Source organism: Bubalus bubalis, chromosome 4 (assembly GCF_019923935.1).
Source record: "Bubalus bubalis isolate 160015118507 breed Murrah chromosome 4, NDDB_SH_1, whole genome shotgun sequence".
NCBI lineage: Eukaryota > Metazoa > Chordata > Mammalia > Artiodactyla > Bovidae > Bubalus > Bubalus bubalis.
This window is the reverse complement of record NC_059160.1, coordinates 123,553,986-123,698,164: the sequence shown is the minus strand read 5'-3', so window position 1 is coordinate 123,698,164 and position 144,179 is coordinate 123,553,986. Positions and strand designations below refer to the sequence as shown.

Sequence of the window (144,179 nt, the reverse complement as noted above, 5' to 3'; positions counted from 1 at the left end):
CAGTCTTTTCCTGTGAAAATGTGAGTCAGACCTTATTACTCCTCTGTTGTAAACTCTCTATGATTTCTCATTGTATTCAGAATAAAAGCCAGAGTTCCTTATAACAGCCACCAAGCCCTACACAATCTGTCTGCCTGTCATTGACGTCTATGAGCTGACCTTCTATTAGTCTATCCTGTTTTCTCTACCCAGCTACACTGGCCTCCTCAAAACACTGGGCACGATTCTACCTGCTCTTTCCTCTTTCTGGGGTGCTCCTTGTTAAATATCTGGAGGTAAGCTCCTCACATACATAAATACATACATACATAAATCCCTCCAAAGAAATGCAGTACCCATCATGGTCAACAAGAGTCCGAAATGCAGTACTTGGATGCAATCTCAAAAACGACAGAATGATCTCTGTTTGTTTCCAAGGCAAACCATTCAATATCACAGTAATCCAAGTCTATGCCCCAACCAGTAATGCTGAAGAAGCTGAAGTTGAACGGTTCTATGAAGACCTACAAGGACTTTTAGAACTAACACCCAAAAAAGATATCCTTTTCATTATAGTGGACTGGATTGCAAAAGTAGGAAGTCAAGAAACACCTGGAGTAACAGGCAAATTTGGCCTTGGAATACGGAATGAAGCAGGGCAAAGACTAATAGAGTTTTGCCAAGAAAATGCACTGGTCATAGCAAACACCCTCTACCAACAACACAAGAGAAGACTCTACACATGGACATCACCAGATGGTCAACACCAAAATCAGATTGATTATGTTCTTTGCAGCCTAAGATGGAGAAGCTCTATACAGTCAACAAAAACAAGACCAGGAGCTGACTGTAGCTCAGATCATGAACTCCTTATTACCAAATTCAGACTTAAATTGAAGAAAGTAGGGAAAACCACTAGACCACTCAAGCATGACCTAAATCAAATCCCTTATGATTAGACAGTGGAAGTGAGAAATAGATTTAAGGGCCTAGATCTGATATAGTGCCTGATGAACTATGGACTGAGGTTCGTGACATTGTACAGGAGACAGGGATCGAGACCATCCCCATGGAAAAGAAATGCAAAAAAGCAAAATGGCTGTCTGGGGAGGCCTTACAAATAGCTGTGAAAAGAAGAGAAGTGAAAAGCAAAGGAGAAAAGGAAAGATATAAGCATCTGAATAAAGAGTTCCAAAGACTAGCAAGAAGAGATAAGAAAGCCTTCCTCAGTGATCAATGCAAAGAAATAGAGGAAAACAACAGAATGGGAAAGACTAGAGATCTCTTCAAGGAAATTAGAGATACCAAGGGAACATTTCATGCAAAGATGGGCTCGATAAAGGACAGAAATGGTATGGACCTAACAGAAGCAGAAGATATTAAGAAGAGGTGGCAAGAATACACAGAAGAACTGTCCAAAAAAGATCTTCACAACAAAGTAAATCACAATGGTGTGATCACTCACCCAAAGCCAGACATCCTGGAATGTGAAGTCAAGTGGACCTTAGGAAGCATCACTATGAACAAAGCTAGTGGAGGTGGTGGAATTCCATTTGAGCTATTTCAAATCCTGAAAGATGATGCTGTGAAAGTGCTGCACTCAATATGCCAGCAAATTTGGAAAACTCAGCAGTGGTCACAGGACTGGAAAAGGTCAGTTTTCATTCCATTCCCAAAGAAAGTCAATGCCAAAGAATGCTCAAACTACCACACAATTGCACTCATCTCACATGCTAGTAAAGTAAGGCTCAAAATTCTCCAAGCCAGGCTTCAACAATACGTGAACCGTGAACTTCCTGATGTTCAAGCTGGTTTTAGAAAATGCAGAGGCCAGAGATCAAATTGCCAACATCCGCTGGATCATGGAAAAAGCAAGAGAGTTCCAGAAAAACATCTATTTCTGTTTTATTGACTATGCCAAATCCTTTGACTGTGTGGATCACAATAAGCTGTGGAAAATTTTGAAAGAGATGGGAATACCAGACCACCTGACCTGCCTCTTGAGAAATCTGTATGCAGGTCAGGGAGCAACAGTTAGAACTGAACATGGAACAACAGACTGGTTCCAAATAGGAAAAGGAGTACATAAAGGCTGTATATTGTCAGCCTGCTTATTTAACTTCTATGCAGAGCACATTATGAGAAACACTGGGCTGGAAGAAACACAAGCTGGAATCAAGATTGCCAGGAGAAATATCAATAACCTCAGATATGAAGATGACACCACCCTTATGGCAGAAAGTGAAGAGGAACTAAAAAGCCTCTCAATGAAAGTGAAAGTGGAGAGTGAAGAAGTTGGCTTAAAGCTCAACATTCAGAAAACAAAGATCATGGCATCTGATCCCATCACATCATGGGAAATAGATGGGTAAACAGTGGAAACAGTATCAGACTTTATTTTGGGGGGTTCCAAAATCACTTCAGATGGTGACTGCAGCCATGAAATTAAAAGATGCTTACTCCTTGGAAGGAAAGTCATGACCAACCTACATAGCATATTGAAAAGCAGAGACATTACTTTGCCAACAAAGGTCCATCTAGTCAGATCAGATCAGTCACTCAGTCATGTCCGACTCTTTGCAACCCCATGAATTGCAGCACGCCAAGCCTCCCTGTCCATCACCAACTCCCAGAGTTCACTCAGACTCACGTCCATTGAGTCAGTGATGCCATCCAGCCATCTCATCCTCTGTCGTCCCCTTCTCCTCCTGCCCCCAATCTCTCCCAGCATCAGAGTCTTTTCCAATGAGTCAACTCTTCTCATGAGGTGGCCAAAGTACTGGAGTTTCAGCTTTAGCATCAGTCCTTCCAAAGAAATCCCAGGGCTGATCTCCTGTTCAGAATGGACTGGTTGGATCTCCTTGCAGTCCAAGGGACTCTCAAGAGTCTTCTCCAACACCACAGTTCAAAAGCATCAATTCTTCGGTGCTCAGCCTTCTTCACAGTCCAACTCTCACATCCATATATGATCACAGGAAAAACCATAGCCTTGACTAGACAGACCTTTGTTGGCAAAGTAATGTCTCTGCTTTTGAACATGCTATCCTGGTTGATCATAACTTTCCTTCCAAGGAGTAAGCATCTTTTAATTTCATGGCTGCAGTCACCATCTGCAGTGATTTCGGAGCCCAGAAAAATAAAGTCTGACACTGTTTCCACTGTTTCCCCATATATTTCCCATGAAATGGTGGGACTGGATGCCATGATCTTCATTTTCTGAATGTTGAGCTTTAAGCCAACTTTTTCACTCTCCACTTTCACTTTCATCAAGAGGCTTTTGTGGTCATGTATGGATGTGAGAGTTGGACTGTGAAGAAGGCTGAGCACCGAAGAATTGATGTTTTTGAACTGTGGTGTTGGAGAAGACTCTTGAGAGTCCATTGGACTGCAAGGAGATCCAACCAGTCCAATCTGAAGGAGATAAGCCCTGGGATTTCTTTGGAAGGAATGATGCTAAAGCTGAAACTCTAGTACTTTGGCCACCTCATGAGAAGAGTTGACTCATTGGAAAAGACTCTGATGCTGGGAGGGATTGGGGGCAGGAGGAGAAGGGGACGACAGAGGATGAGATGGCTGGATGGCATCACTGACTCGATGGTCGTGAGTCTGAGTGAACTCCGGGAGTTGGTGATGGACAGGGAGGCCTGGCATGCTGCGATTCATGGGGTCGCAAAGAGTCAGACACGACTGAGCGACTGAACTGAACTGAACTGAAGCTCCTCACTCCTCTCCACCTCTGTTCACAAGTCACCTTCACAGCGACGACTTCCCTGACCATTCTATTCAACAATTCAATATTCCTGAATATTTGTTTTACTTTTGTTTAGCAATATCAGATTGTAACATGCCATAATTACATTTATCTCTTTCAGCCTTTCTCACCATTATTCACATACAAGTGAGGATCATTTTTCTGTTTTATTCACTATTGTATCCCTTGTGACTAGAACAACAGCACATACTAGCCACACACGAAAACATCTACTGAATAAATGAAAGAAAAAGTAAATTTAAAAAACATTTCACATACATTCAAACCTTATATTAGCAAGTAGACCCACATGAGTGGGATTATAAAAATCATTGTAAAATATTTGTAAATATGTTTATCAAAACAATGACTACCCACACTACTGATTCCAGATCTATTTACACTTAAGGAGTAAAGTTAAATTATAAGTAATTGCTTTATGTTCTGCTTCAGAACTTCTGAAACTTAGAGCATTAGAATGTTGATATTACCGCCTAACCAATAAAATGGTGTTGCTTCTTCATGTAAGTTAAACATAATTAGAATCTTTGCTTCTATGCTGCTTAGTCACTCAGTTATGTGCCACTCTTTGCAACCCCATGGATTGTAGCCTTCCAGGCTCCCCTGTCCATGGGATTTTTCAGAGAAATATACTGGAGTAGGTTGCCATGTCCTCCTCTAGGAGATCTTCCTGACCCAGGGATCAAACCCCACTCTCCTGTGTCTCCTGCACTGCAGGCAGATTCGTTACCATGAGCCATTGGGAAAGCCCCAGTTAGAATGTTTAGCAGGACAATTGTGATGAAGCTGATTTTTCTCTTCTAGTATCAAATTCACTTGATAATACAAAATGACATTATCTTTATAGATCATTTAAATTTTAAATGGATTACCTTTATAAGATATTTCTAAAACAAAGTTATTTCATCGTTACACCATTACTCATGGATTAGTCAAGATCCACTTGTTCAGTTTAGTTCACTCACTCAGTCGTGCCCGACTCTTTGTGACCCCACAGACTGCAGCACACCAGGCCTCCCTGTCCATCACCAACTGCCGGAGTTTACTCAAACTCATGTCCATCGAGTCGGTGATGCCATCCAACCATCTCATCCTCTGTCATCCCCTTCTCCTCCCGCCTTCAATCTTTCCCAGCATCAGGGTCTTTTCAAATGAGTCAGCTCTTCCCATCAGGTGGCCAAAGTACTCGAGTTTCGGCTTCAACACCAATCCTTCCAGGACTGATTTCCCTTAGGATGGACTGGTTGGATCTCCTTGCAGTCTAAGGGACTCTCAAGAGTCTTCTCCAAAACCACAGTTCAAAAGCATCAATTCTTCGGCACTCACCTTTCTTTATTGTCCAACTCTCACATCCATACATGACTACTGGAAAAATCATAGCTTTGACTAGACAGACCTTTGTTGGCAAAGTAATGTCTCTGCTTTTTAATACGCTGTCTAGGTTGGTCAGAACTTTCCTTCCAAGGATCAAGCGTCTTTTAATTTCATGGCTGCAGTCACCATCTGCAGTGCTTTCAGAGCCTCCAAAAATAAAGTCTGCCACTGTTTCCCCATCTATTTCCCATGAAGTGATGGGACCAGATGCCATGATCTTAGTTTTCTGAATGTTGAGCTTTAAGCCAGCTTTTTCACTCTCCTCTTTCACTTTCATCTAGACGCTCTTCAGTTCTTCTTCACTTTCTGCCGTAAGAGTGGTGTCATCCGCATATCTGAGGTTATTGATATTTCTCTTGGCAATCTTGATTCCAGCTTGTGCTTCATCCAGACCAGTGTTTCTCATGATGTACTCTGCATAGACGTTAAATAAGCAGGGTGACAATATACAGGCTTGACGTACTCCTTTTCCTATTTGGAACCAGTCTGTTGTTCCATGTCCAGTTCTAACTGTTGCTTCCTGACCTGCATACAGATTTCTCAAGAGGCAAGTCAGGTGGTCTGGTATTCCCATCTCTTTCGGAATTTTCCACAGTTTATTGTGATCCACACTGTCAAAGGCTTTGGCATAGTCACTGAAGCAGAAATAGACGTTTTTCTGGAACTCTCTTGCTTTTTCCATGATCCAGGGGATGTTGGCAATTTGGTCTCTGGTTCCTCTGGCTTTTCTAAATTCAGCTTGAACATGTGGAAGTTCATGGTTTACGTATTGTTAAAGCCTGACTTGGAAAATTTTGAGCATTGCTTTGCTAGCCTGTGAGATGAGTGCAATTGTGCAGTAGTTTGAGCATTCTTTGGTAGTTTGAGATCCACTTGAGGAAGTTCTCTTTCTACTTTCCTCTGAAATACAGCATTCATAAAACTTATCAGAGACCATGGGAAATGTCACACACATCTCAATGACATAAACATTGCTGAAGAGTTCTGAAGTATTTTGGTTATTTTGAAAATAATTTTAAAATCCAGTTAATAAAGTGCATGCAACATAAGTAGTAAAGGAAATTTTTTTTTAAGTTTCTCAATATACATTTTATTTATTTATTCACTTTGGCCACACTATACCAGGGACCAAACCTGTGTCCCCAACATTGGAATCGCAGGGTCTTAACCACTGGACAACCAGGTAAGTCCAGGAAATTCTTCAGAAAAAATTTTTTAAACAGTTTGTTCAAGAAGTAAGTCTTGGGACTTTGCTGGTGGTCCAGTGGTTAAGAATTTGCCTTCCAACCCAGGGGATGGAGGTTTGACCCCTGGTCAGGGAACTACGATCCCACATGCTATGGGGCAACTATGCCCGTGTGCTTCAACTAGAGAAGTCAGCAAGTTGCAACCAGAGAGAAGCACCCACGAGCTACAGCCAACAGCCTGCACACCACAATGAAGACCCAGTGCAGCCAAAGAAAAAAAAAGACTTCTCTGCAGCAACGAATCTCTCATCATCTTCACTTGTTTATTATATTCAGGTGATTGGCATTAATCTTCCTCTTCCTTCTTTTCGCACCTTCATTTTAAAGTCTGAGTGGAATTCATTGTGTACAGAAGATAATTTTATTTTCATTGAGGCCTTTTCAGACTACAGATATCTGCAAAAAATATCAAAGGAATGATCCAAAGCTCCAGCTACTGCAAAGGAAGGCTCTTTGTTGGAAACCTGAATAAAGAGAGCATCCGAAGCTATTAATCATTTTCTTAATCCTTTCCACATACCTGCCAGTGACTCCTAGGATATAATACTAGTAATATTTACTCTAACACTGGCATTACTTTAACAAAAACTCCCTTTATATAATAACATTGACTCAATCGGGAGTCAAGCACTGAGAAATATTTTTGGAGGCCACTGCTTGCAAAAGTTTTTGAAATTGCCTTTTTACAGTTTTTGAAATTGACATACAGAAGCAAAATTTGATCAACAGAAAAGAAATTGTGATGGACATTTTGCAAGGTCCCAATAGTTCTAACGGCAAGAGAGAAAAGAAATGGTCTAGTGAAAAGGCAATCTGCAGATCAATATGTAAGCATATAATATCATATCTGTGAAAAAATTCAGATATGCAGAACTATATCCTTCTATCACCTACATCTAATGGTGATTGTAGCAAGTACCTGGGTAGCAGTTTCCAGAAGCATGCTGGAATTCTTTTGGTACTCTTTTGATGTATGGGTTGGACATTATACATAAGTATTCACAGCATTAAAAGATGTAGAGATTATATATAAATCATTCAGATGATTATAGAAGAAAAGACAAAATGGATGAAAACCCAAATCAAAACAAATTTTTGAAGGTGGCTCTAAGGAATTGGGGCTTCCCTGGTGACTCTGATGGTAAAGAATCTGCCTGCAATGTAGGAGACTGGATTCCATCCCTGGGTTGAGAAGATCTTCTGGAGTAGGGAATGGCTACCTACTCCAGTGTTCTTGCCTGGAGAATTCTATGGGCAGAGGAGCCTGGCAGGCTACAGTCCACGGGGTCACAAAGAGTTGGACAAGATTGAGTGACTAATACTTTCACTTTCTTTAACTAAGGAATTGATTTGGAAAGCCACTGGAGAGTGCTACAGAGCACTCAGAATTAATTGTGTAAATTGCCTCTTAATCTTACCACAAGATTGAGGCAGTAATATTATTTCCTCTTTATAGATGGGCAAACTGAGACTCAGGAAGGTGTCTCATCTTCAAATTTTGCATAAATATTAAGGGAGTTTGAATTTGAATTCAGTTCTTTCTCCAAAATCCATTCTCTTCCCAGTAGACCATCTAAGGCTATGGTTTTTCCAGCAGTCATGAATGGATGTGAGAGTTGGACTATAAAGAAAGCTGAACACTGAAGAATTGATGCTTTTGAACTGTAGTATTGGAGAAGACTCTTGAGAGTCCCTTGGACTGCAAGGAGATACAACCAGTCAATCCTAAAGGAAATCAGTCCTGAATATTCATTGGAAGGACTGATGCTGAAGCTGAAACTCCAATACTTTGGCCACCTGATGGGAAGAGCTGACTCATTTGAAACGACCCTGATGCTGGGAAAGATTGAAGGCAGGAGGAGAAGGAGACGACAGAGGATGAGGTGGTTGGATGGCATCACCGACTTGATGGACATGAGTTTGAGTAAGTTCCGGGAGTTGGTGGAGGGAAGCTTGGCCTGCTGCAGTCCATGGGGTCGAAAAGAGTCAGACATGACTGAGTGACTGAACTGAACTGACTGAATTATGTCAATTCTCTTCTGTGACCATCTACTAAAACATCTTTTGTTTTTAAGTCTTCTAATCCTTTCATTATTTGAACACTGTTATTCTATTACAAACAGGTGATTATAATATTGCTTTTTTTTTTTAGATCAAAACATGTATTTAATAAATGTTTTACACATTTATCATAGAATCAATTCAGAATAAAAAAAGATTAAAGAAGGAAAAGAGCTGTACATGTCATACCATTTAAAAGTAGTTACTGTTAACATTTTTGTAAACATCTTTTCAGTCTCTTGAAGATCAGGTTGCAGTATGGTTTTGTAGTCAGATTTTAAGAATTACTCATTCAACAAGCATTAACTGAATGCTGAAATGTCTTATTATATTACAATATATTGTAAACATCTTCCCATTATTGAATATCTTCTATGGTCACAGTTGTTACATTGTAAAATTTTAAGATAAATTTATTTATTGGAGGATACAAGCTAATATTTTTGTATTTAATGAGAAACTCCAGACAAATTAAATTATTATTTTATGCTGCAGTCCCTGGGGTCACAAAGAGTCAGACACGACTGAGGAACTGAACAACAGAGTCTGAGTTTTCTACACAACCATCCATCATAACATTTGTAATTTCTCTGCTTTGAAGCTATTTCCTATGGGTTGCTATATACCAGGGATTGGCAAACTATGGCCTGAGGGTAAGACCTGACCTACTATCTGTTTTTGTGATAAATGTTATAGAAACTCAGCCACATTCATTTAGTTGCTTGTCTTTGGCTGTTTTAGTTGCTGGCCAACAGTTAACTATTAAATATATTTAATATCCGGGCCTTTACAGAAAAGATTTGCTGATCTACAGTGATCTACACCACTGATATACAGTGGTGATTCCTGCTCAAAGCTTCTCTGGCACATATGATCACAAATCACCATATGTTGGTACTAAGGACACAATTCCAAATAGAGCATCCAGGTCTGGAGTATAATGTCAGATGCCCAGATCAGAATCAATCTATACAACTTCCACAATAAAATCAACAAAATGCAAATAAAACCATACATTACCAGCCTTCAGAATTAGTAGGAGACAGAACAACTCACACTTCTAATTAACTGTAAGTTACTGTTGTTCGGTAGCTCAGTTGTGTCTGACTCTTTGCAACCCCATGGATTGCAACACACCAGGCTTCCCTCCCCTTCACATCTCCCTGAATTTGCTCAAACTCATGCCCATTGAGTCAGTGATGCCATCTAACCATCGCATCCTCTCATGTCCCCTTCTCATTCTGCCTTCAATCTTTCCCAGCATCAAGGTCTTTTCTAATGAGTCAGCTCTTCTCATCAGGTGGCCAAAGTATTGGAGCTTCAGCTTCAGCATCAGTCCTTCCGATGTATATTCAGAATTGATTTCCTTTAGGATTGACTGGTTTGATCTCCTTGCAGTCCAAGGGACCCTCTAGAGTCTTCTCCAATACCACAGTTCAAAAGCATCAATTCTTTGGTGCTCAGCCTTCTTTATGGTCCAACTCTCACATCCATACATGACTACTGGAAAAACCACAGCTTTGACTAGACGGACATTTGTTGTCAAAGTAATGTCTCTGCTTTCTAATACACTCTCTAGATTTGTCATAGCTTTTCTTCCAAAGAGCAAGCATCTTTTAATTTCATGGCTACAGTCTCCATCTGCAGTGATTTTGGAGCCCAAGAAAATAGTCTGTCACTGTTTCCATTGTTTTCCCATCTATTTGCCATGAACTGATGGAACCAGAGGCCATGATCTTAGTTTTTGGAATTTTGAGTTTTAAGCCAGCTTTTTCACTCTCCTCTTTCACCTTCATCAAGAGGCTCTTATTTCAATAGAACTCCTGATTCTACAAACCTCTGGGGGCTAAGAGTAAGGGGACAGTGGCTTAAACAGCTCCATTCAAAAGAAAAGAGGGGAGCAAAGGACTTAAACAAAGCATTGACCAAAGTCACCCCAGGGAGAAATCATTCTACACTGAGTGTCAGAACTCAGGTCTAGGAGGTGATCGTTGATGGTTGTGGGTACTTGAAAGATGTTTGAAGGTGACAGGGCTAAAGGCAGCTGCCTCCAAACAGTGAGGGTGTCTGTGAACAGAGAAGGTGTGGGGCACTTTGGAGACACCACAGTGAGGGGAATAAACAAAGCTAAGGATTTTAAAAACTAGGCACACCAACACTCCCACACTCCTACACTACCATAAACTCATTTATTTAAAAGAAACTGTGTGTCCATATCCTTACTGAACTGGGTATTGACACTTGTGTTAAATGCCTCAGTTCAGTTCAGTTCAGTCACTCAGTCGTGTCCAACTCTTTGTGACCCCATGAATTGCAGCACGCCAAGCCTCCCTGTCCATCACCAACTCCCAGAGTTCACTCAAACCTAACCTCCATCAAGTTGGTGATGCCATCCAACCATCTCATCCTCTATCGTCCCCTTCTCCTCCTGCCCCCAATCCCTTCCAGCATCAGAGTCTTTTCCAATGAGTCAACTCTTCGCATGAGGTGGCCAAAGTACTGGAGTTTCAGCTTTAGCATCATTCCTTCCAAGGAACACCCAGGGCTGATCTCCTTTAGAATGGACTGGTTGGATCTCCTTGCAGTCCAAGGGACTCTCAAGAGCCTTCTCCAACACCACAGTTCAAAAGCATCAATTCTTCAGGGCTCAGCTTTCTTCACAGTCCAACTTTCACATCCATACATGACCACTAGAAAAACCATAGCCTTGACTACACGGACCTTTGTTGGCAAAGTAATGTCTCTGCTTTTGAATATGCTATCTAGGTTGGTCATAACTTTCCCTCCAAGGAGTAAGCGTCTTTTAATTTCCTGGCTGCAGTCACCATCTGCAGTGATTTTGGAGCCCAGAAAAATAAAGTCTGACACTGTTTCCACTGTTTCCCCATCTATTTCCCGTGAAGTGATGGGACAGGATGCCATGATCTTCATTTTCTGAATGTTGAGCTTTAAGCCAACTTTTTCACTCTCCACTTTCACTTTCATCAAGAGGCTTTTGAGTTCCTCTTCACTTTCTGCCATAAGGGTGGTGTCATCTGCATATCTGAGGTTATTGAGATTTCTCCCGGAAATCTTGATTCCAGCTTGTGCTTCTTCCAGTCCAGCGTTTCTCATGATGTACTCTGCATATAAGTTAAATAAGCAGGGTGACAATATACAGCCTTGATGTACTCCCTTTCCTATTTGGAGCCAGTCTGTTGTTCCATGTCCAGTTCTAACTGTTGCTTCCTGACCTGCATACAGATTTCTCAAGAGGCAGGTCAGGTGGTCTGGTATTCCCATCTTTTCCAGAATTTTCTACAGTTTATTGTGATCCACACAGTCAAAGGCTTTGGCATAGTCAATAAAGCAGAAATAGATGTTTTTCTGGAACTCTCGTGCTTTTTTGATGATCTGACAAATGTTGGCAATTTGATCTCTGGTTCCTCTGCCTTTTCTAAAACCAGCTTGAACATCTGGAAGTTCACGGTTCATGTATTGCTGAAGCTTGGCTTGGAGAATTTTGAGCATTACTTTACAAGCATGTGAGAGCAAAAACTTAAACCAACTCCATAGAAAGAAACTGTAAGGACATAAAACAAAACAAGCAAACCAAGAATCACTGTTTTAGTTGATGAAAACTCTCTCCCCAAAACCAACCAGAAAGTAGTATGCTGTGACATAAAACTCTATGAATTATATATTCTCAAAAAATCCTGTAAAGATAATTTTAGAAAAACAACTTAGAATCATAAATTCAAACACTAATAAGAAATATGGACTCCTTATCCCTTACAAATAAACAAACCAACCAACCAAACAAAAAAAACAGAAGTGCAACAAGAATTGATCAAATTTAGCAAAGTAATTGAAGAAAAAAGCATAAGATCTAAAAAATGAAAGACTATAAAATGCCACAGGATAAGGAATTCAAATAAAGACCTGATAAGAAACAACACATAAAGAACAAATCTATGGACACCAAGGAGGAAAAGGGAGGATGGGATGAATTGGGAGATTGGGATTGACATATATATATACTATTGATAACATGTATAAAATAGACAACTAATGTATGACACAGGAAACTCCACTCAGGGCTCTGTGGTGACCTCAATGGAAAGGAAATCCAAAAAGAAGGCATATATATATATATATATATATACACACACAAGATTCTTGTAAATATATTTATATATATACAAGATTCACTTTGCTGTACAGTAGAGATTAAGACAACATTGTAAAGCAACTATCATGTGTATATGCATGCTCAATCTTGTCCAACTCTTTGCAGCCCCATGGACTGCCCCCCGCCAGGCTCCTCTGTCCATGGAACTTTCCAGGCAAGAACATCAGAGTGGGTTTCCCTTTCCTCCTCCAGGGAATCTTCCCCAGTTAGGAATCGAACTTGAGTCTCCTGAGTTTCCTTCATTGTCAAGAAGATTCTTTGCCACTGGGCCACCAAGGAAGCCCCCAGAAAACAACTATACTTCAGTAAAAATTAAAAAAATAAAACAATGAAGAAACAAGAGAATGAAACTGAGATCAAGATATTCTAAAAGGGATTAGAGAAAATATCATGGGAATGGAAAACAGCCACACACAAAATCAACATATACATAACTGGAATCTCTAAGAAGAGAAATGAAACAGTAGAATAACACTAGTGTTTAAAATGAAAAAGACACAACTTTGCAAAAGTGAGAACACTTAAATATAAACATTGAAAAGGTTCAAAACATATGTGGGAAAAACGACCTGCTATGATGAACTCTGAGATATAGCTTAGAAAAAATCAACAGTGAAATACAATGTTTAAAATGCAGTAAAAATTACTGTACACCAGAAGCTAACACAATATTATAAATCAACTATACTTCAATGAAAATTATAAATTACTAAAGAAGCAAGGAAATGTAATCCATAAACAAAGAAAAACTAATCCAATTGCAACATACCCAGAAACAGTGTGGAACAGACAATCTTTCTTATTTTATTGAAGTATAGTTGATTTACAATGTTATGTTAGTTTCAGATGTACATCAGAATATATATGCATATTCTTTTTCAGAGTCTTTTCTCTTATAGGTTATTACAAAATACTGAGTATAGTTCCCTGTGCTATACAGTAGGTCCTTGTTGATTATCTTTTTTATATATAGTAGTGTGTATATGTTAATCCCAAATTCCTAACTAATCCCTTCTCCCTCTTCCTCATTGGTAACCATGAGTTAGTTATCTACGAGCAGATCCAGTTGTATACTATCTCCAAGAAACATGGTTAAAATATAGAGACCTAAGTAAAAGGATGAAAATAATACACCACATGTGTGTGCGTGCTAAGTCGCTTCAGTCGTGTCCAGCTCTTTGTGATCCTGTGGACTGTAGCCCACAAGATGACTCTGTCCATGGGATTCTCCAGGCAAGAATAGTGGAGTGGGTTGCCACGCCCTCTTCCAAGGGATCTTCCTGACCCAGGGACTGAACTCACATCTCTTATGCCTCCTGTATTGGCAGGTGGGCTCTTTACCACTAGCGCCACCTTGGAAGGAATACAGCACACAAACACTAACTGTAAGACAGTTGAAGTGGCTATTTTAACATCAAAGTAAGCTTTGGGAAGGATATAATTAGCAGGAATAAAAGGGGGCATTTCCAAATGATAAAAAGATCCATTCAGTAAGAAGACATACAATTTCAATTGCAGAGCATTAAAATATACAAGGCAAAACCTCAGAGAGAACAAGAAAAACCCATAAGTATAGCAGGAGATTTCAAAATCCTTTCTCAACATCTGATAGTACATAGAAAGAAATTTAACCAAGGAGGTGAAAGACCTTTACATTGAAAACTAGAAGACACTGAAGAAAGAGATTGAATAAGATACAAATAAATAGAAAGATATTCCATGTTCTTGAAAGAATTAATGTGGTGAATATATCCCTACTACCAAAGATCATCCACAGATGCAGTGTCATTCTGATAATAATACAAATGGCATATTTTCACTAAAATAGAAAAAATAACACTGGAGAAGGGAATGGCAAACCACTTCAGTATTCTTGCCTTGAGAACCCCATGAACAGTATGAAAAGTCAAAATGATAGGATACTGAAAGAGGAACTCCCCAGGTCAGTAGGTGCCAAATATGCTACTGGAGATCAGTGGAGAAATAACTCCAGAAAGAATGAAGGGATGGAGCCAAAGCAAAAACAATACCCAGCTGTGGAGGTGACTGGTGATAGAAGCAAGGTTCGATGCTGTAAAGAGCAATATTGCATAGGAACCTGGAATGTCCGGTCCATGAATCAAGGCAAATTGGAAGTGGTCAAACAAGAGATGGCAAGAGTGAATGTCGACATTCTAGGAATCGGCGAACTCAAATGGACTGGAATGGGTGAATTTAACTCAGATGACCATTATATATACTACTGAGGGCAGGAATCCCTCAGAAGAAATGGAGTAGCCATCATGGTCAACAAAAGAGTCCAAAATGCAGTACTTGGACGCAATTTCAAAAATGACAGAATGATCTCTGTTTGTTTCCAAGGCAAACCATTCAATATCACAGTAATCCAAGTCTATGCCCCAACCAGTAAAGCTGAAGAAGCTGAAGTTGAACGGTTCTATGAAGACCTACAAGACCTTTTAGAACTAACACCCAAAAAAGATGTCCTTTTCATTATAGGGGACTGGAATGCAAAAGTAGGAAGTCAAGAAACACCTGGAGTAACAGGCAAATTTGGCCTTGGAATATGGAATGAAGCAGGGCTAAGACTAATAGAGTTTTGCCAGAAAATGCACTGGTCATAGCAAACACCCTCTTCCAACAACACAAGAGAAGACACTACACATGGACATCACCAGATGGTCAACACCAAAATCAGATTGATTATGTTCTTTGCAGCCAAAGATGGAGAAGCTCTATACAGTCAACAAAAACAAGACTGGGAGCTGACTGTGGCTCAGATCATGAACTCCTTATTACCAAATTCAGACTTAAATTGAAGAAAGTAGGGAAAACCACTAGACCTTTCAGATATGACCTAAATCAAATCCCTTATGATTATACAGGGGAACTGAGAAATAGATGTAAGGGCCTAGATCTGATAGATAGAGTGCCTGATGAGCTATGGATGGAGGTTCGTGACATTGTACAGGAGACAGGGATCAAGACCATCCCCATGGAAAAGAAATGCAAAAAAGCAAAATGGCTGTCTGGGGAAGCCTTACAAATAGCTGTGAAAAGAAAAGAAGCGAAAAGCAAAGGACAAAAGGAAAGATATAAGCATCTGAATGCAGAGTTCCAAAGACTAGCAAGAAGAGATAAGAAAGCCTTCCTCAGTGATCAATGCAAAGAAATAGAGGAAAACAACAGAATGGGAAAGACTAGAGATCTCTTCAAGAAAATTAGAGATACCAAGGGAACATTTCATGCAAAGATGGGCTCAATAAAGGACAGAAATGGTATGGACCTAACAGAAGCAGAAGATATTAAGAAGAGGTGGCAAGAATACACAGAAGAACTGTACAAAAAAGATCTTCATGACCCAGATAATCACGATGCTGTGATCACTGACCTAGAGCCAGACATCCTGGAATGTGAAGTCAAGGGGGCCTTAGAAAGCATCACTATGAACAAAGCTAGTGGAGGTGATGGAATTCTAGTTGAGCTATTCCAAATCCTGAAAGATGATGCTGTGAAAGTGTTGCACTCAATATGCCAGCAAATTTGGAAAACTCAGCAGTAGCCACAGGACTGGAAAAGATCAGTTTTCGTTCCAATCCCAAAGAAAGTCAATGCCAAAGAATGCTCAAACTACCGCACAATTGCACTCATCTCACATGCTAGTAAAGTAATGCTCAAAATTCTCCAAGCCAGGCTTCAGCAATACATGAACCGTGAACTTCCTGATGTTCAAGCTGGTTTTAGAAAAGGCAGAGGAACCAGAGATCAAATTGCCAGCATCCGCTGGATCATGGAAAAAGCAGGAGAGTTCCAGAAAAACATTTATTTCTGGAACTTTATTTATTATTTATTGACTATGCCAAAGCCTTTGACTGTGTGGATCACAATAAACTGTGGAAAATTCTAAAAGAGATGGGAATACCAGGCCACCTGATCTGCCTCTTGAGAAATCTGTAGCAGGTCAGGAAGCAACAGTTAGAACTGGACATGGAACAACAGACTAGTTCCAAATACGAAAAAGAATACTTCGAGGTTGTACATTGTCACCCTGCTTATTTAACTTATATGCAGAGTACATCATGAGAAACGCTGGACTGGAAGAAGCACAAGCTGGAATCAAGATTGCTGGGAGAAATCTCAATAACCTCAGATATGCAGATGACACCACCCTTATGGCCGAAAGTGAAGAGGAACTCAAAAGCCTCTTGGCAGAAAGTGAAAGAGGAGAGTGAAAAAGTTGGCTTAAAGCTCAACATTCAGAAAACGAAGATCATGGCATCTGGTCCCATCACTTCATGGGAAATAGATGGGGAAACAGTGGAAACAGTGGCAGACTTCATTTTGGGGGGCTCCAAAATCACTGCAGGTGGTGACTGCAGCCATGAAATTAAAAGACACTTACTCCTGGAAGGAAAGTTATGACCAACCTAGATAGCATATTCAAAAGCAGAGACATTACTTTGCCAACAAAGGTCCGTCTAGTCAAGGCTATGGTTTTTCCTGTGGTCGTGTATGGATGTGAGAGTTGGACTGTGAAGAAGGCTGAGCCCTGAAGAATTGATGCTTTGAACTGTGGTGTTGGAGAAGACTCTTGAGAGTCCCTTGGACTGCAAGGAGATCCAACCAGTCCATTCTGAAGGAGATCAGCCCTGGGATTTCTTTGGAAGGAATGATGCTAAAGCTGAAACTCCAGTACTTTGGCCACCTCATGTGAAGAGTTGACCATTGGAAAAGATTCTGATGCTGGGAGGGATTGGGGGCAGGAGGTGAAGGGGATGACAGGGGATGAAATGGCTGGTTGGCATCACTGACTCAGTGGACGTGAGTCTGAGTGAACTCTGGGAGTTGGTGATGGACAGGGAAGCCTGGCGTGCTGGGATTCATGGGGTTGCAAAGAGTCGGACACGACTGAGCGACTGAACTGAACTGAATATTTTTGTGAAACCACAAAAGATTCCATATAGCTGAAGCAATCTAGAGAAAGATGAACAATCCTGGAGCCCTCACAATACCAGATTTCCAGCTCTATATTACAAGGCTAAAGTAATCAAAACCATACGGTCCTAGTCAACTAATTTTTGAGAAGGGTGCCAAGAACACACAATGAAAAAAGGGTAGTCTATTAAATACATGATGTTGGGGGAAATATCGACAGGCGAAAGAATGAAACTGGACACCTGTATTTCACCACTAATCATCAGGAAAATGCAAATCAAAACTACAATGAGTTATTACCTTACACTTGTTATGCATTTATCAAAGGGACAGGAGATAGCAAACACTGGCCATGATGTGTAGAAAAGGAAACCCTTACTATTGGTGGAAATATAAATTGGTACTGCTGTTATGGAAAACTATATGGCAGTTCCTCAAAAAAAATTTTAAATTGAATTAACATAATGATTCAACAGTCCCACTTGTGGAGCACACGTTTGACGGAATTGAAATCAGTATCTCAAAGACATCTGCATACCCATGTTCACGGCAGCATTATTCCCAATAGCCAAGATATGGAAATAGCTTGTTTGTCCACCAATGAATAGATAAAGAAGTTTCGGGATATGTGTGTGTGTGTGTGTGTGTATAATTCAGCCATGAGAAAGGAAAAAATTCTGCCGTTTGGAGCAACGTAGGTGGACCCTAAGGGCATTATGCTAAGTGAAATAAATCAGGTAAGTCAGAGAAAGACAAATATTGTATGATATCACTTATATGTGGAATCTAAAAAAGCTGAACTCATAAAAACAGAGAATAGTATGGTGGTTTCTAGGGGCTGGGGATGAGAAAATTGGAGAAATGTTTATGGATACAAACTTGCAACTAGCAAATGATTAAGTTCTGTAGCTCTAATGCACAACAGAGTGTTTATGATCTGCAATACTGTACTGTAAACTGCAAAGTTAAGACTGCATCTTAGTTGTCCTCAACACAAAAAAAGAAAGTTCTGCCACATGGTAAAGGTGTGAGGAGCACTAATCACACTGTAATATACAAATGTATCAAATTAACACACTGTGTGCCTCAAACTTATATGATGTTATATGTCAACTATAATTCAATAAAAAAATATAGGATGGATACAGAGACCCTGTTTGAGTTTCCTGAACCATATAGCAAATTCCTACTGGCTATCTATTTTATACATTCATGTTGAGATTTGACAGAAAACAGCAAAATTCTGTAAAGCAATTATCCTTCAATAAAAAATAAATAAATTTAAAAATATATATAGGATGGATAAAGCAGAAAATAATAAGACTGTTTACTCACAGAGGCAGGGAGGTGAAGTAGATAGATGGAAGGAATAGACACTTCTCTGAATGTAACTTTTCTTACAGTTTCCCTTTTAAAATCATGTTAACATTTTACATATTAAAAAAATTAAATCAACAAGGAAATGTATGCAAATAGCAATGAGTGCAAACACAACCAAAGAACCCTAGCTGAACTGCAAATTCATAACACAACTGCACTGAAGGGAATAAAAATGAAAACTAAATCAATAACTTTTGAAAATAGTACTTCGACCATTTTCAATCTAGGAGGGAAAAAAGAACTTCAAACAAATATTGAACTCAATATTTGCTTTTATTTTGTAGTAGTAGTAGTAGGTGTGTGGTAATTACGAAACTATTTTACTTGTAGCAAATTGTCAGTAGCCACAGTTCACTCTACAGAAGAAAAAATATACAAATACAGTACAGGGGAAGGAAAGGAAGGACCTTGTGGTATTACATGAGAACTGGAGGTATCAGTATGAATTCATGATTACCTAGCTCTATGGGCTGAAATGGTCTAGAAGCAATGATTCCCTAGCTGCAATAAGCACATTTAGCATCTGGATCTTGTTTTCCAGATACCATTACTCACTAAAACGATGCAGGGCTTACTGACGAAATGACTGGTCCCAGGGTTGAGGCAGGGAACGTGCAAGTTGGGACTGGAACATCTTGTTGAACCAGAGGGTAATAACATGCTCAAACCGAGAAAAAAAAACAACAACACCCATGCAGCATGGAAAAAGACACAGAAGTCAGCTTGAAGGGACTGCTGGGATATTTTGAGCACAAAACAAAACATCTGGGATACTTGGAGCATAAAATAAATAAGGATTCAGTACAGTTCAGCTCAGTTGCTCAGTCATGTCCAACTCTTTGCGACCCCATAAATCTCAGCATGCCAGGCCTCCCTGTCCATCACTAACTCCCGGAGTTCACTCAGTCTCACGTCCATCGAGTCAGTGATGCCATCCAGCCATTTCATCCTCTGTTGTCCCCTTCTCCTCCTGCCCACAATCCCTCCCAGCATCAGAGTCTTTTCCAATGAGTCAACTCTTTGCATTAGGTAGCCAAAGTACTGGAGTTTCAGCTTTAGCATCATTCCTTCCAAGAAATCCCAGGGCTGATCTCCTTCAGAATGGACTCGTTGGATCTCCTTGCAGTCCAAGGGACTCTCAAGAGTCTTCTCCAACACCACAGCTCAAAAGCATCAATTCTTCGGCGCTCAGCCTTCTTCACAGTCCAATTCTCACATCCATATATGACCACAGGAAAAACCATAGCCTTGACTAGATGAACCTTTGTTGGCAAAGTAATGTCTCTGCTTTTGAATATGCTATTTAGTTGGTCATAACTTTCCCTCCAAGGAGTAAGCGTCTTTTAATTTCATGGCTGCAGTCACCATCTGCACTGATTTGGGAGCCCAAAAAAATAGAGTCTGCCACTGTTTCCACTGTTTCCCCATCTATTTCCCATGAAGTGATGGGACCAGATGCCATGATCTTCGTTTTCTGAATGTTAAGCTTTAAGCCAACTTTTTCACTCTCTTCTTTCACTTTCATCACGAGGCTTTTTAGTTCCTCTTCACTTTCTGCCATAAGGGTGGTGTCATCTGCATATCTGAGGTTATTGAGATTTCTCCCGGAAATCTTGATTCCAGCTTGTGTTTCTTCCAGCCCAGCATTTCTCATGATGTGCTCTGCATAGAAGTTAAATAAGCAGGGTGACAATATACAGCCTTGACGTATTCTTTCTCCTATTTGGAACCAGTCTGTTGTTCCATGTCCAGTTCTAACTGTTGCTTACTGACCTGCATACAGATTTCTCAAGAGGCAGGTCAGGTGGTCTGGTATTCCCATCTCCTTCAGAATTTTCCACAGTTTGTTGTGATCCACACAGTCAAAGACTTTGGCATGGTCAATAAAGCAGAAATAGATGTTTTTCTGGAACTCTCTTGCTTTTTCCATGACCCAGTGGATGTTGGAAATTTGATCTCTGCTTCCTCTGCCTTTTCTAAAACCAGCTTGAACAACACAGTTCATGTATTGCTGAAGCCTGGCTTGGAGAATTTTGAGCATTACTTTACTAGCGTGTGAGAGGAGTGCAATTGTGTGGTAGTTTGAGCATTCTTTGGCATTGCCTTTCTTTGGGATTGGAGTAAAAACTGACCTTTTCCAGTCCTGTGGCCACTGCTGAGTTTTCCAAATTTGCTGGCATATTGAGTGCAGCTCTTTCACAGTGTCATCTTTCAGGATTTGAAATAGCTCAACTGGAATTCCATCATCTCCACTAGCTTTGTTCATAGTGATGCTTTCTAAGGCCCACTTGACTTTCCATTCCAGGATGTCTGGCTCTAGGTCAGTGATCACACCATTGTGATTATCTGGGTTGTGAAGATCTTTTTTGTACAGTTCTTCTGTGTATTCTTGCCATCTCTTCTTAATATCTTCTGCTTCTGTTGGGTCCATACCATTTCTGTCCTTTATCAAGCCCATCTTCGCATGAAATGTTCCCTTGGTATCTCTAATTTTCTTGAAGAGATCTCTAGTCTTTCCCATTCTGTTGTTTTCCTGTATTTCTTTGCATTGATCGCTGAAGAAGGCTTCCTTATCTCCTCTTGCTATTCTTTAGAACTCTGCATTCAGATGCTTATATCTTTCCTTTTCTCCTTTGCTTTTTGCTTCTCTTCTTTTCACAGCTATTTGTAAGCCCTCCCCAGACAGCCATTTTGCTTTTTTGCATTTCTTTTCCATGGGGATGGTCTTGATCCCTGTCTCCTGTACAATGTCACTAACCTCCATCCATAGCTCATCAGGCACTCTATCTATCAGATCTAGGCCCTTACATCTATTTCTCAGTTCCCCTGTATAATCATAAGGGATTTGATTTAGGTCATACCTGAATGGTCTAGTGGTTTTCCCTACTTCCTTCAATTTAAGTCTGAATTTGGCAATAAGGAGTTCATGATCTGAGCCACAGTCAGCACCTGGTCTTGTTTTTGCTGACTGTATAGAGCTTCTTCATCTTTGGCTGCAAAGAATATAATCAATCTGATTTTGGTGTTGACCATCTGGTGATGTCCATGTGTAGTGTCTTCTCTTGTGTTGTTGGAAGAGGGTGTTTGCTATGACCAGTGCATTTTCTGGCAAAACTCTATTAGTCTTAGCCCTGCTTCATTCCATATTCCAAGGCCAAATTTGCCTGTTACTCCAGGTGTTTCTTGACTTCCTACTTTTGCATTCCAGTCCCCTATAATGAAAAGGACATCTTTTTTGGGTGTTAGTTCTAAAAGGTCTTGTAGGTCTTCATAGAACCGTTCAACCTCAGCTTCTTCAGCTTTACTGGTTGGGGCACAGACTTGGATTACTGTGATATTGAATAAGGATTCAATGGATTATAAATCACTGAATTAAATAAGATCCATGAATCTATACTGATGATCAGATAAAGGAAGGAAGACTTTTCCTTAAAGTAAAATGCTCACTAATTAGTGAGGAGGGAGTGGTGGTGTTGGATAAATACTATTTGGTTCAGCAAGAATTACTAAGGAATGTTCTATCTAGTTTGATGAGGTCTTAAAAAGTGTCTCCTCAGAAATTACTTATTAGTTCCACAGAGAAATGTAGTAACTGTAGTAGTGGAGACACAATAGTGGAGACAATAGTGGAGATATCCTGACCAGATGATAAAAATTAGTATTACAAGTTAACAATAGAACGACACTATGGATCTCCAAATATGATACACAGAGAAGGACATGACATTACTTCTTTAGTATTTTGACCAGAGAGTTATTTGGAACAATAGTCTGAATCTAGATCGAGTCATGAGGAAGACAAATCCAAACTGAAGGACATTCTATAAAATAACGGACATATATTCTTTGAAACTATCCATGTCATAAAAGAAAGTTAAAAACTGAGAACAAAATAAAAATGCCTTTTAAACTTAACAACTGGCAAATCACTGACAACTTTAGTAGCAAAGGAGTTAGAAACCAGATCCAAGTGGGCTCAAAAAGGGAATTAAATGTGAACTAAAAACATAGCTTTCAGATGACTCCTATGAGCAAAGGAAACAGGGTTAACAAGGTACAGATCAGATCAGTCACTCAGTCGTGTCCGACTCTTTTTGACCCCATGAATTGCAGCACGCCAGGCCTCCCTGTCCATCACTAACTCCCAGTCAGACTCACGTCCATTGAGTCAGTGATGCCATCCAGCCATCTCATCCTCTGTCGTCCCCTTCTCCTCCTGCCCCCAATCCCTCCCAGCATCAGAGTCTTTTCCAATGAGTCAACTCTTCGCATGAGGTGGTCAAAGTACTGCAGTTTCAGCTTTAGCATCATTCCTTCCAAAGAAATCCCAGGGCTGATCTCCTTCAGGATGGACTGGTTGGATCTCCTTGCAGTCCAAGGGACTCTCAAGAGTCTTCTCCAACACCACAGTTCAAAAGCATCAATTCTTCGGCGCTCAGCCTTCTTCACAGTCCAACTCTCACATCCATACATGACCACAGGAAAAACCATAGCCTTGACTAGACGAACATTTGTTGGCAAAGTAATGTCTCTGCTTTTGAATATGCTATCTAGGTTGGTCATAACTTTCCTTCCAAGGAGTAAGCGTCTTTTAATTTCATGGCTGCAGTCACCATCTGTAGTGATTTTGGAGCCCAGAAAAATAAAGTCTGACACTGTTTCCACTTTTTCCCCATCTATTTCCCATGAAGTGATGGGACCAGATGCCATGATCTTCGTTTTCTGAATGTTGAGCTTTAAGCCAATTTTTTCACTCTGCACTTTCACTTTCATCAAGAGGCTTTTGATTTCCTCTTCACTTTCTGCCATAAGGGTGGTGTCATCTGCATATCTGAGGTGATTGATATTTCTCCCGGCAGCCTTGATTCCAGCTTGTGTTTCTTCCAGTCCAGCATTTCTCATGATGTACTTTGCATATAAGTTAAATAAGCAGGGTGACAATATACAGCCTTGATGAACTCCTTTTCCTATTTGGAACCAGTCTGTTGTTCCATGTCCAGTTCTAACTGTTGCTTCCTGACCTGCATACAGATTTCTCAAGAGGCAGGTCAGGTGGTCTGGTATTCCCATCTCTTTCAGAATTTTCCACAGTTTATTGTGATCTGCACAGTCAAAGGCAAGGTACACCAAGGGTTTATATAAATGGTTAATAATATACTTCAAAAGCAGAGACATTACTTTGCCAACAAAGGTCCGTCTAGTCAAGGCTATGGTTTTTCCTGTGGTCATGTATGGATGTGAGAGTTGGACTGTGAAGAAAGCTGAGTGCTGAAGAATTGATGCTTTTGAACTGTGGTGTTGGAGAAGACTCTTGAGAGTCCGTTGGACTGCAAGGAGATCCAACCAGTCCATCCTGAAGGAGATCAGCCCTGGGATTTCTTTGGAAGGAATGATGCTAAAGCTGAAACTCCAGTACTTTGGCCACCTCATGGGAAGAGTTGACTCATTGGAAAAGACTCTGATGCTGGGAGGGATTGGGGGCAGGAGGAGAAGGGGATGACAGAGGATGAGATGGCTGGATGGCATCACTGACTCAATGGACGTGAGTCTGAGTGAACTCCGGGAATTGGTGATGGACAGGGAGGCCTGGTGTGCTGCAATTCATGGGGTCGCAAAGAGTTGGACACAACTGAGCAACTGAACTGAACTGAACTGATGGGAGACGTATTAGGGGGACATATTAGGTTGAATGACATGAACATGCTTTCTTTATGGGTCACAAACAGTCAAATACGAGAAAGTTCAGGTGCAAATGGTGTTGGAAAACTATATATTTACATTCAAAAGAATAAAATTAGATGGATCCTTTAAGTCCTTTGCTCATAGGAGTTACCCCAATGCTGCATTTTTAGTTCCCGTTTAGCCTTTTTTAGGGAACGTTAGCTAGGAAATGATTTCTTGTATATGACACACCAAGGCTAAGCACCAAAAGCCAAAATAGACAGATGGCACTATATTTCACTAAAAAGCTTCTGTACAGCAAAGGAAACATAAAATAGTGGAAAAGTAGCCTGCAGAATGAAAGAAATGTTTGCAGACTATATATCTAAGGTGCTAATATCCTTATACAAGGAACTCCTGCAACTACAACTCAACAACAAAAAAAGCCCAAATAACCCAATTGAAAAATGGACAATGAACATCATTTCTCCAATGAAGACATATAAATGACCAATAGGTACATGAAAAAGTGCTCAATATCACTAACCATCAGGGAAATTTAAATCAAACCCGCAATGAGATATCAACTCAAACCTGTTAGGATGGCTATTATCAAAAACAAAACAAAAAAATAATAAGTGTTGTCAAGGATGTGGAGAAATTATAATCCTTGTACACCATTGAGGAGAATGAAAAATGGTGATATCAGTATGGAAAACATTAGGGAGGGTCTTCCAAATAATTAAAATAAATCCAGCAATCCCACTTCTGGTATATACCCAAAAAATTGAATCATGATCTTGAAGAGATATCTGGACTCCCATGTTCACTGCAGTTTTAACCATGATATCCAGGATATGAAAACAATCTAAATAACCATGGATGAGTGAATGGTTAAAGAAAATGTGATAAAAGCATACAGCGGAATATTATTCAGTCTTAAGGAAAGAAGTAAATCCTGCCTTTTGCAACAATATGGATGAACCTGGAGGACATGATGCCAACTGAAATAAGCCAGACACAGAAGGACAAATCCTACATGATATCCCTTATATGAAGTGTTTAAAATAGTTAAACTCACAAAAGTAGAGGGGAGAGTGGTGGTTGCCAGAGATTAAGGGGAGGAGGAAACAAGGAGGTATTACTCAAAGGATACAAAGTTTCAGTTACACAAAATGAGTAAGACCTAGAGATCTACCATACAGCATAGTGACTGTAGTTAACAATACTGTATCGTGTATTTAAAAATTTGCCAAGAGGGTAGATCTTAAGTATTCCATCATAAAATATAAAAGTAATAAATAATTAGGGAAGGAGGAAATTTTTGGAGATGGATTTTTTTTACAGCATAATCTGTGATGATGTTTTCATGGATGTATACTTATATTCAAGCTCACCTTTTGTATATATGAAACATATACAGCTTTTTATGAATTAATAATACATCAATAAAATGGTTTCTTAAAAATATATTATAGAATAAAAATCTATGTTATTTTTTAAATAAAAAGAGAAACTTTGAAAAAAAAAGCTTGAAAATATTGAAAAGAAAGAAATAGTAAAATGCAGAGATCCAGTCCTGCAAAGTAAAAGAACATTGACCTCCCCTCATGAAAACATCAAAACTACAATTACATATAGAGTGATCCTCACTAAAATTGATTTGAGGACTAGCAGAACAGCTCCTGTACGATCAAGTCTATAAAGAAAGAGCCACACAGAGTCTGGTAGGAATGGAGGAAAAGTGATCTGGTTGGGATCCACATCCCTAGTAGGAAACACAGAAGAGGAGGATGTTACAAGCTCAGGGATCCTCCCTGGGGAGCAAAGGGTTTGAGGCATCTTCCCAGGCATCTGCATCTTCCCTGATGGCTCATCTGGTAAAGAATCTGCCTGCAATGCGGGAGCCCTAGGTTCAATCCCTGGGTTGGGAAGATCCCCTGGAGAAGGGAAGGGCTACCCACTCCAGTATTCTGGCCTGGAGAATTTCATGGACTGTATAGTCACAAAGAGTCGGACACAACTGAACAACTTTCACACCAGACCTGAGGCCTGACCCGAGGAAGACAAATACCCTTAGCTGGTTTGAAAGCCAGTGGGGCTCACCAGAGAAACCTGAGCTCCTGGGCACACACAGCATGGAGGCAACAGACTGAAAACTGCCCAGGGCTCTGGCTGGCCTGCCAGGACCACTCCAGTGCATCCTGCACAGCTCACACGAGGCTCCTGCTCAGCCCCCCTTGCTCTGGCATTGCTCCCCACTAACCTTTAGCCAAGGCTTGCACAGTAGGGAAAAAATGAAACCAGCACAGTTCAGCCCTAAGCCCTTAAGCCTCAGCCCATCACAGATCAAGGCAGAGACTACCATCACATCCAGGGAAAATCTAACTCCCTCAGGGTTCCTGTTCCTGACCTCACATCTGATAGGACTGGATTGACCACTGAGCACAGCAGAAGCACTGACTAGCCCCTCCAACCCCAGCCCTACTTCCCACATGACAAAGGCTGCCAGCACACCACACAGAAATATGCATCCCTGCTCACTTCAAATCCAGCTCTTTCACCAAAATTGCTAGGTACATGCAGACTGCATAGGGCCACTCACATGCAAGGATACACCTTCAAGACCAGAAAGGTGACTGTTTCAACTATTTTCATAAAGACAGAGAAAGTTAAACAGAATGAGAAGACAGAGAAATATGTTTCAAAGAAAAGCATAAAGAAAAAAAACCTGAAAAAACCCTAATGAAGCAGAGATAAATAATTTATCTGATGAAGAGTTCAAAGTAAAAGTAATTAAGAATGCTATTGAACTGAGGAAAAGAACAGATGAATATAGTGAGAATGTTAACAAAGGACTAGAAAACATAAGAGAATTAGTCAGGACTGCCCTGGTGGTCCAGTGATTGAGAATCAGCCTGCCAAAGCAGAAGACACTGGTTCAATCCCTGGTCCAAGAAGATCCCACATCCACAGGGCAACTAAGCCCATGCGTCACCGCTATGGAGCCTGCACGCTAGAGCCTGTGCTCTGCAACAAGAGAGGCCACCGCGATGAGAAGCCTGCACACCACAACTAGAGAGCAGCCCCTGCTTGCCACAACTTAAAAGACTGTGTGCGGCAATGAAGACTCAGTGCAGCAATACATAAATAAATAAATTTATTTTTTTAAAACAGCATTGGTCAGGCTGAGGAATACAACAACTGAAATGAAAAAATACACTAGAGGAAACTAACAACAAGTTAGGAGATACAGAAGAACATGGTGATCTGAAAATAAAATAATGAAAATGATCCAATCAGAATAGCAAAAAGAAAAACAAATTTAAAAAATAAGAAAGTTTAAGGGACATCTGAAATAACATCAGCTTACTAACATTTCATTGTTAGGGTCCGAGAAGGAGGAGAGAGAAAAAGGAGATAGAAAATGAAATGATGACAGAAAAAGTCCCAAACCTGAAAAAGGAAACTGATATCCAGGTACAGGAAGTACAGGGAATCCCAAACAAGATGAACTCAGAACCATACCAAGAGACATGATAATTACAAAGGCAAAGTTAAAGAGATAAAGAGAGAATTATAAAGGCAAGAAGAGAAAAACAATTATATACAAGGGGATCCTCATAAAGCTATCAGATGATTTTTCAGCAGAAATTCTGTAGGCCAGCAGGAGTGGCATGATATATTTAAAGTACTGAAAAGAAAAAACCCTGCAACCTGGGACATTCCACCTAACACTGTCATTCAGAATTGAAGGAGTGATAAATAACCACTCAAACAACCAAAAACTAAAGGAGTTTGAGACTTCCCTGGTGGCCCAGTGCTTTAGAATCTGCCTTGCAATGCAGGGAATAAGAGTTCAATCCCTGGTTGGGGAACTGAGTTCCTACATGCCACAGGGCAACTAAGCCCAGGTGCCACAACTACTGAGCCTGTAAGCCACAACCAGAGAGTCTATGCACCACGACAAAAGATCCCACAGGGCACAACAGAGATCAGGCATGCCACAGCTAAGACCCAACACAGTCAGATAAATAATAAATACCAAAAAGATAACTAAAGGAGTCCATCAGTACCTGGCCAAACTTACCAGATGTGCTAAAGGGTCCTATTTAAGTGAAAAACAAAAGACTACTGTAAGAAAGAAGAAATCATAGGAAGGTTGAATCCCACTAGTAAAGAAAAATATATAGTAAAGGCTATGGAACAACTATTTATATAGCTTGTACAAAAGTTAAAAGGAAAATTTATAAAACCAACTAAAACTATAATAAATAGCTAAGGGATAGACATGAAGATGTAAAACATGACATAAAAAAACACAAAATGTAGGGGTGGGGAGTAACAAATGTGGAGCTTTTAGAATGTGTTGAACTTAAATGATAATCAGTTTGAAAAGTAGATATAGGTCAATACATATGAACTACATGGTAACCACAAATCAAAAACCTATAACAGATATACAAAATCTAGAGAGAAAGGAACAAAAACATAACACAAAACATTAGAAAACCACCATGGAAAAGACTAAAACAAGAACAGAGAACTACAAAAACAACCAGAAAACAGATAACAAAATGTCAATAAATATACACCTATCAATGATGGCTTTAAATGTCAATGGACTAAATGCTCCAATCAAAAGACTTAGGGTGACTGATTAAAAAACAAAACTCATTTATGTGCTACCTACAAGAGACTCTCTTCAGAGCTAAAGTCACACAGACTGAAAGTGAGAGGATAGGAAAAGATGATGCATGCAAGTGGAAATAAAAAGAAATCTTGGGTTGCAATACTCATAACAGACAAAGTAGACTTTAAAACAAGTCTACAATAAAAGAAAAGAAAGACATTATATAAAGATAAAATAATCAACACAAGAAGAGTGTAAAATATTTATAAACATTTAGGAACCTAGTATAGGAGCATCTAAATATGTAAAGCAAATATTAACAGACATAAAGAAATTAACAATAATACAATCATAGCAGAGAAGTTTAATACCCCAATTCATTAATAAACAGATCTTCCAGAGAGAAAATCAATAAGGAAATAGTGGTTGTCTTAAATGACACATTAGACCAGCTTGACTTAACAGATATCTGTAAGACATTGCGTCCAAAACCAGCAGAATACACATTCTTGTCAAGTACACATATAATGTTGTCCAAGATAGATCACAAATAGGCCACAAAACTAAGCTAAAAAATTAAAGACAATAGAAATCATATCAAGAAAATTTTTCTTCCATAATGATATAAAACTAAAAATCAGTTATGTAAGAAAAATGGGAAACCAAAAACATGTGGACACTAAACAATATGCTACTAAACTAATGAAAAAATCAAAGGAAATCAGAAATGAAGAAATCAAAGAAGAAATCAGAAAATACCCTTGAGATCAATGCAAATAAAAGCACAACTTTCCAAAATCTATCGATCAGTTCAGTTCAGTCACTCAGTTGTGTCCAACTCTTTTGTAACCCCATGGACTGCAGCATGCCAGGCTTCCCTGTCCATCACCAACTCCCAGAGCTTGCTCAAACTCAGGTCCATTGAGTTAGTGATGCCATCCAACCATCTCATCCTCTGTCATCTCCTTCTCCTCCCACCTTCGTTCTTTCCCAGCATCAGGGTCTTTTCCAATGAATCAGTTCTTCGCACCAGGTGGTCAAAATATTGGAGTTTCAGCTTCAGCATCAGTCCTTCCAATGAATATTCAGGACTGATTCCCTTTAGGATGGACTGGTTTGATATCCTTGTAGTCCAGCGACTCTCAAGAGTCTTCTCCAACATCACAGTTCAAAAGCATCAATTCTTAGGTGCTCAGCTTTCTTTGTAGTCCAACTCTCACATCCATACATGACTAATGGAAAAAGTAGATGGAACTTTGTTGGCAAAGTAATGTCTCTGTGTTTTGGTATGGTGTCTAGGTTGGTCATTGCTTTTCTGCCAAGGAGCAAGCATCTTTTAATTTCATGGCTATAGTCACCATCTGCAGTGATTTTGGAGCCCAAGAAAATAAAGTCTGTCACTGTTTCCATTGTTTCCCCATCTATATGCCATTAAGTGATGGGACAGGATCCCATGACTTAGTTTTTTGAATGTTGAATTTCAAGCCAACATTTTCACTCTCCTCTTTCACTTTCATCAAGAGGCTCTTTAGTTCCTCTTCACTTTCTAACATAAGGGTGGTATCATCTGTGTATCTGACATTATTGAGATTTCTCCAAAATCCATGGGATCCAGCAAAAGCAGTTCTAAGAGGGAAGTTTACAGTAACAGAAGCATACTTCAAGAAGAAAGAAAAATCTCAAATAAGCAACATAATCTACCATCTTATGACCAACCTAGATAGCATATTAAAAAGCAGAGATATTACCTTGCCAACAAAGGTCCATCTAGTCAAGGCTATGGTTTTTCCTGTGGTCATGTATGGATGTGAGAGTTGGACTGTGAAGAAAGCTGAGCGCTGAAGAGTTGATGCTTTTGAACTCTGGTATTGGTGAAGACTCCTGAGAGTCCCTTGGACTGCAAGGAGGTCCAACCAGTCCATCCTAATCGAGATCAGTCCTGGGTGTTCATAGGAAGGACTGCTGCTAAAGCTGAAACTCTAATTCTTTGGCCACCTCATGCCAAGAGTTGACTCATTGGAAAAGACCTTGATGCTGGGAGGGATTAGGGGCAGGAGGAGAAGGGGACAACAGAGGATGAGATGGCTGGATGGCATCACTGACTCGATGGACGTGAGTCTGAGTGAACTCTGGGAGTTGGTGAGGGACAGGGAGGCCTGGCATGCTGAGATTTATGGGGTCGCAAAGAGTTGGACACAACTGAACGACTGAACTGAACTGAACTGAATCTACCATTAAGGGAATTAGGAAAAAAGAACAAACAAAGTCAGCAGAAGGAAGGATATAAGATCAGATAGGAAATAAAATAGAGATCAAAAAATAAAAGAAAAGATCAATGAAAATAAGACCTTTTTTAAAAAAAAAAGATAAAATTGATTCAGTCAGGTTTATTAAGAAAAAGGAATCAGAGGAACCAGAGATCAAATTGCCAATATCCATTGGATCATCGGAAAAGCACGAGAGTTCCAGAAAAACATCTGCTTTACTGATTACACTAAAGCCTTTGACTGTGTAGATCACAACAAACTGGAAAATTCTAAAAGAGATGGGAATAACAAACCACCTTACCTGCCTCCTGAGAAATCTGTATGCAGGTCAAGAAGCAACAGTTAAAACTGGACTTGTAACAATAGACTGGTTCCAAATTGGGAAGCAGTCAAGGATGTATATTTTCACCCTGCATATTTAACTTATATGCAGAGCACATCAGGCAAAATGCCGGTTGGATGAAGCACCAGCAGGAATCAAGATTGCCCGGAGAAATATCAGTAACCAAAGATACTCAGATGACACCACTGTTGTAGCAGAAAGTGAAGAAGAACTAAAGAGTGTCTTGATGAAAGTGAAAGAGGAGAGTGAAAAAGTTGGCTTAAAACTCAACATTCAAAGAACTAATATCATGGCATCTGGTCCCATCACTTCATGGCAAATAGATGGGGAAACAAGGGAAACACTGACAGACTTTATTTTATTGGGCTCCAAAATCACTGCAGATGGTGACTACAGCCATGAAGTTAAAAGATGGTTGCTCCTTGGAAGAAAATCTGTGACCAACCTAGACAGCATATTCAAAAGCAGAGACATTACTTTGCCAACAAAGGTTCGTCTAGTCAAGGCTATGGTTTTTCCAGTAGTCATGTATGGATATGAGAGTTGGACTATAAAAGCTGAGTGCCGAAGAATTGATGCTTTTGAACTGTGGTGTTGGAGAAGACTCTTGAGAGTCCCTTGGACTGCAAGGAGATCAAATCAGTCCATCTTAAAGGAAATGAACCCTGAATATTCATTGGAAGGACTGATGCTGAAGCTGAAACTCCAATACTTTGGTCACCTGGTGCAAAGAACTGTTTCATTGGAAAAGACCCTGATGCTGGGAAAGATTGAAGGCGGGAGGAGAAGGGGACGACAGAGGATGAGATGGTTGGATGGCATCACTGACTCAATGGACATGAGTATTTGAGCAAGCTCTGGGAGTTGGTGATGGAGAGGGAAGCTTGGCATGCTGCAGTCCATGGGGGTCACAAGGAGTCAGACATGACTGAGAGACTGAAATGAACTGAACTGATTAAGAAAAAGAAGACCTAAATAAATAAAATAAGAAATGAAAGTGGAGAAATAATAAGCAATATATCACAGAAACACAAACAATCATAAGAGAATACTATAAAGAGTTGTATGTGAACAAGCTGGATAATTTAGAAGAAATGGGTAAATTCCCTAGAACATAAATCTTCCAAGACTGAATGAGGAAGAAATAAATAATCTAAACAAATTACTAGCCTTAAAATTGAATCAGTAATCAAAAAACTCCCAAGAAACACAAGTCCAGGACCAAACAGAAGAAGATGAGTTTAAAAGCTATCCTTCTCAAATTGTTTTAAAAAAATGTAGAGGGAATACTCCCAGATTCATTCTACAGAGTCAGCATTACTCTGATACCAAACCCAGACAAAGACTCTACCAAAAAAAAAAAAAAAAAAATTAAAGGCCAGTATCCATGATGACTGTAGATGCAAAAATTTTTAACAAAATATAAGCAGATAGAATTCAATAATATATAGATCAGATCAGATCAGTCACTCAGTCGTGTCTGACTCTTTGCGTCCCCATGAATCGCAGCACGCCAGGCCTTCCTGTCCATCACCAACTCCCGGAATTCACCCAGACTCACGCCCATCGAGTCAGTGATGCCATCCAGCCATCTCATCCTCTGTTGTCCCCTTCTCCTCCTGCCCTCAGTCCCTCCCAGCATCAGAGTCTTTTCCAATTGAGTCAACTCTTCCCATGAGGTGGTCAAAGTACTGCAGTTTTAGCTTTAGTATCATTCCTTCCAAAGAAATCCCAGGGCTGATCTCCTTCAGGATGGACTGGTTGGATCTCCTTGCAATCCAAGGGACTCTCAAGAGTCTTCTCCAACACCACAGTTCAAAAGCATCAATTCTTCGGCGCTCAGCCTTCTTCACAGTCCAACTCTCACATCCATACGTGACCACAGGAAAAACCATAGCCTTGACTAGAAGAACCTTTGTTGGCAAAGTAATGTCTCTGCTTTTCAATATGCTATCTAGGTTGGTCATAACTTTCCTTCCAAGGAGTAAGCGTCTTTTAATTTGATGGCTGCAGTCACCATCTGTAGTGATTTTGGAGCCCAGAAAAATAAAGTCTGACACTGTTTCCACTATTTCCCCATCTATTTGCCATGAAGTGATGGGACCAGATGCCATGATCTTCGTTTTCTGAATGTTGAGCTTTAAGCCAGCTTTTTCACTCTCCTCTTTCACTTTCATCAAGAAGCTCTTTAGTTCTTCACTTTCTGCCATAAGGGTGGTATCATCTGCCATATCTGAGGTTATTGATATTTCTCCTGGCAATTTTTTTCCAACTTGTGCTTCATCCAGTCCAGTGTTTCTCATGATGTACACTGCATATAAGTTAAATAAGCAGAGTATCAATATACAGCCTTGACGTACTCCTTTTCCTATTTGGAACCAGTCAGTTGTTCCATGTCCAGTTCTAACTGTTGCTTCCTGACCTGCATACAGATTTCTCAAGAGGCAGGTCAGGTGGTCTGGTATTCCCATCTCTTGAAGAATTTCCCACAGTTTATTGTGATCCACACAGTCAATGTCTTTGGCATAGTCAATAAAGCAGAAATAAATGCTTTTCTGGAACTCTCTTGCTTTTTCAATGATCCAGCAGATGTTGGCAATTTGATCTCTGGTTCCTCTGCCTTTTCTAAAAACATCTTGAACATCTGGTAGTTCACGGTTCACATATTGCTGAAGCCTGGCTTGGAGAATTTTGAGCATTACTTTACTAGCGTGTGAGATGAGTGCAACTGTGTGGTAGTTTGAGCATTCTTTGGCATTGCCTTTCTTTGGGATTGGAATGGAAACTGACCTTTTCCAGTTTATCTCAATAGACACAGAAAAAGCACTTGGAAAAAATCAATATTCATTCACGATAAAAAAAAAAAACTTTCAACAAATTTGGTATAGAGAGAACATATCTCAGCATAATAAAGGCCACCTATGACAACCCACAGCTAATATCATACTGAACAGTAAAAACTGCAAGCTTTTCCTCTAAAATCAGGAACAAGACAAAAATGCCCACTCTTGCCACCATTTCCTACTAAAAAGAGTCAGGACTCTGAAAAAATGACTGATTCCAGGTCAGGGACAGTAAATGCACAAGATAAGTCAGGCCATCTTGTGCCGGAAAGCAAGAAAGTTATCAAAAATTAAGGTGAACAAAACTAAAATACATAGGAACCAACTTAATAATTTTTCATTGGCCAAAATGGGACAATCTAATCATCAAAAATAATAATTAAAGCAATTCAAATATATGAAAATCAGTGCATTCACAATAATATTTAAAAGCCCTCATTTGTCACAACTGGAAGTTGCTATAACACCAGTTCATTATTCTGAAAATTGATAAATAAAAAATAATCATTGATTCTATTTTCCATCTACAAATTGTTTTCAGGACAACCAAAAAAAATGATGAAAAAGTTCTATATGGTAGGATTTTTTTTAGTTAGCAAATTCAGAAGGAATGATAGATTTAGAAACTCTTTTTTTTTTTTTAACTTCTAAAGAAATGTTGACAAAATGTGGTCCACTGGAGAAGGGAATGGCAAACCACTTCACTATTTTTGCCTGAGAATCTCATGAATAGTATGAAAAGGCAAAAAGATATAACACTGAAAGATGAACTCCCCCACGTCGGTAGGTACCCAATATGCTATTGCAGAAGAGTGGAGAAACAGCTGCAAAAAGAATGAAGAGACAGAGCCAAAGTGAAAACAACAGCCAGCTGTGGATGTGACTGGTGATGGAAGTAAAGTCCGATGTTGTAAGGAACAATATTGCATGGGAATCTGGAATGTTATGTCAATGAATCAAGATGAATTGGAAGTGGTCAAACAGGAGATGGCAAGAGTTAACATCCATATTTTAGGAATCAGTGAACTAAAATGGACTGGAGTGGGTGAATTTAACTCAGATAATCATTGTATCTACTACTGTGGGCAGAAATCCCTTACAAGAAATGGAGTAGCCCTCATAGTCAACAAAAGACTCCAAAATGCAGTACTTGGATGCAATCTCAAAAACAACAGAACGATCTCTGTTTATTTCCAAGGCAAACCATTCAATATCACGGCATCCAAGTCTCTGCCCCAACTAATAATGCCAAAGAAGCTGAAGTTGAACAGTTCTATGAAGTCCTACAGGACCTTCTAACACCAAAACAGATTTCCTTTTCATTACAAGGGACTGGAATGAAACAGAAGGAAGTTAAGAGATACATGGAGTAACAGGTAAGTTTGGCCTTGGAGTACAAAATGAAGCAGATCAAAGGCTAACAGTTTTGCCAAGAGAATGCACTGGTCATAGCAAACACCCTCTTCCAACAACCCAAGAGACAACTCTACACATGATCATCACTACATGGTCAATACCAAAATCAGATTGATTATATTCTTTGCAGCCAAAGATGAAGAAGCTCTATACAGTCAGCAAAAATAAGACCAGGAGCTGACTGTGGCTCAGATCATGAACTCCTTATTGCCAAATTCAGACTTAAATTGAAGAAAGTAGGGAAAACCACTAGACCATTCAGGTATGACCTAAATCAAATCCTTTTCCATTATACAGTGGAAATGACAAATAGATTCAAGGGATTAGATCTGATAGACAGAGTGCCTGAAGAACTATAGAATGAGGTTCGTGACATTGGACAGGAGGTAGTGATCAAGACCACCCCCAAGAAAAAGTAATGCAAAAAGGCAAAATGGTTGTCTGAGGATGCCTTACAAACAGCTGTGAAAAGATGAGAAGCGAAAGTGAAAGGAGAAAAGGAGATATACCCATCTGAATGCAGAGTTTCAAAGAACAGCAAGGAGAGATAAGAAAGCCTTCCTCAGTGAGCAATGCAAAAAAATAGAGGAAAACAACAGAATGGGAAAGACTAGAGATCTCTTCAAGAAAATTAGAGATACCAAGGGAACATTTCATGCAAAGATGGGCACAATAAAGGACTGAAATGGTATGGATCTAACAGAAGCAGGAGATATTAAGAAGAGGTGGCAAGAATACACAGAAGAACTACACAAGAAAGATCTTCATGACCCAGATAACCATGATGGTGTGATCACTCATCTAGAGCCAGGCATCCTGAAATGTGAAGTCAAATGGGCCTTAGGAAGCATTACTACAAACAAAGCTAGTGGAGGTGATAGAATTCCAGTTGAGCTATTTCAAATCCTGAAGATGATGCTGTGAAAGTGCTGCACTCAATATGCCAGCAAATTTGGAAAACTCAGCAGTAGCCACAGGACTGGAAAGGTCAATTTTCATTCCAATCCCAAAGAAAGGCACTGCCAAAGAATGTTCAAACTATCACAGAATTTCACTCAACCCATGAGCTAGCAAAGTAATGCTCAAAATTCTCCAAGCCAGGCTTCAACAGTAGGTGATCTGTGAACTTCCAAATGTTCAAGCTGGATTTAGAAAAGGCATAGAAACCAGAGATCAAATTGCCAATATCCATTGGATAATAGAAAAAAGCAAAAGAGTTCCAGAAAAACATCTACTTCTGCTTTATTGATTACACCAAAGCCTTTGACTGTGTGAATCACAAAAAACTGTGGAAAATTCTTTGACAGATGAGAATACCAGACCACCAGACCTGCCTCCTGAGAAATCTGTATGCAGGTCAAGAAGAAATAGTTAGAAATGGACGTGGAAAAATGGACTGGTTCCAAATTGGGAAAGGAGTACATCAAGGCTATATATTGTCACCCTACCTATTTAACTTATATGCAGAGTACATCAGGCGAAACGCTGGGCTGGATGAAGCACCAGCTGGAATCAAGATTTCCAGGAGAAATATCAGTAATCTCAGATACTCAGATAACACCACCATTATGGCAGAAAATTAAGAAGAACTAAAGAGCATCTTGATGAAAGTGAAAGAGGAGAGTGAAAAGTTGACTTAAAATTCAACATTCAAAAAACTAAGATCATGGCATCTGGTCCCATCACTTCATGCAGATGGGTAAAAAGGAGAAACAGTGAGAGACTATTTTCTTGGGCTCCAAAATCACTACGGATGGTGACTGAAGACATGAAATTAAAAGACGCTTGCTCCTTGGAAGAAAAGCTATGACCAACCTAGACAGCATATTAAAAAGCAGAGACATAACCTTTGCTGACAAAGGTTTGTCTAGTCAAAGCTATAGTTTTTCCAGTAGTCACGTATCGATGTGAGAATTGGACTATAAAAAAGCTGAGTGCTGAAGGATTGATGCTTTTGAACTGTGGTATTGGAGAAGACTCTTGAGAGTCCCTTGGACGGCAAGGAGATTGAACCAGTCAATCCTAAAGGAAATCAATCCTGAATATTCATAGGAAGGACTGATGCTGAAGCTGAAATTCCAATACTTTAGCCTCTGATGCAGAGAACTGACTCATTGGAAAAGACCCTGATGCTGGGAAAGAGTGAAGGCAGGAGAGGCGGATGATAGGGGATGAGTGGTTGGATGGCATCATTGACTCGATGGACATCAGTTTGAGCAGGCTCTGGGAGTTGGTGACAGACAAAGAAGCTTGGCTTGCTACAGTCCATGGGGTCGCAAAGAGTTGGACTCAACTGAGTGACTGAACTGAACTGAACTGAAAGAAATGCTGGATCTATTCACAATTATCAATTGCTAAAACAGGTGAAAAGTTGATGAAATATATTATAAATAGGAATGAAGCTGGTATCATTTAAATCCATGAACCATATTTCATCATGAAACATGAAACTATCAGACATCATGTTTCCAAGAGGTGATGAAATAGGAAATACACACCAAGCACTATGACGTATTCTTACATAAAATATAGAGCCTAAATTTAATAAACATTCCAGATCTAACTATCTAAAAATATAAGAGGAATATCATAAGGAAGCAATCAGCTGTAAATTCAGGGAATATTCTACAGTGCAAGTGATATTATTTCTCCAGTAAATAAATGGCATGGGGAAAAATGGTAGGGTAGTAGTTAAATTGATTAAAAGGGACTTAAGACATAACAGTCAAGTGCAAGGTGTAAACTCTGCTTAGCTCTTAAATAAGATAAAGCAACAGTAGAGAGAATCTGTGAGACAATCATATGAATCCTAATATTTGCTGGATGATGGGTAGTATGAGGAGATTTTCTTAATTTTGGTGAGTCTGATAATGATATGGGGATATGATTTTATTTAAGTCCTTATTGGACATGCTTACTGAAATTGAGTATGCTTTATAATACTTTAGCCAAAAAAAAGGATAAAATTGGAAAATACTATGAATTAAATGCCAACAAATTGCACAACTAGAAAAAATGGACAGATTCCTAGAAACTGACAACCTACCAAGACTAAATCATGGAGAAATAGAATATTTGAACAGACTGATTATTTGTAAGGAGACTGAAACAGTAATCAAAAACCTCCCAACAAACAAAAGTCTAGGATGACATCTCCCTGGTGTATTCTAACAAGCACTTAAATAAGACTTATTACCCCTCCTTCTCAAACTCTTCAAAAAAAATGAATAGGAAGGAACACTTTTAAACTCATTTTATGAAGCCAAACAAAAACCAGACAAGGATATCACACAAAAAAGAAAATTCAAGACCAATATCCCTGATGAACATAGATGCAAAATCCTCAACAAAATATTAGGAAACCAAACTCAGCAATACAGTAAAAGTACATATCATAATCAAGTAAGATTTATTCCAGGGATGCAAGGATGGTTCATTGTCCACAAATGAATCAATGTGATACATTAGGTTAACAAAATGAAGGATAAAAACCATAAAATCATATCAGTAGATGCAGAAAAAGCTCTTGACAAAATTCAACATCCATTCATGATAAAAACTCTCAAACTGGGTAGCAAGGGAAACATCAGTTCAGTTCAGTTCAGTCCCTCAGTTGTGTCCGACTCTTTGCGACCCCATGAATCGCAGCACACCAGGCCTCCCTGTCCATCACCAACTCCCGGAGTTCACTCAAGCTCATGTCCATTGTAGATGCCATCCAGCCATCTACATCAACATAATAAAGGTTTACATGAGAAGCCCACAGCTAACCAGTCAATCCTAAAGGAAATCAACCCTGAATTGGAAGGACTGTTGCTGAAGCTGAAGCTCCAGTACTTTGGCCACCTGATGCGAAGAGTTGACTCACTGGAAAAGACCCCAATTCTGGGAAAGATTGAGGGCAGGAGGAGAAGGGGGAAACAGAGGATGAGATGATTGGATGGTATCACTGACTCAATGAACATGAGTTTGAGCAAATCCTGGGAGAAAGTGAAGGACAAGGAAGCCAGGCAGGCTGGAGTCCATGGGGTCACAAAGAGTCAGACATGACTTAGCGACTGAACAACAACAGTAACAGCTAACATCATATTCAATGGTGAAAAGTAGAAAGCTTTTCTTCTAAGATCGGAAACAAGAGAGGAATGCTCACTCTCATCACTTTCATTCAGCAGAGCATTGGAAGTCCTAGCCACAGTAACTGGGCAAGAAAAAGAAAAGGAATCCAAATCACAGCGAGTTCTCTATTTGCAGATGACATGATATTATGTATATAGAAAACTCTGAAGACTCCACCAAATAACTATTAGAACAAAGAAACGAATTCAGTGAAGTTTCAGGATACAAGATCTATATACATATATATCAGTTTGTTTCTATACACCAATAACAAACTATCAGAAAGAGAAGTTAAGAAAACAATGCCATTTAAAACTGCATCAAAAAGAATAAAATGCTTAGGAATAAATTTAACCAGGAGGTGAAAGACTTATACACTGAAAACTATAAGATATTGATGAAAGAGACTGAAGAAGATACAAATAAGTGGAAACATGTTCCATGCTCATGAATTGGAAGAATTAGTATTTTCAAAATGTCCATACAACCCAAAACATTCTACAGTTTCAATGTGATCTCTATCAAAATTCCCATGACATTTTCCCACAGAAATGCTACTCAGTCACTCACTTGTGTCACTTGTGTCCCCATGGACTGCAGCATGCCAGGCTTCCTTGTCCTTCACTATCTCCCAGAGTTTGCTCAAACTCATGTCCATGGAATCAGTGATGCCATCCAATCATCCCCTTCTTTTCTTGCCTTCAATCTTTCCCAGCATCAGAGTCTTTTCCAATGAGTCAGTTCTTTGCATCAGGTGGCTGAAGTATTGGAGCTTCAGCATCAGTCCTTCCAATGAATATTCAGGATTGATTTCCTTTAGAATTGATTGGTTTGATCTCCTTGCAGTCCAAGGCACTTTCAAGAGTCTTCTCCAGAACCACAATTCCAAAGCATTAACTCTTCAGCACTCAGCTTTCTTTATGGCCCAACTCTCACATCTATGCATGACTACTGGAAAAATCATAGCTTTGACAGAACGTTTGCTGGCAAAGTGATGTCTCTGTTTTTTAATATGCTGTCTAAGTTTATCATAGCTTTTCTACCAAGGAGCAAGCGTCTTTTAATTTCATGGCTGCAGTCACCATCCACAGTGAGCCCAAGAAAATAAAGTCTGTTACTGTTCCATTTTTCCCCCAATCTATTTGCCATGAAGTGATGGGACCAGATGCCATGATCTTAGTTTTTTGAATGTAGAGTTTTAAACCAACTTTTCAGTCTCCTCTTTCACTTTCTTTTTTTTTTAATTTTATTTTATTTTTAAACTTTACATAATTGTATTAGTTTTGCCAAATATCAAAATGAATCCGCCACAGGTATACATGTGTTCCCCATCCTGAACCCTCCTCCCTCCTCCCTCCCCATACCATCCCTCTGGGTCGTCCCAGTGCACTAGCCCCAAGCATCCAGTATTGTACATCGAACCTGGACTGGCGACTCGTTTCATACATGATATTTTACGTGTTTCAATGCCATTCTCCCAAATCTTCCCACCCTCTTCCTCCTCTTTCACTTTCATCAAGAGGCTCTTTAGTTCTTCTTCACTTTCTGCCATAATGGTGGTGTCATCTGCATATCTGAGGTTACTGATATGTCTCCTGGCAATCTTGATTTCAGCCTGAACTTCATCCAGTCTGGCATTTCACATGATGCACTCTGCAGAGAAGTTATAAGTCACTGTGCAGGAGGCTGCCATTAGGCCCACTACTGAGCCACCAGGTGGGGGATATACCAACTGCAGCCCCATTACACCAAAGCAGTTCTCACACTGTTGTGAAAGTTCTAGGCTTCCCGTCCTGGATATCTGACAAAGGGACTGGGAAGCCCCTGGAAATCTGACTTTGAAGGTCAGTGGGATTTGACTACGGAACTTCCACAGGACTAGGGAAACAGAGACTCTTGGAGGGCACAAACAAAAAACCAGGACCCAGGAGAAAGGAGCAGTGACCCCACAGTAGACTTCCATAGAAACAGAAAAAAACAAATCTAAAATCAGTGTGGAATCACAAAAGACCCTGAAAAACCAAAGTAATCCTGCGAAAGAACAAAGTTGGAGACGTCACAGTTTCTGATTTCAAACTATATTGCAAAGCTATAGTAAACTATAACAACAACAACTAAAAAACAAACAGGCCTTGAGTGAAGGGGTCAAAAGATAAAAGGAAAACAGATCTTTTCCCTTAAATGCAAAACTGTAGAGAAGGAAGTGGCAACCCACTCCAGTGTTCTTGCCTGGAGAATCCCAGGGACAGGGGAGCCTGGTGGGCTGCCGTCTATGGGGTCACACAGAGTCGGACACGACTGAAGTGACTTAGCAGTAGCAGCAGCAGAGAAGGAAATGGCAACCCACTCCAGTGTTCTTGCCTGGAGAATCCCAGGGATGGGGGAGCCTGGTGGGCTGCCGTCTATGGAGTCGCACAGAGTTTGACACGACTGAAGCGACTTAGCAGCCTCAGCTCCAGTCAATTTAACTGTATATCCTTGGGTTAGTTGTTCAGTTGCACAAAGACTGAATTTTCTCTTATATAAAATGAAAGTCCTAACAATTTTGAGAGCATCAAATAAGAATTTGTATGTGCAAGTCCTTTGTGAAGTGTAAAAAACTATATTAAGATTAGTGGGGCGTTTATTTACACAAGCTTTTGTATACACACATTTTGTGAGAGAAACGGGATTTCAGATGATCTTTGTTGAGTGAGTAGTTGTTAGATTTGCAGAAAAGAGATCAGTCAGCTGTGGGGAAATGGTATGATATAATAATGAGTAATTGAAAAAAAAGAATGAGCTGAGAAAATATTTTAATAAAATAAAATAATGACAATATTAATAAGAAGGAATGTAATGGAGGAAAAATCTTAGTTTAAACTATGACTACTTTTGCCTCCTGAAGGTGGAGGAAGAGTGTGTAAATACCATATGAGTAGGAATATAAATCCCATATCATTTTCTTCCATATGAGAGGGTGAAATTTCAAATTCATCCAGTTCTGGGATACTCAAGAGAAAGTCCCTGAGTATACTGCCTTAGAGATAATGTTAGTGAGCAGCCTGATATCTGAAGGCCAGCCCAGAGTCCAGGGATTAAGCTATATAACAAGAAAGTTCAGTTTCCTGCAGAGTTTAGTGTGAAGGGTACCCTAAAATGGAGTAGCCAAAACAATGTGAAAAGACTCCCAAGGAGGAACAGAAGAAAAAGAGTTTTAAAAAGAGTTGAGTTTTTTTTTTAATTATTTTATTATTATTTTTAAATATAAATGTATTTATTTTAATTGGAGGCTAATTACTTTACAATATTGTATTGGTTTTGCCATACCTCAACATGAATCCGCCACAGGTGTACAAATGTTCCCCATCCTGAACCCCCCTCCCACCTCCCTCCCCGTACCATCCCTCTGGGTCATCCCAGTGCACCAGCCCCAAGCATCCTGTATCCTGCATCGAACCTGGACTGGCGATTCGTTTCTTATATGATATTATACATGTTTCAATGCCATTTTCCCAAATCATCCCACCCTCGCCCTCTCCCACAGAGTCCAAAAGTAATCGAGGGTCTTTTCAGAGCAGAAGAAAGAGAACAACGAAAAGAGTGAGAACTTTAGATTTATGAGAGCAGAAATTCAGAGTCAAGGATGGTTGTAAGAATGAAAACTGTACTCCCCCTGCCCGACTTCCCCCATCTTTTTGCACCTGCTCAGAGATTTGCAGACCCCTAGGGAGGGAACTGGACCTCCCATTTGATGTGGGTAGGACTGTCAAGCATATTTAAATAAGAATGTCTCCTGACAAAGAGATGGGATCAGGGAAAATGTATATAAAAGATGAAAAATACACACAAACATATGGTATTAGCATAAAAACAGACACATAGGTCAAAGGAATAGAACAGAAAGCCTAGAAATAAACCCACATATATGGTCAATTAATTTATGACAAAGGAATCAAGAATATATAATGGGGAGAAGATAGTCTCTTTAATAAGTTGTGTTGGGAAAATTAAACAGTCACATACAAAAGAATGAAACAGGACTCCTATCTTATACCACACCCAAAATCAGCTCAAAATGGATTAAAAACTTGAATGTAATACCTGAAGCCATAAAACTCTCGGAAGAAAAAATGGCAGGGGGGCGTTCTCTGACATTTGTCTCGGCAGTGGTTTTTTTGGATTTAACACCAAAATCAAAGGCAACGAAATCAAAGTAACACATGGGACTGCATGCTTACTAAAAAGATCTGTACAGCAAAAGAAACCATCGACAAAATAAAAAAGCATTCTACAGAATGGGAGAAAATATTTGCAAATCATGTATCTGATATACTATATATATTACAGAAAAAGAATAAACCATTCAACTAAAAAGTGGGCAGAGGGTCTGAATAGCCATTTTCCCAAAGAAGTCATACAGTTGGTCACAGGTATATGAAAAGGTGCCCAACATCACTGATCATCAGGAAAACGTAAATCAAAAGCACCATGAAATATCATCTCACATCTGTTAGAATGGCTATTATCAGAGACAAGAAATGCGTGTTGGCGAGGATATGATAAAAAGAGAACCTTTTGTGCACTTTTCATGGGGATATAAATTGGTGCAGCCACTGTGAAAAACTGTATGGCGGTTCCCCCAAAAAATAAAAGTAGAATTTACAAATGATCTAGCAATTACACTTCTGGGTATTTATCTGAAGAAAAGGAAAACACTAACTGGAAAAGATATCTGCACCTTCATGTTCATAGAAACATTACATAAAATTACCAAGATATACATGCAACCTAGGTGACCACTGATAGATAAATGATAAATAAAATGTGATGTATAACTATAAATATATATATGTGAATATTATTCATCCATAAAAATAAAGTATATTTTGCCTTTTGCAATAATACTGATGGACTGCAAGGGCATTATCCTGAGTGAAATGTCAGAGAAGGACAAATACTGTATGATTCCATTTGCATGTGATTTCTAAAAAACTAAAATAAAAAACTGACTCACAGATACCAGGAAAAGATTAATGGTTGCCAGAGGCGGTAGGTAGAGGGTAGGTGAAATGGTCCAAACCTGTACACTTTTAGTTACACATAAGTAAGTCTTGGAGCTCTAATGTACAGAATAGTGTCTATAGCTAACAACACTGTATTGCAGGTTTAAAAGTTGGTAAGAGAGCGTGAGAAATGCTGGGCTGGAAGAAGCACAAGCTGGAATCAAGACTGTCGGGAGAAATATCAATAACCTCAGATATGCAGATGACACCACCCTTATGGCAGAAAGTGAAGAGGAATAAAAAGCCTCTTGATCAAAGTGAAAGAGGAGAATGAAACAGTTGGCTTAAAGCTCAACATTCAGAAAACGAAGATCATGGCATCCGGTCCCATCACTTCATGGGAAATAGACGGGGAAACAGTGGAAACAGTGTCAGACTTTATTTTGGGGGGCTCCAAAATCACTGCAGATGGTGACTGCAGCCATGAAATTAAAAGACGCTTACTCCTTGGAAGGAAAGTTATGACCAACCTAGATAGCATATTCAAAAGCAGAGACATTACTTTGCCAACAAATGTTCGTCTAGTCAAGGCTATGGCTTTTCCTGTGGTCATGTATGGGTGTGAGAGTTGGACTGTGAAGAAGGCTGAGCACTGAAGAATTGATGCTTTTGAACTGTGGTGTTGGAGAAGACTCTTGAGAGTCCCTTGGACTGCAAGGAGATCCAACCAGTCCATTCTGAAGGAGATCAGCCCTGGGATTTCTTTGGAAGGAATGATGCTGAAGCTGAAACTCCAATATTTTGACCACCTGGTGCAAAGAACTGATTCATTGGAAAAGACTCTGATGCTGGGAGGGATTGGGGGCAGGAGGAGAAGGGGACGACAGAGGATGAGATGGCTGGATGGCATCACTGACTCGATGGATGTGAGTCTGAATGAACTCCAGGAGTTAGTGATGGGCAGGGAGGCCTGGCGTGCTGGGATTCATGGGGTCGCAAAGAGTCGGACACGACTAAGCGACTGAACTGAACTGAAGAGAGTAGATCTTAAAAGTTCTCACCACAAAAAAAAAAATTGTAATTGTGTGAGATGATGACTGTTAGCTAAACTTACTGTGGTAATTGTTTCACAAAATATACACATATTAAGTCATTATATTGTACATCTAAAATAAATACAATTGTCATATATCAATTATAACTCTAAAAAAAATTTTTAATAAAAAGATGAAATGGAGGGAATTCCCTGGCAGTCCAGTGATTAGGACTCCACACTTTCACTGCCACGGGCCTGAGTTCAATCCCTGGTCAGGGAAACAAGATCTCCCAAGCCACACGGTGCAGCCCTCTCCCCAAAATAAAAGGCAAGGTAGGGAGGCCACAAGAGTATAAAAATGTTGATAATTGTTGAAGTTGATAATTATTGACCTAATTAGGACTGAGGTTGATTATACTATTATCTCTATTTTGGTGTATGTTTACATTTTTCTACAAAAAAAGTTACAGAAAAAATGGAGCTGTTTTTAACCTGGGATGGTGTAAGTTACTGATTGGGACTACATTAAAAGGTGGTTCAACATTAAGGTAATGTTTGTTAACAGCAAAAAACACAACTCACAGTGTAATTACATCAACCGATTATATTTACTCATATTTTATAAATAAATAAGTGAATGAAAGTGAAAATCACTCAGTTGTGTCGAACTCTTTGTGACCCCCTTTGGAACTCTCCAGGCCAGAATACTGGAGTGGGTAGTCTTTCTCTTCTCCCGGAGATCTTCCCAACCCAGGGATTGAACCCAGGTCTCCCGCATTGCAGAATTATAAATCATTATAATGAGCAATGGTTGTAAAGTTTCACATTATATTTCCTGAGATGAGATGATTGATTATTAACTGGATTAGTGGGTAAGTTTTAAACCATTAGCTGATAAGGTGGGTGATAGATAAATTTTCCTGCGTATACAGAAAGTCTATCTAAGTATTTTATTTTCATAAGGAAACAAGCCCGGTGAACAGTAAAGCTGGTTCAATTACGTGGAAAAGCTCATAGCTCATGTGTGCCACTGGCAGAACCCCCAGTACAGGGAAGAGCAGGTGCTGTTTTCCAACAACACCTCCTTGTGCGTGTCCCGATACTATAGTTAGAAAATGGCTCGAATTTTTAGTTGCTTTTCCCAGAACTCAAAGATCGCTTTCCTGTTTATCTTGGTGGGATGCCTATATTATACTTGTGATTTTTCTGCTCTCTGTAACCTATTAAAACAAGATTGTCACAGATGGGAAAACAAGAGGTCATTAGTTAATAATCAGATGTTTGATTTCCTGAGCAGAAAAGACACTCTCTTGGGCATTTTTTAAAGGAGAAATAGGACTAGTCCCTTGACGAGAAAGCCTGTTCACTGGGTTTTCCTCAAGAGTCAACATAGTCGCTCTAAATTCATTTCCTCATTTAACTCTGTCCTTTGCATTTAACCTCAGCTCTGCATCTTTTTTTTTTTTTTGGAAGGCTCTTGTCAGTTCATAGAGGTTACTGCTTTATAGTTTCAGTAAACATTGCCAGAAGGACACAGGAAAACCAAAGAGGTGTTGGTCCAAGTCGGTCTGATTTGGTGATGACGGTACTTGTGCTTTTTTAATCCTTCCTTCAATTTTTCGAACCGTTGGTTTTGATTAGGTTGGGGGAAGGGAATGAGTTGTACTAATTCCTGGCTTGGGGAAGACACAAGCTCTTGTTCTCCCCAAAGCATTAGGTAACACTCCTAGTGCTCCTCACCTCATTGCCTTACTCGTTTCATTTTCTATAAATGCACAGAAGAATAGTCCTCATCTCATGGTGATTATAAAGATTAAATGAGTTAATACTTGTAAAATGTTTGGAACAGAGATTTTGGCACAAAGTACCCTCTATAGGGTTTATAACATAAATTCCTGCGTGGCAGTGTAGATCTTCTCTGTAACATTTGAATAAATGACAACAGCTACATTGTTAGGAGTTCTAGGATCTCCTTGGTGAACCGGTCATTCACTGGCTAGTGCATGGTCAGCAGATGGTTTGGTGAAACTTCACGAAATTGGAATGAGTTCACAGATTATTAAACCTGAATAAGTGAAAACTCTGAAATCACTGATCTTTGCAAATATTTGAAACATTTTATATTCGTTCTACTCATGGAAATGTTGAAAGTGTCACATTGGACTAAGTATCTTCAACATACATACATGTTTATCAACATACATACATACTAAACATACATGTTTAGTTTGTGATTTTGTATACTTAATTGGAACAAAATGAAAGCTAATAAAGGTTTTGATATGGACAGCTATTAAGTAGATATCAGTAAAATATATGAAAAAAAAAAAAGCATCAGTACAGTTCAGTTCAGTCGCTAAGTCGTGTCTGACTCTTTGCGACCCCATGAATTGCAGCATGCCAGGCCTTCCTGTCTATCACCAACTCCCAGAGTTCACCCAGACTCACGTCCATCGAGTCAGTGATGCCATCCAGCCATCTCATCCTCTGTCGTCCCCTTCTCCTCCTGCCCCCAATCCCTCCCAGCATCAGAGTCTTTTCCAATGAGTCAACTCTTCACATGAGGTGGCCAAAGTACTGGAGTTTCAGCTTTAGCATCATTCCTTCCAAAGAAATCCCAGGGCTGATCGCCTTCGGAATGGACTGGTTGGATCTCCTTGCAATCCAAGGGACTCTCAAGAGTCTTCTCCAACACCACAGTTCAAAAGAATCAATTCTTCGGCGCTCAGCCTTCTTCACAGTCCAACTCTCACATCCATACATGACCACAGGAAAAACCATAGCCTTGACTAGACGAACATTTGTTGGCAAAGTAATGTCTGCTTTTGAATATGCTATCTAGGTTGGTCATAACTTTCCTTCCAAGGAGTAAGCGTCTTTTAATTTGATGGCTGCAGTCACCATCTGCAGTGATTTTGAAGCCCAAACAAATAAAGTCTGCCACTGTTTCCACTGTTTCCCCAACTATTTCCCATGAAGTGGTGGGACCAGATGCCATGATCTTCGTTTTCTGAATGTTGAGCTTTAAGCCAACTTTTTCACTCTCCTCTTTCACTTTCATCAAGAGGCTTTTTATTCCTCTTCACTTTCTGCCATAAGGGTGGTGTCATCTGCATATCTGAGGTTATTGAGATTTCTCCCGGCAATCTTGATTCCAGCTTGTGCTTCTTCCACCCCAGAGTTCCTCATGATGTACTTTGCATATAAGTTAAATAAACAGGGTGACAATATACAGCCTTGACGTACTCCTTTTCCTATTTGGAACCACTCTGTTGTTCCATGTCCAGTTCTAACTGTTGCTTCTTGATCTGCATACAGATTTCTCAAGAGGCAGGTCAGGTGGTCTGGTATTCCCATCTCTTTCAGAATTTTCCACAGTTTATTGTGATCCACACTGTCAAAGGCTCTGGCATAGTCAATAAAGCAGAAATAGATGTTTTTCTGGAACTCTCTTGCTTTTTCCATGACCCAGCGGATGTTGGAAATTTGATCTCTGGTTCCTCTGCCTTTTCTAAAACCAGCTTGAACATCAGCAAGTTCACAGTTCACGTATTGCTGAAGCCTGGCTTGGAGAATTTTGAGCATTACTTTACTAGCATGTGAGATGAGTGCAATTGTGCGGTAGTTTGAGCATTCTTTGGCATTGCCTTTCTTTGGGATTGGAATGAAAACTGACCTTTTCCAGTCCTGTGGCCACTGCTGAGTTTTCCAAATTTGCTGGCATATTGAATGCTTCTTTGAATGCCATAGACCTAATAGGAAGTTTCAAAGATATAGCTGGACTACTTTTTAATATCTACAAAAAATTAAATTTAGAAGAATCAAAGTCTTTGTAGAATAACTATCTTAGTAAATGTGAACATTGTTAAGAATCAGTTATCATTATTATGCAAAAGGAAGTCAAAGAAGTTTTAGATTTCACTTGTATTGAAATTATTTTATTTTTATAATTCACATACATCAAAATGTTTTAAAAACTAACTTTTAAAAGTCATTTTTAAGACTTCCTAAATTAATCTATTTGAAATCTTGATTAGTGCAATGGGCAGGGCTCTGCTTAGTCACTCAGTCATCTCCGACTCTTTGTGACCCCATGGACTGTAGCCCACCAGGCTTCTCTGTCCATGGGATTCTCCAGGCAAGAATACTGGGGTGGGTTAACATGTCCTCCTCCAGGGGATCTTTCCCACCTAGGGATCGAACCCAGGTCTCCCATGTTGCAGGAAGATTCTTTACCATCTGAGCAATTCCTTTTTCTTCTTTTCCCATCCCACCCTACCCGGATCTCTCTCTTAAGGCATTTACTCTGAACTCCAGGTTGTCATTGTTTACATTTTGCCTCCTGCATTGAACTATATACCTCCTGAGTGTATGTAGCTATTTCACTGGTGTGACACTGGACTCTCTGGCAGGCAGCATTCTCCTAGTACACTGCCAGGTTCCACTGTACGTGGAATTCTCCAGGCAAGAACACAAATGGGTAGCCATTCCCTTCTCCAGGGGCTCTTCCTGACCCAGGGATGGAACCTGGGTCTCCTGCATTACACGCAGATTACCACCTGAGCCACAGGGGAAGCCCAATACACTGTTAAACAATCTAATTAGTAATATATGAAACAATGACACTTTATTTAATAAAGCTCTGGGAAAAGCTGGATATACATCTGAGATAGATCCAAGTCTTTATTTTTTACAGAGTTGGATTTTTAGTTTGGTTTGGAATTTGAAGCTGTGGACAAAATACTTATTTGAGTATTCCAAAGGTCAAGCTAATTGGAATTACTTTCACCAGATTGGATGCCCAATATACTGTTTACTTATATGGCAGAATTTAATGACAGTTTTAAGTTCTGTGTAGTTGATCAAGAGTTTTTGGATTCAGACCAGTTTTTCTAAAAATATTTTATTAAGTGAATTATAATTCCTTATGGTCTTCTGCTTTTAACCTCACACATTTCAGCTCTTGTGTTGTTCATCTCAAGGACTGCTGGAGTTACCTGCAGTCTATTCAAATGATACACAAGTCTAACACAGCATTTCCCACATTAGCATATGCTCAAAAGACTGTAAAAATCTAAATCACAGCCCTTTTTATTCTAAAAATAAATGGCAGGCAGAAAGAAACACCCTTGGCTTATTTCTGGTAAGGTTTTTATGTTCCATAAAAGAAAGAATTGTATTCATCAGCATAGAAAATATTTTAGTAACATATTTTTGTTTAAAAAGTCGTCAACGCAGTAACGCCCGCCGCCCCATCCACTTTTCAGGAGTCGTTGCAGTAGTCTGAGCTTCAGTGCCTGATTGTGGACACTGAAGTGAGCATTGATTACCTTAATTAACTAGGTAGCCAAACATTTTTTCACGAGATTTTAAACTCGGCAAGATTTCACAGGGCTTAAAAATGATTAAAAAAAAAAAATCACATTTCAGTACCTTTAAATTTGGCTCAAAATGAGCACAGGGGCTTGGGTTGACACCACACAGGTTGACACCATACATTTTTGCTTTTAACTATTCCAGGCCTTCTTGAAATACAATACACCTTGTTTTACATCTTGTTTACAATACACCAAGGAAAAAGGAGCCTTGGAATCTTGCAGAATCTGATTCCTGGATTCAGTTTCAGTTCTGCGTGACCTTGGGCAAGTTTCTTTACTTCTCTGAATTTCCGTTTCCTCCGACGCAACACGACGATGGCAACAGCCACCTTGCAACCTAGTCTGGAGCGCGCCTGGAACACACCCAGTTGGTCCCACACAAACAGCAGCCATATTAAGGCCGCCCAGCTCCGCGGCGACTCCGCGGCCGCGCTCTGCCCAGCAGGTGTAGGCACCGTGCGGGGCGCGGGCCCTGCTGCGGCGGCGCGGCCCCCACCCTTCCGCCTCTCGCAGGCCTGCCCCTCCGCTTCCCAGGCTCGCTCGGGGCGGGGTCAGCGGGGGCGGGGGGTGTGGGGGGTGGTGCCGGAGCCGGCTCTGAGGCCCGGCTAGCCGAGTGCGGGAGCGCGGAGGCGGCCCCGGCGCCGCCCGGGCCCAGGCGCGAACGCGCGGCGGCTGCTCCTTCGGCCCTCCCCTCGCCCTGCCCCGCCCCCCGCCCGCCTGGGTCGTCGCGGGGCCGTGGTGTACGTGCAGAGCGCGCCGAGCGAGTGGCGCCCGCACGCCCTGCGCTGCTCCGCCGGCCGGGCCCAGCCGCCCGGAACGCTGAGGCGGCGACGGCCAAGGTGGCGGGTCTCGCGCGCCGGGCCCGCGTGCCCGAGCGGAGGTCGCCGTCCGCCGCGCAGGCCGTGCTCCTTCAGCCCGCGGCAGTGATGAGGCGCTGAGGCGGCGGCCGGCGCTGCGCGGCGCGACTGAAGGACGAGGAAGCGGCCGGGCCGAGGGCGCGGGGCGCCGGTCTCCTGAGGCGAGGGGCGGCGGGCGCATGGCGCAGTGACGGCCCCTGCTGCTCCGCCCGCTCCCCGGCCCCAGGGTAGGCCGTCCGGCCGCCACCCCTCCTGCTCGGCCGCCGCCTCCACTGCCGCCGCCGTCGCCGCCATGGCCAATGACAGCGGCGGGCCCGGCGGGCCGAGCCCGAGCGAGCGAGACCGGCAGTACTGCGAGCTGTGCGGGAAGATGGAGAACCTGCTGCGCTGTAGCCGCTGCCGCAGCTCCTTCTACTGCAGCAAGGAGCACCAGCGCCAGGACTGGAAGAAGCACAAGCTCGTGTGCCAGGTTGGCGAGAACGTTCCTGCCCCCGGAACGGGCGAACAGCAGCAGCCGGGCCCCGCGCCGCCGCCCAGGGCCACCGGAGCCAGGGAGGCCAGGAAGGCGGCGCCGCGCCGGGATCGAGCCGTCGAGACCGCGGGCCCGCGGGCCCCCGGAGACGCGGCCAAGGCAAAGGCGAAGGCCAAGCCCACGGCCGAGCCCGCGGCGGCCGCGTCCCCGCCCCGCGCGGCCCCGGGTGGTCAGGGTCGGGTAGCGGCGGCCGCCGAGGCGGAGCCCGCGAAGGAGGACCTGCTGTCCCGCTCGTTGCTTAACACGCCGGGCGACGGGCTGAGCCACGGCGGCGGCCTGCGGCCCAACGGGCAGACGAAGCCGCTGCCGGCACTGAAGCTGGCGCTGGAGTACATCGTGCCCTGCATGAACAAGCACGGCATCTGCGTGGTGGACGACTTCCTGGGCAAGGAGACCGGGCAGCAGATCGGCGACGAGGTGCGCGCCCTGCACGACACCGGCAAGTTCACGGACGGTCAGCTGGTCAGCCAGAAGAGCGACTCGTCCAAGGACATCCGAGGCGATAAGATCACCTGGATCGAGGGCAAGGAGCCCGGCTGCGAAACCATCGGGCTGCTCATGAACAACATGGACGACCTGATCCGTCACTGTAACGGGAAGCTGGGCAACTACAAAATCAATGGCCGGACGAAAGTAAGTGTGTGCTGGGGGTGGGCGCGGGGCGAGGAACGCAGTTTGTGTGTGTAAAAGGGATTTCCTTCTTGTGCAGCAACCCGTGGAGAAAACGGATATCATCCACCTACTACCGGTTCACGCACTTGGTCTAATTGTCTGGTCTTCTGGCTAAATTTAGGCTCCCCTTGAACGCTGCTGTTTTGTCTCCTCCATTACACTGTTTTAGTCGCTTCAAACGTCGCAGGAGTTGTAGCCGCGCGATGGGGATTATCGGAGTGCAACCCAGAGCAAGTGCTGGGTTCTACCTCCGGCTGATGTTTGCATCGGCTCTTCAAATCCCCATGCGCTTTGAACCACTCATCAGACTCTGGCTTACACAGTCCAAGGTTGTGTGTTTAGTTAAGAATCTGCCAGCTGACCACAAAAAGGTACATTTAAAATAAGCATGTAGGCCAAAGACTCCTTGCATTCAGGAAGAGCTTGGCTCTCCCCTTCCCCTCTTAGTTCGCATCCATCTCCCTGTCCCTACTATTTTGAAACCCATTACTTAACAGGAGAAGAAGTATTTCCGTTTTCAGACCTCTCTGTGTAGGTAGGTTACATTTTTAGCATAGGTTTCCTTTATTTGCTTTTGTTAGTATAATCCCTTCTGTTGAAAAAGAACTGTTTAGCTTTCTGGAAAAAAATACGGAATTGGATCATGAGGGAGGGCTCACTCTAACGTCTCAATTTGATGAAATCTCTTTGTTTTCTCTTTACTATTGTAGATTTTTCCCTAACAGATTCTTTCATTCCTACCTGGTCTAATCCCTCTTCCCTCCTCAGTGCAGTAAATGATAAACTCTTTCCTTCTTTTTACTCGCTTTCCGTTTGACTCCCCAGGTCTTAGTCTTTTCTTTGTATCCAGTTCCACTCCAGGCCACTCTACTCCACCTTCTTCCACCATCCATCTCTGTCCGATATTGTGAGTTTGAGGAGATTGTTTAAAGAGGTCATCACACGTGGGTGTTTATACACAGACACTGAATCTTCCCAGTAGTTCTTTTGTGTGTGTCGCATCATCTGTTTTGGCAGTCATTATGTGTGACTCAAGGCTGAGCATAGGCAATAAGGAAAGTTCTAAACATGAAAATTCGGTGAGAAAATACAATGTAAAGTCGAATTTGTGAACTGCTGCTTCGCTGTTGGATGAAGGCACACTTCTTAATATCATACAGTCTCAAAGAAAAAAGTTGAACGCTTACTAAACTTTAAGCTGGAAGGAAAAAAGGGCCTGATTAAACCTCAACTTTGGTCTTTAATGAAATTTTCATTTATATGCATGTATATTTTTCAACTTTATTATGGACTAAATGTGAATATAGTCATGAACTCTAGAGCAGGAGAAGCTTGAAGGTGTATTAATGTAACAGTGCAAAACTGACCCTAGTATGTATGTAGTTGGGGCACAAGCTTAAGGTGAAGTCATGAAAAAGATAGTGTCCTAAATCTTCCTTGATCTGCTTTCCTTAGTTAATTTAGCTTTCCAAATTAAGCTAAATCCTCTTCTCTCCGATCTTCCTGTTTTTAACTGTCCTTCTCAGGGAAGGAATTGAGCAGTCAGCCCAGCTGTTAGAAAAGTGTCTCCTAATGGGAGGCTGTTAGAAAATAGCCACCCCCTTCCTGGGAGTGCTTGTGGCTGAAGGGCCATTGAGGTTTTAAATCACCTGACTACACAGATCATGTGAAGGAAGGATGGATTTTAAACTCTTGAGATTTGGTCTTAGGCTTGCTTACCTTAATTTTAGGGACACAGTTTCAGGATCTGTGAATAGTCTCAGGGACTCCCTTTCATTGTACTTCTTGGATGAGAGAGGTTTTGGTAATCTTGTTGGTGTGTGATTTTAAGCATTCCTAAAAGAAATTGAAGATGCTTACTTTCAGGAATGGGAAGGCAGTCAAAGTACCAGCCACCATATAATTAGCACTTAGTGTGCTGTTACCAGATTAGGCTCAATACAGACATGGTCGCAGTAATTTTAATCCTATGAAGTAGATAGTATTATTCTTACTTTATGTTTGGGATGTTTTAGCTCCTAGCTGGAGAAGACCTACCACTTACAATAACCTAGCTGGGATTCAAACTTAGGTCATTCAGACATCAAGCCTGGTGCTTTTTCTACCATACTGGATGTGGGGAGGATATTAAATGAGAAGATATAGATTGCTTAGCACACTATTGGAACTAAAATTTGGTGTACATATTCAGTGAGAGCATTAGCCTTGTATGTGAATAATTGTAGTTTATATTAGGACTATATAAACAGTTTTAATAGGTGACTATACAGTATTTGTTTCAGGTAGTGACTGAAAAGCCAGTTAAATTTATCTGCCTCATCATGCTTATTTCAGTATCTCTCTCTCTCTCTTTAAAAAAAAAAAATTATTTTTGGCTGTGCTGAGTCTTCGTTGCTCTGCGGGCTTTCTCTGGTTGTGACAAGTGGGGGCTACTCTAGTTTTCATTGCTGTGAATTCTTTTGTTGCAGAGTATGGCCTCTGGGGTGCTCGGGCTTAGTTGACCCATGGCATGTGGAATCTTTCTGGACCAGGGATCAAACCTGCATCCCCTGCATTGGCAGGCAGATTTTTTAACCACTGGACCACCAGGGAAGTCTGTTCTGTATAACTCTTAAGAGAGGCATAATATATATGGGTGCTGTATATTCAGACTGAATAACAACAACAATGTGATTGCAAGAGAGGGTCTTCAGTTAAGTATTTTATTATCCTTTACAACATTATGGTGACTCTGAAAGGTACTTGCCTCGAATATGTGGTATTTTTCTCAGATTTTCACAGCAGCTCTGTAAAATATTTAGGTTGTTGGTGTATTATACCTGTTCATAGATTAGAAAAGTGAGCCTCAGAAAAGTTAGGTCATTTGTTGGAAATCCTGCAGCGTGTGTGAGTGAGTGAGTCTCTCAGTCGTGTCCGACTCTTTATGATGCTTTGGACTGTAGCCTGCCAGGCTCCTTTGTCCATGGGATTCTCCATGCAAGAGTACTGGAGTGGGTTGCCATTTCCTTCTAATCCTGCAGCATACCAGGACTTAAATTCAGGTTTTCTGACCAAGATTTGATATTCTTCTTTTACATTATCTGTTCTGTATGGTCTTTGTATATGTCAGGGCCTGCTGATGAGATGATGTATAATTTATAATTGGCTGTGGCTCTTTTGGTATTTTTTTCAATGTCTCCCAAGTTTCTGCTTCCGGTATGCTTATCTGGCCACTGTTTGTCCAGCTACTTTAAAAGAGGAACTGGGAGGGAAGGATGAAAAAAGTACAGGAACGTGAAGGAGAAAAACAGGAACATGATTGTAGTCACTGAGTTCCAGTTTCCATTTTCTCTGGTCCTTTCTTGGGATTTTCCTCCTTTCTGCCCTTAAACTGCCCTTTAATCCTTTAATTAATGGATTTTAATGCTTTTTCACACCTTTCTTTCGTCAAGACGACTTGCTGTGGTGTCCAAGAGGAGGGAATCATGGCCTGCTGATTGTGAAGGGTAATGTTGTGTGGGCTACAAGAAATCATAGGTGCCTTTAACTTGTGGGGTAGAGGAAGAATAATACAGAGGAATGCAAGTCCTGGGGAAACGAGGAACTGTTCAGTAGGAGCTTCTTAACCACTCTGAAGGAAACCATTTGCCTGTTAAAATAAAACTGCCAGGATCGTGTATGTATTTTTCTAATTTTGTCTAAAGCTTACTCTAAGGAATGATAAAACAAGACCATTAAGCAGCAGATTGTATTCCTGAGATTTTCCACCAGTCCCACAGTTAATTGGGCAGCTCTAGCTGATGATGGCACCCCACTCCAGTACTCCTGCCTGGAAAATCCCATGGACAGAGGGGCCTGGTAGGCTGCAGTCCATGGGGTCAGTAAGAGTCGGACACGACTGAGCGACTTCACTTTGACTTTTCACTCTCACGCATTGGAGAAGGAAATGGCAACCCACTCCAGTGTTCTTGCCTGGAGAATCCCAGGGACGGGGGAGCCTGGTAGGCTGTCATCTCTGGGGTCGCACAGAGTCGGACATGACTGAAGCGACTTAGCAGCAGCAGCAGCTGATGATGACACCCCACTCCAGTACTCCTGCCTGGAAAATCCCATGGACGGAGGGGCCTGGTAGGCTGCAGTCCATGGGGTCGCAAAGAGTCGGACACGACTGAGCGACTTCACTTTGACTTTTCACTCTCATGCATTGGAGAAGGAAATGGCAACCCACTCCAGTGTTCTTGCTTGGAGAATCCCAGGGACGGGGGAGCCTGGTGGGCTGCCATCTATGGGGTCACACAGAGTTGAACACAACTGAAGTGACTTAGCAGCAGCAGCAGCAGCAGCAGCAGCTGATGATGGCTTTTAGAGCAAAGGACCGACCTGATCCTTTATCATCACTACCACAGAGATGTGGTGTCAGTCCTCTTAGATACTACAAAGAAAACCAAACAAAACTGCAGTGTGTGGGCTCAGTAGTTGGGGTTCCCTGGCTCTAGAGCATAGACTTAGTAGCTGTGTGGGCTCAGTTGCTGTGGGGAATGTGGCTTCCTCCTGGATCAGGGATCAGTGTCTCCTGCATTAGCAGGCAGAGTCTTTACCACTGAGCCACCAGGGAAGCCCCTGAAAGAATAGTCTTAATAGGTTGTGACAAACAAGTTCAACTTTGTAGGAAATAGTTTTGTATGGTGAAGTAGTTTACATATAGGGTTCAGTTCAGTTCAGTTCAGTTCAGTCACTCAGTCGTGTCCGACTCTTTGCAACCCCATGAATTGCAGCACACCAGGCCTTCCTGTCCATCACCAACTCCCGGAGTTCACCCAGACTCACGTCCATCGAGTCGGTGATGCCATCCAGCCATCTCATCCTCTGTTGTCCCCTTCTCCTGCCCCCAATCCCTCCCAGCATCAGAGTCTTTTCCAATGAGTCAACTCTTCGCATGAGGTGGCCAAAGTACTGGAGCTTCAGCTTTAGCATCGTTCCTTCCAAAGAAATCCCAGGGCTGATCTCCTTCAGAATGGACTGGTTGGATCTCCTTGCAGTCCAAGGGACTCTCAAGAGTTTCTTTAATTCTAAAGGAGTTTCATTTTAAATTAACAGATTGTTGTTTAAATGTGTATAACTCTTCCCTTATCTACTATCTAATAAGCCTCAGAAATGTCCTGAAACACCTTAGTCACCCAGGAGGAGGCCATCTGAACTCAGAAGGATAGTGGACTTTGTGCTGCAATGACACCTGGGTCGGATCCTGGATCTGCCAGTGTTTCTATGTCCTTGAGCCAGTTGCTTAAGCTTTCTGAGCCTCAGTTACTCCATTTGGAAAATGGTGTTAAATGATGCCTGCCTTTTCTGTCTCTCAGGCTTCGTGTGAGGAGTGTGTATAATCAAGCCTGTAAAAGCACTTTTTAAATTGTAAAGCACTATGCAAAACTCTTTAACTTCTCTTATTAAAAAAAATTTCTCCTTTTCTGATTTCTTTCTTTAAAAGAGTTCTGTGCTTTTCTTGTCTTTCCCTCTTTAATAAGCTGAAGGAAAAAAAGACTTAGAATGATCACCCATTTTTGACTTCCCCCTACACACACACACACACACACACACACACACACACACACACACACACACACTTTTTTTTAAAGAGAGGAAATACGTCCCAGAGAGGTTAAGTGACTTGTTCAAGGTCAGAGGGCTGGTGAGTGACAAAACTGACTGACTTTTGACTTATTTCATTCTTGTATCTGCAACTTGATGCCGCATCTCCTATAAAAGTTCCCACTTAACTAATTTTGGTGTGTTTGTGCCATTTTTGAGGCTATGCTTGAACATTTATGACTTCCTTCTCCCTCTTATTCCCATCACTCTACGGTTTGTTTGGCTTATCTTATAGTCTAGTTAAACTTTCCTCCTCTCTCTAACTCCTCCCTGACCACCCTAGGTGTTCTTTATCCATCTCTTTTTTTTTGCTCTGTGTTTCTGATTTATGTGTTCATTCTCTGCTTTCCTTTCCCCCTTTTCCCCTATCGGGCATGAAATCTGTCTTTGTTCATCTTCTAGCACGTTTTCTGAAGCCTTAGCCTTCCCAGTATGCCTTTGGATTGATGTTATCAGCTTAGTTGTTTTTATTTAATTTTTCTCTTTAGGCTTTTAAAGCAGCACCCACTGTTTCAGTCTGCCTTTCATTTGCACACATTCCTGGACAGTGTTTCATAGATGCATTTTAATGCTGCGTTTGTATTCTACCTCCCTTTCCACTTTGCCCCTGTGTCTGCACTAGAAACATTGTTTGTGACTACAGGATGGCCTTCAGATCATATTGAACCATATTCATAGCTTGTCTTTGACTCTTTCTGTTCCAGCTAAAAACTTTCCATTCTAAAAAACAAAACAAAGAATTAAAAAAAAAACCTGACAAATGATTAACCAAAGTCTTCCCTTACATTGGTTTGTTTCATACCATGTTTCTTAATCCAGACTCTGAATTGTTCTGCCATCTTTACTTTCAGAACCAAGTCACGGTTTTTATTTCTTTTTTAAAAACGTGCTTATTTCTTTTTGGCTGTGCTGGGTCTTGGTTCTTGCACCCGGCCTTCTCCAGTTGTGACGAGCAGGGGCTCGTCGTAGTTGCGCTGCGTGGGCTTCTCACTGTGGGAGTTTCTCTTGCTGTGGAGCACGGCTCTAGAGAGAGTGCTCAGTAGTTGCGGTGCAAAGCTTTGTTGCTCCGCAGCATGTGGGATCTTCCCAGATCAGGGATTAAACCCATGTCCCCTGCATTGGCAGGTCGATTCTTAACCACTAGACTCCTAGGGAAGCCCCACAGTTTTATTTCTGAAGAGCTTGGATAGTATCTGTACCCTCTGTCTGCTCATAGAAATCACTATAAAATTTTCTTAGGTTTGGATTTTTCATTTTCTTTATTTAGTGTCCCCAATCCAGTTACTTTTCCAAAGCAAAATGCATGTACTCTTGGCTCCTCCTTGTCATATTCTCTGAGTCCTGTCTTGATAATCTTTTCATTTGTTTGTTGATTCACCAGATAATATGAAGTGAGGACTTTCTATGTACAGGTGTTATCCTCAGGGCTAGGAGTACCTGAACAACGGGAACAAAAACGCCCCCATTCTCATGGAGCATAAATTCCCCTTGAGGTGTGGGGTGGGGAGAGGGAGTTAATAAAGACATGTGTAAGTAAGTACATGATATGTTAGATGGTAAATATTAAGACAAGAAATTGAACCGGGAAAGGACCGAGTGATGATCAAGGTGGGTATTCTTTTACATAGGATTGGTTAAATCATATATTTACAAAAGACTTGAATGAGGTGAAGGGGGCTGGGTTCTAGGGAAACATGGGAGAAGAACATTCCAAGTAAAAGTATTAAATAGCCAGAACAGTGACCCTGACGTGGAACGTGCTTGGTGTGTTCAGAAAACAGTGAGGAGAAAGTCACTGCGGTCACAGTGGAGGGAGAGGGGGAGGGGGCATGATAGACGTGGTCAGTGAAGAGGGGGCTGGGAAACAGGGTCATTTATGGGGTATTTCGACTCTAAGCCATGGCGAGAGCCCTGGGTTCTATCCTGGGTTCTGTGGGAGGCCACTGGAGAATTTGTTCTGAAAGATCTTGGTGGCTGCTGTGTGAGAGTACACACAGAACCAGGAAGGAAATTCTTGGAGCAGCCTTGGCTCTAGGAGGTGGTGGCTTTCGTTAGAACAGTAGCTGCAGACCTGTGAAGAATTAGTTGAATTCTGGGTATATTTTGAAAGTAGAGTCAGTGAGATTTGTTGATGGATTAGATGGAGGAAGGAGAGAAAGGAAGGAGTTGAGGACGTCTCCAGGTTTGGGCTTGAGCAATTGGAAGGAAATAATTACTGTTTTATCTTGCTCTGACTCTCCTGCATTTCTCCTCTTGCCCCACTTTTTAACCTTCCATTTATAGCAGAAATTGTTGACACTTATTTCGCAGCCAAAGCCAGAAGAAAAAAGTTCCATGCTCTACTTCTCCACATTCCTTTAAGCTGGCTGTGCTCACTGCTACCGCTGCTGACCTCCCAGCTTCATCCTCCCCTTTCCAGAGGCTTTCTGGCATCTTCACCCCTGTGCTCCGCGTGCCCGCCCTGGGGCTGCTGTGGGATCCCTGCAGGACGGCTTGAGGTGCTTCTGGTGCTGTCCACAAGTAGGGCTGTGTTCACTCAAGATGGCTTGTAGATACAGATCCACGTAAAAAGAATTATATAGATGCTGAAATTTAGGGAAACATTGTAGAAAATTGGATGGTTCAGCGTGAGAGACAAGCATAGATTTAGATTAAACTTCAGAATAAAATTAGGAACAGAACATCTTCATTTAAACCTGCTGTTGGAAGTAAAGCCACTGTAGAAAATTGAGGGAGAATGACCATAAAATATCAAAAGTAATTTCTGATATATTGGTGCAAACAACTATTTTCTGCCTTTTTGCTTCCCTTCTCTCTCCTCTCAGTACATTTGTGAGTTTTTGGCTGGTTTATGCTCCCACAATTCAGATCTTCCACATTCCTTTGCATCTAGCTTAAGTCCCGTTCCCCATCCCCGTGTCTCCCTCAACTCTGAACCTCCATTGATCTCGCTTTTCTCAAAAACTTTATATATCTTTTATTCCTGAAGTATCTTCTCCAGAAAGTTCTAAGGACAAGCAACTGTTTTATACTCTTCTGTCTTACCCAAGACAGAAAACCTTTCATTGTTCTTGTTATTTATTACTTACATGTTAACATTCAGTGAATTGCCCTCAACCTGTACCTCTCTCCTCTGCTGCCCCTCTTTCCATGTCATCTGACTACAGTCAGACTTTTTGAAAGTCTATGAGCATTTTCAGCCTATTGTGGTCAACTGTCCTTTGTATGCTTACTATGCTATTTCTAGTCCCTATTTTCCAGATAAAAATAACCCAGGCCAACATGGCCTGAATTATTTTTAACTGCAAGTACTGGGAGAAAGTTCTGAAAGTGAAATGAAGTTATAGCCACTGTGGTAGAACCCTACACATCCATGAATCTCATGGGGAAAGGCATGTACATCTTTCCTCCTTCAACCCCCAGTGAGAATCCCCAGGGAACATGTGTCCCTTTAGAACAAAGCTACATAGTAGACATGACATTGAAAGTGACCTGTCACATGCTCCTCTTGAAGCTTGTGCCTAGCAAGCGGACACAAAGCTCATCGTGTTTATACCATGGGATTGATGTGCAAAATAAGTTTTTCAAGAGCAAAATTATCATAGTTTTGATTTGGTTTTAGTATTTGGTAATTTATGCAGAATTTCAGATCATATTAAAGGAGGTTTAAGAGTTTTTTTTTTTTAACAAGAGAAGGCATGAGTGAGTTAAACAAGATGAGAAATATTTCTTTATGATCAGAAAGTCTGTGGGTTTAGCCACATTCATGTGTTTAGTCAGCTTCGGGGAGACGGTTGATTTGCTTGTGTTAAAGGAGGTGGTGCACGTGATAGAGACTGTGTGGTATAAAGGTCATTTGAGTTTGGTCTTGAAGTGCATTCATACATTTTATGCTTAAAAAGAATTTCACTTTCCAATTTTGCCTAACTTTGGTATTTAAAATGTATTTTCATTCTCTGAGAACCATTTTTTAGGTGGAAGAAAGAAGCCTGAAGATGCACTATTTACCACAGATACTACGTGTGCAAAGAATGGGCGTAGTTTTGGATGATTACATCCAGAGCATTTGGAATCAAATCTCTAAAAAAAAATTTCGGCTAAAAATCACGTACAGTAATAAAATAGCACCCTCTATAATAGTTTACAGGGTTCCCCCCCCCTCCCAAGATAATTATATACACTTGTTTGTAGCTTTGTTTTGTATCTGGACCCTTTAGGAATCTAATGGTAGCCATGCACCTTCTTACTCTAAAAATGAACATACATGCCTGTTCTGCTTATACTAAAGCCAATCCATAGATCCTATAGTAAGAATCTCTGTTTTAAGACAAGTTCTAAAGAACAAAACAAAACATTTTTAAGCATTTCATGTCTGGTTATGGTTTATTCGGTTGCTGTTGTTGCTCCATGTCCACAGAACTATGCTTTGAATCCCCTCCCCTATCCCATGATAATAGTCAATTTAAGTTTTGGAGACCCAGATAAAGGATCTATATTATAACTTAAATCTAGTGGTGTATTTTGGACATGACTGAAGCGACTTAGCAACAGCAGTGGTGTGTATGTACAGACTTCTGAAAGATGTTTGCCTTGTACTGTCTGGCTGTGAAACAGAACAGAATTAACTGGTGTGTACCAGGATGGAAACCATGACCTCAGCGAGAATGCCTTCCCAGAGGACATACCTCCACAAGCACGTCTGCTAGGTTATCCTTGCTTTAGAATTCTGGATGTGCAGTTTTGGCATAAAAGACTAAGGTTATTACCAAAAAATAATACTGGATTATGATTCTTTCTCTTCTTCTTTCCCTTTACACTTTACACTGTCTTGTTTCCTACTCCCACTGAATATGTTCATGTATATTTCACTTTTTTTTTTTTTTTTTACTTGTAACTGGCATGTCAGTAAGATTAAATCTGAATTTTTAAAAAAATAGAAACTGTGGTAGTAATAGAGCGCTAGGGCTGGGAGTGGGGAGCAGTACCCTCATAACAAAAGTGAAACTAGAACTCATACTGGTTGGTTTTGTTTTTATTAAAAATAGTTCCTGTAACTGTTAGAGTTGAAGGATCTCTTGATAGTTTTGGTAGAAAATATTTTAAAGATGTGTGAGAATAATTTGTCCATCTTGTTTTCAGGAACTGTGCTTTGGTGTTGCATAATAACTGTGAGCTTGGTCTCTGATATATAAAGATTCTTTCAGGTGTTTCTTTGTCTTAGAAGTGTCTGGGGACAGGGATGATTGCTGATAGAAGCCAGGAGTGGGATCCGGACCTGCTCGCAAAGCAGTGCTTGTCATTGGGCTCTCTGAGCCCTGAGCAAGTCACTCAGCACCCCTCCCAGCCTCTTTGTCTCTGAAATGGGAATAATGCTGACCTGATTAACAGGAGAAATGTTGATCATTGGTGATTGTAAGAAGCTTTTTTAAAAGGTGACTGACTCTTGCGCTCTCCGCAGTGCTTTTTGATCACTAAGCCTTGGTTTTGGCTCTCCTCAACTCTACACCTTTGCCCCCATTCATTGTGTTGGTACACCTTTCTTGTTGTTCATTTGCTCAGTCGTGTCTGATTCTTTGCGACCCCATGGACTACAGCACACCAGGCTTCCCTGTCCTTCACCATCTCCCCGAGCTTGCTTAGACTAATTTCCATTGAGTTGGTGATGCCATCCAACCATCTCATCCTCTGTTGTCCTCTTCTCCTGCCTTCAGTCTTTCCCGGCATCAGGGTCTTTTCTAATGGGTTGGCTCTTCGAATCAGATGGCCAAAGTATTGGAGCTTCAGTTTCAGCATCAGTCCTTCCAGTGAATTTTCAGGGTTGATTTCCTTTAGGATTGACTGGTTTGATCTCTTTGCTGTCCAAGGGACTTGGTATCATCTTAACATCACATATTCAAATTCAGTTTTAGATTAACAATTCTTAACTTGCTTTTAATGAGATTCATACGTGCCTGCTAAGTCTCTCCAGTTGTGTCCGACTCTGTGGGACTCTATGGTCTCTAGCCTGCCAGGCTCCTCTGTCCCTGGGATTCTCCAGGCAAGAATACTGGAGTGGGTTGCCATGCCCTCCTCCAGGGGATTTTCCTGACCCAGGGACTGAACCCGAGTCTCATGTCTCCTATTTCTTCTTCATTGGCTGGTGGGTTCTTTACCACTGAGCCACCTGGGAAGCCCTTTTAATGGGATACCAGACCCATATTTTTAATTAAAAGAAATCTGTTGTTACTTAGGCAGTTGGCTCATAGCCTTGGCATTGTGGAAACAGACTGGTCAGTTGATAAGGGCACCTTGAACTGAAGGAAGTTCAGTTCAGAAGTTGTGTTACATCATGGGTAATGAAATAACCAGTCTGAAGACACCTGGATCAAAGGCTCTTTCTCTCCATGTTCTCCCCTTTAGCAGAATGAAGTCAAATGGCAATGTATATTTCATTTATAATCATTAACTGAATCATTTAAGGTGCATTTAAAAAACTGAAACCTTTAGATGTTAATTTTAGAGGTAGTCATGCATACAAATGAGCAAGTACCTATAAAATGATTGGCTCATATCTCACACAAATAAATTTATACTTATTTTATAGTTATTATTGATATAAACATAGGTTAGATCATTTTGTAATTTGTTGACAGTATTTATCTTATTTGCCATATAGGCTATGGGGCTTTTAAAACAGTCTGAGAAGGTAATTCTTCCTTCTCTAAAATAATGAGGGGGGTTTTTGGAGTAAGCTATTTTTCAGTCATGCTTTATGTCTTTTTTTTACCCTTAGTAATATTATTTTTTGGCTATTATCATTTTGTAGAATTACTTTGGTGTCTGCACTGTTGAATTTGACTCATAATAATTGTGCTTCTAGTGAAAAATACATGTTAAGAAGCTCGTGTTATCCTCGATTTAAAAAATTGCTTATATTTTTCATATTTTTTCCTAAAATTGATCATTTTTAACAGTTGAAACATGAAACCAGTAAGATATAAACTATTCTACTTACATATTATAGGAAATAATTTTTTTATGTTGACACTAGACAAAATTATTTGTTTACAAATAAAATAAAGCTTATTTGGAATAGAGAATTGAGAGGAGAGTGAAGTTAAATTGCATATGTCTGTAGCTATACTTTTTTTTTTTTTAAGAAAAATATGCTATCTAGATATAGAAGAGTAATTTCTTTGAATTTTACAGTACTTTTTATAATTTAATATATTTAGATTAAATACTTTGTAATTTTGTGCTTGCTATCTTTTCAGTTTAGAAATTGCTGTATATCTTAACTGTAAAGATCTTACAATACAAAGAAAGATTGCTGCTTTATTTGCCACTTTATATGTTGTCTGATAATAAAAATAATGAATTGCTTCAAAATACATGAAGGCAAAACTAATAGAATAGAAAGGGACAGTAGGTAAAAATTATAGGTGGAGATTTCAATACTTCGTTCTAGTAATTAGAACCAAGCAAATAGATTATCAGCAAGCATGTATAAAATATTTGAACACTGTCAGTCAACTTGACCTAATTGACAACTGTTGAACACCCCTCAAAATTACAGAATAAAATACTTGCTTTGTAAGCACACATGGGGAATAGGCCCTGTGCTGCTGCTGCTGCTAAGTCGCCTCAGTTGTGTCCGACTCTGTGCGACCCCGCAGACGGCAGCCCACCAGGCTCCCCCATCCCTGGGATTCTCCAGGCAAGAACACTGGAGTGGGTTGCCATTTCCTTCTCCAGTGCATGAAAGTGAAAAGTCAATGTGAAGTCGCTCAGTCGTGCCCAACTCTTAGCGACCCCATGGACTGCAGCCCACCAGGCTGCTCTGTCCATGGGATTTTCCAGGCAAGAGTACTGGAGTGGGGTGCCATTGCCTTCTCCGATAGGCCCTGTGCTGAGCCATAAAACAGGTCTCAGTGGACCTGAAAGGATTGAAGTCATTTAGAGGCTGTTCTTAGACCACAGAAGAATTAAGGTAGAAATGAGATTGCAAATCTCATATATGTGGAAATTGAAAAACATATTCCTAAAAAGTCTATAAGTCAAAGAAGTAATAGATGTAGACATAGAGGTCAATGGGCAGGAATAAGAATCTAGAAATAGACTCACATTGAAAAACATCAGTTGATTTTTTGTTGTTGTTGTTTACAAAAACAGTAAGCAGGATAGTATTTTTTTTAAATAAATGGTTTTGGAATAGGTGGATATCTATATGGAAAAAGTAAACATGACCTTTACCTCACTTCACACACAAAGAGTTAAGTCAGAGTGAATCATTGGCCCTAATGTAAGACAGATATTTTTAAAAGAAGATAAGAGAAAATCTTTATGACCTTGAGATAGGCAAATTTCTTAAGGCAAAAAAAAAAAAGATGAACCATAAAAGAAAAAACTGACAAATTGAACTTAAAACATTAAAGCAGTTTGCTTATTGAAAAACACCATTACAAAAAAAAGACAAGCCCTTTTAGGAGAAAAGGGTTTTATATAATATGTTTTATATATATAGAACATATCTGATATAAAATAATAATATGTTTTATATTTATAAAACATATCTGACAAAAACTTTTATCTGTAATATAGGAAACTTTCATTAAACTCAATAACAAGGAGGGAAACAGCCCAACAGAAAAATTTGCAAAAATTTGAAGAGATAATCCACAAAAGAAAATATGTGAATGACCTAGTACTTGAAAAGATTCTCAACATCATTGGTTATTAGGGAAATGAAAATTAAAGCACAGTGAAAAAGCACTGTACATATACTATAAAATGGCTAAAATTTAAAATACTGACGATACCACTTTTTGGCAAGGATATGAAACAGCTGGAATCCTTATACACTGATCATTCATTCATCACTTGTAGGGATACAGAGTGGTATACCACTTTGGGCAACAGGTCAGCCACTGCCCCAAAAGTTAAATACATATAGACTCATCATATGACCCTAACTAAGTATCTAAGGATTTCACTTGTAAGTATCTCCTAAGAGAAATAAAAACATATCCAAAGACATGAGTATTATTCATTATCATCAGAAATAGGAAACAACCCAAAACGTCCATTATCTGGTGACTGGATAAATAAAATGTGGTGCATCATACATTGGGATGCTCTTCAGCCATAAAGTGAACTACTCTTTGATGCAGCAACATGGATGAATCTCAGAAGCGTTGCGCTCAGTGAAAGATTGTACCATAAATTATTTAGCTCCTTGTGATCGAAGTTTGAGTTATTTCTAATTTTTTGCTATGACAATTCTGCATCAGATATTCTTAAGGGGAACCTTGTGCATTTTAGTAATGTTTTTATAAGAAAAATTTCTAGAAGTAGTAATAGAATTGCTGAGTTGAAGATTTTTATTTACTTACATTGCCAACATTTACTTAATGTTTATTATGTACCACGCACTATTATAAGTGCGTGGTACATAGTATTCCTTCTACCCAGATTTTCTTGTTTAATTTTTACAATAACTGTATGAAGTATAGGTACTATTATTTTCCTTATATTACTGTTGAGGATACTGAGGCACAGATTTAAAAAAAAAAAAAAAAAAACTTCCAAGTCACACAGCTAGGGACTTACAGAGCCAGGGCACAAAGTGGGATGGTCTGACTCCAGAGCTTGACCTCCTACATACGACATGTGAAGTAGTTTTCTATTTATGCATGTTTTAGGGGAATTGTATTTACTTTTAGGTTTCCTACTTGAACTTGCGCTATGCATTACAGAAATCTCTTAATTTTAAAACACTGGGGATAAGGCAAGCCTTTCTTTTTCCTTACTGAAATAATTTCAGAAATGCACTATTGGAATGTTGTTTAAGATAGACAAAGTCATATTCACAAAAAATACCAATTGTTCACTTCAAGGAACACTGTTTTGATAGTATACAAACACAGCATACAGTTCTTTGGGCAGGTTAGTTTTTTCATGTAGATCATAAAAGATAGTGGTCAAGTAGTAAAATTAACCTTTACTTACATTGTTGTTCAGTCGTGCTGCTGCTGCTGCTAAGTCGCTTCAGTCGTGTCCGACTCTGTGCGACCCCATAGACGGCAGCCCACCAGGCTCCCCTGTCCCTGGGATTCTCCAGGCAAGAACACTGGAGTGGGTTGCCATTTCCTTCTCCAATGCATGAAAGTGAAAAGAGTCGTGCTGGACGGTAGCACGCCAGGCCTCCCTGTATCTCACCATGGGGAGGCCTGGCATGCTCCATTTTCAAATAGGCCATATATGCAGAAGATGTAGTTCCTTTAAGTGTGTAAGCTTTGCATTGGAATCGTGTTAATGTCAGCAACCCACTATAAATCTTCTGAATCAGAAATTTTGAATCCTAGGTGAAGGCCAGACAACTTCTTAAAACTGAATAGAGTTTCTAATTCATTTTTGGGTCCAAAAAAACTTATATAAGGTATATTCTTGATCAGTAGGAGAGATTAAAAAGAATGTGACATGTCATATCTCAGATACCCAAAGGACATTTATTAACTATTCTAAATATCTCTTAACAACCAATACGTTAGCAAAGAAAAGAAGTCTTTTGTTGATGAAAGCAGCTGGTTTACATTTTTTTGATTATATTAATCCCATAAATTAATGTTCTCATCTTTTTTCTCCCAGGGCTTTTACAAGTAGGTGATACTATTTGCCTTCACTTGGTCATCACTTATTTATTCCTTAGCCTACTTGTAACATGACATGTGCTTTCAAGTGATGTTCTAAAAGGAAGGAATGTTTTTAAGTTATTACTCCTCTATTATTACATGAGGACCTGTCCTTTGTTCTGTCCTGCATTTATTCTCATTTGTTACTCTGTAGCACTTGACTGGAGGGAATGTGATATAACTGGTGAAGAATGTAGGGTTCAGTCAGGATGCCTGGATCCTAAGCCCTCCTCTGCCATTGGCTAGTTGTGTGATGCTACCAAGTTACCCACCTTGTTTCAACATTTGTTTCATGGGATAACAGTAGTACTCATGTCATGATTTTGGCGAGGACTAAATGAGCATGAAAGCAAGAGTATCTCAAGAAAATTAGAGATACCAAGGGAACACTTCATGCAAAGATGGGCTCGATAAAGGCCAGAAATAGTATGGACCTAAGAGAAGCAGAAGATATTAAGAAGAGATGGCAAGAATACACAGAAGAACTGTACAAAAAAGATCTATCTTCACAACCCAGGTAATCACGATGGTGTGATCACTGACCTAGAGCCAGACATCCTGGAATGGAAAGTCAAGTGGGCCTTAGAAAGCATCACCATGAACAAAGCTAGTGGAGGTGATGGAATTCCAGTTGAGCTATTTCAAATCCTGAAAGATGATGCTGTGAAAGTGCTGCACTCAATATGCCAGAAAATTTGGAAAACTCAGCAGTGACCACAGGACTGGAAAAGGTCAGTTTTCATTCCAATCCCAAAGAAAGGCAATGCCAAAGAATGCTCAAACTACCGCACAATTGCACTCATCTCACACGCTAGTAAAGTAATGCTCAAAATTCTCCAAGCCAGGCTTCAGCAATACGTGAACTGTGAACTTCCTGATGTTCAAGCTGGTTTTAGAAAAGGCAGAGGAACCAGAGATCAAATTTCCAACATCCGCTGGATCATGGAAAAAGCAAGGGAGTTCCAGAAAAACATCTATTTCTGCTTTATTGACTATGCCAGAGCCTTTGACAGTGTGGATCACAATAAACTGTGGAAAATTCAAGAGATGGGAATACCAGACCACCTGACCTGCCTCTTGAGAAATCTGTATGCAGGTCAGGAAGCAACAGTTAGAACTGGACATGGAACAACAGACTGTTTCCAAATAGGAAAAGAAGTACATCAAGGTTGTATATTGTCACCTTGCTTATTTAACTTCTATGCAGAGTACATCATGAGAAACGCTGGACTGGAAGAAACACAAGCTGGAATCAAGATTGCCAGGAGAAATATCAATCACCTCAGATATGCAGATGACACCACCCTTATGGCAGAAAGTGAAGAGGAACTAAAAAGCCTCTTGATGAAAGTGAAAGTGGAGAGTGAAAAAGTTGGCTTAAAGCTCAACATTCAGAAAATGAAGATCATGGCATCCGGTCCCATCACTTCATGGGAAATAGATGGGGAAACAGTGTCAGACTTTATTTTTGGGGGCTCAAAATCACTGCAGATGGTGACTGCAGCCATGAAATTAAAAGACGCTTACTCCTTGGAAGGAAAGTTCTGACCAACCTAGATAGCATATTCAAAAGCAGAGACATTACTTTGCCAACAAATGTTCGTCTAGTCAAGGCTATGCTGTTTCCTGTGGTCATGTATGGATGTGAGAGTTGGACTGTGAAGAAGGCTGAGCACTGAAGAATTGATGCTTTTGAACTGTGGTGTTGGAGAAGACTCTTGAGAGTCCGTTGGACTGCAAGGAGATCCAACCAGTCTATTCTGAAGGAGATCAGCCCTGGGATTTCTTTGGAAGGAATGATGCTAAAGCTGAAACTCCAGTACTTTGGCCACCTCATGTGAAGAGTTGACTTATTGGAAAAGACTCTGATGCTGGGAGGGATTGGGGGCAGGAGGAGAAGGGGATGACAGAGGATGAGATGGCTGGATGGCATCACTGACTCAATGGACGTGAGTCTGAGTGAACTCCGGGAGTTGGTGATGCACAGGGAGGCCTGGCGTGCTGCTATTCATGGGGTCGCAAAGAGTTGGACACGACTGAGCGACTGAACTGAACTGAACTGAACTGAGCATGAAAAGTGTTGTAGCTGGCATGTGGTAAGCTATCAGAATTCTCACCTGTTGTTATCCACGCATCCCTTTTTCTTTCTCCTTCCTTGGCTGACTTGATACTGCACTGCCCTGGCTTTCTGTAATTCTCAAACTATTCCTTCTCTGCTCGCTTCCTTCTAAGTGCAGGTACTTCCTGTCTGTGATATCAGCATTCTTCTCTTTACATGTAGTATGGAGATTGGGCACTGGGTTTGCGATCAAGTAGACCTGGGTTTCAGTTGTACCCCTGCTGCATGTTAGCTGTATGACCTCCAATTTTAACCTGAATCCTTTCCGAGCTCATGTTTTTGTTCTGTAAATTAAGGGCAATTCCTTTTTTCAGGATTATTGGGAAGATTAAAGGTAACAGAATGTTCAGTATAGGGCTGAGCTGATGGATCTGCTGCTTCTGCTGTCATTTCTAGCTTGTCTCATCCACTTGATCTCATCCAGTTCTGTATTTTCAGATACCGTCACTGAACTTCTGATTCTTAATTCTGTTTCCCAAGTTAGATTTTCTTCTCCCACTGTGTACTTTCTGTATGTCTTACTGGTATTTTAGAGTTTTCCTATCTGAGATCAAATTACTCTCTGTCATCTTCCTGGGAAACTTGCTCTTTATTGTGTGTTCCATTTTTCGGCCATCCTCCCAGTCAAGGTACCTTAGCACGGGATTGATTCATACTTCATTTCAGTCTGTCTCTGCTTCCTCTTCCAGTTGGGATTCCATTCTCACCAACACTGAGCTCAAACACCCATCTTTGGCTTTCAGTTCGCACTGTCTTTTTGTGTGTTCTTTTTCCTAATAGCCATATATGTCATCTCCCTGTTTCCAGTATTCCATGTTCTCCCTAATCTGTCCTTTATTTTATCTTTACATTCATCCTCCTAAAGTGGGGGTCAGCAAGTTTTTCTAAAAGGGTTATGTGTTTTAGGCTTTGTGGGTCAAACATTCTTTGTTGCAGCTACTGAACTCTACTGTTTAACAGGAAAGCAGCCATAGTCAATGTGTAAATGAATGAGCATGGCTGTGTTCCAGTAAAACTTTATTTACAAAAATAGGAGGTGGGCTAGCTTTGGCCCATAGGTCAGAGTTTGCTGATTGCTATCCTAAATGACAACTCAGATTATTGTCAGTGCTTGCTAATATGACTTCAGGCATTCTGTAGCTTGAAAAATAAATCTGAATTCCTTAGCTTAGTGCTTGAGATCTGCCGCCTCAAGTTAGCTTTATTTCCCTTTACTCCTTGTTGTACATTGTTTATTTTAGCAAAGGGAACGACCTGTTCTTTGGACATGCCATGCTTAATTAGGGCATCTCATGATTCTTTTGTTGGTTAAGGTCTTAGAGTAAGCACTCTGTGTGTTCTTTTAAATTTTTCTCCCTCCTTACCTTCCTTTCTTGAAATAATTTCCTTTAAAAAAATACTGCCAGGTAGAACAGTCTTCCTAGTGACCTACTTTCCTAGTCTTATCTAAAGTATTTTGGTTTTAAGTGTTTTACATCTCATTGTTTGGAGAATAAAAATATGATGCAAGGTTCCAGAAATATTAATTCTCATACCAATTGCTCTGAATGGTAGTTCCTAACACTTTCTTAGTCTTTCTAATGTGTGTGTAAGGGATACAATGGTACCCGGAAGTTCTTTAGCAAAATAGCTTTAGATCTGATGGGCTTAGAGCTCCCCTGGTAGCTCATCTGGTAAAGAATCCACCTGCAATGCAGGAGACCCCAGTTCGATTCCTGGGTCGGGAAGATCGGCTGGAGAAGGGATAGGCTACCCACTCCAGTATTCTTGGGCTTCCTTGGTGGCTCAGCTGGTAAAGAATCTGCCTGCAATGCAGGAGACCTGGGTTCAGTCCCTGGGTTGGGAAGATCTCCTGGAGACAGGAACAGCTGCCCACTCCAGTATTCTAGCCTGGAGAATCTCATGGACTGTATATAGTCCATGGGGTTGCAGAGAGTTGGACACGACTGAGCGACTTTCACACATAGTGAAGGACTTAGTGGCAGTTTCTTCAGAACCTATTTTGACCTCTGTATAATAGTATTCTATTTTGCCTACCTCAGCCTTTGAGATCTTCATTTTTTCTCTCTAAATATACCAGTATATTCTGAAATATTTGGAAATAAATTGCAGGCATGATACCTGTTCCCTTAGTACATTCTTTTATATAAGCACACAACTATAATCAAAATTAGGAAACTAACACTGATATAATTCTATTATTTAATATACAGATCTTATTCTGATATGGTAGCTTATTCCAGTATTGTCTGTTGTAACAAATGAAAGTCTTAGATCATGCATTGCATTCAGTTATCATGTCTTTTAAGTCCCCATTGATCTGAACTAGTCCCTCAGATCTCCTGTTTTATGACTAACATTTTTGAAGTGTACAGGCCTGTTATTTTGTAACAGCATGTCCTTGAGTTTGGGTTTCTCTGACATTGTCTAACCATTAGATCAGGGTTATTTGTCTTTGTCAGGAATATTACTCAGGTGTTGCTGTGTTCTTCTCCGTGCCTCTTACCAGGAGGCAAGTGATATGGATTTGTGCCTTTACTGAAGAACATCTCTGTTTGATCTTGTGTATCTTCCTTAGGGCTTGAGGGCATTCCATATCAACTTGGTGAACACATCCATTATGAGCCCTTGGAGCTCTTCCTAGCAACATTCTAATTCCTTCAGTTAATATATTTTAGTACTTTCTCTAGACGTGTGCTGGGGGCATAAAGACAAGTAAAACACAATCCTCATCTTAACTGTACTCATGGTGTAATGCAGGAGTCAGCAGATTTTTTTTCCCAAAGGGCCAGATAGTAATTATTTTAGGCTTTGTGGGCTATGTGGTCTCTGTTGCAACTACTCGAATCTGTCGTAACACAAGTGGCTAACCATGGAATAGGTTGCAAAATGAAAATGACTATTTAAGATAAAATGGAGCCTTGCAAGAAATGTCTTGTTTATAGTGAGCTTCTAAGATCTGTATCAGCAAACCCTTCTGCTGTTTGCTGGAAAACTTTGACAAGCACTGCTAGGCATTTGGAGCCATGCAAGGATTAGAGGCAGGCAATGACATTAGATTTTGATTTTAGAAAGTTAACTTGGATGGAATATGGAGAATGATACAGAGCTGGTCACGGCAATCCTAGAGGCAAGGAGAGGAGTCAAGAGGCTGTTAATAGGAATCCAAGGAAAAGATTAAGGACCTCTTTTAAAATAGAATTAATAGAGGTGGAGATATCCATACATACATAGCAAAAGATGTTTGATCTGATTGATGATATAAGCAAGGGCAGTGGAGGAGGAGAAGTAAAAAATGATTTCTGAGCTTCTCTAGGGAAATTGGTTGACTGAGGACGCCACTTGGTAAAGGAAGGATATATGAAGAACAGCCACTTGAAGGCCAGGGAAGACAGCCAGGTAAGTTGTTTTGGAATTGTTGAGTTTAATAAGCCTGTGTAGATACAAGTGGAAATTGATTTATAGGTCTAAGACTGCAGAGAGCCATCTAGACTAGGATGGTTAGCATATAGATCTTAGCCAAAGCCACAGGATTGATTGAATGCAGTCCCCTGGAGAAAGCATTTTTCACAGCAATGGTAGTGCTAATTACAGAAGCCTTGTGGGAAACAACACTCTTCATTGATGGAGAAAGGGCATGAGAGGAAAGTGTATTGAAAGAAAAGGAAGGAAACCAGAAGACAGTGATGTTTTAGAAATCAAGGAAGAATATAAAATTGATAGTATCGAGTACTGCTGCTGCTGCTAAGTCACTTCAGTCGTGTCCGACTCTGTGTGACCCCATGGACGGCAGCCCACCAGGCTCCCCCATCCCTGGGATTCTCCAGGCAAGAACACTGAAGTGGGTTGCCATTTCCTTCTCCAATGCATGAGAGTGAAAAGTGAAAGTGAAGTCCCTCAGTCACGTCTGACTCCTAGTGACCCCATGGACTGCAGCCCACCAGGCTCCTCCGTCCATGGAATTCTCCAGGCAAGAGTACTGGAGTGGGGTGCCATTGCCTTCTCCATCAAGCACTGCAAAGAGGGTTAATTAGGATTAGAACTGGAGGCATGCAATGCTTTTATTAAAAAGGTTGGGGGGCATAGTTTGGGACTTCGCTTGTGGTGATTTCAGTGAGTTGAACGGTAAGTGAGAAGATGTAGGCAAGGACCAGTCTTCTTGAACCTGAATCAGTGAGTCATTTGAATATTTTGTTAAAGTAGAAATTCTGAAATCAGTGAGTCTGGGTGAATCCCAAGATTCTGCATTTCCAAGAACTTCCCAAGCAGTGGAAATGCTGCCATTCTGAGAACTACACAGACTTACAGTTAACAGATTGTACATTGAAGGCATCCCAGGGCACTGTAGCTAACTCACAGGGGTGCCATGACCATTTTTAAATTTCAAGGAAAGTACAGTAGAATCTCTTGGACGCCACACTGTATTCCTTTTGGTGCTGTCATACCTTTGTGAAGCTGGGTTTTCAGTGTTTACTCTTATTTAAAAAAAAAAGAAGAGTACTGCCTAAAAATCAGTGTGAAACAGGAAATGAGGCTGATTCCACAGTTTGAAAAATTATGCAGTGCCCGACAGATGCTAAATTATTAGGATTTAAGTACCTGCTAAGTAGTTTGGCCCGTATTCTTTAATAAAGTGAACCATCAGATATTTCTTTTGGCCTATGAGTGCCGTGAAAAACTTACTGCGACACTAATTACTCTTGAACAAAAAAAAATTGGAAACTTGGTGTAACTGTTCTTCATAGAAACTTATTGTGGAGCAAAGCAACTGGAGATTGGATGGTAGCTGAGGAAGGGCTTTATTTTAAAGTATTGATAGAAAAGACAGGTATGTTACCTGCTGGGGGAGGGAGCAGCTGAGAGAGAAACAGATCTGAAGATATGGCAAATAAAGAAAGGTGTTAACTTGGAGTGAAAGTCTCTGAAGAGATGAGACAGGATGGAATCTGGACCCTGCTTTCCCAAACCTTGGAGAAGGAATGGCAACCCACTCCAGTATTCTTGCCTGGGAAGTCCCATGGACAGAGGAGTGTGGCAGGCTTATTAAATCCATGGGGTCACAGAGTCAGACACAACAGTGACTTCACTTCCACTTTCCCAAACCTTGCTCCAAACGTGCAGCATTGGTTGGCTGGAAGAAGTGCAGAATCTCACATCCCACTCCAGACCTCCTAAATCAGAATGTGGATTTTCAGTAAGATTCCTAGGTGATTAAATGCATGTTAAAATTTCAGAAGCACTATATAGGCAGGATTATCCCTCCATAGGAGACAGAATGACCCTTTTTAAAACTCCATCACCACATGTGTGTCTTGTACACACCAGCCAGTCTGACTGAGGAAAGTGAGTTAGTGAGGCCTATAGATATACATACTTTCTAAGAAGCCTGAGACTAAGAAGCTGAAGTTTCTACCTGATTGCCTTAATTACCTCCGGTAAGTAGGAAACATCTCCACATCTATTGAATTGAAAAGTTGGAGCTGAAATGGCTGGAAGAGGTGAGTTATAGAATAACCATTTTGAGGAGTGCAAACAAATTGACTAGGAATATAGAAATTGGCAAGCAATTCGGAAGGTCTGGCTGAGGTCAGAGACTACTTTCAGTTGTTTAGGTGTTTGTCTGCATGGTTATAACCTTTTCCAGTGGTGCTGAATAGCTTGCGGTATAAATTTGTTCGTTTGCAGGGTGAGGTTAAGGGAAAAATAAAAGGGCTAACCAAAACTCTATCCTGGATAAAAAGAGAAAGAAATCACAAGGAGAAATATGAGAAGGGGGGTAGAAGGATTGGAGGTCTCGAAAGCCAATGAAAAGGTCACACATCCTGGGTTTGGAGGAGTTTGGCCCTATTCCTGTCTACCAGGAAGAGGTAAATTCTTTTTTGCCAGGCTGTAGAGATTGATCAGGATTTGGTGATTGATTGGCTAACAGGGAAGAATGACTAGAGTGACTCCTAGAGTTCTGGTTTTAGAGACTGCTTTACAGTACACTTTTATTAATGAGGAATTGCCCTCCAGTGACATTGCTCTCCAGTGAAGCAGGGTTTTTTTTGGATGGGGAAGTGTGGAGTCTACCCTTGTACTTTCTGACTCTATATGAATTTGACTCTTCTAGGTATCTCATGTAAGTGGAATCATCATACAGTATTTGCACTTCATGTAGATGGGAATGCATTTTTTCTTTTTAATTAAATTTTTTTTTATTGAAGGATAATTGCTTTACATAATTTTGTTGTTTTCTCTCAAACCTCAACGTGAATCAGCCATAGGTGTACATATATCCCCTCCCTTTTGAACCTCCATCCCATTTCCTGCCCCTTCCCACCCCTCTAGATTGATACAGAGCCCCTGTTTGAGTTTCCTGGGCCATATAGCAAATTCCCATTGGCTGTCTTATTTTACATATGGTAATGCAAGTTTCCATGTTATTCTTTCCATATATCTCACCCTCTCCTCTCCTATCCCCATGTCCATAAGTTTATTCTCTCTCTCTTTCTCCATTGCTGCCCTGTAAATAAATTCTTCAGTACCATTTTTCTAGATTCCATATATATGTGTTAGAATATGATATTTATCTTTCTCTTTCTGACTCTCTTCACTCTGTATAATAGGTTTTAGGTTCATCCATGTCATCAGAACTGACTCAAATGTGTTCTTTTTATGGCCGAGTAATATTCCATTGTGTATATGTACGACAACTTCTTTATCCATTCATCTGTTCATGGACATCTAGGTTGCTTCCATGTTCTAGCTATAATAGTGCTGTGATGAACAATGGGATACATGTGTCTTTTTCAGTTTTGGTTTCCTCAGGGTATATGCCTAGGAGTAGGATTGCTGGGTCATAGGGTGGTTTTATTCTTCGTTTTTTAAGGAATCTCTGTACTGTCTTCCATAGTGGCTGTATCAGTTTACATTCCCACCAACAGTGCAAGAGCGTTCCCATTTCTCCACACCCTCTCTGGCATTTATTGTTTGTAGACTTTTTGATGAGGGCCATTCTCACCAGTGTGAGGTGCCACCTCCTTGTGGTTTTGATTTGCATTTCTCTAATAATGAGCGATGTTAAGCTTCTTTTCATGTGTTTGTTAGCCATCTGTATGTCTTATTTGGAGAAATGTCTGTTTAGGTCTTTTTCCCACTTTTTGATTGGGTTGGTATTGAATTGTATGAGCTTCTTGTATATTTTGGAAATTAATTCTTTGTCAGTTGTTTCATTTGCTACTATTTTCTCCCATTCTGAGGCTTCTTTTTTCACCTTGCTTGTAGTTTCCTTTGCTGTTCAAAAGCTTTTAAGTTTAATCAGGTCCCACTTGTTTGTTTTTATTTCCGTTACTCTAGGAGGTGAGTCATAGAGGATCTTGCTTTATGTTATCGAGTGTTCTGCCAGTGTTTTTCTCTAACAGTTGTATAGTTTCTGGTCTTGTCTTTAATCCATCTTGAGTTTATCTTTGTGTATGGTGTTAGGAAGTGTTCTAATTTCATTCTTTTACATGTAGCTGTCAGTTTTCCCAGCACCATTTATTGAAGAGGCTGTCTTTACCCCATTGTATATTCTTGCCTCTTTTCTCAAAAATACCCATAGGTGCATGGGTTTATTTCTGGGCTTTTTATCTCGTTCCATTGGCCTATATTTCTGTTTTTGTGTCAGTACCATACTGTCTTGATGGCTGTAGCTTTGTAGTAAAATCTGAATTCAGGAAGGTTGATTCCTCCAGCTCCATTTTTCTTTCTCAAGACTGCTTTGGCTATTCAGGGTCTTTTGTGTTTCCACATGAATTGTGAGATTTTTTGTTCTAGTTCTGTGAAAAATGCCATTGGTAATTTGATAGGGATCTCATGGAATCTGTAGATTGCATTTGGTAGTGTAGTCGTTTTCACAATATTCATTCTTCCTACCCAGGAACATGGAATATCTCTCCATCTGTTTATGTTGCCTTTAATTTCTTTCATCAGTGTCTTACAATTTTCTGTGTACAGTTCATTTGTCTCCTTAGGTCAGTGTATTTCTGCAGTGGTGAATGGGATTGATCCCTTAATTTCTTTTTCTGATTTTTCATTGTTAGCATATACAAATGCAAGTGATTTCTGTGTATTGATTTTGTATCCTGCAACTTTGCTAAATTCACTGATTAGCGCTAGTAATTTCTGACACTATCTTTAGGGCTTTCTATGTACAGAATCATGTCATCTGCAAAGAGTGAGAGCTTCTTTTCTAATCTGGATTCCTTTTATTTCTTTTTCTTTGATTGCTGTAGCTAGGATTTCCAGAACGATGTTGAATAATAGTGGTGAAAGTGAACACCCTTGTCTTGTTCCTGATCTTAGCAGGAATGCGTTGTTTTTCACCATTGAGAATAATGTTTGCTGCAGGCTTGTCATATATGGCCTTTACTATGTTGAGGTAGGTTCCTTCTATGCCAATTTTTTGAAGAGTTTTAATCATGAATGGGTGCTGAATTTTGTCAAGGCTTTTTCTGCATCTATTGAGATGATCATATGGCTTTTATCTTTCAGTTTGTTAATATGGTGTATCACATTGATTGATTTGTGTATACTGAAGAATCCTTGCATCCCTGGAATAAACCTAACTTGATCGTGGTGTACGAGCTTTTTGATGTGTTGCTGAATTCAGTTTGCTAAAATTTTGTTGAAGATTTTTCCATCTATGTTCATCCGTGATATTGGCCTGTAGTTTTCTTTTTTTATGTTGTCATTGTCTGGTTTTGCTTTCAGGGTGATGGTGGCCTCGTAGAATGAGTTTGGAAGTGTTCCTTCCTCTGCAATTTTTTGAAAGTTTTAGAAGGATAGGCATTAGTTCTTCTGTGTTTGATAGAATTCTCCTGTGAAGCCATCTGCCCCTGGGCTTTTGTTTTTTGGGAGACTTTTGATCACAGCTTCAATTTCAGTGCTTGTAATTGGGTTGTTCATAATTTCTGTTTCTTCCTGGTTCAGTCTTGGAAGACTGAACTTTCTAAGAATCTGTCCATTTCTTCCAGGTTATCCATTTTATTGCCATATAGTTGTTTATAATAGTCTCTTACAATACTTTGTATTTCTACATTGTCCATTGTAACCTCTCCTTTTTCATTTCTAATTTTGTTGATTTGATTCTTGTCTCTTTTTTTCTTGATGAGTCTGGATAAAGGTTTGTCAATTTTGTATATCTTCTCAAAGAACCAGCTTTTAGTTTTATTAATCTTTACTATTGTTTCTTTCATTTCTTTTTCATTTATTTCTGCTTGGATCTTTATGATTTCTTTGCTTCTACTAATTTTGGATTTTTTTGGTTCCTTTTCCAGTTGTTTTAGGTGTAAAATTAGGTTGTCTATTTGATGTTTTTCTTGTTTCTTGAGGTAGGATTGTATTGCTATAAACTTGCCTCTTAGAACTGCTTTTGCTGCATCCCATCAGTTTTGAGTTGTTGTGCTTTCATTGTCATTGGTTTCTAGAGATTTTTTTATTTCCCTTTTGATTTCTTCAGTAACCTCTTGGTTATTTAGAAACGTGTTGTTTAATCTCCATGTGTTTGTGTTTCTTACAGTTTTTTTCTTGTAATTGATATCTAGTCTCATAGTGTTGTGGTCAGAGAAGATGCTTGATATGATTTCAGTTTTATTAAATTTACTGAGGCTTGATTTGTGACCCAAGATGTGGTCTATCCTGGAGAATGTTCCATGTGCACTTGAGAAGGAGGTGTATTCTTCTGCATTTGGATGGAATGTCCTGAAGATATCAATGAGATCCTTTTCGTCTAATGTATCATTTAAGACTTGTGTTTCCTTATTAATTTTCTGTTTTGATGATCTGTCCTTTGGTGTGAGTGGGGTGTTGAAGTCTCCTACTATTATTGTGTTACTGTCAATTTCTCCTTTTATGTCTGTTAGTGCTTCTCTTGGAGAAGGCAATGGCACCCCACTCCAGTACTCTTGCCTGGAAAATCCCATGGATGGAGGAGCCTGGTAAGCTGCAGTCCATGGGGTCGCTAAGAGTTGGGCACGACTGAGCGACTTCACATTGACTTTTCACTTTCATGCATTGGAGAAGGAAATGGCAACCCACTCCAGTGTTCTTGCCTGGAGAATCCCAGGGACGGGGGAGCCTGGTGGGCTGCTGTCTATGGGGTCGCACAGAGTCGGACACAACTGAAGCGACTTAGCAGCAGCAGCAGCAGCAGTGTTTCTCTTACGTATTGAGGCGCTCCTATGTTAGGTGCATAGATATTTACAATTGTTATGTCTTCCTCTTGGATTTATCCCTTGACCGTTAGGTAGTGTCCTTCCTCATCTCTTGTAACCTTCTTTATTTTAAGGTCTATTTTGTCTGATATGAGGATTGCTTCTCCAGCTTTCTTTTACTTCCCATTTGCATTGAATTTATTTTTCCATCCTCTCGCTTTCAGTCTATGTGTGTCTTTAGGTCTGAAGTGGGTTTCTTGTAGACAGCATGTATATGGGTCTTGTTTGTATCCATTCAGCCAGTCTGTGTCTTTTGATTGGAGTGTTTCATCCATTTACATATAAGGTAATTATTGATATATATGTTCCTATTGCCATTTTCTTAATTGTTTGGGGTTGATTTTGTAGATCTTTTTTCTTTTGTATTTCTTGACTGTATAAGTCCCTTTAACATTTGTTGTAAAGCTGGTTTGGTGGTACTGAATTCTCTTAACTTTTGCTTGTTTGAAAAGCTTTTTATTTCTCTACCAATTTTGAATGAGATCCTTGACAGGTACAGTAATCCTGGTTGTAGATTTTTCCCTTTAAGTACTTTAAATATATCCAGCTATACCCTATTGGCCTGCAGAGCTTCTTCTGAAAGATCAGTTGTTAAATGTATGGGGTTTCCCTTGTATGTTACTTGTTGCTTCTCCCTTGCTTTTAATATTCTTTCTTTGTGTTTTGTCTTTGTTAGTTTGATTAGTATGTGTCTTGGCATGTTTCTCCTTGGGCTTATCCTGTATGGTACTCTTTGTGCTGCTTGGACTTGATTGACTATTTCCTTTTCCATGTTGGGGACATTTTCAACTGTAATCTCTTCAAAAATTTTCTCATACCATTTCTTTTTCTCCTCTTCTGGGACCCCTATGATTCGAATGTTGGTGTGTTTGATATTGTCCCAGAGGTCTCGGAGACTGTCCTCAGTTCTTTTCATTCTTTTTACTTCATTCTGCTCTTCAGAAGTTATTTCCACCATTTTATCTTTCAGCTCACTGATTTGTTCTTCTGCTTCAGATATTCTGCTATTGATTCCTTCTAAAGTAATGCTCAAAATTCTCCAAGCCAGGCTTCAGCAATACACGAACTGTGAACTTCCTGATGTTCAAGCTGGTTTTAGAAAAGGCAGAGGAACCAGACATCAAATTTCCAACATCCGCTGGATCATGGAAAAAGCAAGAGAGTTCCAGAAAAACATCTATTTTTGCTTTATTGACTATGCCAAAGCCTTTGACTGTGTGGATCACAATAAACTGTGGAAAATTCTGAAAGAGATGGGAATACCAGACCACCTGACCTGCCTCTTGAGAAATCTGTATGCAGGTCAGGAAGCAACAGTTCGAACTGGACATGGAACAACAGACTGGTTCCAGATAGGAAAAGGAGTATGTCAATGCTGTATATTGTCACCCTGCTTATTTGACTTATATGCAGAGTACATCATGAGAAACGCTGGTCTGGATGAAGCACAAGCTGGAATCAAGATTGCCGGGAGAAATATCAATAACCTCAGATATGCAGAAGACACCAGCCTTATGGCAGAAAGTGAAGAGGAACTAAAAAGCCTCTTGATGAAAGTGAAAGTGGAGAGTGAAAAAGTTGGCTTAAAGCTCAACATTCAGAAAATGAAGATCATGGCATCTGGTCCCATCACTTCATGGGAAATAGATGGGGAAACAGTGGAAACAGTGTCAAACTTTATTTGTTTGGGCTCCAAAATCACTGCAGATGGTGACTGCAGCCATGAAATTAAAAGACGCTTACTCCTTGGAAGGAAAGTCATGACCAACCTAGATCGCATATTCAAAAGCAGAGACATTACTTTGCCAACAAATGTTCGTCTAGTCAAGGCTATGGTTTTTCCTGTGGTCATGTATGGATGTGAGAGTTGGACTGTGAAGAAGGCTGAGCACTGAAGAATTGATGCTTTTGAACTGTGGTGTTGGAGAAGACTCTTGAGAGTCCCTTGGACTGCAAGGAGATCCAACCAGTCCATTCTGAAGGAGATCAGCCCTGGGATTTGTTTGGAAGGAATGATGCTAAAGCTGCAACTCCAGTACTTTGGCCACCTCATGCGAAGAGTTGACTCATTGGAAAAGACTGATGCTGGGAGGGACTGGGGGCAGGAGGAGAAGGGGACGACAGAGGAGAAGGGGATGACAGAGGATGAGATGGCTGGATGGCATCACTGACTCGATGGATATGAGTCTGAGTGAACTCCGGGAGTTGGTGATGGACAGGGAGGCCTGGCGTGCTGCGATTCATGGGGTCGCAAAGAGTCGGACACAACTGAGTGACTGAACTGAACTGAGAGTATTTTTAATTTCAGTAATTGTGTTGTTTGTCTCTATGTTTATTCTTTAATTCTTCTAGGTCTTTGTTAATTGATTCTTGCATTTTCTTCATTTTGTTTTCAAGGTTTTTGATCATCTTTACTATCATTCTGAATTCTTTTTCAGGTAGTTTGTTTCCTCTTCATTTATTTGGACTTCTCTGTTTCTAGTTTGTTCCTTCATTTGTGTAGTATTTCTCTGCTTTTTCATTATTTTTAACTTACTGTGTCTGAGGTGTCCTTTTCCCAGGCTTCAGGGTTGAATTCTTTCTTCCTTTTGGTTTCTGCCCTGCTAAGGTTGATCCAGTGGTTTGTGTAAGCTTTGCATAGGGTGAGATTTGTGCTCAGTTTTTGTTTGTTTTTCCCCTAATGGGCAAGGCTGAGTGAGGTGGTAATCCTGTCTGCTGATGATTGGGTTTGTATTTTTGTTTTGTCTGTTGTTTAGATGAGGCATCCAGCACATCTGGTGGTTGGGTGATGCCAGGTCTTGTATTCAGGTGGTTTCCTTTGTGTAAGTTCTCACTATATGATACTCCCTAGGGTTAGTTCTCTACCCCACTCCAATACTCTTGCCTGGAAAATCACATGGATGGAGGAGCCTGGTAGGCTGCAGTCCATGAGGTCGTCTAGAGTCAGAGATGACTGAGCTACTTCCCTTTCACTTTTCACTTTCATGCATTGGAGAAGGAAATGGCAACCCACTCCAGTGTTCTTGCCTGGAGAATCCCAGGGACGGGGGAGCCTGGTGGGCTGCCGTCTATGGGGTCGCACAGAGTTGGACACGACTCAAGTGACTTAGCGATAGCAAAAGGGTTAGTTCTCTAGTAGTCTAGGGTCTGGAGTCAATACTCCCACTACAAAGACTCATGGCTTGATCTCTGGTCAGGAACAAAGATTCCACAAGTGGTTTGTTATGGCATTTAGTGAGATTAAAACAAATATCCAAAAATGAGAAAAGGCACTTACAAAATCAGGCAAATAATAATTAAAACAATGAAATATACACATATATATATACACCCTTTTACATATACACTGTTTTGATCAAAGTCAAAACAGTCCAACAAAAATAAAGTACAGTAGATTGACCCAGAGAACAAAAGAAATCAAAAATTATATTTACCAGTTACGAACAAAACTAAAGCACAAACTGGAAAACAAAACTAAAGCAAGGTGCCAAGTGGGGAATAAAGCAATGAAAACAAAACTAACAAATATATTGAGAGGAAAGGAAAGAAAGAAAGGAAAGATATGCAAAGTTAAATAGAGGTAAATGAAGATTTATATGCATTAAAGATTAACTGCCAGGAGAAAAGGACAGTAAAAAAGGCAAACAAAGGAATAAATTTAGAAAAAATATAATAGGTTTAAAAAATTAAAACTTAAAATTATAAAAAAGAGAAAGGAAAAAAATGGAAGAAGAAAGAAAAAAGGGGGAAAAAAAGGAAAACTCCACAGAACTGCAAAAGCCCAACATAGAGGCAGAGGTTTATAACAACAATAAAAACTGTGACTGAATATACACATATACATATACACCCATATGCAAAATTAAAACAGTCGAACAAAAATAAAGTACAATAGATTGACCCAGCGAACAGAGGAAACGAAAAATGACATCTACCAGAACAAAACTAATAAAAGCACAAACTGGAAAATAAAACTAAAGCAAGGTGCCAATTGGGGAATAAAGCAATGAAAACTAAACTAACAAATATATTGAGAGGAAAGGAAAGAAAGAATAGATATGTAGAGTTAAATAGGGGTAGATAAAGAAGATTATATACACTGAAGATTAACTGCAAGGGGAAAAGAACAGGAAAAGCAAACAAAGGAATAGATACAGAAAAAATAATAATAGGTTTAAAAAATTAAAAAAGAGGGGGAAAAAAAGGGAAAACTCCACAGAACTGCAAAAGCCAAACGTAGAGGCAGAGGTTTATAACAACAATAAAAAATGTGACTGAGGGGAAAAAGAAAAAAAGCTCAAAAGCTTAATTAAATTTCATAGTGCCGATAAAATTGACAACTACAACAGAGGCGGGGAAAAAAAATCCAAAAGAATCTACAGAACAAGTCAAAACATAAGAATAGTAAATGTTTGTCTCGAGTCACTGCTGTCAGAGTCCTTCCCCTCGCTGGGAGTCACAGTCCCCCTCACCTCCCTAGGATGCCCTCCCGCACTGTGCTGGTCTCTGGACCTGCTGTGGGGGCAGCTGAGATTCTAGTCTGGTCCTACTCCTGTGTGTTCTTGCCTCCAGTGTCTGCAGCTATCAGAGCTAGTGCAGTTTCTTTTCTGGAAGCTCTCAATGGCCTTTTATGTATTTTATAGATACAGAGTCTGCCTAGTTGATTGTGTGGATGTAATCTGCAGCTTGTGCAGCTGGTGGGAAGGTTTTGAGTCTTCTTCCTTAGCCACACTGCCCCTGGGTTTCAATTGTGGTTTTATTTCCACCTCTGCATGTGGGTTGTCCACTGGGGTTTGCTTCTGAGGCTGCCCTGGAGGGCTTGGGCTTGCCCCTGTGAGGGCCAGGTGTGGAGGCGGTGCAGCTGCTTGGGTTGCAGGGGTTCTGGCACCATCAGACATTCAGGGGAGTTGGTGGCTAGGGCAGCAAGAAATACAGTGCTCTAGAAGGGTATGGCAACCAGTATTGGCCCATACACTCCAGTATTCTTGCCTGGAGAATTCCCCTCCCTGACAGAGAGGCCTGGCAGACCACAGTCTACAGGGTCACAAAGAGTTGGGCATGACCAAAGCGACACTATGCATAGACGGCAAGTCTTTTTCTGCCTGTGGCAGCTCTATCCCAGTTAGAGTTGAGCATGAAGGTGGCACAGCTGCTTGGCTTGCAGGAAACCTGGTGGCACCAAGTGTGCAGGGACACGGACTGCCTCCACCGCAGGAGTTATGACCCTATCAGAGTCTTTTCAAGCCTCTTGTAGCTGGCCATCACAAGGCCTCTTTGGCCAGTCTTTCTCTGTAGCTCCGCCTGTTCAGGTACTTAGAGGGCTCCCTTGCCTGGGGTCCTTCTCTGCTGTTCGGTGCATCAGGCACATAGAGGGGCCCCCCTGACTGAGGTCCTACTCTGCAGATCGGCGCATCAGGCACTTAAAGGAGCACTCTGGGTGGGGTCCTGCTCTGGAGTTCAGTGCGTCAGGCGTTTGACGGGCCAGCCTCTCTGTTGTTCCCCTGCCGATGCTGGCGTGTGGGGAGAGAGGCTGTGGCGATGGCTCCACCCGCTGTGCGTGACTCAGCAGTATCCTAGCCTTGCCTCCATGGCTGCCCGGCTTTCCTCCACAGGTATTTCCCACCAGTCTCCTCCCTGACATCCTCTTGATCCGTCTCTCCGAAGTCAATAGCAGCCCTCGCCCAGGGATTGCTCCACAATCCCCAAACTTCAGCTCCCAGCTGCTGCTCCTTATAGAGGACCTGCGTCCTGTCCGGGGTATGTATGGCTGCAGCAAGGACTGTCTGATTCTCATTCTATTTAGGCTGCCACAGATCAGCTGTTTCAGTCTCAGCCTTGAATGTTCCTCCTCTGACTCAGACAATTGCCCTGATGCGGGGATTGGACCCCTGCTTCAGTTTCGCCACCAGTCAAAGGCAGGTCCTGTCCTACAAACACTCCTGTTTTTCTCCCTAGTTCCTTCCTCCTACCGAGTTTTGCATGATTCTATACATTCTTTCCGCTGGTCAGGTACTCCTGTCTGCTCTCAGCTGGTGTTCTGAATGCACTTCTGTGTCTGAAGGTGTATTCCTGATGTATCCGTGCAGAGATGTATTCCACGTCCACCTCCTCCTCCGCCATCTTGTTCTCTCTGGAATGCATTTTAAGGTTAACTTAATATATGTCGTACAAACAGATTGTACTTTTTTTCACTCTGGGCTGTACAGTAGGCTCTTATTAGCCATCTGTTTTATGTACAGCAGTGTATATGTGTCAGTCCCATTCTCCCAGTTTATCTCTCCCTCCCTTTCCCCCCTTGGTGTTCATAGGTTTGTTCTCTACATCTGTCTCTACTTCTGCTTTAGGCTTATCTGTATATACATTTTCTTTTTAATTCACACAGTAGCCTTTTGAGATTATATACAGTCACCCCTCCTTATCTGCAAGTTCCCCATACATGGATTCAACCAACTGTGGATCAAAAATATTGGGAGAAAAATCCAGAAAGTTCCAAAAGCAAAACCCGAATTTGCTGCAATGCTGGTTACTTAGAGTTGACCATCAAACAACACAGGTTTAAACAACACAGGTCCACTTAAATGCCCTTTTTTTTTCATTAATAAGTATTGCAGTAGTGTACCATTGGCAGGCTTCCCAGGTGGCTTAGTGGTAAAGAATCCACCTGCCAGGCAGAAGAGGCGAGTTCAGTCCCTGGGTTGGGAAGATGCCCTGGAGAAGGAAATGGCAACCCACTCCAGTATTCTTGGCTGGAAGATCCCATGGGCAGAGGAGCTGGCGGGCTACAGTCCATGGAGTTGCAAAGAGTCAGACACGACTGAAAGGCTAAACTGCCACCACCGCCACCATATTGTCAGTAGTTGGTTGAATCTGTGGATGTGAAACCTCGGATATGGAGTGCTGACTGTGAGTTATACTTGGTGTTTGGCTGTGTGAAGGTTGGTGCCCCTAATCTCTGTTCAAAAGTCAGCCATGTTTACATAGCATTTACATTGTATTAGATAGTATAAGTAATCTAGTGAGTGAGTGAAGTCACTCAGTCATGTCCAACTCTTTGCAACCCCATGGACTACCAGGCTCCTCCGTTCATGGGATTTTCCAGGCAAGAGTTCTGGAGTGGGTTGCCATTTCCTTCTCCAGGGGATCTTCCCAGCCCAGGGATCGAACCCCGGTCTCCTGCATTTTAGGCAGATGCTTTACCATCTGAGCCACCAGGGAAACAAGTAATCTAGAGATGATATTAAATATATGGAGGATGTATAGATTATTTGTAGATACTATGCCATTTTATATAACAGACTTGAGCATCCATGATTTTTGTATCCGAGAAACAAATCACCATTGATATTGAGGGACAGTTATACTTTTGGTGTCTCCACATGTAGCTCCTAAGTAGTGGAGCTGAAACTTGAATACAGGTTGGCCGGCTGCAATCTTAATATACTTAGTCATTATACTATAAGTTTTTTATCTCCTCTATACTACCATAATATTTTATTTGTGTTTTATTTTTCATTGTATTTTTTACATTTTGTCTACTATCGTTGGGGAATTACAGCAGTTTGCTGCTGCTGCTAAGTCACTTCAGTCGTGTCCGACTCTCTGCAACCCCATAGACGGCAGCCCACTGGGCTCCGCCCTCCCTGGGATTCTCCAGGCAAGAACACTGGAGTGGGTTGCCATTTCCTTCTCCAATGCATAAAAGTGAAAGTGAAGTCGCTCAGTTGTGTCCAACTCTTAGCGACCCCGTGGACTGCAGCTCACCAGGCTCCTCCGTCCATGGGATTTTCCAGGCAAGAGTACTGGAGTGGGGTGCCATTGCCTTCTCCATTACAGCAGTTTAGAGTATAGTGAAGACCTAGGTTACCCCATTCTATACATTAATAATATGCTTAATAAACATTTGTTAACGTGACTTAACATTTACCTTAAATGTTATAGTGGGGGTTGCTTGTTTTTTAAAAAATTAAATTCTTATTTTTAAAAATGTTTCTGTGATGTGTGTGTGTGTGTGTTTATTTTGGCTGTGCTGCATGGCTTGTGGAATCTTCGTTCCCCAACCAGGAACTGAACCAGGCTGCTTGACAGTGAAAGAACAGAGCCCTAGCCACTGGGCTGCTGCGGGATTCTCTGTGCTTTCTATTTTAATCTCACAAGTGGCTTTTTACAATCAGCCCCAGAACGCTTTCTTTTTTTTTTAAGAAAAATATGGTATTTTTTTATACCATTCTCGACTATGTAAAATTCTAGTTGAATTATTGCATTTTAGTGTATCTCTAGAGATAATGAAATTTTTTCTGTTAATCTTGGAGAAACCTTTCTAACAGTAGTTTCAGCATCTTATCAAGTATTTCTATAAATACTTTTCAGAAAACCAAAGCAAAATAAAACTAATAGTGCTTCTCCAGGGCTTTTGTTATCAAAGTAATTTATTTGAGGTCACCCTGTTTTTTATTACAATTGGGTATTCACAAAACTGAGACAGTATCCTAAGGTGTCCTTGTGTGAGCTGTTTATTTTAAGCAATGAGTGTTCTGTACTAACAAAGTTTGCATTTTTAGAGTAATAAAAGTTATCAAGTAGTGTTTAATTTTGGCATCCATTGTTCCATGCTTTGTTATGCCAGTTATATTTCTTTTAATCCCATGTATTTAAAATGTTTGCTTTACGTCTTTATAATGTTTGCTTTATGTCTTTATAAGAGATGCAATGTAGGATTGGAAATTGGGAGACCCAGATTTTATCCTTTGGCTCTCTAGTTAGATGAGTCTAACTGAAGAGTTTGGGCCGGATCTTTATGGTCTCTTCATTTTTAAATTCTGGAGTTTATTTATTTTAAGTCTCTGCTGTATCAGAAGTAGTGCCAGATGGAACACATAGTCTTCAAACTAGATTGGAAGGTTATGGCAGTCCAGATGCCTAGTTCCAGAGGCGGAGAACACTGGCACGGTGATGCAGTCCATGAGCTCCACAGCTAAGTGGGAGGTGTGGCAGGGACGGGGCTTTCCTATCTCTGCTGCTCCACACTTTGCTCAGAATAGTTGTACCTGGTGTTTATTTGATTAAAGAAACACTAATTATCTTATACAACTTCCCTGGTGGCTCAAACGGTAAAGCGTCTGCCTGCAATACGGGAGACCTGGGTTCATTCCCTGGGTTGGGAAGATATCCTGGAGAAGGAAATGGCAACCCACTGCAGTATTCTTGCCTGGATTATTTTATACCTATGAGGCATTTTTATTAGGAATGTTGCTAGCTGCCAGGATGCATAAATGAGGGAATGTGGAGCCCAGCAAACCTGGGTCCACAATCTAGCTGCCCGCTTAGTTCTGCGTCCTCAGGTGAGTAGTTGTAAGGATTAAATGAGCTACTAAAGATTATACTTAGCATGGTGCCTGGTATATAGGAGGCCCTTGTAGAGATTATGATGGAGGTAGAAAGGGATTAAGATTTACAGAACTCTTTCCTCTGTTGTCTTGCTTGGCTCACATCCTGTGAGAGGGATAATTCTGAGTTCTCCAGTGAGGCAGCGGCTCTGAAGGTGTGGGGCTTCTCCTGCGCCCTGCAGCTGTTGGTCTTAGCCAGCACTGTTGATGCTTTCTGTTTCCCAGGCAGTGTTTAAGTACTTCTTGTGTCCTAGCTGATTTGCCATGTAAGTCAGGTGTACTGTTGTTATTTTTACTTTACAGACAAGAGAAATCAGGCACACAAAGGTTTGCTTAACTTTCCAGTGACTGAGCCTGTAGAGTTGGGATTTGAGTGCAGGCAGTCTCTGGGATTTGAGTGCAGGCAGTCTCTGCGTCGTTCCTTTATTTTGTGTGGCCTTTTGGGACGGTAAAGAGCCATGTTGCAAACTGGAAAGCTCTATGTAAGATGGAGTGCTGTTTTATCTGATGTGGAGATTACAGTCCACTGGGGATGTGTCTTCTCCACGCTAAACCTCCTCACTTCTCCCATCTGCTAGACGTTGCCCTTAGCATTTCGGCCTTTTTTTCCCCTTGATAGTACTGCAGCTTGTCAGTAGTCTTCCTCTAATGTATCCCCAGAAATGGATACAGTAGATCCATTATACTACTCAGATAGGGCCTGAGTAGTACAAAATCTAGGAACCAGTTGCTGTTGCTTAATGTTGCAGTGGCTTTTTAGCAACGTGGTAACTGGTTTAAGTTTATGGTCAACCTAAACTCCTGGATTTGGGGAGGTTTTTTTTTTGTTTTTTTTTTTAAAGCTATCTTCTGGAAATTGTCTTATCCCCATTTTATAGTTTTACTCTGCCTTCTGGGAGTTGTGAGAATTAAATGAAAGAGTGAGTATAAAGTTCTTGGCACAGTGACCAACAGGTGGTGATACCTCAGTAAATGGTGGTGGTTTTTCTGTTATATATATTTATCTAAATTTTTCCTAGTCAGAAGTTATATGGATAGATTCTTCTGTTTTTGTGATTCAAGATCATTGGTAATGATAAAAATTTGTGATCAAGTTGCTGAGCAGCTATATTTGAGTAGAAATAAATGTAAGTGAAGTTAAGTTTAAGGAAGGATTGTAGAGAAATGGGAAGTAACATTTGAGAATCATATTCTCATGCTTCTGCTGTTCATTTTAAATAATATTAGGTAATTTTGGTCACTGTCGTTTGGTTTTACATGTTACATGTGTGGGAGAAGAAAAGTTTGTATTATTGCAGTACTATCCTCTGCAAAGCCTTTTGAAATATATAATGTCTAGGACTTCCCTCATGGTCCATTGGTTAAGAAGCTGGATTTCCACTGCAGGGGGTACAAGTTCGATCCTTGATCAGGGAACTAAGATCCTGCTTGCTGTGTGGTGCGGCCAAAAAATAATGTGATGTTTACACCACTCCCCCCAAAAAAAATCATTGATAAAAACATAGATTAACTAGAGGCTGAGACATAACAGAATCTCCTTCCAGGCAGACGGAGACTTAGATGTGGGATTTTATCGCACATCTAGAGATGGGGGAGAAGCAGTCTCTTAGGTTTGTATAGCTCACATCTCGACATCATATCAAATACAGAAGAGTGTGTGTGTGTGTGTGTGTGTGTGTGTGTGTGTATGTCATCCCTTGCAAGTGGAAAGCTATTGAACTTCAAATTTATTTCTTATAACGTAACAATATTTCTGTCAACCTTTAGCATAGATGGTAAAACTCAACTTCTATTTTAAATATATTTAAGTTATTTACATTAATCCCACCACCCCCTTAGTCATTAACTAATTTATTCAACAGATAGTTGAGCACTTGTATTTGGCACAGATTAATAAAGCCTGATTCATACCCTGTAGGAATCCAGAATCTGATTGGGAAAATCCAGAAAATAAGTATTATAATGGTGTCTAGATATGGTAGTTCATAAACAGTTAAGCAGCTCTCTTTAGAATGAGCGAAGAACAGTAAAGAACATAACTCATTCAAGGTGATGAAAGTAGAATAGAGGTTAAGATTATTTGAATTGGGCCATGATTATTTGCTAAGACCAGATCTGGCTCTTACACTGGTTACACTCCTGGACAGTGGTTTGGAGAGGCAGAACTTAAAACAAGGCCCAGATAGATTTCCTTGTAAAATGTGGATAGTCATGCCTGACTCACGGAGCTGTGGCAGGACTGACATGAGATGTACTGTATGCAGGTCCTGTAGACGGGTGTTCTCTCCCGGGAACACTTGTCCTCTCACAAAGCCTGCAGCCTGAGTCTCTGTCAGTCAACTCACAAAAGCTTTTCAGAAGTGCTTGATTGTCTGCCTACAAAGAGAGTCATGCTGTTATTGAAAAAATCAGCTCATTATTGGAGTTATTGATCTCTTAAGTCTTGAGTTATATATTTTTATAACCATGCGTTATATGTTCTTATGAACAGAATGCTGACTCTATTAAGTTTTAAAATGAATAAAGCATTTAGTGACTACTAAATATCTCTCTAAGCATTAAGGCTCAGGCTAAGTTTAAACATTTAACTACTGTATTTGAGCTCATTCATTTTGGGAATTTTCTTTAAAAAATCAGATTTTTGTTGTTACTGGTGCATTGATTCTACAGCAAGAAAATTAAATATAAAAACCAAACATTTTGATAAACCATAATGAAAAAGAATATGAAAAAAGAATGTATGTATGTATATAACTGAGTCACTTTGCTATACAGCAGAGATTGGTACAACATGGTAATTAACTGTACTTAAAAAAAACAAAACTACAGGATTTGTAATTTAAAAATTTTTTAAAAACTGTTTTTTTTTCCTTTATCGAATAACACAAAGAGGAAATGGTTAGCTGTATACCAGCTCTGGTAAGAGAAGCAGACTCATTATGTTGCAGTTGTACTTTGGTGCTACTCTGTCACCTACTCAAGTGAATGAGAACCCGCTGAGCTGATCGTGTCACTTCGTCACTCAAAACTCCTCGGTGGCTCCATTACCCATGAGATAAAACCGAGTTAATTTAAAGAATGCTGATCTTCTAGGAAGCAACTTCGGATGTGTCCAGCCTTGTCTGTCACACCCCTTGCTCACACTTTGGGCCCCCCTCCCCCCAGTCGCAGTTTATACAAAGCACACACCTGAGCACATTCACCGTGCTCTTCCTTGTCTTTGTTTGTGACTTCTTTTCCTGGAATATTCTCTCTCTCCTCTCTGCCTGGTCAATTCATATTCTTCTTTCAAGACCCATTTATCAAGAAGCTTTCCCCAGTCCCAGCTTCCCCTAATGGCTGGTTGATTGAAATGGTGAGTTTTCCTTTTCTGTTCCACTGGACTATACATTCTTCACAGGCTGTCTTCCTGCCTCCGAGCAAGTGAACTCTTTAAGTCTCAACATGTTCAAAACTGGACTCCTCACAAGGCCCCTGCACTGAGGCTGTGCCACCTGTTGTCTTTGTCCATTTAGGGTAATTTCAGTTTTCCAGCTTCTCAAGCCAAAAACCTTAGAGTCATACTCTCTTTCTTACTCTGTACCAGTCCTTCTGGAAATCCTGCTTATGATTCCTTCAGAACAGATTGAGGATCCAGTCACTTCTTAAGACTGTGATCCAAGCAGTCAGCATACTTCATCTGATTTATTGCAGGGAAAGCTTTCTCATTCATCTTCCCCTTCCACTTGTGCCAGCCTTGGTCTGTTTTCCACATCAGGGGTTGCAGACTTTCTGTGAAAGGCCAGGTGGTAAAAAATTTGAGGCTTTGTGGACCATACCCTCTATCACAGCTACTTAGTTCTTTTATTGCCTGAAAACAGCCATAGATAATAATACATAAACAAACGAGTGTTCCAATGAAACTTGACTTACAAAACCGGGCAGTGGGTAGTAGTTTTCCAGCCACTCTCCACATGGCAGCCAGACTGCTCAAAGCCCTCCAGTGACCTCTCTCTTAGTCCTTTCAGTGGTGTCTAAAGCCCCAGCTCTTCCCCTCTCTGACCTCATCTTGCACTGTCCACGGCTTTGCTCTCTCATCTCCAGGCACACTGACCCTCCTTTTCCTCACACAGGCCAGGCCCACCGCCTGGAACATTCACTGCTTATCTCCTTCAGGTCTGCTCAGATGGGTCTGCTGGACCCACTCCATTAACACCCCAGCGTTGTGTTCCCCATTCCTGCCTTGTGTTTTCAAAATACTAATCTTCTCACATACTATTTATTATGCTCTGTGTTAATGTAATTATTTTGTTTGTCCTTTCTCCTCCTACCAGAATATGTTCCCTGAAAGCAGTCACTTTTTTCTGTCTTCATTATTGTATCCCTAAGATCTAGAACAGTATCTGACATATGCTCAGAAATGCTCAGAAAAGATTTGTTGAATGCATGAACAAATAGTGGATATTTTTGAGGTGGTTGTTTTTTAATGCACTCTTCCTTCTCTGTCACTGCTACCAAATCCTGACTGTTTCACAGTCTTCATTTTGCCTTAATTCCCCTGTGCTTCTGTCCTGTGCCCCTCATCCGGGCTAGCATCTCTTGTCTATGTGTCAGTAACCTCTAATTCCAGGTCATCTACTCCATCCCCTATGAGTAGCCTAAGTGATGTTTGGAGAGTTGAAATATTTTTTTGCTACTGTTATTTGAAATTTGTTACTGTTGTTCAGTCACTCAGTCGTGTCCAACTCTAGGCGGCCCCATGGACTGCAGCACACCAGGCTTCCCTGTTCTTCACTATCTCCCTGAGTTTGCTCAGACTCATGTCCATTGAGTTGGTGATGCCATCCATCTCGTTCTCTCTCGCCCCCTTCTCTTTGCCCTCCATCTTTCCCAGCATCAGGATCTTTTCCAATGAGTCATTTCTTTGCATCAGGTATCCAAAGTATTGGAGCTTCATTCAGCACCAGTCCTTCCAATGAATATGCAGGGTTGATTTCCTTTAGGATTGAGTGGAAATTTGGGCCTTTGTTAATCAGAATCCTATGGAGTGCTTGTTTAAAATTCTGAGATCGAAGGCCTCATCCCATACTTACTAAATCAGGATTTCAAGTATGGGGTTTGGAATCATAGTTTAAGAAGACCAGGTGATTAATTTGGCTTCACTGACTTGTAAAAAAAAAAAACTGAACATATGGCGAGAACCTTTCTGCCGGCCCCTGCCCATCTGTCCTTCCCTGTCTCCCACAGCCCTGATGGGGACTTCCATCTTCCCATGGTGCTTACCTGGTTGTGGTCCTCTCAGGGTGCCATATTTGTTCATGGTTTTTGAAAATACTGTTTCCATTACTTGAAAACTCCCTCTACTCTGGAAGAGTTCTATTATTATCCTTCAAAATTATGCTCATTTGTCACTTTCCCTATAAAATGTTTTATAGGGATGCCCCATTCCCATTAAAGCATTAATCATCCTTGCTGTCTGGGTACCTTGTGTAAGACCCTGCTTTGTTTATTACACTGTCCTGGATGCCTTTGCATGACTGTCTTCCTGTTTCGACCTACCTGAGCCAGTTCAGTTTAGGTATTAGGTTCTCTTTGAGAGATAATGCTCAAGTTTGCAGCTTCAGATAAATGAGCAGTGTTGACCTAGTCCTGCAAAACAGCTTCTAGATGGCATGTTACTATGAAAACAAAACTCAGAGCTCTGCTACACCCACAAACGTAGTCTTAGAGACTCCTTTCTAAATTGGATGAAATCTCTACTCTCCATTTTAGAAACTCTTAGGAAAGGTTTATTCTAGGCAGAAGTGCTAATCTGGTTTTAGTATTCATTTTAACATAGGTAGAATCAGACAACAGAATTCCCTTGTAGGGGACTTACCACAGAACCTGTAGGAATCTTAAGCCCTAGGGAACCATCCCAAAGAGAATAGGCTCCTGGGTTCATTAGACTCCTATGCATGTACTCATGTAAGAGCAGTGGTCCCTGTGTGGTATCTAACCAAACCACATAGCTTATTCACCGCTCTTCTATACCGTCATCATTTCTAATACCTGTTATGCTAATTACCAACATCTGTCGATTTGAAAAGAGATAAGGATCGAGGGCTTACCTGAGGTTTTTGATTAGAAGCTTTCATCATTAATCAGTAACTCTGTCCTGGAGTGGTTTTGCAGATGTTCACTAATGATCCAGGATGAATAATAGGACCCTCTAATTCAAGTCCTCCATTCCATCAAAGCAAATCAGCACTCTCTATGCTGAAATAACTTACATAGTTTAAATCACACCTCTCTTCCAGACTCTGGAATTTCAGGAAGCAGGTGTTGAACTTTTCATCTCTGTATCCCCAGGCTTAGTGCACTGCCTGTTCTGTGGGCCTTACGAGGTGCTGAAATTATTGTTGGTAATGTTCAGCAGCTGGGGGTTTTGTTTGTTTTCTTTGTTTGAATGCTAAACTGCAAGCTTGCCGGAGAATTATTTTATTAATAAAACAAGTTTGCCACAGCTGTCAGAGACCGTGTCTTAGCAGTGCGCCTTCCTGCAGGGGCTGGAATGCAATAGTGTCTCTCCTGGAGATCAAGCTGAGGCCTGCCTGGACCCCTGCCTCCTTGTGGGGAGAGGTTGCTCGGTCCTCCTCCTCAGGTGCTGTGGGTGAGTGGCATAACTGCAAAGCCTGGCCTGGGGACCCGAGGAAGGGCTGTGCCGAGCTGGTGAGCTTGCAGCCGAGGCTAACAAATCACAGGTCTCCTCTGACAGCAGAGCCAGGCAGCCCAAATATAAACTGCTCCACAGACCAGTTCCTGACATGTAAAGTAGAATTTTATCAATTCCTTGCTAAAAGGGAAAAGAGTGCAGTAAGGCATCATTAAAGATGAATACACTACCTGTTGAAACATTGCTCTTAAGTAAGTTGATTTTTAAATGTATATTGGAGTTGTTTTCTCTCAGCCTAGAATTAGGGCCCAAGAAGGAAAATAGTGTGTCTGGTATTGAATTAAACAGCCCATCATTCTTGGGCTATTTAAGGAGTAATTTGTAGCAATACTATTATATTATCTTTCCTTTTTCCCCCTGCATTTCATTCCTATGAGTATGGTCAGAGGAGTCTCTTGGACTTTTTAAAACTTTAATTTATAATTAATATGATTATACTCGGCCTTTGTATACAAATTATAACTAGCTCGTATTAAATATTCTATAGAAATATAAAAATGTTGAAATTGTTGTTTTATCATATGATAGAAGATTTATACTTAAAGATCTCTCAAAGATCGAGAGAAGTGATGAATAACCCATTAGGAAAGTGAATAAAGGATGTGAGTTAAGCAGTTGACAAAAGAATGAAACAGCAAGTAAAAATATGAAAAATCTCATAAATTGGGATTTCCCACCAGCTCAGATGGTAAAGAATTTGAGAATCTGCCTGCAGTGCAGGAGACCTAGGTTCAATCCCTGGGTGGGGAGGATCCCCTGGAGAAGGAAATGGCAACCCACTGCAGTATTCTTCCCTGGAAAATTCCATGGATAGAGGAGCCTGGCCAGCTACAATCCATAGAGTTGCAAAGAGTTGGACACAACTGAGCAACTAACACTGTATGTTATTTATAACATTAAAGTTTAGCAAATAAGTCAAGAGATTTAAAATTTTAAATGCCTATGGATTGTCCTTCCTCATCACCTCTGTTTAACAGGCTAATATACAGTGAACAAAATTCATAATTTTATAAAGTTTTTAGTTGTATCTTTTAGGAAATGAGATTACCTAAACAAATATAATTGAAATCTGCAGTTTAAGGAATAAGATTATGGTAGATACCAACTTGTTTTTAGTCTAGTTCTTTTGATGATATGTGTCCCCCCATATTTGAGCTAGAGTTGCGTAAACCCGAATGATAGTGCTCGTGGTGGGTACCTGTGCTGTGGGAATGGAGGAGGAAGAGACTTCAGAGGGGTAATGCAGAGTTGGAGGAGACCTCCCAAAGCGCATGGGAGAGCTGAACCTCGTGCGCGCGCGCATGTGTGCGTGCCTATGCGTCCATCTGTTGTGGCAGGTGGGAGTCCCTCAGGAGCCGGCTACTGGTTCACCTGAACTCTTCACTCGGACTGAACACAGCCTTACTGGAAACAGGAACTGAGGAGGACGTAAAGGAGGTGGTTTTCTCCTCCAGACTCCTTAGCATCTCTGTGACGTTTGGCAAGTTTTTCATTCTCATTATAGCTATGTTTTCTAATCTCCAAAATGAAGAGATTAATTGGACCTACCTCATAAGTTTGTTGTGAGTGGTGAACGAGATGATCCTTGCCTGGCTTATGGTGAGTGCTTACTAAACGTTAACTGTCTGTGTCTGCAAAGGGCAGAGGGCTGTAGACCTGGGACAATATATTTTAATAGAATAAATTTTCAAATAATAAAGCTTTTCACCACATTCCAGGTAAAAAATAATACTTTGTTAGCCATAAAATTTTACTTTTCTTAGCTTTGAATCAGTGTTTTAAAATAATTCAGTTCAAGAAGGAAAAAAAGTGAGTTTCCTGGTTCAACTTCATATTGAATACAAGCCTTCCAATGCCAGAAATAAATGTCTTCAGATTCCAGAGAGGTACCACAAACCTCTTCCTTCCTTTTATTCTTAAGAGTAAAAAACAAATTTATGGTTTTTCTTATCCTAAGAACATCTTCAATCATGTATATTTTCATGTCAAAAAGGGAAAAAATAGCATTTAATTGTTTTGCTTATGTTTAAATAGGCTTTTCCCAACGAGAAACTGAAATGTTTAAAATTGGTGTCTCAAAGACATGTCAGATTAGGAATGTGCCTCAGAATGGTAGAGCAGGCAATTGCATTGTTTCTTTTTCAGGCAAATGTCGAGTCTTTTCCACTGTCTTCCAGCCCAGCCCTCATGGGAGTGTGAGGTCATGTCTGCTACTCCTCAGAAAGCATAGAAGAATAGCCAGGGAGTAGCACTCCAGTCCTCATCAAATCTCTAGAGATAGTTGTTTTACTTGATAGACTTCAGTGACTTTCCTTATCCTTAGGACCACTATATACAGTGTAAATCTCTTGAAACAATTTTATCCTTTATAGGTATGCCTTTTTCCTCTGCTGAATTTTCTGCTGTCTTTATAGGTATAGGTATGTCTTAGTCCATTTGGGCTGCTACAGCAAAATACCACAGACTGAGTAGCTTATAAACACGGAAATGTATTGCTTACTGTTCTAGAGGTTGGCAGGCTCAAGATCAAGGTGACCATGCTCGCCACTGTCTGGTGAAGCCCCTTTCCTGGTTCATAGCCACTTCAGGCTGTGTCCTCGCAAGGAGGAAGGGTCAGGGTTACCCTCAGAGCCCCTTTGTAAGAGCACTTATCCATTCATGAGGGCTCCCTGCTTGTGACCTCAGTGGCTCTCAAAGGTTCCACCTCTTAAATATTCGGGGCTTCAGAGTTTCAGCCTATGAATCTATGCAGGGATGGAAACATTCAGATCATAGCAATGTCCTTTATCTTATATAATCTTTCATATAAATCCTAGAATAGGGAATCTGCCTTCAAAGCTTTCATTGTAGCCATCCCTGCACAAGGACCACAGTGGCTCACTGTTGCTCTTCCTCTGCTGAATTTTCAAGATTTCATCTTATTTGTGCCAAATTAACTTTACCTGCTTAATTCATTATTAAGTGACAAAGCAGACCATCATAAACGACCCCGCTGTCACTCAGCTGTTTCCTGTGTTTGCCGTGCCCGTACTGTTGGTTTTTTTATCCCTTTACCTTTCCAAATCACACCTGTCCTTTAAAGGTGAGCCAAGGTCATGTGTAGCTCAGAGCCTTGTCCTTTTATTTTATCCCACATGAATAATTCCTTTCTTCCGAATTCCTTTTCTGTTTATTATCTGCACTATTCAGCTTATCAGTTGATTTGCAAGTGCCTGGTGTTTTCTTTCTTTCCAGCTAAGCCTTTTCAGACATACCATACTGACCCTTTTTGTAGTGGGATATTGTAGGTATTTCGTAATACTTTTTAATACTGCTAATGACTTCTAGACTACTAATGGTCTCAAGCAGGTAAAATCAGGTGTGGAATGAGTTGTTATTGTTTTACCGAGAGATTAAGAGAAGAGGAATTTATTAAAAGTATTGTGAACAAGAACCTGTATATTAAAAAAAAAGTCAAGAATAGTAATAGTCTTTTTTACACAAATATATATACAATATACCTAGAAAACAAAATTACCAATTAAGACATAAAGCATAAATGTTATTTAAAACCTGTAAGCACTGTGTAACATTTAAGAAACTTTAAATTTTGATAGTCCAAATTGTAGCTAAGGATAACTTTGTTTAAATTCACATTTGTTTAAATGTGAATACTTATTTTAAACATAACAGCTTCTAGATGTCATGAGATTTTATAGAAATGTCTTTTTATGTTTTTTAGACTCCAAGTGGGGAGGAGTTTCAGGGCATGCGTGAATTGCTCAGTGCGTTTCACTGTGTCGTGTTTAGGCCATGCGGATATTTGAATGAATTCATGACCCTCCCAAATCTTTGCATGTTTCCTGCAATATTTATCTTTCCCCAGAACCTCTAGGAGTTTGACTCCTTCAGGTCTCAGGTTTTCCAAGGTGATCTGCTTTTTCTGGCTGTGCTTGGTTTTCCCTTCTCCTCTTAGAGTCTCTAGTTGTAGGCACAGAAGGGCTTGTCTGTCTTCTGGGAGTAGGATCCTCTTGCTTCTTTCTCTTTTATACATTACTCATTTTATAGCCACCTGCATTTAGCTCTGATTATCAGTAGGCCTTCTAGTTTGCTGGGTTATGGTGGGGTTTCTCATCTTATCCTTTTTACAGTTGTAAGAATGTCCTTCTGCTTTTGCTATGGCTGCTGTAGACAGGGTGAGTCAGCAAACAGGCAGGCCCTGTGTAGCACTGACTCCCTTCCCCGCCTTCCTTTCTCTCCACTCCGTGGTGTCCTGTCACCAGAGCAGAGCCAAAGGGCTCTCGGGAACACCAGACACAGAGCAGAGCCAAAGGGCTCTCGGGAACACCAGACAAGGCTCCGGTGATAATGGCCCCTCAGATAATACATTTAGGTGGAGGTAACTGAGCTACTTCAGGATTATAAAATTTAATTAATACAGTTGTTTAAAACTTTTATTACATCTTTTATTTTTTCCAAAAAGTCTCGCTTGGAATTCAGTGGAAACAGATAAATGGTACCCCAGTTGAAGGTTGGGGCAAGACCTGTTTGTTTGGCCTCTTGTCATTTTATGGGTCTCTGGGGTTGCAAAGAGTTGGACATGACTTAGCGACTGAACAACATTTCTCTGGACTGCCTATCAGTCACCCCTAGGTACCGCCATGGAACCCTAAAGGAGAACAGTGTAGAAGTGCCTAACACAAACTTCTCATTCTGAAGCATAATCATAGTGTCTTCAGTTTTGTTCTACTCTGGAATATCTGGCTTATCAGGACCCCTGCTGGGAAGCTCCTCTTGTACCCTGTGTGTGGTGTTAACTCTTTCACCTAGTATTTCTGGGGGTGTTTTTTGTTTTTAGTAAATACTCCATTCATTCAGTTACATAGGCTGAAAACAGCAGAATCATCCTTCACTCTCCTTTTTCTCCACTTCCAGTCCATGAGCAAACCCTGTTGGTTTTCTACCTTCACAATACATCCTACCTTGCCACCTTAGTCAACCTGATTTTTGTTTTTCTCCTGGAAACAAACTGCAATAGCCAACTAGCAGTCTTCTTTTTTCCCTCTCCACCCCCTGACCCCCAACACACACGAGTATAGCGGCGTGTTACATGGATAACATAGTACAGTGTCAGTGACTTGGGTTCTGAAGCCAGGTTGCCCACATTCATACTTGATCTCCTGTCATGTGTCATTAAGAACATTAACCTTCCTGGGCCTCAGTTTCCTTAACAGAGGGGCGTGTTACATGCTAATTTGTCATTTAGTCTCATTAATATTAAATGAGTTAATGTTCAGCATTGATCTTCTAAATTGTGTCTTTCCAAATTGGTTCCACTCAGAGACAGTGTTGGAGGTGGTTTGTAACTGTGAAATGGTAACATAGGTGTTCTGTGGTGAGCTCAGGGAGAACGGCCATCTTCCATGGAGCAGGACAAAGCCCACTTGATCTTGATTATCAGCATGAATAAAGGTCACAAAAGAGAGGCCTTTCTGCAGTCTCTCTGATCCTTCCATGTCAGCTCTTCCCATCACTGTGACACAGAGTTCTCCAGACCTTGTATTGTTCACCAGCCTACCCTGTGCTTTTTATACACATCAGTGTAGAAGGTCTTTACTTCTTCTTATCTACAAACATGATTTTTTTACTAGAGAAAGAATTTAAATGTAAGTCAGAATAGCCAAAAATCAGAGATCTTTGTTATAAGCTGTTTTCCCTTTTTACTCATAGTTGGACTATTAAATTTATTATTATTATTGTTACAGGCCATGGTTGCTTGTTACCCTGGCAATGGAACAGGTTACGTACGTCATGTCGATAATCCAAATGGAGATGGAAGATGTGTGACATGTATATATTATCTTAATAAAGACTGGGATGCCAAGGTATGCCACCTAATTGAGCATTTATTTTTTATCTTACAGGTGTTCTTTTCTCACAAATACTCCTCATAGGTGAGACTGACTTTAAAATGTGGAACAGTTAAACATTTCTCCTTAGATATGCTTTACTGTAAGGTATTAGGGGTGGATCTTTATTAAAATGAAACAGATACTAATATAGCTCAAAAAGTAGATTCCCTTATTTTGGATATTGAAGCATTCATCCAAAATTTAACTTTTACAAAAGTATCTTTTATTAAAATAATACCCAAAACACTTATGAGAATTTTTTGCTCTATTACGACTTTTGAGGGAGATTATGTATAAATGATTATTAAGAACTATTTGCTATTTAACTCCTACATTTTATTTTTTGCATTGTTACAGAGATGTTGTTTGGCATTGAGTTGTTAGACTGTTGGAGGCAGGACTTCTTTCTCTGATTATGAAGTTTATCAATACTGACAGATTCTATGGTACAGTCAGAATGTACAATACAGCTAATCTCTGTTGTTTCAAAAATATATTCCCTGAATATCAGCCTTAGTTTCACTTAAGTTTAAAAGATTTAAACTTCAGAAATGTGTCATGTATGATTGCATTGGAGATTGTATAAACTAATTTTGGTTGATTTCTTTAAAATCTTTTTTATTTACATATATTGAAGCAAAATAGAAAAGTGAACATAATATATAGCCCAGTGGATTTTCACAGAGTGAACATACTTGTGTAGCCATGGTAATTTTTAAAAATCAAATAACCTTTAAAACACCTTCCTTCGCCACACACACATATGCATAAATGAAAATCACCAGGTCCTAAATGTCCCAAAACTTAGTCCTGTTCTAAAAGCATATCCTAAAACTTAGTGATCCAGTAATCTTTCTGTACCATACTGATTTAAAGAATATCCTCTGTCCTTGATACTCTTATAGAAAACCTTAAAGACTCCACACAAAAACTATTAAAACTGATAAATGAATTCAACAAGGTAGCAGGGTATAAGATTGATATATAGAAGTCTGTTGCATTTCTTTATGCCAATATTGAAAAGAGAAGGTAGAAAAAATCCTGTTTAAGATCATGTCAGAAAATATGTATCTAGAAATATACCTAACCTATATGCTAAGGCTTATAAAACTCTGATAAAGGAAATCAGTGATGATGCAAAGAAAAGGGAAGATATCCCATGCTCTTGGATTGGAAGAATTAATATAGTTAAAATGGCCATACTACCTAAAGCAATCTACAGATTTAATGCAGTCCCTATCAGATTACCCATGACATTTTTCACAGAACTAGAACACGTAATCCTGTAATTTATATAGAATTGCCAAAGCAATCTTGAGGAAATAGAACAAAGTTGGAGGCACAGCCCTTCCAGACTTCAGGCAATGCTATAAATCTATAGTAGTCAAAGCAGCATGGTATTAGCGCAGACACAGACATGTGGATCCATGGAATAGAATAGAGAGCTCAGAAATAAATCCACACATCTACAGTCAATTAATCTTTGACAAAGAAGGCAAGAATTTGCAATGGAGAAAAAACAGTCTCTTCAGCAGATGGTGTTAAGAAAGCTGGACAGATGCATGTAAATCAGTGAAGTTGTTATATTTTTTATATATATATATATATATATACACACATACATATACACACATACACATATATATAATAGAACACTCCTTCACACCATACACAAAAATAAACTCAAAATGGCTTAAAGACTTAAATATAAAACATGACACCATAAAACTTAGAGAACATAGGCAGTATATTCTCTGACATAAATTGTACCAGTGTCTTCTTAGGTCAGTCTCCCAAGGCAATAGAAACAAAAGCAAAAATAAATACAACTTAATCAAACTTAAAACAAAAATACAACCTATGGACTGGGAGAAAATATTTGCAAACAGTGTGACTGACAAAGGCTTAATTTCCAGATACACAAACAGCTCATACAATTCAATAATGACAACAAAAATCCAGTCAGAAAATGGCAGAAAACCTAAATACACATTTCTCCAAAGAAGACATTCAGATGGCCAATAGACAAGTGAAAAAATGCTCAACATTACTAGTTATTAGAGAAATGCAAATCAGAAGTACAATGAGGTAACACCTCACAAAATGGTCAGAATGGCCATCATCAAAAAGTCTACAAATAATAAATGCTGGAGAGGGTGTGGAGAAAAGGGAACGCTCCTACACTGTTGGTGGGAATGTAAATTGGTGGAGCCACTCTGGAAAACAATATGGAGGATCCTTAAAAAACTAAAAGAGTTACCATATGATCCTGCAATCCCACTGCTGGACATATGTCCAAAAAAGATGAAAGCTCTAATTCAAAAAGATACATGCACCCCCAGTGTTCCTAGCAACACTGTTTGCAGTAGCCGGGACACGGAAGCAGCCTGAGCATCTACCAGCAGATGAATGGACACAGAAGTCCTTACAAGGGAACGCTATTCAGCCGTGAGAATGAAACTGCCATCTGCAGCAACACGGATGGTCCTAGAGATTATCATGCTAAGCAGAGTAAATCAGAAGAGAATGACAAATATTATTATGTATGATTTATGTGTACAATCTAAAAATACTACAAATGAACTTATTTACAAAATATTTAGAAATAGATTCAGACTTAGAAAACAAACTTGTGGTTAACAAAGGGGAAGGTGGGGAGGGATAAATTGGGAGGATGAGATGAAGAGGTATACACTACCATATATAAGATAAACAAGGATTTACTATTAGTAGAGGAAGCTGTATCCAATATCTTATAATAAACTATAGTGGAAAAGAATTTTCAGAAAAGAATATAGGAAAATACATAGATATGTGTAACCAAATCACTTTGCTGTACCTCTGAAACTATTACAATATTGTCAATCAACTATACCTCGATAAAATGAATAAATAAAGAACAAGTAACAAGGCTTTCCTGGGGGCTCAGCGGTAACAAATCCGCCTGCCAATGCAGGAGACACAGGTTCAATCCCTGGTCTAGGAAAATCTCACGTGCCGTGGAGCACCTAAGCCCGTGCAACTCCTGAGCCTGTCCCCTGGAGCTGGGGAGCCGCAGCTACTGCGCTCATGCGCCCTAGAGCCTGTACTCTGCAGGAGAAGCCCACGCTCCACAACTAGAGAGTGGCCCTCACTCTCCACAGCTGGAGAAAGCCTGTGCACAGCAGCCAAGACCCAGCACAGCCAAAGATAAAACGAATGAATTTTTTTTTTTTAAAGAGCAAGTAACAAATGCAAGAATATTATAGAAGCGTGACAAGCAGTTAAAAATAAAAAATGTTGTTTTTTGAAAAGAAAGAATTTCCTCTGTCCTACTCCAAGTTCAAAATGGAGGTAAGTTTTATTGCTAGTATATTTTGAGGCCATAAAGCAACAAACATGGTTTTTTTGTTAAAACTTTCAAAGTTTGAAATCAAGAAATTGTTAATTCACCTTGAGCTCAACATACAAAACATTTTGTATGGTGTAAATTTAGTTAAAACTTAACATTTTTTCTTCACATTTTGTGAATCTCTAGAAAATTAGAAATATGTTTGATCAACTCTTCCACATTTTGTTAGAGTCTAGGTTCTTTCTAGGCTGATCCTAGATCCCATATAAATGACCTATCTAAGGTCATCAATATATAATTTTTAAATTAGTACATAAGCAGAAAAAAGTCTTCAGTGCTTTTATAATGTAAAACTGAAAACTTTCCTTGCAAGATTTTGCTCTGAGTAAGTACACCGTACCAGAGGGTGCTCTGGGCACTGGAAACCGAGCAGAAACAGAGCTCTCCCTCACAGAGCTGGGCTCCAGTGGAGGGTGCAGACCAGATGGACTGGTGATTACAGTTGGTTATACCAAGTGCGGGACAGATTGCTGTGGGAACACATGGCAAGGCCACCTGATGCGGGAGTCAGGGAAGGCTTCCCAGAGGAAGATCAGTTCAGTCGCTCAGTCAGTGATGCCATCCATCTCATCCTCTGTCATCCCCTTCTCCTCCTGCCCTCAATCCCTCCCAGCATCAGAGTCTTTTCCAATGAGTCAACTCTTCACATGAGGTGGCCAAAGTACTGGAGTTTCAGCTTTAGCATCATTCCTTCCAGAGAAACCCCAGGGCTGATCTCCTTCAAAATGGACTGGTTGGATCTCCTTGCAGAGGAAGATAGGAAGCTTTAAAACCTATCTCTATTCCCGTTGACTCCAGGGGAAGGACAGAGAGAAGCAGGAAGAGTAAAGAAGGTATGCTCTCTGTCACAGTCTAGACCCCCTTTAGATGTTCACAAGTGCCCTGGGAGCCTCTCAGGGCACTGCTTAAACCTGCAGAAGGCGGGCAAGGGCACCAAGTAGCTTGAATCTAACTCACTTGACTATGAGCCTGGTGAACAGCTTCTCTGACTGTTGGGGAACTGAGGAATAGGCTCAGCCTCCACAGTGTCTTGATCAAGTATCAACATTCCGTTCAGTTCAGGAGTCTGCTTGTTAGGAGTTTAGTTTTTCAAGAGTAAAGAGTTACTCAGTTGGGTGGGGGTTACCTTGCTTAAGTCCTGCCCAGATTATAATCACCACAATGACAACATCTGTCTGAATTGTTCCCTACTTGGGAAATAGATGGGGAAACAGTGGAAATTGTGTCAGACTTGATTTTGGGGGGCTCCAGAATCACTGCAGATGGTGATTGCAGCCATGAAATTAAAAGACGCTTACTCTTTGGAAGGAAAGTTATGACCAACCTAGATAGCATATTGAAAAGCAGAGACATTACTTTGCCAACAAAGGTCCATATAGTCAAGGCTATGGTTTTTCCAGTGGTCATGTATGGATGTGAAAGTTGGACTGTGAAGAAAGCCGAGCACTGAAGAATTGATGCTTTTGAACTGTGGTGTTGGAGAAGACTCTTGAGAGTCCCTTGGACTGCAAGAAGATCCAACCAGTCCATCCTAAAGGAGATCAGTCCTGGGTGTTCATTGGAAGGACTGATGCTGAAGCTGAAACTCCAGTACTTTGGCCACCTCATGTGAAGAGTTGACTATTGGAAAAGACCCTGATGCTGGGAGGGATTGGGGGCAGGAGGAGAAGGGGACGGCAGAGGATTAGATAGCTGGATGGCATCACCGACTTGATGGACGTGAGTTTGGGTGCACTCCGGGAGTTGGTGATGGACCGGGAGGCCTGGCGTGCTGAGATTCATGGGGTCGAAAAGAATCGGACACAACTGAGCAACTGAACTGAACTGCACCAAGGGCCAGCAACAGATCCTGGAAGAGTCAGTATCAGAATGCATGGGGAGTCCCTCTGGTCTCCAGTAGAGACAGATACCTACTGGGGTAAATGGTAGTGGCCCTCTGTGGACGAGTTCAGTTATATAGGCCCAGTGCTGATGATAAATGACACTTTCTCCCGATAGATTGAGTTCCTTAAATAAGACTGCTCTATTAATACTGTCTGTTGAACTTTTAAAATATGATGAACTATTTCTTTGACACAGTTAATCATTTGTAGTAATTTTCTTCAGAATGATTTGAAAAAAGAGTAGGTGAAGCAAGTCATCACCATACATAAATAAGGAATGCTTACTAGTTTTTCAGACTTTCAAGTGTCACTTTAAGACTTCTGAGTTCAGAGAATATTCATCTGTTTCATCAAATATTTACAAAATTCCCTAAAACAAGGAATGAATTTTTCCTTGTATCTCTGCATGTACTTGAAATCTCAATTCCAGACATTATTAATCGAGATGTTATGTGAACAATTCAGTTAAGACTCGATTTACTGAAGTGGTCTTTTCCCCCTAAATTTAATTTTGTCGCATTCTTGGTTGCTCATATTTACATATTTGGCTCCTTTCCTAGGTAAGTGGAGGTATACTTCGAATTTTTCCAGAAGGCAAAGCCCAGTTTGCTGACATTGAACCCAAATTTGATAGACTGCTGTTTTTCTGGTCTGACCGTCGCAACCCTCATGAAGTACAACCAGCATATGCTACAAGGTAGTATTCCTTTAAAGGAAAAAAAAAATTGGTAAAGAGCATAGTAAGATAGGAGGGGCTCAATAGCATAAACGTGAACATTTTCTAATGAATATCTTCCTGTCCTTCAGTTACCTTTATCATAAGGCTTCAGTCATGACTGTTTTAATCTGAATGATTTTATAAGGGTGTTCACAGTTAGTCCCAAATGTCTGTGAGTCTCTGTGCAGCCCCTCCTTGTCTAGGGTGAGACAGGGAGCCTCAGGGTTCTTGTCTTCCCAGGCCTGTCTCCTTGGTTTGTGCATCTCTTAACTAGTATCCATTCTCAGACCTGGTGAGAGTATTCACGTGGGGAATAAGGACTAGGCAGAGAAGAGAAAGGGCAGCTTTGTTAAAGGGGGTCCAGCAGAAGTAGGGGGCAGAGGGATGGTATGGAAAAATGATACAGGGTAGAAAAATACATAATCAGAGAGTGGAAGTGTAGAGAAAAAAGAATAGAGCAAAGAGAAGTAGAGAAAAGGTGTGTTAAAAAAAATTACCCTTCTGCTTTAACATACAGCATCTTTTAGGCTTATACTGTTTTTTACATTTTCTGCTTTATACTCTTTCTACAAGGTTTCATTTTCTAAACCAATTTTTTACTGTATTCTTAAAGTTTTTTTTTTACCATTTACCATGACCTAATTAAAATGTGTAGACTATTAAAATGGAAGATGTTACAGACATTGTTAGCAAAATAAATATTTGTTTTAAAAAAAAAAACTCTACTTTTTAAATACCTGTTTTTCATTGTAGAAGGGATTTGGGACATTATAGTGAATTACTGGCACACAGTGGCTTAGATCTGGTGAGATCCCTTAGAAACACAGGAAGAGCTGGCTCTTGACAGTGATGTTGTATTATTTCATGAGCTTCAGACGGTGAAGGTTTTGTCACCTGCCTCTCCTTCCTTCCTTCTGAGCCGTGTTGCCTCAGCCCTTATGCATCTTAGTGGGTAGCGGGCTGAGCACTGTGACTTGAGGCCGTAAGAGCTCTTGGGTGGAACCCGGGGATCCCATCACATCGCAGACTCTGTCCTGGATCCTGTCTCTCCTTCCATCACCCCAGTGCCCATCCCCGACTGCTTCTTAAAAATCGTTTCTGAACTTGAAACTGCTTCATTGATCTTCCTTTGTATTAAGTCTTGAATGTGATGTGGTGTATCCTTTCTCAATGGAGATAGAATGAACATTTTAGGTAATGAATAGATGCCATGCAATTATGGGTTGCTCCAGGAGTTTGGAGGAGGAAGAAAGTGGTCTTACATTGGAATCGATTGGTCTAGTGTAGCCGCTGGGCCTGGAGTGAGGAGAAGCAAGGAGTAGACAGTGTTGGCAAGGCTGGGAGGAAAGGGCGAGGCTGTGGAGTCAGAGCAGAGGCAGATATGTGGAGGAGGAATCCAAAGAGATAGGGGATGAGGCAGGAGAAACAGAGTGCTGTGTGGTGGTTTACAGCTGTCTTCTGGGAAGGCCTTGGGCAGTGCAGGGACCTGATGCAGATAGCTGAACTCTGGTTACTGAGGAACTAAGAGCTTGGGGCGGGTGCAAAAGACAGAGGAAGATATTTGTGCACTTTCCCCATTGCTGTGGCCACCTGTGTGATAGGGTAGGGGCTGGATCTCTGGAGCCAGGCTTGACCTCGGCTCTGTCCCTTTCCAGCCTCCCAGGCTCTGCCTCTGCTCTGCCTTTGACTCTTGACTGCAGACAGTTTGCTGGTTCATTTGATCAGTATTGCTTTTCCCCACTGAATACAGGCCAGAATCTGCAGGACACCTGACTGATTGCTGCATTCTTCTAAGGAACTGATCCTTTCCAACATGCTTTCACTCCCTGTGGTGTTTGCAGATTTTCTGCGTTTTTAGTACCAAAAGGTGTAACTAAGCGCTTTGTGGTCTTTAATAAACGAGAGTCTTCATTCATTTGTCAAATGAGGTGTTCCAAATGATTGAAATTTTCAGAAAAATGAAACAAGACATAGTATAATTGTTTTGGTTAAAATCCTAAAAAATTCTTCGCATGATCGAACTTTCTTGATGACTCCAGGTTGTAAAATTATAAATGCCTGTCATGACTCTTTGTTGTTACGAGTGTAGTGACATCCTCAGATGTTAATGAGAGTGCCCACTCTCCCCTGCTCTGCAGGCCTCTGCTCTGGTGTCCTCCTGTTTCTGTTCTTTTCTTCTGGAACGCTATTGATAACATGCTTTTTCTCTGACAGCCACTCTTTCCTTCTTGGTGTCTATGTCTAATTTGCTATAGGCTTGCAAAACAGATAATAAACAGGTTATGTAGGTACTAAGAAAACCATAAAAAGTCACTAACTCTGTAGTGTTAATTTGAGCTACTCCTGGCTCTGTGTTATGCTCTTGACCGTTGGGGTTCTTGGATAAGTGGGTTGTTACTGTGCCCACGTATCACCTGATGTCATTCACTTCAAGTTAGGTGTTGTTTTGCCATGATGAGTTTTACTAGATCTTTGCAACAGCATTCCCTTTTTTCCTCCCAGTGTGATCATTCTTACCCTGTTCTAAATTTTCTTTTAGGTACGCAATAACTGTTTGGTATTTTGATGCAGATGAGAGAGCGCGAGCTAAAGTAAAATATCTAACAGGTAAACATTTGGGGCCTGGGTACACTAGAAGGAAGAGACCCCGCAGCCAAGTGGTGCTGTCCATAAGCCAGAAGGCTTGCTCTTTGTTTTTGTCAGATTCTTAATTCCTCTATTTAGAAGAGGGCTGCTCTTAAGTCACCTTTAACCATCAAAATTGCCCAAAGGTGAGGCAAGTTTGAAACAAAGCAATCTGGGGAAATGGTTCGAGCAAACTGAGTTTTCTGTGATTATCCTTCTCAGTCATAGGCTGTCTTCATCTTATTCTCCCCATGGAAGAAAGGTAATATCCTTTCCTCTTTTGATGTACATGCTCTGGAGAATAATCCAGGTCTCCCATGTTAAATGTGGATATGAAGAAAATGAACGCAAAGGAGATGAATTGAGCTGCTGTAATCAGTGAATCTGACAGGCATGCAGAGTCCGTATCTGCAAGTGGCGTCTGTTCACCCCCACTTGTGGACGCCCTCCTGGAGCACTTGGGCCTGAGGTTTCCAGCAGATGGACTGCTGACCTGTCTTGTCTTTAACCCCACTTTGTGTCTCACAGATCTGCTCCAGTTCACATTACTGATTGGACTGCCTGTACTGTCACCAGCCATGGATAATCCCACATCAGCCTTCTATAAAACTATAAAAATTGAATATTCACAAGTTTCTGTTTATTTTCAAAGTCACTGTTTGTGACAGAAGCCTAGTAGTGTGCTTTCAGTGAGGCTGAACACACTGCTATTAATACTTTATAGCAATTCCGTTTGTTTTTCAAAAAAAAAAAAGACAAAAGTCATTATCCCTGTGTAGAGAGTGGTTTTTCCCATTGAAGGTTTACTAGTCCAGAGTCCCTGCATTTACCGTAATCAACCCTGAGGGTAACTTTTGGGAATCTGAGTGTGATCACTCTCAGATGATGTGTGTTTGCAAGTTGAAATGCTGTGCACACTGTTAGGAGCTCAGTGGGATGCAGGAACAGAAGCTCTCTGGTACTTAATGAATGAATGAATTTTCTTTTTTTTTACTTTGCAGGTGAAAAAGGTGTGAGGGTTGAACTCAATAAACCTTCTGATTCGATCAGTAAAGACGTCTTATAGAGCCTTTCATCAGCAATACCCCACTTCACCTACAATAATTATTGACGCTATTTGTTAACTTGTGAATACAAATAAATGGGGTAAAGAAAAGTAGACAACCAGTTGGCAGTTTAAGGAAACAGAAACAACTTTTTTGTGTTGCATCAAAACAAAGATTTTGACTGTGTGGCTTTGTACTGCATGATTGACTCCAGACCTGTGATGGGAGGAATATGAGTTATCAACTGAAAGTGGTGTTTACATCTGGACATGAAATAAGTGCCCTAGGTAGAATTTTTTTCATTCTTATATTTTACCAGATCTGTCATCTAGCTGAGTTCATTTCATCTCTCCCTTTTTTTATATAGTCAAGTTTGAATTTGAAATAATTTTTGTATAATCAGGTACAATTTATCAAAACTGAATTGAGAAAAAATTACAGTATTATTTCCCAAAATAGCATCAATCTATTTTTGTAAACCTCTTCGTACTATTAAATTTTGCCCTGAAAAGCCTCTTACAGTGATTGTTGCCAGTGACTAATGATTAATTTTGTTTTTACTTAAAATAAGAAAAGGAGCACTTTAATCACCAACTGAAAAATCAGATTGTTTTGTAATCCTTACACTAATTTGAACTCCTAAAAGACTGCTGCTGTTGTTTTTTTGACATTGTTAATAGTGAAACATAACAGTAAAACCGTCACTGTTTACTTTACCATTTACTACCAGTAACTTTTAGTTCATGTTTTATAAGAAAAAGACACAGTAAAAAGGTTTTATCTTTTAAGTTACATTAAAAAAAAAAAAAAAAACTACAGTGACTGGCACTAAATGAACTTGAGGTTCTCCTCAGCATCAAGTTCCCAAGATAAAGGGCTTTCTTCTGCTTTCAGGTACAGCCTATAGATGTAGAACATACTGTCCACTTTCCTAGACTTTTCCTTGTGCTTCCCGTCAGGTTGATTGTACTTTGGAGTTTTGCTGTTTTCTTCCTACTTCTGTGCCCATCTGGCCAGCAGATCAGAACCTCATTCCTGTTGGGTAGCGTCAGGGGGAGACTGTGCCTCCAGACCGAACGGTGTTGTTAGAGACGTAACATCAGGGCCTCTTCAGCCCACTGCTGGTGCGCTCCGCAGAGGCGGTGCTCTCCGTCAGTACTGAAAGATGGGTGTTCGGTTAGAGATCAAAGCACGAAGCAAAAAACCAGATAACTTCTATGGGTCTTCTTTTTTATTTTTCAGAAAAAAGAGGGAATCCTACAAAATCACGTAAGTCCTCCCAGACTTGAGTTACGTAACACCTGAATTAGGATGGATGTCTTAGACTTGAGTTTCCTAGGCTGTTTAGCAAAGCCCAAAAGGTGGTATCTGTATTTTGCATGAATTATGGGTGTAAGACCTTGCCCACTTCAGTTTTCTATCTCTGTCCTTGATCTTCTTTGCCAAAATAATGTGAGTGTACAGAAATATTTCTGTATATTTCAACCTATGACAGTTTTAGCATCTGTATAGTTTGTATTCAGTTAGAGACCTTTTCTATGGAAAGCTCAGTAATTTTTATTAAAAGATTGCTACTGTTCATGTAAAACATGAAGAAAAGTTGTTTAGTGAACTGGCAGCATGGATTTAGGGTGGGATTAAATATTGAGTACTGTGATCTCACTTCGGAGAACTTGCAGGAGACAGTTGTAGTTATCGTTGGTTTTCCTCACCCACTGCAGTTTTGTTCCACTTCTTTCCTAGTCCCAGATAATATTAGTACAATGCAGCATCTCAGCAGTAAGTGCCTCTGCGCCTGCTCCCCTCCCGCCCCAGCCTGGTCTGCAGCGCAGTGCACTGCCTTAGGCCACAGCTCAAAAGCACTATTCTTTTCAGGTTGAGTAGAAATTGTATGATGTTGGTGGGAGGGTTGTTTGTCAAGGTGTACAATAACAGCCTTTTAATCTGGGAGCCCCTGTGTCATTCAGATACGTATTTCTGCAGTTGTGCAAAGTGTCCTATTCTACTGTCTGTGGGTTGTGCTTGCCTGACAGGTTTTAAATTTTGTTGTGGGTTTTTTTTTTGTTTCTGGAAAAGTTTATAATTTCTTGGAGATTGTTGTGAAAGGATGGAGAAATCAGGATAGCCATTTCTTTTAATATCCATTTAAAATCTGTTCTTTTCATGTTAGTGGGACTGTTAACTTGTCACCAAGCAGGACTCTATATAAAACAAAATTTAAAACTATTTGTGGCCTATATGTGTTTAATCCTGGTAAAAGATGAAGCTTCTAATGCTGTTTTTATTCAACATATTAACCAGCTGTAAAACACAGACCTTTATCAACAGCAGGCAAAGAATTTCAGGATTTACATACAGATAGACTATAAAGTCATGTAATTTGAAAAGCAGTGTTTCATTATGAAAAAGCTCTCAAAATGCTTGTAAAGCTAATCTAATTAAACAGATGTATAAATGTTCTTGAAAAAATTTATGCTTATTTCCACCTGTCTCTTGTTGTTTTTTGATCCTTTATCATACACTGACTTTCTTGATGGGCTCCTCCATCAGATAATGTGTTTTTCTCTCACTCATCTCTGGCTTAGCCCAGAGCATCTGGTACTACTTTTTATAAATGATAACAAGGGAAAGAGAACAGCAAACATGGAGTGTGACAAGTTTAGCAATCCTGGGAGTAGCTGGACTGTCCATGGGATCCATGAGCTCTGTGTTTGTATTCTCAACATTGAGGTTCTTGCCCTTTTGATAGAATTTTTTTTTAATGACTCTAATACACTGTTGAGTCTATCTGTGTTGCTCCTCTGCTGCAGAAACGGAAGGGCCATGAGGTTTATCTCTGTCACAGGTATCCGCTGTGTATATATGCAGAAAAGTATAATCGGTGTGGTCATGAACTAAAGAGCTGATTACAACATGAGGTCAATATACATATTCATTTACCTCTTATTTAAAATATTTTTTGGTGTGGTGTTTTTGTTATATTTCAACCTATCTTAGGGCTTCCCTGAATAGCTCAGTTGGTAAAGAATCCGCCTGCAGTGCAAGAGACCCTGGTTCGATTCCTGGGTCGAGAAGATCCACTGGAGAAGGGAAAGGCTGCCCACTCCAGTATTCTGGCCTGAAGAAGTCCATGGGGTCACAAAGAGTCAGACACAACTGAGCGACTTTCCCTTAGGGCATTTGTAAAATTCTACTGAAATACAGCTGAATGGATTAAAGGGAAGGGCCAGTGTGAGTTAGGGATGACAACTGATTATTTTTGGTGGTGTGGCAAAAAGAGCACAGACAGGATTGACAGATCTGTTTAGTTCTGATGCAACCACTGAATTGTGTGACCTTTGGAGCCTTTTGCATCTGAAAATAAGCACAGTGGCTCCAGTCTTACAGAGAGTTGTGCGCAACCCAAGTGAAACACAGAGTATTCTCAAGATGCAGAGGGTCTGAAAACATGAGCTCTATCTTGGTTGTGGATGGCAATTATATGTAGTTATGCCATATATTTAATAATTGTACCTGGGTTTTTAGAAGTACCCAGTCTCCACTGCTTCAGGAATAGGCTCTTAGGCCTCTTACTGTCAAGAATGCACTCCCCAGATTCTGCTGTTGATTTTAAGGCAGAGTCTTTTCATGATCAGTTCAGTTCAGTCGCTCAGTCATGTCCGACTCTTTGTGACTCCATGAACTGCAGCACTCCAGGCTTCCCTGTCCATCACCAACTCCCAGAGTTTACCTAGACTCATGTCCATTGAGTCAGTGATGCCATCCAACCATCTCATCCTCTGTCGTCCCCTTCTCCTCCTGCCTTCAATCTTTACCAACATCAGGGTCTTTTCAAATGAGTCAGCTCTTCGCATCAGGTGGCCAAAGTATTGGAGTTTCAGCTTCAACATCAGTCCTTCCAGTGAACACCCAGGACTGATTTCCTTTAGGATGGACTGGTTGGATCTCCTTTCAGTCCAAGGGACTCTCAAGAGTCTTCTCCAACACCACAGTTCAAAAGCATTAATTCTTCGGAGCTCAGCTTTCTTTATCGTCCAACTCTCACATCCATACATGACCACTGGAAACACCATAGCCTTGACTAGATGGACCTTTGTTGACAAAGTAATGTCTCTGCTTTTTAATATGCTGTCTAGGTTGGTCAGAACTTTCCTTCCAAGGAGTAAGTGTCTTTTAATTTCATGGTTGCAGTCACCATCTGCAGTGATTTTGGAGCCCCCAAAAATAAAGTCTGACACTGTTTCCACTGTTTCCCCATCTATTTCCCATGAAGTGATGGGACCAGATGCCATGATCTTCGTTTTCTGAATGATGAGCTTTAAGCCAACTTTTTCACTCTCCTCTTTCACTTTGATCAAGAGGCTCTTTAGTTCCTCACTTTCTGCCATAAGTGTGGTGTCATCTGCATATCTGAGGTTATTGATATTTCTCCCGGCAATCTTGATTCCAGCTTATGCTTCCTCCAGCCCAGCATTTCTCATGATGTACTCTGCATATAAGTTAAATAGACAGGGTGACAATATACAGCCTTGACGTACTCCTTTTCCTGTTTGGAACCAGTCTGTTGTTCCATGTCCAGTTCTAACTGTTGCTTCCTGACCTGCATACAGATTTCTCAAGAGGCAGGTCAGGTGGTCTGGTATTCCCATCTCTTGAAGAATTTTCCACAGTTTATTGTGATCCACACAGTCAAAGGCTTTGGCATAGTCAATAAAGCAGAAATAGATATTTCTCTGGAACTCTCTTGCTTTTTCATTATCACCAGAAAGTAAATTTCACCTGGAACATGGCAGTGCTCAAGGACACACCATTGGACCAATGATATGTATAAAGGGCCTGGCCTAATGAGCTGGGAAGAGCTTTACAAGTAGAAAACACTTAAATATAAACCAGGTCATAAGACACAGAGGGCCTGAACAGCTGCAGGCAGCTTCTTATCAAATGGATCATTTCTGAGCTCTTAACAGGTGTTATAGACGTTATTGGATAAGTTACTGGATGAGGTCTATATTTATTGAGATAGGCCTTTTTCTGCCAAAATTGTCGTATTTCTATGGTCTTCTGCAGAATAGCATTACAGTTTTTTTTAAGTCAAAGTTACAAATGCACTTGTAGGTTAAGTGAGCTTATTTTATGTGAGGCTTGGTAAGAACAATAGCCCCTTGTGTTCTTCCCCTGAGAAAAGATTTTAACTCTTTTAAGTGATTTTTTGGGTATGTGCCCAATTGCTGTGCTTAGTCACTCAGTGGTGTCTGCCTCTTGTGACCACATGGACTGTAGCCCGCCAGGCTCCTCTGTCCATGGGATTTTTCAGGCAAGAATAGTGGAGTGGGTTGCCATTTCCTTCTCCATTTGTGCCCAGTTAGTTCTAAATAATACAGTTGCATTGCCACGTTTTACATTATTCATTATCTCTGAACTTCTGTACGTGGTAGGTAAAAATGCAGGTGTCTCTCCAGCCCTCCTCCTCTGCCTCTACCATAACCTCCCTGACCTCCTTACATAACTATCTTGTAACTTTAGATCACATGAATAGTCAAAGACTATTTGGGACATCCCTGATGATCCTTCCCTGGTGGTCCAGTGATTAAGACTCTGTGCTTCCACTGCAGGGGGAAAGAGTTCCATTCCTCGTTTAGGAACTAGATCCCGCATGCCATGTGACACGGCCGAAGCAAAAGAAAAAAAGTATTTGTGCTATTCAAAGGTGAGATGTAGAATAAATCATGATGACTTCTATAGTTTACTTTTTTCTTAATGTCTTGCTTGATCTTCCGTTTGAAACCCCCAAGGCCTGCAACCTGCAGGAGCCTAGTGCGGTGGTGCTGTCTGCCTGGAGCACAGCTGTCTCCCCTGACCTCCCACGCTGTTTTGGAGGTCTTGTCGCTCCTTTCTGTGGGGTCTTTGTTTCCTGGGTCCTGCGTCTTCTACTCTCTTGGCTTACTTGCTCAATCTGGTGTAGCATGTCCTTCAGTACTTTCTGTGAAAGAGTACCTGGGAGGTAAATTTTCTTTTTTTTTAACTCTCACATTTAATTGGTAATTTGCCTGAGTTTAGAATTCTAGCTCGGAAATAATTATCCTTCAGAATTTTGCAGGCATTGCCTAGGTTGTAAGTTGCAGTGTGGATGCTGAGGAATCTGAGCCATTCCTGTTTCTGCTTTTCCTATGTGGACACTCACAGAATAGTCTCGTGTCCCAGGGCTGTGGCAGCACGCCTGTTCTCAGCCATTATGCGAGGCATGCAAACTGTAAACTCGTGCCCTACATTTGGGGACATTTTCTTAAATTATTTCTCCCCCCCATCTTCTCTGCTCTTTCTGAACTCCTGTTGTCCAGACAGGGACAGGGAAGCCTGGTGCGCTGCAGTTTATGGGTCGTGACGAGTTGGACATGACTGAGCGACTGGACTGAACGGTTGTCCAAACAGTCCATCTCAGGTGTGAGCCTGTGACTGTCGGCTACCACTGTGTGCCTCTGTCCTTTGCTTTGAAGACACCTCATTGCCAGTTCTCCAGGGGTTTCACATGTGCTGTCACATTTTTAATTTTCAAGAGCTCTCTTTTTCTCGACATTTTTAAAATATATGAAAACCTGTTCCATTTAGTAGATACAGTATTTAACATTTTTTAAATTTTTGTTTTAATTTTTTGTCAGGTTAGAAGTTTTCCTCCCAGGTCTGACCATTCTTGCTTGTGTGTTCATACTTAAGGGGAAGTACTTGAGCTTCTGGCTTTCCAAGGAATCTTAGTTGCTGCCTAATCTGAATCTCTTTCATTATCTTCCCAACAAAGTCACCCATAACCTGTAGCTATAGCTTAACTGTGAGACACAGAAAAAAGTTCAACTTACATGCAGAGAAATAAGCATCCGAAACTAGAGCCAGCACCAGAATTCCTGCGAAAGCCGAGTCAGGTGGAAACGATACGTTGAAGAGAGAGGGCAGTGGGGGCCCAGTGGTAGCAGCGTCCAGGGGAAGCAGGGCCCCGCCACATGCTGGGAACACGGGTGCTTCACAGCCGTGCACCACCAGTGCTGGCCACTGGGGCATCGGGGGAGGCTTGGAAGTTCATGAGAGCGAGGAGGCTGCTTGAGGAAGGCTCCATGTCAGAGAGGGGGAGATGTCTCCTGGAGGCTTGAAGGCAAAATGGAAGAAGGAGGGAAGCAAGGGTCTTAGAAAAATAAAATTATAGACTCAAATGAGATTGCAAATCCCTCCCATCTCACAAATATGTCCTCTCTGAGAAACACTGTTTTTCACTGTTCCAGCAGAAGAAAACACTCTTGATTCAGAAGCCTCTCATCTTTGCCTATATTAAACCAACTGTTTTTGCAAGTCAAGGAAAATAATACCTTTGAAAATGAGCAGAATGGGGAAGAAAAATAGCTACAAACAGTACTATCTAAAAGGAAAAAACATGAGAATTATAGCTGATGAAAATTCTTTACTTTATCATAAGGCAACTGCAGAATGTTCAGTGTGAAGGAAATATCTTTAAAAACAGGACTTTGCAGGAATAAAAACTAAAACCTGAAATTCGAAATTCACAATCTCAGAACAAAAATGGACCAAAAGAAAAAATCCCTCAGGAAGCTGTGAAACAAGAATTGATGTAACTCCAGCAAAGAAACTGAAGATGACAGAATTATCTGAAATTAAGATTAAATTGTAAGATACCCCAGGAAAAACAAATTCAACTGAAGATATAATCACTGTCATTGGGGAAAAAATAAAAAGTAGGAAAGCAGACCACAGTGCAATATAAAATAGTCAAAAAGGGTTAGAAAGCAGAAGGGGACACACGATGAGCACATGTGTTGTTTAGTCGCTAAGTCATGTCCAACTGTTTTGTGACCCCATGGACTGTAACCCACCAGTCCCCCTGTCCATGGGATTCTTCAAGCCAGAATACTGGAGTAGGTTTCCATTTCCTTCTCCAGGGAATCTTCCCAACCCAGTGATCAAACCCCTTCTCCTGCTTGGCAGGCTGATTTTTGACCAATGAGCCACCTGGAAAGCCCCTGTGTTGCAGTATGCTTACATGAAATAGCAACTAGAACGAACAGTTTACAAACAACAACATGGGTGACGAACAGACATGATAAGAAGCTAGACTCCATCCTACCATCTGGGGTCCTGTGAAAGTGAAACACTCAGTTGTGTCCAACTCTTTGCAACCCCATGGACTATACAGTCCATGAAATTCTCCAGGCCAGAATACTGGAGTGGGTAGCCTTCCCCTTCTCCAGGGGATCTTCTCAACCCAGGGGTTGAACCCAGGTGTTCCACATTACAGGCAGATTCTTTACCAGATGAGCCATTGAGGAAGTATTTGAATATCTTGATATTAAGAGTGCAACTGAACAAGTGTCTGCATGTATCTTACTGAATTATTTTAAATGTATACAAATACATATGAGGAATCTTGTTAAAAAGGAAATCCAGTTTTCTTTCATGTTTAGTTTGCAAGAAATGCTTATAACCTGGAATGATTTGGGTCTCAAGAAAATACACACATTTGATTCTTTGGAGAAGTATGGAGAAGAATCAGTGTTACATTAAGATGTTTTTGCGAAAGCAGGTAACAGTGAAAGTTGAGAAGTGCCTAGCCATTTGATGCACTTAACACAGAGAATTTAACAAGCTCCTCTTTGTTATACTAGACCTCTGATACAGGGGCAAACGACATTACATCCTAGGAAGCTTTCAGACTAATCAAGATGATAAGAGAGCAGAATAATAAGTATTAGACATTCAAAGGAAGAGTACTATGATTTTGAAAATAGTAGAAAATATAGGTCCCACCTTGTCTGGAAGACTTCCTGTTGGGGGTTACCGTGTTTTGCCATACTGGGTACTGGTTTCTTGCAGAAGACTGTACATTAGTGTTCAGAGTAAAAGGTGAAATATAAACAAGTTTAGGAAGATTAAGGTAGATCAGTAGATCTACCTCAGGTAGACCTGTAGATCAGTCTTTGAACAAGCACATACTCTTGATCATGCTGTGTCCCCTCTCCCAGGACTTGAGATCATAACCTGTCTTTTCCCTTTATGTGTCAGAACTAGTCATTGTTATTCCCATTGCTGAAGTTTCTCTTTCTCTTTGGCTTTGCTTTGCCTTCAGTTTTTCAGAGAAATTTAATGTACTAAGGTGGTTCAGATGGTAAAGAATCTGCCTGCAATGCGAGAGACCTGGGTTCAGTCCCTGGGTCGGAAAGATCCCCTGGAGGAGGGCATGGCAACCCACTCTAGTATTCTTGCCTGGAGAACCCCCATGGGCAGAGGAGCCTGGCGGGCTACTGCCATGGGGTCAGAGTCGGACATCAGTGAACAACTAAGCACAAGAGCGCCATCTGGTGTTCAGTAAGCAAGAGGGTAAATCTTTTGGTCGGTTTAGCACCAGAACCGAAGAAAGCAAACTGCAGCTTGTTTCTGTATTGCAGTCTACAGCATTGTAAAGTTTGATAATGAGAGGATTCCTGAATCATTACAGAACAAGTTTTTAACTTTTCATATCAAAAGATATGAGATGATGTGTATTTAACAGTGGAATGTTAGAAATAAAAAGCCAGAGCTAATCACCTGCCTACAATGTGGGAGACCTGGGTTCGTTCCCTGGGTCAGGAAGATCCCCTGGAGAAGGAAATGGCAATCCACTCCAGTACTCTTGCCTGGACAACCCCATGGACGGAGGAGCCTGGTAGGTTATAGTCCATGGAGTCGCAAAGAGTCTGGACATGACTGAGTGACTTCACTTTCAGAGAATTTAATCTGTAATAATAATTGTCTAATAGAGTTTTACTTCATCTGGTGGATATGCTACTCATTTCAGTTCAGTTGCTCAGTTGTGTCCGACTCTTTGCAACCCCATGAATTGCAGCACAAGAGGCCTCCCTGTCCATCACCAACTCCTGGAATCCACCTAAACCCATGTACATTGAGTTGGTGATGCCATCCAGCCATCTCATCCTCTGCCGTCCCCTTCTCCTCCTGCCCCCAATCCCTCCCAGCATCAGAGTCTTTTCCAATGAGTCAACTCTTCGCATGAGGTGGCCAAAGTACTGGAGTTTCAGCTTTAGCATCATTCCTTCCAAAGAAATCCCAGGGCTGATCTCCTTCAGAATGGACTGGTTGGATCTCCTTGCAGTCCAAGGGACTCTCAAGAATCTTCTCCAACACCACAGTTCAAAAGTATCAATTCTTCGGCGCTCAGCCTTCTTCACAGTCCAACTCTCACATCCATACATGACCACAGGAAAAACCATAGCCTTGACTAGACGGACCTTTGTTGGCAAAGTAATGTCTCTGCTTTTGAACATGCTAGGTTGGTCATAACTTTCCTTCCAAGGAGTAAGCGTCTTTTTAATTTCATGGCTAGTGATATGCTACTAGTCGACAACAAATACAACAAATTTCCAAAAAGGCATCAATAATCTCAAGGATAAAAAATCAAAACAAAGAACAGGAACCCACTGCCCCTCAATAAGGATTAACTGCAAAGAGCTCAGCTTCTTTTCAAGGCAGCCCAGTGAGGAGATCCTGCAGGTATCCCAGGTATAGGATCCCAGCTGGGTACTAAGTCTAAGTCTGAGGAAAGTTACAGCTCCTGCCTCTTTCACTGTGACGTTCTTACTTAAAACTCCCATAAGCTTTGGAAAGAAAATAAAATCTCAGAGCTTTTGGACCATGGGATAAAGTGTGCTTCCCTTCTCTCCTTCCCCATCTCTTCAAATGAAGGGCAGTAACATTTAAAAGTTGACCCCTAATGATTTTTAAAAGTGAAAAACCAACAGAACGTAAAACTGATTGTTTTTCCTAATATAAAACAGCAGATTTGGGAGTATCAGAATTCTTAGATATTGAAATGAAGTCTTAATTCCAAATTTTAAATTAACTTCAACTTTCTTGCCAGTTAACATATTCCCATCATCCCTTAAAACTGACCAAATCTTATTTTACAACCTAAATATTTCTGGAAGCCATCTTCTCTCCATCCCACCCCCGCCCCCACCGTGAACCCCTCAAAACACTTCTCGGATGTTCTTGGCTGGTGTATAAGCCTCCCTGATCCCCACAGCCCCACCCCAACGTGAATCAACAGATGTGTATTAACAGGGACCATACAAACGATGTAAGTGGAGAATGCGATAGATGGGTTTTTCAGCCTCAAAGGTTTACTCGAATCTGTCCTGTCTGCAGTCTTTCTCCTTCTACCATTTCACCCTTCACATTTTACTCTGTTCATCTGGAACAGCTCAGTTCTCCCAGTAGAAGAACTGCTGCCAGACCTTAGTGTTCCTTCTCTCTGCAAGGCTCTTTCTCCCCATCCTGCTCTGGACTAACTTGACTTGCCCTAGAACACTCAACTTTGGTGTAGAGTTTGTCTCCTCCATCTCCTGAAGCCCCGGGCTGGGCTGATTGTCCTTTCCAGTTCCCACAGTACTTAACTATTTTGAAATTACTCTGCTTTTGTTTCACTCCCCGATAGGTTGTACTACTCCTTGAGGCCATGGGTGGGCTATCATATACTTCACAGAACCAGAGCTTTGTATGGTTTTGGCACACAAAAAAATGTTTCCTAAACATAATTTGTTAAATGATCTTGTATGAGAGTATAAATGTATATATTCAACATAATACACATTTTAAGTCATTTATAAATATTTATTAAATACTATGGTTTAACTTCATGCTTCAGAAGAATCAAAACTCATAAACACTCACTGAGATAGGCTAAAAATGAAAAGGACAGAACAATAATGTCTCATACATTGCTGGTAGGTAAACTGGCAGGATTTACTGAAGCTAAACAGAAGCTGGTGACCTGGTGACCCTGCATTTCCAGTCTGGGGATATGCTCAACAGAAACGAATAAGAATGTTCTTAGCAGCACTGTTCACCAATGGCCAGCCCCAAACAGATGATGCCAATGTTTGTTAATATTAGAATGATAAATTGGCATATTCATACAAGCAGTGCAGAGCAATGAAAAGAATGAACTTCTGCTACCCACAGCAACAAAGACACGACTTCATGAAGTTCAAAAACTAACTTGAGGTGACAGATGAAAACAATGGTTACCTGGGGGCTGTGGGTATTGACTAGAAGAGACGCCCATGAGGACACCTTCTAGGGTAACTTCTAGAGATCACACAGAGGGGAGCCCAGCTGCACCTATGTATGTAAAAGTCATGTTGCAACAAAGAAAAAGAAAAAACTTATGAACTAAGGCCTTGAAAATATGCCAACAGGCTGGCGTTATAGTCATGAGACAACAAAGTAAATTTCATCAAACTATCTTTGTCCCTTTGTTGTAACATAAAAAAGAATTTTTTTTAAAAGAAATACTTTGCATAGGCAAAATGGTATTCCTAAATGGTTTCAACTTTGGCTTACGGTTCATAATACTGTTTCCAGATGATGTTTCACTTGTACATGAACTAGGCAACTTTGTTATATTACTTAGCATCTAAAATTTTGAAAAAACAGCTAAGCTCTGGCCTACAGAATTACAATAGCTATTTGTCACTAGCGATATTCCAAAAGAAATTTATTTTACTATACTTATCTATAAGTAGATACTGTAAGTATCAATATATAGAACACATATAATATCTATATAATATTTACTATAAATATCCATTTACTATAAAATCTGCCACCTTTTAGTGAAACAGAAAAATTAAAATCTTTATAATATAGGAAATGTTAAAATTTGGAAGAAAAAAACCCAAAAACCTTGAGTACCCTAAAACAACTAGTTCGTAATTTTGGTCAATATGTCTGACACTATGGATATTACCAGTTCTGGGAACGAATTTTAATATTAATAATGAAATATTCAATTTAACCAAATACCTGACAGAATTCCTCACTGAATGTTTTAAGGAAAATAAAAAGATTAACAGATTTAAATACTTTTAAAAGCCAGAAAGAAGTATCTAAAAATTATACATGAAGGCATCCAGAAGAAATTCTGGGCTCCAGTGTACATAAAACAAAAGTATAGCACCTCTAGGCAAAATATTTTTTAATTACAATCTCATATGTTTATATAAAGTAGAACATTTAATATTGATGAACTAGATTATAACCTGCAAATCTTATTAGTCAGGAATTCCTGAGTGTAGTAGTGAGGCAATAAAGGTGGACATTGGAGGCCCGTTCATTTTTCAGAGATTTTTTTCAGCTTTTGACTTGGGTGCTATCACGTTCAAGGCACCAGTCCAAGTGCTCATTAATCTGTGTCTCTGAAACCTCGTCCTGACACACAGGACAGTGCACCGCCCTGCTCTGACCGCATGCACCGCTGGGACCCTGCGCTGCAGCTGGAGGATGCGAACGACTCGTCACACCACCACCACCACCGCTCTGCACTTGCTCCTTCTTGATAAAAAAGAGGTCAAAAAAAGTCTTGTCTTCTATCCTGGGTCGTTTACTTGGGAGTTTACCTTCAGGCCCACCTGCATCCTGGGGCGCAGTGACAGATGTTGATTCCATGGCTTTTAAGGAATCTCTTAGAGATGTCCTGGAAGATGTAACCCTCCTTTGAGAACCGGAAGAGACTGACTTTGTAGTGCTGTCGCCCACTGTGAGGCTCTTCACTGGAGACCCACTCACACTTCTGAAAGCCTTGCTGCTGGCAACGGACACTTTAGAGAAGTAGTTGCTTAAGACATTCTGATGACTGGTACTGAGAACAGGGGATGCTACGGAAGTCTTTTTACTTGGACCATTCTGTTCAAATTTCACCTCAGTTTTAGAATGAGGTCTCAGGGCATTTGCTGAATGGTCTTGACTTAAAGGCTCTTGGCTTTCATTAATAGCATGTGAAGTGATACATTTCCCAGATGAAATATTGCTGGTTTCCCCTAGGACATAACCTTTCCCGGTAAAGGGGATTAACAGCTGTTTCTCCCCTCTGTTCGGTTTGTCTGCAAAAGAAGCAAGATTTTTCCTTGATTCAAAATTTATACCATAACAAGTATTAAGCTAATGGATAGTTTTTCCAAATGAAAGAATACTGTTTTGTTCTAACTTAGAACTATACTGTAATTCTCTATTAACAGGAGGACAACCTTCAGCAGTCAGAAAGCTCTGATATCAAGAACACATAAAGGACAAAAACACCCTCTCTTCAAAACAAAACACCATCTCATACTTAGATAAGCAGTTCTATCATGCAAATATCAATAGCAGAATAACTTTTATCAAGAAAACTGCCTTTAGTACTCTTAACCGTGTCCCATATGGGGAAAATCTGCTACTGCATTATCTTCCCAGCTCACAAAACAGGATATAATCTTTTGACATAAATTCTTCTATAGTTTCTCAACTTAGTAAACGTTTCAGATTTGAGAAAGCTTATGTCCATGAATCCTTATCACATCCAATCAACAACTTCCCAAGGGAAGAAACTAACTTTAGTAACCTGGTTACCCCTTCAAAGGGCAGTAACTCTGAACTGCAGAGGAAGGGGGTAAATCTTGAAGTGTTAGCATATACGTGCCATATCCTTTTCCCATTCTTCTAATGAAAATACATACATCAACAGAAGTTGCTTGGATGGACTCCAACTGATAGGAAGGGGTGTAGCTAGGACTTACATTCCGGGCATTGTTATTTGAATTACTGTTTTTACCTTGACAATCTTTTTTTTGCCTTCTGTTTCCTAATGACCCAGTGAGTCAGGAGAGGGAAAGGGACTTTACCCTTAAATTTTAGCAGTGGAAACTATTCCCACTTTTTCTCACAAATATATAGAGCAAAATATATTTTTCTACCACTGTTTTATGGACAATGGGATTTTTTTCCACTTTAAGTCCACACTTGAAAACATCTACACAAGAAACACTCTTCATCTTTTTTTTTTCTTCAAAAAATGTTTCTTCAAAAAAGGGTTTTATCTCTAACAAGAGAAAAATAATTAAAAAAAATTAAAATGGGCTTCGGTTGAAACCAAGTTTCTTGTTTTGCCTTTTTTTCTTTTGAATACATTAATTAAAGCTTTATCTTAATGCCAGTTCTCTGAAGTGTCCTTCAGAGAACTAGCCACGGTAGTGGAAAAGTAGGAAGACTATAAGCAGACTTACCTTTCCTCTCTGCTTCTGACACTGGCTGCTTTGTCAGTTTTGTCTTTCCTTTGCCCTTTTTTGAGTAGTTCTCTGGCTCCTTGATTTTGATGTAAGTGCCTCCACAGGTCTTCTGGTGCTGCGCCCACCAGTAGTCACGGGCGGAGGGTGCCCTGTTGGTGGCGCGCTTCACATAGCCGTAATAGGGCTTGCTGCGCTGGCACGGCCCGGTGCAGCGCCACCAGTGCTGGCGGTACTCGTCCACCTCTTCGTGGAAAGTGTGGTACACCTGGGCGACACACAGTTCTTAGCGTTAAGTAGGCAAGTTAACAATTTTAAGAAAATATATGTAATAAATAAGCACCCACAACTTTTTTTTTAAACTTTCCAACTTCTCAAGGGTTTTCTGAAATTATGTTTTGGGAAAGACAGTAACTATATTTAGCTTCTCTTCAAAAGTTCATTTTAATGGGAATTAGCAGATTCCCATAATTTAGTGCTACATAAACTATGTAAAGATAGAAAAATGTGAGACTAGAAGACAAATTTAAAAAAACAAAAAGCTTCTATACATGGTATGTCTTAGAAACCCAATTTCTAAAGGATGAAAAACTAGGATAAAGATTTTATAGGATGTCATATTCAGTAAGAACTGTTCCCACTGCTTAGGTTGAAATTTCCCCTATAGGTAACCATACCAAAGGATTCCGGAGGACTCTTCCCTATCAACTCTGGGCCCACACACAAGCACCCGGTCTCAGGCTGCCTCTGCCAAATCCATTCTCCACATTCGCCCAGCTCTGCTCATTTCCTCACAACAAGCTTTCTGGGGTACCACTGTATCTGTTTATAGGTGAAAAGCTCTCCAGTGTTTGAATGTTCTCATCCTTGTATCCGTAGTGGTTATTACCAGCTTGGCATAAGGAAGGTGCTCAGTAAGTGTTTGGTGATTGAGTGAATGAGAAACTTCACTGAGACAAATTCTCTTTAAATGTGCTTTTCAGTCCTTGAACAGGATCCCTCTGTTTCACCCTCTAGATGAAATCTTACTTATAACCTAAGCAGCAGACAGACAGAGAAGAGTTCAGGCTGAAAGGAAGGTGAGCCCTCCCACATGGCACTGAGGCTGGCACGGCACCATTTTACAAATGATACTTCCAAATGACTGAGGAACTTTTCCTCCTGTCCTCTCAGTGGAACGTTATTAGTTTTATAAGGTAAGGAGCAACAGCAGCATATGAGTTTTGTTTTTTTTTTAAGCTCTTAATAAATTCCCCTTGTGGGAAACAATACTAAGCTTTTTGTAACTCTACAGATAGTTTTATATTCACTATCTCTCTACTATAAGCAAACAAATTGTATTATTTGGCAAGCATGCAAGCAATGCAAATTATAGTAAGCGCAGAAGAGACTGGAGGACAGGTTTGGGAACAAGGAGGCTTGTAAGACCCTGCCTTCTCTCTTATGTTGAGAACACCTCGCCTAGTAATTCAGTGGTAAAAAAGACAGGGAATTGGATCTATTCTGATTCCAACTTCTGTAATTCCTATAGCCTGGGGCTGTAACTTTAACAATGCAGTTAACTAAAAACTGTCCTCAATGTGGATGCCCCATGGAGTCTGCTATAACAGAATGTAACCTGGGAAAGCAAGGGCTGTCTACCTGATAAAACCTCCTGAATTCTCTTCCAACTGAACAACAGGAAGTACACTGGAATTTTGCTTAAAGTGTAAAAGTCTTTTATGCTAGCAACTGCGTAATTCCTTTGCTAATCTGGATTTTATGTGACTGTGTTAAAGCAAGCCACTTATTTGATGTGAAAGGACCTCAGTCCAGTAATGAAATGAGCTCTCTAAAAAATTAAACTGACAGCTAGAAAATAATACATGGAGGGTGAGTACTCTCCCTTTCCATCACACTGGCTTTTACTGCTTTTTAAAATAAGGAAATTTCTAAACACTAAACAAACCAAGGCATTTAATCTCTGTAGGAATTAATATTTATTTTGGTTCAGTTCAATTCAGTACTTGCTAAGTGATCTAACCAGTCCATTCTAAAGGAGATCAGTCCTGGGTGTTCACTGGAAGGACTGATGCTAAAGCGGAGACTCCAATACTTTGGCCACCTCATGCAAAGAGTTGACTCATTGGAAAAGACTGATGCTGGGAAGGATTGGGGCCAGGAGGAGAAGGGGGACAACAGAGGATGAGATGGCTGGATGGCATCACCAACTCAATGGACATGAGTTTGGGTGAACTCCGGGAGTTGGTGATGGACAGGGAGGCAGGGCCACTCCAGTACTCTTGCCTGGAAAATCCCATGGATGGAGGAGCCTGGTGGGCTGCAGTCCATGGGGTCGCTAAGAGTCGGACATGACTGAGCGACTTCACTTTCACTTTTCACTTTCATGCACTGGAGAAGGAAATCACAACCCACTCCAGTGTTCTTCCCTGGAGAATCCCAGGGACGGCAGAGCCTGGTGGGCTGCTGTCTATGGGGTTGCGCAGAGTCGGACACGACTGAAGCGACTTAGCAGCAGCAGCAGCAGCAGGGAGGCTTGGCGTGCTGTGATTCATGGGGTAGCAGAGAGTCGGACACGACTGAGCAACTGAAGTGCTTGTAGAGGCACTATGTTATACATCTTGTGCAGGTGTGTGTAAAGATACACAGGTGTGTATAAAGATAGGTAAGAGCCACCCTATTGGGGTATGAAAGCAGAATATAACATTGTAAAAGGCTACATATCTGCTGAGGAGGTTAAAATGAGGGAGAAGTTATATCCCACTGTAAAAATGAAGATCATTTTGACAGAAAATAGAAGAGGCACATTTTAGGGAGAGACTATATGAGGAAAGGCAGAGATGAAAAGTTCCGTTAGAAACATGGGCAGGGGAGTTGTGAAAAGTAAAAAAAAAAAGGAACAGTGAGGTTACTGGATAAAATGAATGTACAATAACAAAGACAACTAAAATTTAATTAGTACCCAAACTGCACTAAAATGTTTTTGCTTGCGTTTTCTCTCGCCCTCACAAGGATCCAGTAGCCTAAGGATTGTTATCATCCTCCTTTTAGTGCGAGTAAACCAAAGCATGGAAGAGTTTAAGCAGGTCCCACCATCAGGGGCGCCAGCATCGGGAAGTAGGCAACCTGACTCTTCCTGCTTTCTGACCCCAGGCTCTCCCACCTCCCACATTATGCAGAAATGCAAGTCACAGACTTCTGATGAAGGGAGTAACATATAATAGAAGCAGAATATAGGACAGATTGAAGGAAGAGACAATGAGGAAACCTAATTAGGAGATGTTAGTAATAGTCCAGAAGAGAGGTACTCAGGCCTGCAAGAACTCTGCACAAGCTGCTCCCAGAGGTTAGAGATCTCAGGGATGTCACTAGAACTGCTGTCTTCTACTATGGGGTCCCAGATAAGCCGGTCTGCTTCTCTGGGCCCCTCACTTGCCCTGGGAAATCCTCAAACACAGTATTTGTTTCTACCCAGTTCTCTATTTTTAATTAAATCCCAAGAAATACTGAATAAATAACTACTAAATATCATAAATGTGTGTGGCTTTATATACCGTTATATTGGCTCCTGTCAGGCGATTGATGCGATGCATATGCTTACAAAACTCTGGACCATGCCCTTCCCGATCTTTATCATTATTAGTGACAAATAAATAGGCATGTATCATTTCATGCAAGAGAGTCTGAAACAAAAAACAATCACATTAATTTGTTATGGTGCTTCTGAAAATAAAAATGCTTTTCTGACTCTACCTGGAGTCTTAACCTTCTTTGGATCACAGGCTCCTTTCACATACTGACAGAAGTCATGAACCATCTTTCTAGAAAAATTATGTAAGCACACAGTCCCAAAACTTTGCATATAATATCCAAAGTCCTGTAGATCCCAGGTTAATTCCCTGTTCCAAGGAAGCCTTTTTAATTATTAACCAAAATCCACTAGAAAAGACTGATAAATTCAGCTACATGAAAATTTTAAAATTCTGTATGGGGAAAAAAAATGTTATCAGTAAAGTAAAAAAAACAAACTCAGGAAAATATATGTGCAACTATCTCACAGGCTATTAACTCCTAAATTATAAAGCACTCCTAAAAATCAACAGGAAAATGATCAACAATCTGATTTTAAAATAGGCAAATGTCATGGACAGATCACAGAAAATGAAATACAAATGATCCATAAACATATGAAAAAATGCTCAACTTCATTTGTAAAAACAGATATGTGAGTTATTACATAAGTATATAACTTCTTGCTTATTGAGACTGGTAAAACTAAAGTTTGACACTATTAGTAAAGCTAAGGGAAAATAAGCATTCCCATGTATCACTGATTGTTGTTGTTGTTGTTTAGTCAAGAAGTCGTGTCTCACTCTTTGCAACCCCATGGACCACAGCCCGCCACGCTCCATTGTCTATAGGATTTCCCAGGCAAGAATACTAGAGTGGCTTGCCATTTCCTCCTCCAGGGGATCTTCCCAACCCCAGTTGATCCCCAGTTTTTTGCACTGACAAGCAGATTCTTTACCAGAATCTAGTAGATTTAGCCAGATTTAGCCAGAATCTGGCTCAGTAGCCACCACGGATCACTGGTAGGAATGCAAAATAGTACAACCCTTCTGGAAAATTTGGTAACATCTAACATATTTACAAACACATTTATTGTTGGACTCAGCAACACCTAGACTAAAATGAAAGGCCATGTGTATGAGGTATTTCATTGTGGCACTGCTTACAATAGTGAAAGAGTGAAAACAATGTTTAGCAATAGGGGCCTCATTGAAAGAACTATGGTACAGCCACATAATGGAATTCTATGTAGCCATAAAAAAGAATGAAAAGTATCTCTATGAAATGATATGGAGGAGGCTATAGAATGTATTGTTTTAACAGAAAAAGGCAAGGTACAGAAGAGTGTACTCAGCATTTTATATAAGAAGTATGCTATGTGGTGGGGAGTAGATAAGAGTGGATATAAATACTGGCAAAAGAGAATGATAGGAAAAAAACTAACAACAGTATCCTTTATAGGTGAAAAGGTCAGAATAGAGGCATGGGGGAGACCAAGATTTCTCTGTGTATAGTCTTCTGTAGTTTGAGGATTTTAAATCATGTAAAATTTTAAAACAATAAAACTTACTGCTCATTCCATACCAAGGATGGAATAATTTAGGTATAAAGTTTAAAAAAGCATTTATGGCTGATATTTCATAATCTATTCTAAAAACAGTGAAAATCATAAAGGTCCTCAAAAGCATAGCTTTTTTCATAATCCTCCATAATTTTTTTTTAAATTTTCATCAGAAATACTAGATTGGCATTAATGAATTTTAGTTGTATAGAATTATATGAATAAAGAAATGCAGAAATCAAACATTTACCAACTCTCATCTTTTCAAGACAATGCCACTCTATTGAGACTCAAATTCAAAGGTCATTCTACATTTCAGATGTTTTTCAACATTCTAAAATACTAACTATTCTCATTAAAGAGAAAACAACTTAGGTTCCTAATTTTTGGTTCAATTCAAACATGTCTTGAAAATGGTACATGGCATTTTACTGAACATTTCCATTTTTATTTATCTACCATTTTCCACATTTGGCTCTATCTATACATCATTGTCCCCAAACACCTCAATTTCCCACCATTGTAATATATATGGTCAAAAACAACTACTTCTAGACCTAAATATGCCATAAGCCTAGTGGCCTCACTTTTGTCCACAGCATACCCATTCCTTCTGCCAAAAGTAGTCTCCTCTACCATGTCTACATGTCAGAATTCAATTCTGTCCTGTTAGGCTCGCCTCCTGGAGAAGGAAATGGCAACCCACTCATGTTCTTGCCTGGGAAATCCCATGGACAGAGGAGCCTGGAGGGCTGCAGTCACAAAGAGTTGGACATGACTTAGCAACTGAACAACAACAAACATCAAAAGCAAATTCTAGAATAACTAGATTAGTCTGGCACACAGTAGGTACTCAATACAGTGAGTGGTAGGCGTGCTGATGTTAGTAGTAATGAAATCCAGATCTGTAAAACTTTTCTTTACCTCCTTAACCAGTTTAAGTTTTCTCCTTTTCTGAATTCTATTCATTATAATTTAGGAAGCTACTTCAAATACAGGCCAGTCCCTCTATTCCTCCATCCATCTTACTCCTGATTTTATATTATAACTTTCTGCCAACAGCAAATGCTCACTTGAAGCATTACCACATAGTTCCCATTTTCTTCTTGCCTATTACCTTAAGAAAAAAATCATTCATGTGTTATTTAAACCAACATTATTTATGCAACAAATTCAATTTTCAATTAGGGCTGTTCCAATTAGCGCTCCTTGTAAGGTTGATTTGGTTAATCATATTGTTTAATTTTTTAAAATGCTTTAGTGTTTTTTTCCTGCTTCTTCACTGAATTACTAACCGAATTGTGTTTTTATCTACAACTATGACTGTAGATCGCTTATTTCTCTTATTCATTTCTGCTGATTGATGCTTCATGTTTAAAGCTTAAAGCTATGCTATTACTTTTAGGGTCATTATGTGTCTGTATTTAATAGGTTATTTTATCATTTTAAAATGTCTCCCTTTTTTCTAGTAAAACTTCTTCCCTTAAAATCTTTATATTAATACTAGATAGCCATAACAATTTTCTGTTGTCTAATATTTGGAAGATATGCTTTTTCTCATCCTTTTATATTTAACATATGTGTGTCTTTGTTTTAATCACATCTCGGTTAATGTCATATGCCATTCCATGTCTTTAACTGGAATGTTTAGTCCATTTACATTTAATATAATAACTGATATTGTTTTTATGTTCACCTTTCTATTTCATCTGGGTTTTGTCCCTTTATTAGTTTCTTTTTTATTGAGTATTTCTGTTGTACTACTTTAACATTTAGTAGTATTTAAAAAAAAATGATTACAAAAAAGTAACAAAAAATGTACCATCTTAACTATTTTAAGTGTACAGTTCAGTGGTGCTAAGTACATTCACATTGTTGTGAAACCCACTACTTTTTGTTATCCTTACACAACATATTTCCAGGCATATTTTAACTTATTTCCCATCCAACCTCTACCACCTATGCTCTCTTGTGCATACATTTCAAGTGATACAATTGAGGCAAGATAACTCACGCCAGATATATCTTGAGGATTTCCAGGCAACTACTGGACTCAACTAAACACAACTGAGGGCTCCTACTGCTTCATTCAGCTATTAGAAGTGATCACCATCTCTAGATATGAAGTGTGCCCTCACATTGGTTTGTTCTGCCAGCTCAGCTATATGTCATGGGAGGACACCATGGTGGCTGAACAGAAGAGAATCAAAATTTGTGTGTCTCAATAAAAAGATCTGGATCTTAACTTTCTGGCTGCTTCTAAACCAACTACTTTGTCTATCTGAACCTTATTTATAAAAATAAGGATAACACATACTGAACATAAACAGGATTGTTGTAAAAATCAAAGTAGCTAACATACCTGAAAGCCTCCAACTTTGAAACACTGTAAGAATATAAGGTAATCATTATTTGCCCCACAATAAAAGTTTGCAGTAAGGGAAAACTGATTTTTCCCCCTCATGTACTGGTTAATTTACAGCAGTCTAATAATAACTGTTTCTAAATTACTGAGCTAAGAATCAGGTTTATGCAAAGAATACCTCCACAAGATCTTTTCTTGGTCTCAGCTTTAAAAGGGGTTCACTGAGACGGATGGAACACATTCCACCCCTCCCTTCATAGCTGCATATCCCAGCACACCTGGAAAACAACCACCACAAAAATTGTTAATCATCAAATATACACAAAAGGAAAATAGAAACGAAAGAGCAAAATCCTTATCCACTGTTCTTGGACAATTCAGACCGAGAGAACTCTATGAAGGATGGCTTTCTTGAGAGTGTACCCACTCTGTTGGGAGATACTTGTATTTCATCCGAGTAGTGGCTTCCCTTACCCTTACCAGGCTATAACAGCTTGAAGATAATCCTATTTTGCTGCTCCCTGTCTCCTCCCTACAAGCTATGCTCAATCAGTTGTAGTGGTAAAGGCCAGATCTCCATTAGCATATGTCCAAAATTATAATGGAATCCTATATGAAAGAGATCGATACTTTAAACACACAACTTTGTATCAGATCTTCTCTCTTATTTTAGATGCTTTGATATCAAGTCAAAAACAAGTAGTGGTACACAACGACTTCTTAGACTTACTTGTTAACTCTGTTCATATACCGGGTACATTATCTCAAATCAGAATTTCTCAAACCTGGAGTGTCAGAAAGGGATCCTTTTATAGGCATCCCTTTAGATCCCCTGGATCCAGAAATATGGGAACATGAGCCCCTTCCCCACTCTGACTCCCGAGCTCACTGCTAAGTACACCACACGGTGTGTCCCTGGCACGCTCTCTTGGGGCAGATTCTGGCTGTTTCTCTTACCTGGGTCCTAAAGCACACCCATAAGACAAATCAGATAAGCGTTAACTCGCTTTTTAGTAACGGTTAAGGGCCTTTGGACTGTGCTGTGTGCTTAGTCGCTCAGCTGTGTCCGACTCTGAGACCCCACGGACTGTATGTAGCCCTCCAGGCTCCTCTGTCCATGGGATTCTCCAGGCAAGAATACTGGAATGGGTTGCCATGCCCTCCTCCACGGGATCTTCCCGACCTAGGGATCAAACACAGGTCTCCCAGGTCTCAGGCGGATTCTTTAACGTGTGAGCCGCCAGGGAAGCCCTTTCTAGTGAAGTGAGATTCAAAGAAACACACTTTTCTCTCACTGCGCCCCTTACAAGTCGGGATGGGCCACGGGGCTTTCTTAAAGTCGTTTAAGGTGAGAAGGGAAGAGGCTGGAAGGAAGATAATCCCTGTGGGGCCGCCTGCCCCAAATCCAGAGCCCGAGCTAACGCCGCCGGGACCGCGAGGGGAGACAGCAGGGCCGCCGGCGGCCCCGTCCCCAGCGGGGCTCGGGACTCACAGCGTCATCCGCACGCTCCACTTCACCTCGACCGCCTCCAGTTGGCCCCAGAAGAAACGGTCGTTGAACAGAACAAACAGGCCCTGTAAGTCAGGGGTAGGGTCCACCAACTCCCAAGACGCGTCCACCAGAGACAGGGGCTCCTGGGCCGGTTCGCGCTCCGAGACCTGCAAGTTCCACTCCTCCTGAAGCTGCAGTGCCAAAACCAGGTCTTCATCCATGGCTGCCGAGGTCCAGAGCGGGTAACTCCACGTCCTGGGGGGTCTGAGGGCCCAGTCGCGCGCCCAGGAGATACCGGCTTTCTGGTCAGTTCGCCGATCTCGCGAGACTCAGGGAAAACGGGCACGAGAACGAGAGCTTAGCTTGTTCCAAACGCCGAAGTCAGATTCTGGGCCTTAAAAAAAAAGAACTCAGCGTGACACCACCTAGTAGGCTCAAACCTAAGGTTGAAGGTTTCAGATACCTGGTTACCGTCCTCACGGCTCACGAGTAACGTCAAACACCAACGACACACTCCGCCCATGCGTAGCACCTCGTAGTACCTATATCACTCTGCCCCGCCCTCCACTCACTTCCGCAGTAGCTTCTCCAGCGTAGGAGTCCTAGGCCGCTGAAGTTCCTGCGCAGGCGCATCGCCGGCACTCGGCCCCTTGCGCAGGCGCAGTGTCTGAAGTTCAGTCCCGGACGCAGGCGTATTCGTCTCTCTTACATCCTGCTTCCTTAGCCCTGGAGTTTGTCCCGGCTTGGGTGGGCCTCCACAGCGGCGGCACCCGCCACGGCGGTAGTGACAGGGGCTGCGTGAGTCCGGGCGGCGATGGCGATGGCGATGTCAGACAGTGGGGCGAGCCGCCTGAGGCGGCAGCTCGAGTCGGGGGGCTTCGAGGCGCGGCTGTACGTGAAGCAGCTCTCACAGCAGTCGGACGGGGACCGGGACTTGCAGGAGCACCGACAGCGCATCCAGGCGCTGGCGGAGGAGACGGCACAGAACCTGAAGCGCAACGTCTACCAGAACTATCGGCAGTTCATAGAGACGGCCCGTGAGATCTCTTACCTGGAGAGCGAGATGTATCAGCTCAGCCACCTGCTGACGGAGCAGAAGAGCAGCCTGGAGAGCATCCCGCTTACCCTGCTGCCTGCTGCCGCTGCCGCGGGCGCCGCCGCCGCCTCTGGAGGGGAGGAAGGAGGAGGTGGCGCGGGGGGCCGCGACCAGCTCCGGGGCCAGACCGGCTTTTTCCCCAGCCCCGGGGGCGCCTCCCGGGACGGTTCTGGGCCAGGCGAGGAAGGAAAGCAGCGAACCCTCACCACCCTGCTTGAGAAGGTGGAAGGCTGCAGGCACCTGCTGGAGACGCCGGGACAGTACCTAGTGTACAATGGTGACCTGGTGGAATACGAGGCGGACCACATGGCCCAGCTGCAGCGGGTGCACGGCTTTCTCATGAACGATTGTTTGCTGGTGGCCACCTGGCTGCCACAGCGGCGGGGAATGTATCGTTACAACGCCCTCTATCCCCTAGATGGTTTGGCTGTGGTCAATGTCAAGGACAACCCACCCATGAAGGACATGTTCAAGCTGTTAATGTTTCCCGAGAGCCGTATTTTTCAGGCAGAAAATGCAAAAATCAAACGGGAGTGGCTGGAAGTGCTGGAGGAAACCAAGAGGGCCCTCAGTGAAAAAAGACGCAGGGAACAGGAGGAGGCAGCGGCCCCTAGAGGGCCACCCCAAGTGACCCCCAAGGCCAGTAACCCATTTGAGGACGAAGACGACGACGAACCAACTGTTCCCGAGATAGAAGAAGAGAAGGTGGACCTCTCAATGGAATGGATCCAAGAATTGCCTGAAGACCTGGATGTCTGTATTGCCCAGAGGGACTTTGAAGGTGCCGTTGATCTCCTGGATAAATTGAACCATTACCTAGAAGACAAGCCCAGCCCACCTCCTGTAAAAGAACTAAGGGCGAGAGTGGATGAGCGTGTCCGCCAGCTCACCGAGGTACTAGTTTTTGAACTCTCCCCGGATCGGTCCCTGAGAGGTGGTCCCAAGGCGACCCGCAGGGCAGTTTCTCAACTAATCCGACTTGGCCAGTGCACGAAGGCTTGTGAGCTGTTTTTGAGAAACAGGGCGGCAGCTGTGCACACTGCAATACGCCAGCTTCGCATTGAAGGGGCCACCTTACTCTACATTCATAAGCTGTGCCACGTCTTCTTTACCAGCCTTCTGGAGACGGCCAGGGAATTTGAGACCGACTTTGCAGGCACCGACAGTGGCTGCTACTCTGCCTTTGTCGTCTGGGCGAGGTCAGCCATGGGCATGTTCGTGGATGCTTTCAGCAAGCAGGTGTTCGACAGTAAGGAGAGCCTCTCCACGGCAGCCGAGTGCGTCAGAGTGGCGAAGGAGCATTGTCAGCAGCTGGGCGACATCGGACTCGACCTCACCTTCATCGTCCACGCCCTTCTGGTGAAAGACATCCAAGGAGCCTTGCATAGCTACAAAGAAATCATCATCGAAGCCACTAAGCATCGCAACTCCGAGGAGATGTGGAGGAGGATGAATTTGATGACTCCAGAGGCCCTGGGGAAACTCAAAGAGGAAATGAAGAGCTGTGGGGTGAGTAACTTTGAGCAATACACGGGGGATGACTGCTGGGTGAACCTGAGTTACACCGTGGTTGCCTTCACCAAGCAGACCATGGGCTTCTTAGAAGAGGCACTGAAGCTGTATTTCCCAGAGCTGCACATGGTGCTTTTGGAGAGCCTGGTGGAGATCATTTTGGTTGCTGTTCAGCATGTGGATTACAGCCTTCGGTGTGAGCAAGATCCAGAGAAGAAGGCTTTCATCAGACAGAACGCATCCTTTCTGTATGAAACAGTCCTTCCCGTGGTGGAAAAAAGGTTTGAGGAGGGTGTGGGGAAACCTGCCAAGCAACTCCAGGACCTGAGAAATGCCTCCAGACTGATTCGAGTGAATCCCGAAAGTACAACGTCAGTGGTCTGACACCTGGACCTGTTTATATGTAGCCGTATAGATTGCTTATATATTATTTATATTTATATTAAGTTGTATTAGCATATTCTTTATACTCTCAAACACATCTTGAAAATAAAAGATGCTCTCTCAGATAGAAATGCAAAATCAAAAGAAAGAAAAAAAAATGTTAAGCCCATACAACAAAAACAGTGGAATTACTAAAATAACTAATATGCCTTCCTTTTAAGTTATGCTAACTCTCTAGTGAATATATTGTCACAGTATAGCGTTTCAGCTTATCCTTTGACTCAACACACTTGCTCACAGTATAGATTATGCGGCGCAGATAGAACAGTACCTGTAAATACACAGAGTATGTGGCGAAAGTCTCCCAGTGCACTGAAATGTTAGGTTTCTGAAAGGATACAGTGCCATATAAAACACCCTGCTTCATATTCTTCTGGACCATAAAATTTGTTTGAACAATTTGGGGGAGAGGAAGGAGTTGAGAAAATTGGCTTTAGGGTAAACTTTGGTCAACAGAATTCCTTCATGAACGTAGCTAGTGTGTGGAGTCTAATACTCGAGTCCTTACAGTTCTCAAGAAGAAGCTTTTGTAAACACAGTCTAGCAAGCATTTACAACCTGATTTAAATGGTTCATTAGTTGTAGCTGCTAGTTAGCAGCTTGATAACACTTGATTTGGGTGCATTTACTTGAAAATCTAAAGAACTGTGTTAAAATTTTTTTTGTACATATTTCTGAGTTGTCTGAAGTTCCAGCTGGAGCTTTTTTCCTTGTCATGTTAAGAATAATAAAGATAACAAGACACATTGTTAAGATAACCCACTTTTAGTATGGGTTACATAAAGTGACTCAGACTTCATGCAAATGAGAGAAAAGTTTTCATTGAAATACTTAACTTGGATTTCAGGGTCTGGGTGGTTAGGAAATTAGGGAAAATCATATGCAGACCCCATAGCATTCTCAAGTGTGACTGCTTTGAGCAGAGATTTGTTTTTTGTGGCTAAGAGGAAAACAGAAAAGTGCCCATTAAACTATTGTATCTATTGTATATTGATTATATGGCCTTCCTCATACTTAGAAACTGCTAAGACCTGTTTTCCCCCAGCTTCTAGTTATCATTCTTGTCCATAAGTGTCATTTCTGATGTCAGTGACTTCAAAAGGTCATTTCTTTTATCTGAATGAAAATAGTGGTATTAAGACTGTGGAAATTATGTAAAACCTGAAATAGTTTCTAATAGCAGCTGAGGGTTGTAAAGCTCCTTGACGTTAATTACGCATATGCCAGACAAACCTCTTATTTTCTGTTTAGCTGTGCATATTTAAAAGGTTGAAAATCATTTCTTTGACTAAATTTTTTCACATAACTTTAGCATTTTCTAGATAATAACTATGACTGGATATTTCAGTTGATCAAAAACAGTTGTAACCTGCCTTTTGTTTTTTTTAAGATCACTGGAAACTTGAATTTGATAAAAATTTTATGCCACTTGAAGTTTCTAAAATTATATTGTATGAAACATGTATTGTGTAAATATTTGATGCTGGGTTCATGAAATGATACTTCTGAAATCAAAACTTCTCTTACAGCATGAAGTTGCAGAAACCTCAGTGTGTATACTCAGATATTCAAATGGTTGCCTCCATAGAATTGTCTGCTTTTTAAAACTGGAAGTACAGAATTTTCTTCTGGTAAAAGTTGTGTGTTCCTCAAAGTTGTAGCTGGAGGAAGTATGCTGTTGGAGAATCAGTTAGCTGATTGATTAAAGAGCATTGATGTTGTAACGTGCCTTTGTGCCAAGACAGGGCAATTTCACTGCATTCCTCCAAGTGGGGTCAGAGCTCTAGTTCTTGTTTAATTAGACTCCAAAACAAGGTCTAAAAATTGAATGCAGTTAGAGATTGCCCCCAAATCTAGTACATACTGTATTATACCACTTACATGTTGGTTGCCTTTTCTCAATTGCTTCAAACATAACACTGTCACTTGAGCTTGAAATCAGACTTGAATGAATTAATTACTGTTGAAAAAAGACGCCCTGTGGAATTAAGTCTCTTTTTGATTAAAGCCTCATTTCACTTAAGTGCTGAAAACTCATTTATTTTTGTTTCAAATACTACCTGTAGTTGTTATCAGCACTAGTATTCTGCAGCTTGCTTTCTTGGGATTGGGAATTCAGGACTTGACATGTAGTATAAAATCAGTATGTGTATGTTTTGCTTATTGGTATGCTGTGATCTGAGGGAATCTGAAATGTCTTACCAAAATAAAGCTTACATTTTTTCTTACACTGGGTAAAATTGATTGATGTTACATTGTTATATATTCATTTCTTTTCTTTAATGATTTAATATTCTTATGTTCATGTTACTAAAATGTTTTAAATGCCTAGGTTTTTATGTTTTGTTTTTCTATATGGGGATAATAGGTACAAAACCATTAGCTAATTTAAGTAAGTGTTCTGCTACTATCAGAACTGTGAATTGTCAAATCGCACATTTTTAGGATTCCCCTGAATGGGAGTCAGATATACAAAATATGAATTTACTCAAAGTGGGTTTTGTAGCTTCTGCACATCTTTAAATGAAGAAAATATAATGTGGGCTATATGACCTAAGAACTTGGGTCACAAATGACAAAAATCTCCTTTTTTAAAAAAATAATATGTGGATACTGCAGAAACTATCACATTTAATTGACTTAACAGTATTTATCAAGTAACTTAAGTATTTATTAAGTATTAAGTATTTATCAAATACTGTGCCTCACATTGACTAAAATATGGGGTGGGGAGGACAGGATAAAGTTAAGTGTGTTTTCTCTTAATGTGTTTAAAAACTGGAGAAAATAGAGAATAAAAACATTGAAACAATAAATTAGCAAATTAAAGGCAAAATTGTTGCAAGCTGAATTAAGCAAAATTAATTTGAATAATTGCAAACTGTGTTAAAAAAAAAAAAAAAAGACTGAAAAACCTGTGTGTTGTAGTTTAAGTGCCTTGGGAGTGCTAAGAAGGAAGAGTGCAGTGTTATTCTGAGGAGTCTGGAAAGGCCTCGTGGAATCGTTGGCTTTAGAGTCGGTCCTGGAAGGGACAAGGTTTAGGTGTGCAAGGAAGATGGGCATGCAAGCATGAACAGAGACACGCAGCGGACAGTCTTGTGAAGTAACG

The 144,179-nt window shown here is 40.8% G+C and overlaps 3 protein-coding genes across 7 annotated transcripts; 2 read left to right on the top strand and 1 right to left on the bottom strand.

The window, feature by feature from the left end:
* Positions 1–52,342: 52,342 nt before the first annotated feature.
* EGLN1 (egl-9 family hypoxia inducible factor 1) lies at positions 52,343–116,423 on the top strand. 3 transcript variants are annotated; one of them, XR_003109004.2, is made up of 6 exons: positions 52,343–53,619; positions 104,129–104,248; positions 110,110–110,246; positions 112,807–112,874; positions 113,894–114,225; positions 115,181–116,423. XR_003109004.2 is itself a non-coding variant. In XM_025284498.2 (5 exons), exons 1-5 carry the CDS (start codon positions 52,747–52,749, stop codon positions 113,956–113,958), a joined length of 1,263 nt encoding a protein of 420 aa, XP_025140283.1. In that variant the 5' UTR covers positions 52,343–52,746; the 3' UTR covers positions 113,959–116,423. The 3 variants fall into 3 exon arrangements, 2 of the variants coding, with proteins under 2 accessions (XP_025140283.1, XP_025140284.1); XM_025284498.2 differs by having other exon boundaries at positions 113,894–116,423; XM_025284499.2 differs by lacking the exon at positions 112,807–112,874 and having other exon boundaries at positions 113,894–116,423.
* Positions 116,424–125,581: 9,158 nt separating this feature from the next.
* Positions 125,582–138,726, bottom strand: SPRTN (SprT-like N-terminal domain). Of its 3 annotated transcripts, none has more exons than XM_025284496.2 (6): positions 138,591–138,726; positions 138,019–138,412; positions 136,705–136,804; positions 132,585–132,713; positions 129,031–129,298; positions 125,582–127,872 (listed from the first exon to the last, which is right to left on the bottom strand). In XM_025284496.2, exons 2-6 carry the CDS (start codon positions 138,237–138,239, stop codon positions 127,124–127,126), a joined length of 1,467 nt encoding a protein of 488 aa, XP_025140281.2. In that variant the 5' UTR covers positions 138,240–138,412; positions 138,591–138,726; the 3' UTR covers positions 125,582–127,123. The 3 variants fall into 3 exon arrangements, with proteins under 3 accessions (XP_025140281.2, XP_025140280.2, XP_006055603.3); XM_025284495.2 differs by having other exon boundaries at positions 138,482–138,615; XM_006055541.3 differs by lacking the exons at positions 138,019–138,412; positions 138,591–138,726 and adding an exon at positions 137,484–138,012.
* A 106-nt stretch (positions 138,727–138,832) lies between these two features.
* On the top strand, positions 138,833–143,300 carry EXOC8 (exocyst complex component 8). The gene has a single exon (XM_006055537.3). The coding sequence runs from the start codon at positions 138,833–138,835 to the stop codon at positions 141,008–141,010; it is 2,178 nt and encodes a 725-aa protein (XP_006055599.1). The 3' UTR covers positions 141,011–143,300.
* The last annotated feature ends 879 nt before the right edge of the window (positions 143,301–144,179 follow it).

Bases quoted from the DNA above. Each gene is read 5' to 3' on its own strand.
- EGLN1 (XM_025284498.2), top strand. From the start codon at position 52,747: ATGGCCAATGACAGCGGCGGGCCCGGCGGGCCGAGCCCGAGCGAGCGA. The intron at 104,249-110,109 runs GTATGCCACCTA...CTCCTTTCCTAG, and splicing joins ATAAAGACTGGGATGCCAAG to GTAAGTGGAGGTATACTTCG. The intron at 112,875-113,893 runs GTAAACATTTGG...TTTACTTTGCAG, and splicing joins TAAAGTAAAATATCTAACAG to GTGAAAAAGGTGTGAGGGTT.
- SPRTN (XM_025284496.2), bottom strand. From the start codon at position 138,239: ATGGATGAAGACCTGGTTTTGGCACTGCAGCTTCAGGAGGAGTGGAAC. The intron at 129,299-132,584 runs GTATATAAAGCC...TGTGTCGCCCAG, and splicing joins TGACAGGAGCCAATATAACG to GTGTACCACACTTTCCACGA. The intron at 127,873-129,030 runs GTAAGTCTGCTT...CTTCTTTTGCAG, and splicing joins GTCAGAAGCAGAGAGGAAAG to ACAAACCGAACAGAGGGGAG.
- EXOC8 (XM_006055537.3), top strand. From the start codon at position 138,833: ATGGCGATGGCGATGTCAGACAGTGGGGCGAGCCGCCTGAGGCGGCAG.